We start from the raw sequence: 144,179 nt of genomic DNA, 5'->3' as shown, positions 1-144,179 counted from the left end.
CTGCACTTTACTTGAAACAGCCAGAATCTCCCTCCATGCAAGTGTATTTTTCCAGCAATAAAAGTTCTAACCTAATCTATTTCCAACTCCTGTTGTACTCTTGCCAACTATTTTTAAGACCCCAGTGTTGTACACGTAGTGTTGACCTCCTTTTACCATAGCAACGTCCTTTCCAGCGATCACACCTCCCAGTACCTAGGCCCTGTCCTCATGAAGGGGAGACATTTGTGCCAATGTTTCTTTGCTCGAACGAACCACCTTCGCATGGCTTTCAATGTGTGGTTAAACTAATAAAATAGGCAGTCAGCCTTTGAATCATAGATGGAAATCTACACCAGAGCAAACCTTTCAGATCTTCATGACACCATCCATGCATCAATCATGGCATGAAACTGATACTCTGATCAGTAAGGACAATTTCAGTCAAACCCATTAGGGAGAAGGGTGCAATCAGTCTTATGTCTACTTGCCAAGATTTTACAGGCCACTATGGGAAGGCCTAGCGGAGTAGTCTAAAAACACATGCCCTTTTCATTAGGTCCACTCTCTATAAAGGCTACTAATTCTATCCCTGTCTTTTCAAAGAGAGCCAAATAAACCAGGGCTCCAATTCTACCCAATGTTATATCCTTTTCTAAATGACCATCAGATGGAATAGTATGGGCAAGAGTTTCCATAAGTTAGAGAGGGAGACAACAAATTGCTGAAACACCACCCTCGTTTGTTTGTCTCTTCCTTAGAAATAAATATTCAGTAGAACAAAGGATGACTGGGCTCTGCAATGTAGGACACAGGGTTACCATTCACAATTATCACAAATTTTTAAAACCATTCGGCAGACAGCAAGGGATTAGTGTCTAGTGCTGCCTTAAGACTTAGGAAGATGAGGTACATAAGGAAGGACCAATACATCTTCATTACTTTCCCAAGTAATGACACTCACTGTTTGACTCCTCTCCCTCACTAGAACCTATTTCTGATCCCTTTTGCATTGCTTCCAAGGTTGGGAAGTGTTCACATGGGATGATAAAAGTCAGAGAAAAAAAAGGAAAATTATCAGAAGGGAAGAATGTCCGGCTTGTCTCTTGCCAACAACATGGGAGCTGGCAGGTATGGGCATCCCTATGATTACACCCAATACACATCAGACTGTCACCTTCAATAGTCAGGAGCAGACCAACGGAAATTATTATAAATTATACTGATAATATATAAATTATATAAATAATAAAAAATAATAAATGATAAAAAGTTAGAATTAAGGGTGGTTTGGACTCCCCCAATTTAAAGTTGTTTTATGTAGCCTCCCAACTAACTCATTTGCAGGGTGGATGCGAGATTTTCAGGGTAGTGCACTGGAAGAGTTCCTTGCTGAGTGGGGGGAGTCTCCCCTTTACTCCTCTACAGGTTTCGTTGACAATGTTTAGATTGTCCAATGTCGCACCAATGATCCGAAAAGCCTTGCTCCTATGATGTTTCGCACATACTCCTTAGGGGTGTTGGACTTGACCCTGATACTCAATTGTGGCTCAGTGGGACCTTCTCTGAGCTGGGCAAGATGAGTACTGATAACCTTTGGATTAGATATGGTGCTGTTACCATTGGACAGGGTTATCATGCTGGCCATCTAAAATTGTTCCGACAGGTATGTAAGATTTTGGAATTTATCACTCAGCCTTTTATTGTTTTCTTCAACTTTGCCATGCTCTCTCTGCCCCGTTCTAGGGGAACCAGCTACAATTATGTGATTCCCCACTTAAGACTACTTTGCAGAGGCTGAAGACTACTTTGCAGAGTTCTTCTAAATTAATCTCATCTTTATGTTTCTGTCTTAATTCTCAGTCCCTCCCAGGTGGATTACTGCCCTTGAAGGTAAAATGGGAGGTTGATATCGGTGCTTTGTCTAACGAGGAAATATATTGGCAAACTTAGGTGTGGTGCAATTCAAAGAAACAAAGAACTCTCCTGTCCTACAAACTTTCACAACTCCCTCTCCCGCAGAAACAAAGTAGCGTTAGATCAATACAACACATCTCTTTCCTGCCTATCCTGGCGGAATCTCTTTTCTTAATTGGGTTGAGTGAATATTAGGGTAAGGGAAGGAAGTATTATCCAAAAAAAGGAAACTGCAGACAACCACGTGTCGGACAGCCCATGAGCCCCTAGCATCTACTCAGTAGTCCAAAGTTGTGTGGAAGTTAGATGAGACCCTTCACACCAAAAGCCACTGGTACTGTATTGCTCACTTAACACCGGTGTCTCCTTTAATAATATGGGGCCTAGTGCCCTCTGGTGCAATGGGCCTAATCCCGCTATACACACTTACCAATCAGACACTCGATGTGCCTGGCATTAAATTTCCTGACCCAGTTGTGATGTCAGTGTCGGCGATTCCTGCGGCCAGTGTACGAGTTGGTAGGTCGTCTGTACACACCAGCAGATGTGCGCAATATATCTGCAAGATATCGCATCTGCCGTGCTGCACGCCTGAAACGATATATCTGTGAACGTCCATCACACACGAGCCAACACACATAACAATATATTGTTCTTCGGTTGTACAAATGATATGTCGCGTAGTGTGTACCCAGCATAAATGTCTTGGTGGTTGTGATAGGTTTATGGGTCTGATTCAGAGATGTAGGAAGTGCTAATATTTACAGATTGAGGGATTTTAGCCATTGCACATGCCTGACAGCCGCACTGCGCAGCAAATGGTTTGCGATTACTCCGGAAGAGAATTCACTCGCAAAGTTAGTGACAGGTATTCAGCATTTGGGCGTGCATAAATTAGCCACTGCGATCTCCTTCGCAACATGACAGCTCTCTGTGTCAGGAGAGACAGGTCAGACTTGACTCAGCAGCTGCGTGGCTGCCCGATGTTACCGATGTTTACGCTGATGCAAGCCATCATACAGACCTGAGAAGGCAGCAGTGGCCGTCCCTATGCTCGGGGAAGCTTTGGAAGGCATTAGCATATTTTCAAAAACTGCGATCCATGAGAGATCGCAGTTGTGATTGCATTAGCGTAAATCTCTGTATCAGGCCCTATGATCACACAACCTAACTCCCTGTGACATTGAGGGGGTGACACCTGCTTCCTTTTGACTGACACTGAGGTCTCTGGCTGATATCGTGTGGATTAGCGTTTCCTGCTAAAACAGACAGAGAGAAGGCTTAAAAGTTCTGTCCCCATTTGATTCCTCTACAGGCTACAGGGCCTAACTCAGCACGGATCGCTATTCTTATACACACGCAATGCAGTTGCTAATATCAGCGCTGCTATTTAAATGTTTGCATTCACATTGCGATAGCATCCTAACATAAGGACCCCCACTTCCCCTTACTCACATCCTTACACTAGGGCAACATAGCAAAACAATCTGTACCATCGGACCCATATGCACACTTGCACAAGCCCTGACCTTACTCAGAAATTGCTACCAGCCACGCACGCTATCAGTGCTATGGCTGCTTATAGCCACACAGTGTCTAATTTATGCACGCCCCTGCAACGGCGTTGAAACGCACTGCGTTCTCCCGACCCCCCCCAGTCACCACCCATAAACCGCACATCTTGTCAATCACTTTGCTCTGGGTTTTCGTAACCTCTGTAATCGCAGTTCAGAACGCTAATGCTAATTCGCGCACTGCATACGCAGTATGCAACAATCGACCAATTGCGTTCCTTGCTAAATCAGGCCCACTGTTCCATCATACTAGTTTCTACATGGCTCCTGTATATTCCTCCAAAGCGATTCTGCTCTTCCGTTCCCCACTGAATTATGTTTTTTATCTATTGATTATCCAGTTGGCTATATTTGTAAAGCAAAATTCCAGAAAACTAATTTTGAATCAGATTTTATTTTCCAGTGTTTTTATTTTTCTAACAATTCAGATCATCCATGGAAATCCAGCTCCAGATGAATTACAAGTGCCGCAGGATAGCTGCATGTTATGCTCTACAGTCACGCAGCACACACTCTAATTGCAGAGCAGCCATGCAGGATTTGCAATGAGCGGAATTATTTGGCTGATCTGGAGAACCTAGTCACGCTCATCTGGAACAACAGCATCTGTTTGGAGAAAACGTGTCAGCAAGAAGTGTGCGCTGATTGACTGCTCAGCTGCCACGAGTCAGGAAACAGGTTCATCTTGCTGGCTTTGTTTTACTGACAAGCTGTCGTTTAATTACTTGGCCTTAACCAATTATCCCCCTAGCATTTCGGGAGATGCTCACTCCCACCGGCATCATGTCAGACACCTTTCCCAGACTGACAGCCCAGGAATGTGTGTTACTGCAAACAAATTGATTTATTGCGCTGTTAAAGTGAATACTCATTATTAAGGGAAAGAGGATGCACCCTGCATAAATACAAAGTTTAGCAGGGCAGCACGGTGGCACTGTGATTAGCACTGTTGCCTGACAACCCCGGGGCATAGCTGGTTCATCAAATAAGCAACCCAGACTCACGCCCTGTGTTCTGTGGGAACTAAAGGGCACAGAGGGCCTGATTCAGCAGGGACCATTCTGCACACAGTCCGGCGAAAGACTGGCAGTGATTAATAGTCTGCTGCCGTTTCTAGCCGGGGAGGGTGCGGCAACATCTTCTGTTTTGTGTCGCCGCCGTTGGGGGGGACTGACGAGGCCAGGATCTCCGTCGGCTCATGGAGATTTCCTAGCCTCTTTTGTGCATCTGCAGATGATTCGATGCAGCGTCCTAGGATGCAGCTCGGAACAGTAATGCATGCAGGAGGCATGATACCTCCTGCTGCATTACTAATACCCCTTTCAGACAGAGAAAACTCAGTAATTTTCCGGCTCTAGCCGGGTCGACACGGGTTTTTTTTCTGTCTGAAAGGGTCAACACGGGACCTAACTCCCGGTACTTCGACCCAGGTATTTACCTGGGTTTTTCCCGGGTCTTACACGGGTTGGTGGCTGTCTGAAAGGTGCCGACCCGGGTTTTTCTACTCCGGGCATAATAAGCAGCGCTTATTGGCTGAATGGCGGTGCATGGGCTGCACTTTTCATGACCTCATCTCTGTGTGCCATAAAAGCAGTCCATTTATTATGACACACTGTATATTGCAGGGATAATCTGTGTTCTGTGTGAAAGGGGTCGACCCGGGAATTATGTGCTGTGTGAAAGGGGGTTAGGAGCAAATTCCCGGGTCCTTCCCGGGTTGAAAGATATGGGAAAAACCCAGGTTTTCTGTCTGAAAGTGGTATAAGTTACAGTAGTTCTATTGCAGCTGCTACCATGTTAGCAGCTGCGAGAGCAACTCCATCCTCTGCTTAATCAGGCCCAGCGTACCCTAATCCGTTTTCATCTCCTTGCTTTATATGAGGAGTGAAGGGCATGGCCGAATTAACACCCAAGGGGCCCATGTGTGGCGAGCCCCCTCCCACAGCCAGGCATATTACCTTGGTAAGGCAAGTGGGTGCCTCCTCCTCCGCTGTATTTTTTCCCCAGTGATAATCGAGAAGATGGTGCATGTGCACTGGGGAGTAAAGTGTCATCTACCCGAATATCAATGGGAAGATGGCGCTGCAGAGGAGGGACCCGCTTGCTGGAGCAAGGTAAGTATACTTTGGGTGCAAGGTGTGAGGTACAGTGCCCCCCCAGGACCTGTGTGCACCACACACCCTGCACCCATTATAAATACGCCTAAGGTGAAGAAGGCCTAAATAAATATGTCGGCTCTGGCCCCTTTTGCTCTTAATCCGTCTTTGTGCTTGGGCCATGTATCCTATTCCAGCCAGGGCACAATCTCCAGGGGGTTTATATGCTCTCCCTATGTTTGCACACGTTTCCAACCATTGCTATTTTCAAATTATTAAATTTCTTCACCTAATCTCCAGTCTCTTTGCAGTCGCCACCTCTGTTCCCTTCGCTCTCTTTCTATCCATAGCCCCTCTGCATTGTAAGCTCTCGTGAGCAGGGCCCTCTACCCTCTGTACTCTCTACGCAATCTAGTATTTCTGCTCGATACAAGACAATATTTTAGTTGACATGATCCAGTTGATAGATCATGCAGATTGAGTCTGCCTTTGCGATATGTTACCTAGCCACCCAACTGAGTTTTTCCATCCTATCTCTACCTTGCATCTGTTTGGGGCTGTCCGAGCAGCAATTTCAGATGCTCTGAGAGGTAGAGAGAGAGCCTATCAGAAGACACCAAGACGTTCTCTCTCAGCCTGACAGAGAATGTCAGAGCACCAGCCCCGTCCCAGACTGCTACTGTACATGTGGAGTATCTGTAGACTATTAATATTATTTACATGATTTTCTACCAAAATAATTAGCAAATAACAACCCGTGTCGATGGGACGCATTTAAAACATCGCCTGATGGTTTAAACCTGTGCATGCATCTGTGACGCACTGCGCATATGTCCCGATGGTAACCGCCAGGTACGCAGATTGGAACTGCATAGAGTGCCATGCAATCCTGACAGGCGTTCCTGTGGGTGGATGGCGGCTCGCCATTGTCTCAGGGCCTGTGTCAGATGACGCAGTTTCGCTGGTACCGGCGGCCATGTACAGTCGGACATCCTGAGCAACCATAGGGCTTCTCTAATGCCGGATGGTGCTTCCGATTTTGAGACTATTGCGCACTGTAGCGGATTACAGCCACAGCTGGCGGGCGTCTCAGTAGACAGTCTATCGCCAGCGGTATTAGCATAAAGTCACCTCTGACACAGGCCCTACGTATCCATGTAAACGAGTATTCTGGTCTGTACCATTTTGTGCTTATGCCCTTTGTTGTATGATGCTTTATCCTTAGGTATGTAATATTTATTGCACTGCGCTGTATGTGTGCAATGGTGAAGTAAAAGTGAAACTTGATAATGGTATTGCCACAACGTTATTATACCTCTGCAAAACCGAGAATGGAGATGTCTGTGAAATTTCACAGCAATTTTACACCATACACTAAGGGGTCCATCCAATTAGGTGCGAATTGCAAGGTGCTATTTTCTCTCGGAATTGGCATAGCGAATTCATTTTGCAATCCAATTAGCAACTCGCACTGAACCAGAGAGACTGAGGGCTTGATTCTGTAAGGATCGTAATTACAAAGCTGCTCTCAGGTAGCTTTGCGATTGTGATCCTTTGCAGATATGGTAATGCACAGGAGGCATCCCTGAAGCATCGGTTAATCTGCGTACCATCGGCCGGTTGCGGTGATCCATAGGGCCCCGCAGCAGGCCACCGCAGTTTAGAGGAAAAGGCCACAAAATCTCCGTCACCCGACGGAGATCCTGGCCCCTTCCCTCCCCCCCAACGGTGGCGACACGCCTCTGTTTAGGGTAACGGAGGTTGTCGCCGCCCCCAAACGGCAGCAGACTGTCAATAACTGAGTTTGCAAGCGGACTCGCAGACTCGTTCTGCACATGCTCAGAACGGGTCTGGCGCCTGCGCAGATTCCCAAACATCGGGAATCTGCGTTCAGCAGTGAACTAGTGTGCACTGCTGAATCTGGCCCTGAATTTGTATCTTTCCATTCGCACCTCCCTGAGGGTGAAAGATGTAACAGAAAATCTTTATTTTAAGGTTAAAAATAAATGACTAATAACTAGGCAATTGGAGGTTTCCAATTAGCTTAATTAGTCCAATAATTACATGTCATTTTTTGGGGTAAAAAAAAAATTGTCCTCAAATTACCCCAAAATCTACTTTTTCGTTAATTTATGTAATTACAATATTTTTTTAATTGAAAAATTGTTTTTTTTTTATAATTTTTTTTAAATTTTTCAAGGTGCCCTCAAAGTACCCCAAAATCACTTTTTCCTACTTTTTTTTTTGCATTGTTTGAGTTTGAGATTAAACTAAAAAAAGTTTGCTTTTTATAATTTTCTTGCATTTTAAACCCCCCCACAAATCAGCCATTTGACACCATTTAAAAAACCTACAGTACCTTCCTAATGCCCACAAACAGCCTTCTATAAGGTCCTGCTAATTAAATTATCCATTTTGGGGGGTCCAGGATGGTCTCCCCACTTTTTCATGAAGTTCTCTCAAATCTCATTCGGCAGTCAATTTGCACCCCTCCGCTGCGAGTAGTCCGAAATGGCATTTCTAATTGGAGTGGAGAATTCTCGGGAGCGCGCTTCGATGCGAAGTCTGCGAGTTTCAAGAAACTCGCTACTCGCAATTCGCACCTAATTGGATTGACCCCTATCTGGAGAACTGTTACTGGTAGTTACATCTAGTCTATATATATATATATATATATATATATATATATTAAAACCTTCGCATCATTTTTTTTCTTATACAAAACATATTTCCAATTCTCTGGTCCCAGCATTTGACAGGAGAACTGCTGACGTTCAGCTAATTTCTCTCACTGCCGCTCTCCTCAGTGAGAATGAGCTTCTGATATCACGAACTGCCGCTGTGCACATTAGCATGAATGACAAGGCGGCACCTCCTTCTATCTTGGGATGATGTTGGGCTTATCTCCCTGCATACATTAACCCAGTGGGTCCCAAACGTTCTTGAATCATGGCGCACTAGAGTATCAGCACTTGTATCACGACGCCCGTAGGCCAATAGTGTCTTATAGAGAAATTTATTAAAGATTATTAAATGAAGTAAAATGTGCTCACAGATGTGTCCACAAACATCTATTCTCTGTGCGCTACACATAATGCGAGAGCTCCGTGAGACTCGGTAGCGTAGAGCGTCTTTTCGTGCGACTTTTTGTCTTAAAATGCGTCTTATTCGCAGTGTTACAGCCGCTGACACTGTAACGTAGCATTTCACATGCAGATACACCCGCACTCGCTCACAGAACATAGGCATGCCGCATATCACTTTAATCAGCAGAAGCTTATTGTGCTAATCATTTGCATCACGGCGAAGACGCATTTGAAGATTAAAAAGTCGCACAAAAAGACTCCCAGCTCTACAAACCATGGCGTGGCGCATCTTGAAGGGCTGTTTAGAGCGCAAGGAGGCTAGATGTATGAGAACACATCTGTACATATCATCCTTGGGCTCAGCTACGTGGTGGTGGACAAACAGGTTATGTTTGTCTATGATTGGCAGCCGTCAGCTCTAATTTAGCCTATCACATGGAACATAAATAATTTGATTTGGTTCTGGACCACCGACCCGTGGCACCCCTGCAAGTGCCCCGCAGCACCCAATGTGGGAACCACTGCATAGAGCCAGCTAATGACAAGCTTATCACTGCAAGGAAATGGAAGCAAAATGGGTGTAATTTACCCCCCCTCCCACAATAGAAAGGTGCACTCACCTGCTTTACGGTAAGTCATTACAAGCAAGGCCTGATTCCGAGTCACACTCAGCACCTGATTCACGGACGCAGTATTAATGCTGCGCACAGCTGGCCGATGTTTGAAGTCTGTGCGTGCGTGATTCGCACTGCGCATGAGCCCTGATGGTTACCGTCGGGAGTCACAGAACAAATTTGGACACGAGTCATGGTTTTCAGTGGGTGTTATAGGGGGTGGTTAGGCAGACGCGGGCGTGACACTGACAGCGGCTGCATCTAAAGACTCAGTAGCGCCGATACAGGACGCCGTGTTCAGATTGGTAAATTGCACGTGACATAGGGCTGGGGCAAGCTTCGATGCTGCATCTAAAGACGCACTGAGACAGATTAGCACCGCTGCCTGGGGAGCATCTCAGTAGGAAGATCATCGGACGCGGCATTAGCATAAAGACATAGATGTGGCTGCGTGCACTTCTGAACGATCCGCTGTCCTATCTGACGATAGGTAAGTGCATACACACTTACCAATCGTCGGCCCGATGTGTCGTGACTGGTGACATCACAACTGGGCGGGTATATACATATCACCCAGTTGAGTTGCCACTCACAGACAGCCTCTGCGGCATGTGTACGGGTGGTCGGCTGACCGCCCGTACACATAGCACGATGTGCCGATTTATCTGCAGATATATTGGGCATCGGCTGTGCTGCACAGCTGACACAATATGTCTGTGAACGACGTCGTCCGTCTGTAGACACTGGCTGAGGCGCATACAATATATCGGCCAGTGTGTACCCAGCATAAAGCAATTGCAGCAGCTTGTAGGTGGGGACACATTAGACGACCTGTGTACCCAGCCGATGGCAGATGCGATGGACGACATATCGTGCGGTCCATGCAAACCACACGATTTGGTGAACGGCCGCACGATATGTCGTTCGCCCGCCGTATCCACATACATGGGGTCGTCGGACACATCTTCAGATTGAACAGCATGTAGAGCCGACCTGTGGATGCGTTGGACGATGCATCTACGCAGGTTTGTAATTGTGCATATGCCTGCGCTTAATATCTGAGGGTGTAGCACAAGATGCACTATGCAAATTGACGTAGTACTCACATTGAGTCAGCCCCCACGCCGTGCATTGCGAATAGCAGCAATGCTTATACCAAACTGCTCACTAAGAGCCTGATTCAGCACGGATCGCAACTGCGGTTCCAATAGCAATTACTCACGCAGTCTTACTGCGATGATATGCTAATCCATTGCGATCGCTATGCCGTCAGAGCACTACATAAGGACGCCCATCTTACCTTACACCCATCCGTACTGTTTAGCAAGACTGCAAAACCACCGAGTACCATCGCAGCCACGCGCACACTTGCATAAGCTCTGACCTTACTCAGGAATCGCTAACCTCGTCGTACACTATGAGTACTCAGGTTGCATATGGCATCGCAGTGGATAATTTATGCACGCCCCTGCAATGGCGTTCAAACGCACTGGTGCACCTGCATTTCGCCAACCACCCCTCCATGTCACCACCCCCAAATCGCACCTCCTGTCAATCACTCTGCGTAGTCACTGCGATCACAGTCCCGATAGCAGAGGCTGATTCGCGCACGTGCACTGTGAGGCATACGCGTCTACAGAACGCTACAATTGCCCGATTGTGTGCATAATCGCAGTGGCGATCCTTGCTGAATCAGGCCGAACACAGGCGTGCCAGTGCGTATTATCGCTGTTGCAGGGACGTGCATAAATTATCCACTGCGATGCCCTACGCAGCCTGATGGCATAATGTCAGGGCTAGTGCAAGTGTGCGTGAGGCTGCGATGGTACTCGATTATACTGATGGTTTCGCAGTCTTGCTAAGCATTACGGATGTGTGTAAGGTAAAGTGGGCGTCCTAATGTAGTGCAGCAGCGGCATTGCAATCGCAATGGATTAACATACTATCGCAGTTGAACTGCGTGCATAATCGCTATTACATTCGCAGATGTGTTCCATAATGAATCAGGCCCTGAGATAGAACCTGAGTACAAGACTACCTGCAATGTAGTGACAGATATCCATGGTAGGTGTAGCCCTTTTCCAACACGTTTCGACTAATCAGGTAGAGGAAGTGGGTGAGATAATGTAAATAGTTTAAATACCTTTAGCTGCGGAAGTGAGAGCTGAATGCTAGAGTCTCTTTTTTCCTGCTTGTTGGAACTGCAAGTGCGGCACAGTCTGTCTCTTGTTCACAAAGAAGCGAACAATAAAGTTGAATGACGTCGCTAATGCAAACATCATTTCAAATACCTGCATTGTACACTAGCTGCCGGGTATAAATAAAGTGACTTTCACGATCTCAACATCACTATAGTAACCAAGGAAGCTAAACGCGATGCTCCTACACTGGCCTCCGCCCACCAATAAACGGGACATTTACGCATTCCGAAGATACTTATTGAGATGCAAGGATGAAAACTGGTACGATCCCAGGAAATCCGGGTTGTATAACATCCCCATAACCTTTACAAGCACCTGTGAAAAACCATTAAGCTGATATGAGCAACCACTATTTTGTATCCCTATAACATTATCAGGTTGCATGCATGGTCACCCAAGTAGTACCAGCGTGTATTCTTCTGTGTATTAAAGTCTGTGTAACGATATATATACAGTACATACAGAAGTTATTCTGGTCATTAGTATTATTCTTATCATGGAGATGTAGACAGTTCAATGTATTGAGGTTGTTCTAAAATATACACCCGTCACATTAAAACCACCTTCCTAATATTAAATAGGTCCCCTTTGTGCCACCAAAACAGCTCTGACCCATTGAGGCATGAAACGCACAAGACCTCTGAAGGTGTCCTGTGGTATAGCAGCAGATCATTTAAGTCCTGTAATTTGCGAGGTAGGGCATACCTGCCAACTCTCCCTCATTGTCAGGGAGACTCCCTGAAATAGCAGCAATCCTGTCTCCCTGAAGAGTCTACCAATCGCCCTCATTTCACCTTACCCCCTTTATGAAACTGTTCTATAAAAGAAAAAACAGAGATATATACATTCAAATGGGATCATTAGTATAATTTCCCTGCATTGGGTATAAGGCACAAGGGCCCTCATTCAGAGCCGCTCGTTAGCGGCAGTACGCTCGTTCCGAGCGATGTTTGCACATCTGCGCATGCGTACGGTTTTTAGTACGCATGCGCGAACCAGTCAGTGCGGCCGAAAATCGTTGGTACGCAATATAGCGAGTGCCTGCTATTTTGAGTGACAGAATGAGGCGTATGTGGGTGGTAACAGGGGAAGGTGCTTGAAAATGGGGAGTGGAGATCCGAACGCAGGCGTGCTTAAAGGTCAAAACGGGCGTTTTATGGGTGTGCATATTTAAAACAGCAGCGTCAGTGACCACGTCACTGGGTTATTTTATAGCCAGAACTGCTCGCAAATTTGTGGTAGCAAACACCAACCACAAGAATAGCGAGCAGTTCATACGCTGGTCGATGTACTCGATTAATCTAATAAATAGCGGACATGACGTAGGATGCGAGCGGCCAGGGGGCGTTTTTAACAAATAAACGAGCGCATGTTTTGCTCGCTCGTTCAGACTTAGAGGTGTGAACAGACTGCAATGTGCGTACGGATCATTTGAATAGCCACCCCTTGTTTTTAAACGAGCGACCACAAATAGCGAACGGCTCTGAATGAGGGCCAATGATCCCTATGGTTACATGTATTTTCTGAGAAGTATCAGTGTGTTTTCATCAACAAGTAGATCTTACTAACTGCTTTGGGGCTCATTTACATGTGGATGTAAATCAATTTTATGACACGCCTCTCAGATGTAGCAGTACACGCCCACTTTACCGCCGCACTCATAGGTGCTGCTTTCACAATCTCCCTGACATGCTTTTTCAAAAGTAGGCAAGTATGAGGTAGGGCCTCTGTGGTTCAGACTTGTTTTTCCAGCACATCCCACATATGCTCGATCGAAATGAGATCTGGGGACCTTGGAGGCCAACTCAATACCGTAAACTTTTTGACATGTTCCTCAAATCATTCCTGGACAATTTTTGTGGTGTGGCCGTGCACTTTATTCTGCTGAAAGGTCACTGCCGTCAGGAAATACGGTAGCCATGATGAATTGCATGAAGCTGGTGGAAGGGATAGAGTTAGAGGGGGTCATTTAAGATACTACAAAATAGTAAAGAGTGCAGCATATTTGTAATACACGCGCCTATGGTTCATGGGCTAAAGAGCAGACTTCATGGGCTCATGAGCAGACTTATCGGTCATCTGTGCAGATTTTTCCTTGACATCTGCACATGGTTTGCAAAACTTAAACACAAAGCACAGCCTGCTATAACATTTACATCTTACCTCCATTATCGATCTGTTATATAACTTGGAAAATAAAAAAAATCATCAGGGCTGTCTTCACATACATCTGCTTTGGGGCTCATTTACAGTTGGGCCCATATTCTATTAGAAGCGAAAAGCCGAGATCCACAAAAAAGTATCGCCGATTGTGACTTTTTGCCTGGCGGAAAAAGTATCGGCGTATTCAATTCCATCCACTTTTCGCGTACGCGGAAAGTCAATGCAATGTGATAGGCGAAAAAGATTTGCCTCTGAATAGGTGAAGAAAAGAAGTACAATATTTTTGTTGGGGGGTGTAAAGATGGGGAAACTGCTCAGAACCCTTGGAACAGCCCCCCAATGGACAACTGCGTAAAAAAATTCCTAACACCCCAAAAAAGTACTTTGAATTTGGGGGAGAAACAGTGCAAAGTGGGGGGGGACAAGTTCGCAAACTAGCGAAATAAGGTACTGGGGGTGCACTAAGAAGGGGTCAAGTGTTTTGGGGATTGCAGGTGCATTTTTGGGGGTGGAATTTCACTTTATTTAAAAGTTCACTTTAGAGACATTAAAAGATGCTTGCACCCATTTTCAGGTACCCCAAATTTGACAGAACTACTTATTTTCTCCTAAAACTACTGTTTTATGCCATTCTTCACCACTTGTGCACAGACGCTAATTAGAGGCAATTGTGTGAATTAAGTACCCCAAACAGTTTTATTAGGGCTAACCAGGCACTATTACATTGCTCCCCAATGTTTCTGCAGGTTATTGAGGGGTTCAGGCTGATTTCCCCGATTCTGACATCACTTTCCGCCAGTTCTAACTTTGCGTGTCTCCGTTTTCGTGTGTTTTGGAATTGAATACGGTGGATAGCGGGGGCACGCACGATAAGTTTCCGCGGCTAAAATACGCGATGTAGGCAAAAATTCTGGCCGGCGAAACTTTATCGTGGGTGCGAAACTAATTGAATACCGCCCTTGGTCATAATTACATTTTATACCATGCCCCTAAGTGGGATGAATTACACGTCCTCTTCCGTTCCGTGGGCATACTGTAGGTGTTTCACAATCTTGTGGAAAAGGAGTAATAGTAGGTAAAAAAAAGTGGGCAAGCATGAGAAAATCACTGTATGCGACCGTTCCTCTAGCAGGGACAGAAGACATATTGAGCTTCTGCAGTTTACGGATCAGGCTGTTATACTGCGCTGTACAGTATCAGGACAACTGCTGTTCTGGCTGATTGTGGTTTCTAGTAGGGTCACCACCTTTTTATTGTCAGATTTCCAGACAGTGGGCGTAGCCAGAGGCCATTTTCTCACCAGTTTAATAATGATAGAATGATAGGAGAAATACATTAATAAACAGTCGCTGACAACAAATCCTGCAAGAGCTGCGCGCAAAACGGCAGACAATTATGAAAGCAAAGTGCAGTACAAGCAGGCATAGCTTTAATAATATGAGCTGGTGTGCAAGAAGCTTCCACTCGCCCATACAAACTGCACAGGTGGTACATTGCTCTACTGGGTATTCCAGCTCTGATTATTGGACTGTAATGTCTCATGGAGGTAGCATGTTCTCACAGTTCCTCTCCCCTACTGCAGCTGTTCATGTGCAGTCACCCTGTAGTTATACACAGCTGTGATGTCATACTCCGCTATTGTGATGTCATGGTGTTGCTGGGTATGGGTGGGTGGCATCTCACCTAAGTGGCTAGACACCCCGCAGCTTCCTGCAACACAGCCTAGAACTTGCAGTGCCCAGTGACATCACAGTGAGCAGGACACGGAAATCTCTCACAGCGCTCTTGGGAAATGTCATCTTTTTTCCTCCTGTCCGCTAACAAAAAGTATTATGCTGGCCACACACATAGCGTTATTTATGGCCAAATCGTGAGAAAATCATGAGTCCCCACTCACGATCACGATGCGCGTCTCCGCTGGTCGCACATCGCATCTTCAGATCTGCCGTGCTGTAGGGCAGATCTGCCAATCTGGGATACAAATGCACTGGAGAAATGTCTGGCTGCAGGATAGATCGTATGAAGATTGGACACTGCAGTCACCAAATCATGCGCAGAGCTGCACTTTTTAGGGGTCTGCAAGGATGGGTAAGGTGTTTTTTGATTACAGGTGCTTGCAACAGGTGCGTTTTTCAAGTTTATTTTTACTTCACTATAGAGACTTTAAAACATGCTAGCACCCATTTTCAAGTACCCCAAATTTGACAGGTCTACTTATTTTCACCCCAAAAATACTGCATAATGCCATTCTTCACCACTTGTGCAAAGACGGTAATAAGAAGCTATTGAAACAACTTAAGTACCCCAAAAAGCTTTATTATGGATTTACGGGCACATCTACATTGATCCACAATGTTAGTGCATCTTGTTGGGGGGTTCAGGCTGATTTCCCCATTTCTGACAGCACTTTCTGCCTGTTCCGACTTCGCGTCTTGCCGTTTTCGCTTGGTTTGGAATTGAATAGGGTGAATAGCGGGGGCGCGCACGATAAGTTCCATGTCCAAAACACGCAATGTAGGCGGGAAGTCGGGCAGGCGAAACTTTCTCGCCGATGTGAAACTAATTGAATACCGCCCTTAGACGCAATTGCTCCTACACACCCACAACATGCCTTCACTCTTAGCCTGCGTGCGAACGCCCAACCGCAAGTGGAGAGGCGCATGTTCTGCTGAGGAGCATGCGCCGTGCGACATATTGTCAGATCCCTCAGCAAATGGACTTGCGCACCACTATGAATCAGGACCTATATGGATTAATAAGTGGCATTTCAGCGTGTGGTGCAGGTCCCTGGTGAGCCCTGTGAAGAGCCACAGTGTTTTGAGCACAAGGCAGGTTATCTTTGGTAGAAAGAGATGTCCTGTTATTTTTTCAGCTTTAGACATTATACCCATCAATGTTCATTTTATGTATTGTAAAAGGGTCTTTAACGCTAGTAGAATGCATTTAAAGGAGTTTGAAAATGGAAACCAAAGGCACTGTAACTGGATGCGTTGTACAGTAACTGGTTGTTGGTTGCATTACGTTAGCATTATGTATGTGAACCCTGTCACCACCAGTGACTTCCCGAATGCGAGTAAATATGATACAGTAGAAACCCAATTATCTGGGGTAACAGTACCTACGTAATTGTATTTAGCTGCTAATGTGAATATCGTTCACTCAGTGGGGACAAAGCGTAAAGTAGGATGCAGTGCGTAAGCATGTACGTGGGGGTGCGCGTGCCAGAAATACAGTATTTATATACTGTAGTGCCAGGAAGGATTAAAGATATATATTTGTAGCTGCCCATTTAATATTTATGCGATCTCGGAAAATCAGGGTTCTACTGAACTGTTTTTTAAATGTATAAGGAACACCAGTAGTTGTAAGGCCTAAGGGTGGTATCACCCAGGCATTATGTAACTGTGTTGTCCAGCCAACGACAAAATATATTATATGTAACACCACTCAGGAAACATGACTTAAGGCTGCTTAGGAGAGGAAACACAGTATACTGTACATGTTGGCATGTTGCCTTCAAGATCACATATATCTAGACACATGCTGCTCTTAACCCACAACAAATGAACGTACAACCAGGTCCGGCTCTAGGGGTTTTCGACCGGTGCCCTCATAGAGGGCGCACCCCTCCCCAACATCCCGATTTCTGCAGGACAGTACTGTCCCGCTGTTCCACCCGTGGGCCGAAGTGGCCCGCCGGTGGTCAAATCGGGAGGTTGGGGACCCCCACCGCCGCAGCTGTGCCGGATCCCGGAGTCAGAATGGATGCTGCGTGCATGCGCGCGGCATCTATTCAGTGACGGGAGAGGGGCTGGGGGAAGCCCAGCTAGTGAGGGCACACCCCCAAATAATGGCACATAGGGGGCGTGGCCTATGACAATTAGACCACGCCCCCATTTTTGGTCACACGCGGCAAAGCGATAAAGGAGCGCACTGTTCAGAGCCAGCACAGAGTGCTCCGAGCCCTGGAGCCGGCCCTGCGTACAACAAGCAGTTTTGCGACCTTGCTATTTAATATTATCTTAGGGTCTGATTTAACGATGGACGCAGTGTGGATAGGCGCAGCGGATCTAAATATATGTGCTAATGCAGCAGGAGGTGTCTTTCTTTAGTATACAGACGCCCACGGCTGGCTTCCTCAGATCCGCTGGCTGCATCCAAAGACGCAGCTTCGGATCCGATGTGAGTACATCAGGCGTCCATCGGATATTTCAGTAACCCTCCAATTACTCAGGATGTCTGGTAAAATCACAATGCCAGGGACAGTGAAACTGCATACGATGACACAGCCACTGGCTTCAACACGTCCAGAAAACGGGGCCAAACCCCCCCCTCATTTTCTGTTACTCACCCGATATCTGCAGCCGAACTGCGTCCAACGTTGCAGAATCAGATCTGCACGTACGCAATCCGGCTCCTGCACATGTTACAAACTATCATAAATCTCTGAATTAGCCCCTTATATCACCCAGCCAGACAGGAAAAAGCTAGATTACACCATGGGACAATGAGGCTGGAGTGCTGTAGGGTCAGAGTGTTATATAAGTGATTTATACAATAGTGCATCTCTTCCGTACACACAAGGTAAGAGGTCATTTCATTAGAGTGACAGATGATTTCTGTCAGCACGGCTGTGTCAGTGTACTGTACACTGATAATAACTGACACTACAATGGTGGCTAGGGACTGTGAGCCTGAGTGACAGAATATCTCTGTTCCTCTAGTTACAGGTGAACAATACCTGTCCCCACCCCCACAATAGAGATCACCTATTTACTGACCCTTTTTAGACTAATACCGACTTGTAGCACTGACAACATAATGCTGTCTACAGACCCAACAATCACCCCAGATACAGGTCAGTCTCCTATACACTGGCAGCTTCTATACACCCTGCAAAAGTCTACTTTAACTGAATTCCTGTGTGCCCTATGCATGAACTGACTCCTTCCTCAATATCCATTTGTATACACACTAAACTCAGACCTCTCCAATACACAAATCCTCCCTTACATTTCCTGCAATCCCTTATTACAGTATGTATACAGAACCCTATTGCTGAATTTATACTTTCTCCAATAAAGCTACAACATTTGACTTCTATGCATAGCCAACTTCTATAAACAGAAACCCCTGGTGTATTCTAAACCAAACAGATCTCATATAAACAGACCCTTCTTCATGTCTACAGAGCACCCCCATACACAGATCTCCCCTTCGTGTCTACAGGGAACCCCCATACACAGATCTCCCCTTCGTGTCTACAGGGAACCCCCATACACAGATCTCCCCTTTGTGTCTACAGAACACCCCAATAACTACAGAGCACTCCCATACACAGATTTCCCCTTCATATACACAGAGCACCCCCATACACAGATTTCCCCTTCATGTCTACAGAGCACCTCATACACAGATATCCCTTTCATGTCTACAGAACACCCCCATACACAGATCTCCCCTTCATGTCTCGAGCATCCCCATACACAGATATTCCCTTCATGTACACAGATCTCCCCTCCATGTCTACAGAGCACCTCATACACAGATATCCCTTTCATGTCTACAGAACATCCCCATACATAGATCTCCCCTTCATGTCTACAGAGCATCCCCATACACAGATATTCCCTTCATGTACACAGAGCACCCCCATACACAGATCTCCCCTTCATGACTACAGAGCACCCCATACACAAATATCCCCTTCATGTATAGAGAGCACCCCCATACACAGATCTTCCATCCATGTATAGAGAGCACTCCCCTTCATGTATAGAGTACCCCCATGCAAAGATCTCCCCTTCATGTATACAGAGCACCCCAATGACTAGAGCACCCCCATACGCAATCTCCTCTTCATGTATACAGAACACCCATATACAAAGATATCCCCTTCATGTATACAAAGCACCCCAATGATTACAGAGCACCCCCATACAGATATTCCCTTCATGAATACAGAGCACCCCCTTACACATATCTCCCTATTCATGCATACAGAGCACCCCATACACAGATCTCCCTTTCATGTATACAGAGCACCCCCATACTAAGATCTCCCATCCATGTATAGAGAGCACCCCCATACTAACATCTCCCCTTCATGTATACAGAGCACCCCAATGACTACAGAGCACCCCATACACAGATCTCCCTTTCATGTACACAGAACACTCCCATACACAGATCTCCTTCATGTATTCAGAGCACCCCCTCATACACAGATCTCCCCTTCATGTGTAGAGAGCACCCCCATACACAGATCATCCATCCACTGTATAGAGAGCACCCCATACTAAGATCTCCCCTTCATGTACACAGAGTACACCGATAAAAAGATCTCCCTTTCATGTCTACAGAGAACCCCAATGACTACAGAGGACCCCATATACAGATCCCCCTTCATGTATACAGAGCACCCCCTCATACACAGATCTCCTCTTCATGTTTACAGAGCACCGCATACACAGATCTCCCCTTCATGTACACAGAGCACCCCCATACAAAGATCTCCCCTTCATGTATACAGAGCACCCCCATACAGAGATTCCACCGTCATGTACACAGATCTCCCCATTAATTTATCAGAGCACCCCCCTCATACACCTATCTCCTCTCCATGTTTAGAGCACCCCCACACACAGATCTCCCCTCCATGTCTACAGAGCACCGCCATACACAGGTCTCTCCTTCATGTACACAGAGCACCCCCATACAAAGGTCTCCTCATGTCTACAGAGCAACCCCATACACAGATCTCCCCTTCATGTATACAGAGCACCCCCATACACAGATCTCCCCTCAGTGTATACAGAGCACCCCCATACACAAATCTTCCCTTCATGTCTACAGAGCACCCCCATACACAGATCTCCCATCCATGTATAGAGAGCACCCCATACTAAAATCTCCCTTTCATGTATACAGACCCAATACACAGATCTCCTTCATGTATTCAGAGCACCCCCTCATACACAGATCTCCCCTTCATGTCTACAGAGCACCCCCATACAAAGATCTCCCCTTCATGTCTACAGAGCACCCCCTTACACAGATCTCCCCATTCATTTATACAGAGTACCCCCTCAAACACCTATCTCCACTCCATGTCTAGAGCACCGCCATACACATCTCCACTCCATGTCTAGAGCACCGCCATACACAGATCTCCCCTTCATGTACACAGAGCACCCCCATACAAAGATATCCCAATTCATGTATACAGAGTACCCCCTCGTACAGTTCTCCCCTCCATGTCTACAGAGCACCCCCATACACATATCTCCCTTCCATGTCCACAGAGCACCCCCATACAAAGCTCTCCCCTTCTTGTCTACAGAGCACTACCATACACATATCTCCACTTCATGTATACAGAGCACCCCCATACAAATATCTACCCTTCATGTATACAGAGTACCCCCTTATACACAGTTCTCCCCTCCATGTCTACAGAGCACCCCAATACACAGGTCTCCCCTCCATGTTGGTGTACTCCAGTACACAGACAAACACACACGTTACAGGACCCCCTCTGTATATACACACAGATGACACAGACCCCCCTCTATATACACAGATGATACAGATCCCTCCACCCTTTGTATATACACAGATGATACAGATCCCCCTAACCCCTGTATATACACACAGATGATACAGATCCACCCTCTGTATATAAACACAGATTATACAGATCCCCCTCTGTATATACACACAGATGATACAAATCCCCCTCTGTATATACACACAGATGATACAGATCCCCCCTCTGTTCATACACACAGATACAGATCCACCCTCTGTATATACACACAGTTGATACAGATCCCCCCTCTGTATATACACACTGATGATACAGATCCCCCCTCTGTATATACACACAGATCCCCTCTCTGTATATACACACAGACACAGATCCCCTCTCTGTATATACACACAGACACAGATCCCCTCTCTGTATATACACACAGACACAGATCCCCCCCTCTGTATATACACACAGACACAGATCCCCCCTCTGTATATACACACAGACACAGATCTCCCCTCTGTATATACACACAGATGATACAGATCCCCCTCTGCATATACACACAGATGATACAGATCCCCCTCTGCATATACACACAGATGATACAGATCCCCCCTCTGTATATACACAGATGATACAGATCCCCCTCTGCATATACACACAGATGATACAGATCCCCCCTCTGTATAAACACACAGACACAGATCTCCCCTCTGTATATACACACAGATGATACAGATCCCCCTCTGTATATACACACAGATGATACAGATCCCCCCTCTGTATATACGCACAGATGATACAGATCCCCCCTCTGTATAAACACACAGACACAGATCTCCCCTCTGTATATACACACAGACACAGATCCCCCCTCTGTATATACACACAGATTATACAGATCCCCCTCTGTATATACACACACATGATACAGATCCCCCCTCTGTATAGACACACAGAGACAGATCCCCCCTCTGTATATACACACAGACACAGATCCCCCCCTCTAGTTTATATACACACAGACACAGATCCCCCCTCTGTATATACACACAGATCCCCCCCTCTGTATATACACAGATGATACAGATCCCCCCTCTGCATATACACACAGATGTTACAGATCCCCCTCTGCATATACACACAGATGATACAGACCCCCCCCTCTTTATATACACACAGATGATACAGACCCCCCTTTGTATATACACACAGATGATACAGAGCCCCCCTCTGTATATACACAGATACTGATCCCCCCACTTTATACAATTACACACAGATACAGATCCCCCCTATACACACACACCCCCTCTGTATTCACACACAGATATTATACACACACGGATGATACAGATCCCCTCCTGTATCCGATGTCTCCGCAGTGCTCGCCCCCGTGTCCTGTGCTTGCGCTCTGCTCGGTTCTCCCGGTACCGCCTTCCCGGTGATGCTGCGTCTCGGAGTTGCTGCTGTCCCTATCTCGGCGCCAGGTCTGCAGCAGTGACCACAGCCCCGGTGGCTGCTGTATCCGCCTGTGCATCGGTCTCCGGATTCCCGGTGCCGGTTCACCCCGGAACCCTCACCCCGGTGCTGCTGTGTCTCAGCCTGCCGGGCAAATCTCCCCCGACCGCAGGTTCCGGTGATGGGGCCCCCAGCGGGCCCCGGGCTGTTCCTGCTCCTCCTCGGCTCCCTGCGGATCTGTGCAGCCAAATATGTGCGGGGCAACCTGAGCACCAAGGAGGTAAGTGTACCCGGACTCATGTATGTGTTATAATATATATATATATATATATATATATATATATATATATATATGCTGTACACACTAGTGTCATATATATAGATGCTTTACACACTAGTGTAGTATATATACTAATATATAGAACTATATATACAGTATGTGATGTGCACACTAGTGCCATTTATATAGACATATACATGTAGATTTCCAGATAGTGTGTGTTTTGTGCATGTCGCAGATTGTTTAACGGCAGCGGTATATGTATCTATAGCATAGAGAGTACTATATATATATATATATATATATATATATATATATATATATATATATATATATATATATGACAAAGTGAACATGACTAATCTTTTTAATAAAGTACATTTGGTAGAAATCTGGAGTATAATTAAACTCAGTCTCATGTACAGTAGGGTTACAAGTTGTTCCTGGTTTGCTAGTCCAGGTTATCCACAGTGTAGCTCACAGTTGTATCCAGTGCGCACAAACAACTTTGCCTGTATGATAATGATGTCAGAGGGATGAAGCGGTAATGTCAGAGGGATGATAATGATGTCAGAGAGATGATAATGATGTCAGCAGGATGAAGCGGTGATGTAGGAGGGATGATAATGATGTCAGAGGGATGATAATGATGTCAGAGGGATGAAGCGGTGATGTCAGAGGGAGGATAATGATGTCAGATGGATGAAGTGATGATGTCAGAGGGATGATAATGATGTCAGAGGGATGATAATGATGTCAGAGGGATGAAGCGGTGATGTCAGAGGGATGAAGTGGTGATGTCAGAGGGATGATAATGATGTCAGAGGGATGAAGCGGTGATGTAGGAGGGATGATAATGATGTCAGGTATGAAGCGGTGATGTCAGAGGGATGAAGCGGTGATGTCAGAGGGATGATAATGATGTCAGAGGGATGAAGTGGTGATGTCAGAGGGATGAAGTGGTGATGTCAGAGGGATGATAATGATGTCAGCGGGATGAAGCGGTGATGTAGGAGGGATGATAATGATGTCAGCGGGATGAAGCGGTGATGTAGGAGGGATGATAATGATGTCAGAGGTATGAAGCGGTGATGTAGGAGGGATGATAATGATGTCCGAGGTATGAAACGTTGATGTAGGAGGGATGATAATGATGTCAGAGGGATGAAGCGGTGATGTCAGGGGGATGAAGCGGGGATGTCAGAGGGATGATAATGATGTCAGAGGGATGAAGTGGTGCTCTTAGTAAAAGTTGCAGGATTCATATTCCTGCAAAACATTACAATTTATCTTATGGTAGAGAACAGCTTTAAGGGCAATTGTGTTCACAAACTAATGTTTATCTTTGCCTGTATGATGAGTTGTATGCACTTGTGCGTCCAGACCAAACCTATTCGTACACTTGGCTTGATACTGTCCTTATTATCAGTGTGCGCGCCTGCATCAGTCCCATTGTATCCCCTGAGCAAGAGCTCCGACCAACAGGCGCATTTACATGTCTGCACAATAGCCTGCTCTTCCCATAACACGACCTCTCTGAACGCAGCCGACGTGACAGTGCCTAGTTACAGCCCAGCTGCGTCCCCTCACTCACTACTGGAGATGTGTTTGGTTTGCATAGGACTCTGCATCGCCCGTAGTGCATAGGCCTGGTTCCCCAACAAGCGCTGTGCGAAAACACGCAGGATGTACTCCGCAAATGGACTTACGGTCAGCGCCACAGACTGCCTCGTTCATTCATCTATCTGCAATTACAGAACAGTCCATGTGAGATGATCATGCAGTGATTTCCTATTGTCACCACCAGCTACACTGTAGCCCATAGGTTCCCAAACTTTTTTGATTCAAGGCGCCCTAGAGTATCAGCATTGTTTTCACAGCACCCCTAAGCCAAATGTTTGTTATTGAGAAATTCAGAAAAAGATGTAGTAAAGTAGTACAATGAAGTAAATTGTAGTGACCTGTCATCCTTAGGCTCAGTTATGTGGTGGTGGACAGGTTTGAGCTTCTGTGTGTCCACAAATTTACATTACATTGACCATAACTAATTGATTTCGTGCTGGACCACCAACCAGAGGCCCCCCTGCAAGTGTCCCTAGGCACCCCATGTTTTGCCAAAAGTCGCCCTACTTTATTATTTCCTAGCAATGCTAGTGTAGCCATCACCCGCACAGTCTGGAGGTCCTACTGAATATTCTCCAGAATGTAGTCTTCATGTCATCAGTGCCTCATATCTCAGTTCTATCACTGGTTCCCAGTAATCCACATAATAAATGCAAGCTGGTCTGAATTGCTAAAGCCTTGATATATAGTGGGTTATCTATGCGATCCCGGCAGCCTGAATCCTGGCAGCGTAATCACGACAGTGGAAATCCTGACGCATGCAGATAAGTATTAATTCGGGCGCAACCACTTGTATCTATCTATCTATCTATCTATCTATCTATCTATCTATCTATCTATCTATCTATCTATCTATCTATCTATCTATCTATCTATCTAATGCATCAATTAAAGCACCCTAATATGGCAGCTTCTATATGGGGCTAATTCAGTTGCCTCCAGACAAAAACCATGTTGGGACTAAATAACGTTATCTAAATACAGGGTGGTCTTCAAGTGTGGAAACTAGCATTCCCGCTGAAACAACCTGCCGGGTGTCGTCCCCATGGATAGGAAAAATAGCGGTGCCGCGATCACCGCCGTGATTAGATACCAGGCACATGCACCCCGGCATCTATTCACTGACACAGGAGAATTCTGGGGCAACCCGGCATGTCCGTAAGTGCCGGGCACGCCCCCAAGATTGGTGAAAAAGAGGCTTGTCTTAAGGCACACCCCTTTTATTGGGGCCACAGCTTCTTTTTGGGCGTGCACGCCTTTGCCACTCGCAGGTGTGCCCCTTTCTAGGTCAGTGAACACTAGGAGCACTCTTATAACAAGGAAATGAGTCCAGAAATATTAATCCAGTGTCTACACATATGATATGGGAGGGGAACTTATTTACGGTATGTCACCGGTATGGAGGCTATCTTGAAGTCGGCCATCTTGGAAGCAACTGTATTTATTTAATTGGGAAGGTACTCATGTGTCGCTCTCTGCTCTGGTGCTTCTAGCACACTCAGCTGATGCAACAAACTGCTGAAATAGAGACCAGAGTGAGCTAGAAACACCACCAGAGCAGAGAGCGACACCCCAGGTAGGAAAGAGGAACTGCACGTGTTGTGACAGGTGCAGGGTGCTAGAATGAAAACTACTATACCGAATAAGCTTTGGCTCCCAAAAGTTTGTAACCATTCAGATTAATTAGTTCTATCCAGGTCAAATTTTTTTCAGGACACACTGCAGCGGTCCATGAACGGGACACTGTAACTTAAAAGACAATTATATCGATCTCTTTAAGCAACAAATACTTCAAGAATTAACCTGGTTGAACTATTTTGTCTGTGTGTCAGAATATTGATAGACTATTCTCCATGTGTTTTTGATTGTTCTTGTTTGTGGATACCTATTGCAGGGGTAATATCCCAAACAAATTATACTGTGTGATATGTTTTTGACGGCTTGTTTCTATAACTTTTTTTTTATATAATGCTTACCGTATTTGGTATAGCTTACTGTGTGTGCTATTTTATTGAATAAATACTATATCATCCTATTTAGCGCTCCTTCTAAATTAGTTATCAATTTCATTGATGATTTTTATTGATACTATATCTGTTGTATTTAGATAACGTTATTTAGTCCCAACAAGCTATCCTAACCCTTCCCCTTACCCTACCCTTATCAACAACTCCTTTCCTGCAACCTAACCCTCCTGCAGCGGGTTCATCATTGTGAAGCAGAATTCACCAAGCGTTGGATTGTTCACCCACTAATAGGGAACGTGAGCTGGGTTTAGACCGTCATGAGACAGGTTAGTTTTACCCTACTGATGAGGTGTTGTCGCCATAGTAATCCTGCGGGTTCATCATTGTGAACAGTCCCTAACAGTCCCTAACCTGCAGCCTGACCCTAACCCTCCCCTCCTGTAGCATAACTGTCCCCCTGGTGCCTAACCCTAACCCCTAACTCTAAACCTAACCCTCCCGCAGCCTATCCGTAACAGTCCCTACCCTGCAGCCTGACCCTAACCCTCCCCTCCCGTAGCATAACTGTCCCCCTGGTACCTGACCCTAACCCCTAACTCTAAACCTAACCCTAACCCTCCCGCAGCCTATCCCTAACACTCCTTACCCTGCGGCCTGACCCTAACCCTCCCCTCCCGTAGCATAACTGTCCCGCTGGTGCCTGACCCTAATCCCTAACCATCCCGCAGCCTATCCCTAACAGTCCCTATCCTGCAGCCTGACCCTAACCCTCCCCTCCCGTAGCATAACTGTCCCCCTGGTGCCTGACCCTAATCCCTAACCATCCCGCAGCCTATCCCTAACAGTCCCTATCCTGCAGCCTGACCCTAACCCTCCCCTCCCGTAGCATAACTGTCCCCCTGGTGCCTGACCCTAACTCTAAACCTAACTCTAACCCTCCCACAGCCTATCCCTAACAGTCCCTACCCTGCAGCCTGACCCTAACCCTCCCCTCCCATAGCATAACTGTCCCCCTGGTGCCTAACCCTAATCCCTAACTCTAAACCTAACCCTAATACTTAACGTTGGGATTCTGCCTGCTGATGGGAATCCGGTGCCGGTGTGTTTTCAGGTATGCCGACTACATCCCAGAGTAATGAATGGAGGCTCGGAAGTAGTATTTATGTATTTTTATCAATTACTATGCATCAGTGGTTTAGCAACTAAGCAACGATATTATATGCCTGAGTTTTAATCATTCATGTGACGTTCCTTTTAAACTTTTGTACTGTTTATGATCTTGCTAGACACATACCAAATATTCAGAGGTACCTGCCAAGAACCACATAGAGATCATGAAAGAGTTTAGGCATGCTTCTGCCAAGCAATTGCATTACAATCGCATTGATTTTTTTGCTGTCTGCTTGTTTTTTTCAACGTATGTCCCTGATTAATCATTTCATCTGGTCGGCTTAACAGCCTTCAGAAGGAAGTACCAGTCCTGATAAGACTGATCATTTGCATGCTCCAGCTGTAGGAAGCCAGGACTGATTACTTATTGACAGGTAGAGTACGAAAGCGGAGGGGGAGTGAAGGGTATTCCTTAAAAATGGAAGAAAAGAAAAAAAAAAAGGAAAATATTTTGGCTTCCGATGTTAAAAAATAATTTGATATATCTAATTAGTAAAGATTGATATTGCTTATCTGGTGCAGATTGGTATTTATTAATCATTTAACACCGTTCATGCCGCGGGTGGATGTCTCCTTCATTAAGTTCTAGCACAGGTTTCATAAGATTTGGGTACAGAGCAGCATCCCGACAGTCAGAATCATAATGTATGCAGGTAAGTACCCTAACCCACCTAACCTCAGCCTAACCCTCCCTTCCCCTGCAGCCTAACCATTACTCCCCGTAACAAAACAATAACCCTAACCCTAATACTAACCGTTGGGATGTCAGCGGTTGGGATTCTGGAGCCGGAATTCTGACTACATCCAGTTTCATAAAGCTGGGTACACATTGACAGAAATATTGGCCGATCAATTGATCGGCCAATATATCTGGTGCCCGTCGGCCAGTGTGTACCAGCGATATGTCTGTAAACAACCTGGTTTACAGACATATCGCAACGGCTGTGCTGCCAATATATCTGAACGACCATCATCTACAGATATATCTGCAGATCACTCGATGTGCATATATATCTTTTTGAGTGTGTACCCACCTTAAGTGTCTCTGTTTGTTTTTTTTGGTATCACTTTATTTATTTTTATACTAGATTTGTGTATTAGCACCAATTAGTGAAGTGTTCACAGCTCTGTTCCTCCTGCAATGAGATGCATTGGGATACCTGTGCATGCTTATACCGTTGGCAGTCCTCGTTGCACCTGGATCATCTGTTCACTTCTTTATACGCTACTTCAGCTCCAAACGATATGCACAAGGATAAAGTTTGTTTTGCTATTCCAAAATGCCCCACAGTTCTCAGAGTTTGTCTATACTTTTTTGGGGGTTGGTGGGGGGGCTTATGTTTAATATAATGTAGTCATAAATAAACCACATTTAGAAATTTAAAGGAACGCGTCACTGCTCCCCACTGAATGGTCGGCTTTTCTGAGGCATTCAGTGGAACTGGTGTGATCCAGCCGGAGGATGAATGAGGGAGCTGGCATTCTGTATATGGTGCTTGTTTTCAGTTTAACCTTGCCAGTTTGGGTTTAACCTTGGAGGGGAGGTTAGGGTTAGGCTATGGGAGAGGAGGGTTAGGGTTAGGCTGTGGGAGAGGAGGGATAGGTTGCAGGAGGTGAGGGTTAGGGTTAGGCTGCAGGAGAGGAGGGCTAGGCTACTAGAGGGGAGCGTTAGGGTTAGGCTGCAGGAAAGGAGGGTTAGGCTACTGGAGGGGAGGGTTAGGGTTAGGCTACGGGAGAGGAGGTTAGGGTTAGGCTACTGGAGGGGAGGGTTAGGCTGCAGGAGGTGAAGTTAGGGTTAGGCTGCGTGAGAGGAGGTTAGGGTTAGGCTACTGGAGGGGAGGGTAAGGGTTAGGCTGCGAGAGGTGAGGTTAGGGTTAGGCTGTCGGAGGGGAGGGTTAGGGTTAGGCTATGGGAGAGGAGGTTTAGAGTTAAGGCTGCTGGAGGGGAAGTTAGGGTTAGGCTATTGGAGGGGAGGTTAGGGTTAGGCTATGAGAGGGGAGGTTAGCGTTAGGCTATTGGTGGGGAGGTTAGGGTTAGGCTTCTGGAGGGGAGGTAAGGGTTAGGCTACTGGAGGTTAGGGTGCGGGAGGGGAGGGTTAGGGTTAGGCTGCAGAAGAGGAGGGTTAGGTTGCGGGAGGTGAGGGTTAGGGTTAGGCTGCAGGAGGGGAGGGTTAGGCTATGGGAGGGGGGTTAGGGTTAGGCTGCTGGAGGGGAACTTAGAATTTGGCTGTGGGAGAGGAGGTTAGGGGTAGGTTGCTTGAGGCAAGGTTAGGGTTAGGCTACGGGAGGGAAGGTTAAGGTTAGGCTATGAGAGGGGAGGTTAGGGTTAGGCTATTGAAGGGGAGGTTAGGGTTAGGCTCCGGGGGGGGGTAAGGGTTAGGCTGCTGGAGGTTAGGGTGCGGGAGGGGAGGGTTAGCCTGTGGGAAAGGAGGGTTAGGGTTAGGTTGTGGGAGGTGAGGGTTAGGGTTAGGCTGCGGGAGGGGAAGGTAAGGCTATTGGAGGGAAGGGTTAGGCTACTGGAGAGGAGGGTCAGGCTGTGGGAGGAGGGGTTAGGTTTAGGCTACGGGAGGGGAGGGTTAGGCTGCGGGAGGGGAGGGTTAGGGTTAGGCTATTTGAGGTTAGGGTGCGGGAAGGGAGGGATAGGGTTAGGCTGTGGGAGAGGAGGGTTAGGCTGCAGGAGAGGATAGTTAGGTTGCAGGAGGTTAGGGTTAGGCTATGGGAGGGAAGGGTTAGGGTTAGGCTGCGGGAGGGGAGGGTTAGGCTATGGGAGGGAGGATAGGGTTAGGCTGCGAGATGGGAGAGTTAGGCTGCAGGAGGGAAAGTTAGGGTTAGGTGGCGGGAGAGGAGGTTAGGGTTAGGCTTCGGGAGGCAAGGTTAGGATTAGGCTACGCGAGGGGAAGTTAGGGTAGGCTATGGGAGGGGAGGTTAGGTTAGACTATTGGAGGTTAGGGTGTGGGAGGGGAGGGTTAGGGTTAGGCTGCAGAAGAGGAGGTTTAGGTTGCGGGAGGTGAGGGTTAGGGTTCGGAAGGTGAGGGTTAGGCTATGGCAGGGGAGGTTAGGGTTAGGCTACAGGAGGGTTAGGCCATGGCAGGAGAGGTAGGGTTAGAGTGCGGGAGGGGACGGTTAGGCTATGGGAGGGGAGGGTTAGGCTATATTAGGGGAGGTTAGCGGTAGGCTACAGGAGGGTTAGGGTTAGATTGCGGGAGGGGAGGGTTAGTGTTAGCTTATGGCAGTGGAGGTTAGGGTTAGGCCAAGGGAAGAGAGGTTAGAGTTAGGTTATGGCATGGGAGGTTAGGGTTAGGCTATGGCAGGGGAGGCTAGGCTATGGCAGGGGAGGTTAGGGTTAGGCTGTGGCAGGGGAGGTTAGGGTTAGGCTATGGGAGGGGAGGGTTACTGTTAGGCTATATTAGGGAAGGTTTGGGGTAGGCTATGGGAGGTAATGTTTAGGCTACAGGAGGGAAGGTTAAGGTTAGGCTATGGCAGGGGAGTTTAGGGTTAGACTATGGCAGAGGAGGGTTAGGTTTAGGCTGCAGGAGGGGAGATAAGGGTTAGGTTGCGGGAGGGGAGGGTTAGGGTATGGCAGGGGAGTTTAGATTTAGGCTACGGGAGGGGAGGTTAGGGTTAGTTTAAGGCAGGGGAGGTTAGGATTAGGCTACGGAAGGGGAAGTTAAGGTTAGGTTATGGCAGGGGAGGTTACGGTATAGTAGAGGAAGTTAAGTGTAGGCTATGGGAGGTTAGGGTTAGGCTATGGCAGGGGAGGTTAGGGTTAGGCTACGGGAAGAGAAGTTAAGGTTAGTTTGTGGCAGGGGAGGTTAGGGTTAGGCTATGGGAGGGTAGGGTTAGGCTATGGCAGGGGAGGTTAGGGTTAGGCTATGGCAGGGGAGGTTAGGGTTAGGCTGCAGGAGGGGAGGTTAAGGTTAGTTTATGGCAGGGGAGGTTAGGGTTAGGCTGCAGGAGGGGAGGTTAAGGTTAGGTTATGGCAGGGGATGGTTAGGGTTAGGCTACAGCAGGGGAGATTAGGGTAAGGGGCTAGGGTTAGTTGTACTTACGACCATAAGCAACTAAGGATCTACCGGAAGTCATCCTGATGTCACGGCCGGACCCAGAAGACAGCGCTGGAGCCGTCAGACCTTCTGTACCAGGTAAATCACAACTAGACCACCAGGAACGTTTTGTCTATATGCTAATCATGTGAACATTTCATCAGTATTGACATGATGAATGTCTACGTGGTCCACAACCATGTTGACATGATAATTGTGAACAAAATATACCACATCCCCAGTCTAATGTATCAGTCTATATCAGTGGCTCCCTCAAGAATCCTCAACAGGCCATGTTTTGTGGATTTCTTTAATCATGCAGAGACAATTCCACAAAACATGAACTGTTCGGGATACTTGAGGACTGTAGTTGGGAACCCCTGGTCTGTATTTACTCGAAAGTGTTTGACTCTAAAATAGCAGACATTTTGCATGATGTGAGTGTGTAGTGCTCTGTGGTTTTTAGCAGTGTATGTTATTGCTAACCTTATTTATAGGCAAAAGAGTGCCAATGTGAGAGTGTGTCTATGAATGCAAGTAAAAATTGATTGTTTACCATCGGTTAGCTTGCAAACTGTGCTCTTCCGAGGGTGCCATTCACCAGAGGCCTGATAGCTGCTGCTTTTATAGGTACATTCTCAGGGCTTCAAGGTTCTTTTCACATTCGGCAGAAAACCAAAGCTGTGTGATGCTGCACTGTGGGTGTGAGCTGGAGGACCAATCATAAGCTGCAGTCATTTAAAAGTGTTGAGCAGAGATAACTTCCTTCCCAGGGTGGGCCAAGGGGCCATGAATCCACACTCAGCACATCTTAGTGCAGGTACAGAAGATCTTTTAGATTGCATGACCCACTCCTCCCTAACCCAGTACTTGCTCCAAGCACAGAGACGGGACCTCAAAAATTGGAAAAGCACCCATCAGAGTTGGAAAATTTTTTTGAGAGTGTTGGGCTGGCAGGGTGTCCTGGTCACCAGGCTTATAGGGGGAAATGTATCAAACCTTCAAGAAAGCTAACATGGAACAGCTGCCCATAGCAACCAACCAGCTTCAAATTATCATTTCATAGACTGTGCTAGATAAATGATAGCTAGATGCTGATTTGTTGCTTCTTCACTTTATCTCTTGCAAAGGTTTCATACATGTTCCCTTTAGTTTAGTGTTTTACGCTTTCCTTGTCGCCGCTTATAATGATGATTGAAAATCCCTTATTGCTGCAAGTAAACAGATAATCAATAGATACAATTTATTTGAAAACATCTATGCAGGTATCACAGTGGTGCCTGCAAAATACGCCATCCTACTTCAGCAATTAATGATATAGCCGGCACTAACCCCTTTGATTCAGCAGACAAAGCAAAAATGAGCCCTGTTCGCAGGAAAAAAAATCTTCTTTTCACTGGCAGTAAGGTGTTTTGCCCTTTCATAAATATGCCCCTAATACCCCTTTCATACATACCGAGAATCCCGGGAATATGGCCTGCCTCAGCCAAATTCCCAGGTTGCTGCATATGTCTGAAAGGTACCTACCCGGGAACATGTTCCCGGGTAGCCGACCCATCAATCGGCCAGGGAATTTCCCGGGACTTAATTCTTTGGAAATTACCCTGCTTGTGTCTGAATGGTTTTACCTGGGAATTTACTAATCCTGGGCTGCACCAAACAGCTTTTACATTGTGTTGGCAGCACAGAGCGTCCTATAGGACGCTCAGCACTGCCGCTCACCATCCCCCCGCGCCGGTGGCTGTGTCGCTGTAGATCGAGTTAGCGACACTTGACCCCAGCCGGACGATGGGGACACCCGCCTGAGCTGGAGACCGCCGACTGTTCTCAGCCATAGCGGGCCACCCGCATCCTGCTGGACCACCAGGACAATAAAACAAATAATTTAATAATACAATTAAAAAAAAAAATGCTGCAATTTGATTGGCCGACTGCCTGCTGCACTTTGATGACATCATCAGCGGCAGCCGTAGAGGGGATAGTTTAGGAGGGGCAGACTGCAGAGGAGAGGCAGGTAATATGAAAAACCCGGCTTATGGTCTGAAAGGGGCCTACCTGGGAATTTCCCGGGTAGACGCTGTAGTGTGAAAGGGGGGGTCTCGAGCAAATACCCGGGATTTTTCACAGGAGAAATTCCCGGGTCTGAGCAGGAAATTTCCTGGGTCGTATGTCTGAAAGGGATATTAGTATCTGTCTTTAGCAATTAGGAATTGTTGGGAGAAAAGCTGCTACAATAAAGAGGGCACTAATATTATATAAATGTATGCTCCTTCAGAAATCCGGGCCCGCAGTAGTCTTAGACCTCAGATATGTCTGTTCATGCAGGAAGTACGTAGTTAGTGAGTCACGATGGCGGCATGTGCCGACTTCGCATCTCCCCATTGGAGGAACTACAGTAGCTGGTGGATCAGTGTGTTCTTTTGCTCTTTTCAGAATAGGCATTTTCCATGTGGCCTGACAGTGCTCACATTGGGGCTGATGCAGATTTGCACGCAAGTCTGACGGATCTTTTTTTGCACTGAATGTTTGCACCCCGTATACGTTGTAGCCGAGTGTATGCATTCATGGGCTATTAGGAGTTGTAAACAACTCGGTGGCATCTCCAATTGCATCTTAATGGTGGCCACTACGAGGCAATAGGACGATTGCACATAGGCTACTGTGTACTGAGGGCATGGCGAGGACGTGGCAATGTGTCTGTGGGGTGTGCTGGGTTCAGTCACATAGATGCGTGCAAATGGGCATACAAACGAATATACGCATTTAGTTCCACTCACTCAATGCAGATGCAAGTGCGACGGCTTGCGTCCAACTGTGAATCAACTCCACTATGGCTATGGTAAATTACGTTTTCAGAATGTGTGGGATCGAAATTATATATATTATATATAGATTATGCCGCCTCTTATTTTGCATCAGCCCATTTCTTGCACGCCTGTCTGAAATAGTGTTCATTCTAGCACCCGGCACATTTCAAAACCTGTGCAGGCCCTCTATTATGCCTGAGGTACAGACCAGAGTGTGCTAGAAGCACCAGAGCAGAGAGTGACACCCCAGGCAGGAAAGAGGAACTGCACAGGTTGTGACAGGTGCAGGGTGCTAGAATGAACACTATGTCACCTATAGACAGTCTACGTTGGACCTGTAGGAAATGCAGCTCCCAGTTAGCAGCAAACAGCAGCTATTTACCATATGTTCTTCTTCTCAGTTTTATTAGTGTTTTGTGGGGTTAAATGCTGATTTCTATGGCTTCAACTATCGGTAGGGAAATACCATAGTGTATATGCATTAAAAATAATGTGCTTAAAAAGCTGCCACACGTAGCGACTTCCATTATATTTTTCCTCTGCTTCCTTATCATCGGGTTTTCTGCGTGCAATCTGCAAGGCACAGAGTCTTTTTGAAAACCAGCAACGAGTGCACAGCTCTGATATCCAAACTAGATATAATCAAAATAGAATATTTTATCTCTAAAGCGCTTCCACAGAAACACATTAAATTATAATATAATATATACTGACATCAGTTGATTTAAGGTTTAACGAAGCCTGCATTTGTAACCCCTTTTTTCAAGAAGTGGTAACTCATAAAACTTACAAAAGGGAGATATCGGCATGGTGAATTTTGATTTTGGAACTTTTGAGTGGGGAATCTGTCCAGACAAGTTTGAAATAAATCAATTTAATAATAAGAGGGGAATTTTTCATGACTATTTAATTTTAGAATTTTATACCACCGGCTGAACCTGAGAGTAAAGTTATCCATGAAACTCTGCTAATGTGTTGGACTCGGGGGCCATCAACAGGTGGAAGTGGGGGTGTGGTACATATTAAGGAGGCCATGATCAAAAATTGCACTGGAATCAAAAACTGTTTAGGGCCAATAAATATTGTGGACTGTCTGTTTTGCAGAATGGTTACATGTACAATGTAACACTGAAGTCAATGGGCGGTAATCAATTGTTATAGCGCCCCCGATCTCCCATCTAAAGTGACGGGAGATCGCGGGGCGCTATTCAATTGTTGCTGTTTTTCGCACTGATCGCGCCCAAAGTGGTTGGGTTTAGCTGCGTAAAACAGCTACCCCCGACCAAAGTGCTGGGCACGATCGCGAAGAGTTATGTTTGGGTGCTCAAACATGTCACTTTTCGCCCATTGCAGCTCGCACCCCCCTGGTGCTGCGCGCTGAAGTCGTGCGCTGGCAGCTGATCGCGCCCGACAGTATAAACAATTGAATAGCTCCTGTCAGGAGCGTACAGGGGCACAACAATTGAATACCGCCCAATGTGTTAACTGTGTGTGTAAGGACAGCAGTGCAAAAATTTGGTCATTAATACCGCCTGACTACTATCTGACCAAGCGTTCTCCTGGCTGCCATTAGTGGTAGGGGCCAGGATATGTAAATGAATCACCCTCCTATGTCTTTGAGGGTACTTATTGCCCCCAGGTAAGACTAATTGGGGGATGGAAAGACTGAACTTTTGTTCAGTTTTGCAGCTTTGCGCGAACTTCAGTAACCATTCAGGCAGTCTCTTTCATTGTCTCACTGTCGACAGACAGATATAAGCCTATTGCTGATGTTGGTGAATAACCCTATGGGTGTACTATTCCAAATGTTCGGCATTGCACCCACTGTAGATTTACTGAACATTAGGGGATGTTTGTGTGGTGCCACAATAGTTCAAATGTTTCGGAGAGCATGCTTGATAGAGTGATCTTGCCAGAGAAAGTTCTACACAAACTGACAATTCAGCCAGCTTTTCTAAAATTGCTGTCACCCATGTATTGCTCCATGTTTCCCTGAAACAGTAACCTCCAGTACGGCTTCCAATTTGATTTTTAAATTCTGGCAATGGTGATGGCAATCGCCACCTTAGGAGGTAAAGAATTCCACAGCGTAACTGCCCTTACAGTAGAAAACCCCATCTTATTCCGATGTTGAAACCTTCTTTCTTCATTTAGCAATTATTGGACCCTTGTCCTCTATATGTTGTTCAGGCAAACTTTATGAGACAAATTTTTGTATTGACCTCTTATATAAATTCGTTAACCTATAATTTGCCGTTTCCCAAAAGTAACCTGATCTTTATAAGTTAGCCCTTTTATTCACTTTATTGATGAAGTTACCCTTTGCTCCCTTTTTGAACACTTTGGAGTTCTTCTATGTCTTTCTCTTTCCAAAGACGAACCCATATCCTAGATCATGTGCATCTATTTATTTTATTTATTGAAGCTCCAGAATCACATATACTGCCCAGAGGGACACGGGACCTTATCCAGAGTCGGTCGCAAGCGCCGATGCGTCGTAACCGACTCGATGGTTAGTCCTGCACACGCGCAGCGGCCGCACTGCGCGTGCGCAAGCCCCTGAGCGACAGAGAAACTCTGTTGCTCCGGTGCTCGTTACCAAAGGGGTGGCTGTCGATGTTGATCGACAGCTTGCCCCGTTTGGTAGGCGGGCCGGGGTGGTGGTTTCCAAAACGGAGGCGTTCCTTAACGAACGCCTACCATTTTGTGGACGGCCGCACTGACATCATCAGTGATGTCAGTGGGGAGCTTCCTGCTCCATCAGAGCAGAAAGCTCCATGGGGCTTACGAGTGCCCAAACCCAACCTTAGGGTCTGGTCGTAAGCCCTGATGGTCGCGATGGTGATCACCATCGCGACCATCAACCTGGTCGTTCGTTAAGCTGTGGGTGGTAACCCACAGCTTAACGATTGACAAGAAGACGGCCGTTCAGGATGCAAGCGGCCGCCCTGATTCAGTGCGACCGCTTGCAACTAACGACCGCCTCTGAATGAGGTCCACAGGCTCCAGATTCACATGTACTGCCCAGAGGAACACTGGCTCCAGAATCACATGTACTTCCCAAGGGGCATAGGCTGATTCTCATAAATAAAACAATGTAGATTCTTTGGGGTTCTAGATGGATTTTTGGAGATTGATTATGAAACTTCTCAGTTATATTCTTATTTATTGCGAAGATTCATTAAATAATTGTTTTGAAAAACTAAGGGGTAAATTTACTAACATTCCATTTGACTTTCGTTTTGTAGTTCGATTTGGCTCACCTCAAACTGACTCAAATCGAAAGTTGAAATCCCTCATTTACAGTACTAACATTCGATTTGAGAAGCATTTCTTTAATCGGATTCGATTTGGTTCGGTTTGGAACAGTGATTTGCTGTTTGATTTGGCATGTTCATGTACAAATCGTGCAGCAAATCCCACTTCAAACCGAACTGCAAATCCCTGACTGAATCGAACTGCTTCATGCTTTCACTTTCAGCATGAACAGTTAGTTTTCACACAGATTCATGCATACAATAGTGAGATGTGGGGTCCTCCCCCAAAACAGAACCAGTCCCGGACTTTTCATAGCCAGTCCTGGTTGTTTAAGTACAGGGAAAAAAATATGTAGGGTTCCACTGTACTTAGGGCCTGATCCAGAGCCAGACGCTGTTTCAGAGCGCTCGCTCTGAATCAGTGCCCTCCTTATCTTTTTTTTAGAGCGGCCTCTTGGCCGCTCGCATAGCTGTGGTTGCCCACCCACAGTTATAGCGAGCGGTCAAAAAGATGGTCGCGATGGTCATCGGGCTTGCGACGAGACCTTGTGGTAGGGTCTCGTTGCCGCAAACCCTGGAGTGCTTTCGGCTCTATCAGAGCAGAGAGCACTCCCACTGACATCACTTGTGATGTCAGTGGGGCCGGCCCCAGACGGTAGGCGTTCCCATGGGAACGCCTCCGTCTGGGCAGCCACGCTCCCGGCACGCCCACCAAAGGGGGCGTGCTGTCACTCACCATCGACAGCACGCCCCCTTTGTAGCGAGACCCATAGCGACGGCTTGCCCGTCGCTATCCAGGTCTCGCGCATGCGCACAATGGAGCGCCTCCGTCGTGCGCATGCGCACTGGGCTAACATCGACCAGCTTGGGAGCGCTCAGTGCTCGCAAGCGGGTCTGAATTAGGCCCTTAATACAACCAGCACTGGGCAGTCCTGGTTCTGGATTTACAGGGAAAAGGTTCCCCTGTAAGATCCAGAACCAGCGCCGGACTCTTTCTAGCGGGGGACTGATGCCACAGCCTATCACCGGGCCCCCCAGCCGCAGCATCAGCCCTGACCGCTAGTCAGCCCAGGCCAGGGATCCCTAGGGAGTTGGGCACCCCACAATGAAGGGGTCTCCCTCTCAAGGGCACCCCTAACCTAGGCTGATATCCAGGTGCTACCCCCACCACCCCTGGGCGGTGGGTGACGGGTTGATAGTGTAAATGTAGTGCATTTTATATAGTTTTAAATATTGTCTTTTGCTGTGGAACTGCAGGTCCCAGCAAGCCTCCCCCGCATGCTGGTACTTGGAAGACCACAAGTACCAGCATGCGGGGCATTACGGGCCTGCTGGTACCTGTAGGTCCACTGCAAAAGCAATATTAAAAAAAAAAAAGACAAACACACCGTACACAGTATAATTTTATTAAACATGCACGCACTCACTCATGTAAACACATGCACACACACATGTATGGGAGTAGGGCCCCCGGGGTTACTCTGACTGGGCCTCTTCAGGGCATAACCACTTAAAACACATAGGCCCTCATTCAGAGCCGTACGCTCTGAGCAGAGCGCACGCTCTGAATGAGGGCCGGGCTCCATTTTCATGGAGCGTCCTCCTGGACGCTCGTATAGCTGTGGGTCACCACCCACAGGCTATACGAGCGTGCATTGTGATGGTCGCGATGGTCGAGACCATCGCGACCATCGAATTTGCGAGCCGGAGCCTGCGGTTGAGGTTTTCAACCGCAAGCTCCGGAGTGATTTTGGCTCTATCAGAGCCAAAATCACTCCCACTGACATCACTAGTGATGTCAGTGGGCCGGCTTTTGACGGGTGGTGTTCCCGTGGGAACGCCCCCGTCAGGGAGGCACGCCCCCAGCACGCCCACCAAAGGGGGCGTGCTGTCAATCAACATTGACAGCACGCCCCCTTTGATCGGACACAACGAGCGAAGGACTTTCCTTCGCTCGTCGCGTCTGGCGCATGCGCACGACGGAGCTCCCTCCGTCGTGCGCATGCTCAGTCCATAACATCGACCCACTTGCGAGCGGACAGCCGCTCGCGAGTGGGTCTGAATCAGGCCCTTAGTCACTTTTCATATCACCTTTTATGTTTGTTTTTTATTCATGTAATTTTTTCACATATATTTTAACCCTTTTTCAACACTTATTAATTATTCCCATGGATTTGCAAATGCATGCAACTAGTATCTCTGAATTTCTATCACCATATAGTCTTCATGTATTGTTGCAGGTACAATTCAGTGTGCTGAGGAACAATAGGGGGTCAAATCCAGAACCTGGACTGGTTCCCAGAGCCCAGTGCTGGTTGTATTAAGTACAGTGGAACCCTACGTATTGTTTTCTCTGTACTTAAACAACCAGGACTGGTTATGATAAGTCCGGGGCTGGTTCTGTTTTAGGGGAGGACCCCACAACTTTTTTTTCAGAAAATAACTCTTTCTAAGCGTTTTACAGTAAGATACATGCATGCATCTCACTGATGTATGCATGTATCTGTGTCAATCCGACCTGCTCATGCTCAAATCTAAAGCATGAAGCAGGTCTATTAATTTTGCGATTTAAAGTTTGATTTGTTGTTCGATTTAGTGTTCGATTTCAAAGTGAATAGGGAATTTCTGTTTTGGTCTATGTAAAAGTACCAATGTTTTTCCGATGTTCAGTTTGAGTGCGATTTGAGAAAAATTTGGTTTTAAATTCGATTTGGCCTTTAGTAAACCCAACTGCAAAATCGAATGCAAATCGAATGCCAAATCACTCAAAATGCAAAATCGAATGTTAGTAAATTTACCCCTAATAGTGTCAATTGTAAGAGAAAAAGTTATATACAAAAATAAATAATGTACTCTTTGAGCATCAGGTCTTAGGGCATTGTGACCACTGGCATTGCAGTTTTTCCCTCGCACCCCAGCACTACCGTAACTGTCTCGGCCAGGCATCACAGCCATGCCCACATTGTGCAGAATTCAATTCCCCCCTTAGGAGTGGACAGCTAAAGCCATTCTGAGCATTATATGGTTTACCCTTAACAGAGCGAACATAGGGGGTGATTAAACTCATCGCGAGTTGAATAGCGCCAGGAAGTTGGTCCCGGAGCTATTCAAATCGACTAAATGATTTCTTCTCGTACCCTCCTGAGGGTGCCAGGAGAAATCTGACTAAAGTGCCGGCCGCGAGGCTGTTTTCCAGCTTAGTACGGCTCTAGCAGCTTGGCGACCGGCACTTTAGTCGGAGAAAACCGGTTCTCACGACTAAACACCCATGTTAAGTCGCGAGAACTGGAATACTCCGACATAACTCGTAATAGTCGGACTAAACAGCGTGCTGAATTGAATAACTCTGGGACTAACTTCCCGGCGCTATTCAACTCGCGCTGAATTGAATCGCTCCCATAGAGCTACTAGATGATATGATGAATAGAGATAATCACTTTATGACACAGGGCCTGATTAAGAGGGTTTATGTACAGCTCCGATTAATGTGCAGAATGGGTCCTGCGTGATCATTTACAGTCCCCCCTTAGCTCCTTTGCTGTTTTGTAGAGGCGCCAAGCACAGGGAGCCCGGTCATCCGACGACCGGGCTGACTAAGTTTCATCTTACGCAACCTGGCCAAAGCAGCAACCATTGAGACCAACGTTCGCGATAATGATCGAGGCAGCATCTACAAACGCTGCACTCGGATGGCAGATGCACGCAGCAGGTGTCTGTTTCCTACAGTCACCTCCTGCTGCATTTGCATTTAGTTGGACGGTATTGCATAACTGCTTCCCCGTGGCCATCTATGAATCAGGCCTACAGTCTTTCAGGTATGTAGCCTCGTCAATTAGGTGCATAGCAATTTGCAGACGGTAACTGACCTATTGCAATAAAATATGTATATATTTAAGCAGAAGATGTCGGTCATTTACAATCTTGTTAGTCATTTACTTTTCCTGAATACAGTTTTATACAAAAAATAATCCTGCAAAAAATAGAAAGCGCAACTCGCTAAATGTCATATCAGTCTCTTGCAATAACATAGTGTTAAGCAAATGTTATGACATTTCACTGATGGGCTCCACTGGGAAGCTTAATATTAGCTTAGGATTCCTGGCACAGAAATTTGTGTTTTTTTTATAAAAAAACACAAAGTAAGTTCAGTTTATAAACTTCCCCATAGGAATAATTGACACGGTTTGAGTACTAGTATTAAACAACTTGAGCTTCATTCTCTCCATTACACTAAGTGCGTAGGAAATGAACAGGTGACATATGCTTTCAGGCTTGTGAACACGGACGTCTTCATACCCGTCTCTGCTCCGTTCCATCTTCTGATGAAGCTGAGACAGATGTTCACATAGAGATCATTGATTTTTATGGAGAGATGCGGGAACAGAAGGGAAGAGAATATATTATGCTCTCTATTTCCCATTTGCTGTGTGTTTGTGCCCAGGAAGAGACTGCATGTAACAAAACAGTGTATTTATGTGCAATCTACTCTGCATCCAGCTATAAAACAGTAACATATGTGACAGATGTACACTTAGATATAACAATTACATTTACTAAAGTCGCACTACACTGTAGGGCTGTTTTGGAGTTAATCTGGGTACACACCCGTCCCAGCGGCCGACTGGCCGTTGTGCGGATCGAGTGGCCGTTGTGCGGACCGAGTGGCCAATTTGGTAAGCTATATAAACTTACCAATCGGCCGCTCAATATGTCTGGCCAGACATCACAACTGGGCGGGCATTTAATTTTGCCCGCCAGTTGTGATGTCAGTATCGGCGGTCACATCGGCCAGTAGGCGGTCAGCGGGTTGCACATACACACATACAGATGTACTGATATGTCTGCATTAAGTATAGGCACCGGCTGTGCTGCAGGGCTGACCTGATATGATTGTGAACGAAGTCGACGTATGTCTGTGGACGACACATACGTCAATCATGCACTAGCGATATATCGTCCGTCGGACGAGCGATATATCGACAAGTGTGTATTCAGCACTAGGAGAAAAGCAAAAAGAACAAGTAACTTTGTTTCTGGAACAAACCATGTTGCAATGCAAAGGGTGTAAACACATTTATTTTTTTATTGTTGGCATGCAGGGTAAATACTGGCTTCTTCTGCATTTTGGAAATGCTACATAATGCGACTAGACAGTCGCAATGTGATATAATATTGCCAACACGCTAATGACTGAATGGCTATAAGCTGGAGGCGTTAATACACAGGCAACTAGATAATGATACTTATAGTCATCATCATTGTACATTATAATACCAGACCAGACGGGAATGCAGATCTTACAGAAAACAAATTGACTTATATCCACTTCTAAATGATCCCCTTTTGCGTGCACTGTACCCGTCTCCATGTATAAAGAGGAGTGAGATCAGTCTCTGTGTTTGCTCTGTAAGACTAATTCAAATTTGTACATAGCCATAAATAGTTGCAGTACGAAATTATGGGATTTAGTAAACGTCCTCTCCTTCATTAGTTACATAAATTTATGTATTTCACATCCTCGTCGCCTGTTATCATTTCTCAACACCTGGTCCCTACCCTGTTCGCATACTAAAGGCAATGTACAATTAATACATGTTTTATTATTTAAACTTCGATAAACATTGCACGTCTTGCTGCCAATTTACCTTACATTTCTTCTAGATAACAATATCTTAATTAGCTCTCTGCTCTGCTGATCTTCAGATTAGCCGGTCACAGTGACTGTTTTCCCAGTCTAGTCGAGGATATATTATGTCTGTTCATTTTCATCCTATAAAATAAAGGGTGAACACATGTGATAATAAATTTGGGCCTAATAGACTCCACTGATAGAAGTATCTCTGTATAACTCCCAAATTGTTTCCTCTGTACACCAGGACATGTGCGATCACGCTTCCACGTCACAGAGGGAATGGTCAGGTGTCAGGGGGGTATCCCATGCAGTGTACCCCTGCCAATCCCATTCCCTTCCCTTCATCCCAATCATGGGACAGAGGGAGAGAGCCCTCAAATCAGATCTCTCCCTAAATTCCTGGTGTGCTGGATGAACGATATTGTTCACACACCAAAGATAAACTACCAACGATTGCAAAACCTTGTGGAAAATGAACAAAATCGTCCAGATTGGCTTGCATGCATGCCCAATGGACGATATTGTTATCGTCCAGCGGGAGCGAGCATCATTGGTCGTGGGATGATATGAACGATATATCGTTGAATGATATTGTTATCCTCCATATCATTACGATATATCTTTCCGTGTGTACGCACCATAACATGAGATCTGCTATTCTAACAAGAGAACTGGCAAGAGCCACTAAGAGAGAAGCAAGCGAGCCGTAAGCAGCACAGCGAGTGCCAGAAACAGAGGGTGAGACATCGGAACATCGGAGGATGGTCAATCCTGTCAGGTGAGGCTGAAAGGAATAAAAAAGTAGCTAATACCAAAATCTAAGAATAAATCATCATCATCATCATCAATTTAAAGACTCATTATCTCCATAATATCCTCAGTAACTAATATCCATGATATCCTACATAACTAAAGGGATTCCCTAGTATTGATTAATACTCTTATAAAATTATGAAAAAATTAAAAGGAGAAATGTAAAATAACTTAAATAGCAGTGAAACAAGTAATAATGGACTTCAAATGGGAATGGGAAAAAGAATAATGTAAAGAATTATTGGAAAAGTAACAGATGTGAGAGAATAGTGTAGAAGGCTGATGAAGCCGTTTAGTGTTCATTCTAGCACCCTGCACCTCTCACAGCCCATGCAGTTACTTTTGCCTGCCTTGGGTGTCCGCTCTCTGCTCTGGTGCTTCTAGCACACTCACATAATGCAGCAAACTGCTGAGATATAGACCAGAGTGTGCTAGAAGCATGAGAGCAGACAGCGACACTCCAGGCAGAAAAGAGGAACTGCACAAGTTGTGACAGGTGCATTGTGCTAGAATGAAGACTAGAAGCCGTGCATGTAATGTATATGAATGCGTGTGGTGGGATATTCTACAGTGATAGTAACATTATTTCAGCCTTTACATGTCAGCTGTTTTATTGTCAGTTAATATATGTGTATACGATAATGTAAATGAAAATTAAGTAAAGAAATATAGTGAGGAGAATTAAAAGCCGAGGGAAAAGCTGAATATCTAAGTTAGAGGTCTTCAACTTTTTACACAGTGTGGGCCAACGTAGCCCGAGGGCCACTAAGCTATACGCCACGCAGTAGCACAATCTTGATGCAACCAATTCACATTACACCACATAGTTGTGTCCCTTATTCATGTATGACACACAGCAATACCCCTTTTACACAATGCCCACATTTGTTCCCCTTATACACAATGCCCATAGTAGTAGTGCCCCTTATACAATGCCCATAGGAGTAGTGCCCATAACACATAATGCCCACAGCAGTAGTGCCCCTAATGCAATGCCCACTGTAGTGGTGCCCCTTATGCAATGCCCCTTATGCAGTGACCCCAGTAGTGCTGCCCATTATGCAGTGCCCACAGTGGTAATGTCTCTTATGTAGTGCCACCAGTAGTGGTAGTACTTCTTATTCAGTGCCCCCAGTAGTGCTGCCCCTTATGTGGAGTCCACAGTGGTAATGCCCCTTATGCAGTGTTGCCAGTAGTGGTAGTGCCCCCAGGAGTGGTGCCCCTTATGCAACCCCCATTAGTGGTGCCCCATTATTAGTGCCTCCAGTAGTAATGTCCCCAGTACTAGTGCCCCTAATAGAAATGCCTCCTAGTAGTAGTGCCCCTAATAGGAATGCCCCCTAGTATTAGTGCCCCCAGTAGTTATGCCCCCAGTACTAGTGCCCCTAATAGTAATGCCCCCTAGTACTATTGCCCCTAATAGAAATGCCCCCTAGTAGTAGTGCCCCTAATTGAAATGTCCCCTAGTAGTAGTGCCCCCAGTAGTGAAACAGCTTGCCAAAAAAATAATACTACTACTTACCTTAAACCCCGCTCCCGGCTTCTCTTCTGTCTGAACTATGGGACGTCTCTCCCATAGTGCACTGCACACACTGCAGGAACCAGAGCTCAGCAGTGAGCTTCAGCCTCCGGCTGGCTGTGCGGTGCAGGTAGGGAGCCGGGCGCCCGATGGTAACAAAATCTCAGCGGGCGCCAGGCAAATGGAGCCTATTGGCTGGCCGCCCGACAGCTCCCCCGGTCGGCGGGCCACCCGACAGAGTTCAGCGGGCCACCCGCGGCCCCGGGTTGAATACCCCTGGTCTAAGTAATGGTAACAATCGGAAATTGCCTATATCCAATTACATTTATTCATAATCGTTACATGAATTGTCCTTGTACACCTTTTACACTATGGGAGGGGGGTGTATCAAACCTTCTGAAATGGACAAATGGAGAAGTTGCCCAAAAGCAACCAATCAGCTTCTAGCTCTCATTTATCTAGTACAGTGGTTCTCAAACTCTGTCCTCAGGACCCCACACAGTTCACGTTTTGCAGGTCACCTAGCAGGTACACAGGTGTAATCATTACTCAATGACACATTTTAAAAGGTCCACAGGTGGAGCTAACTATTTCACTTGATTCAGTGTGGGGACATGGAAAACATGCACTGTTTGGGGTCCTGAGGACCGAGTTTGAGAACCTGTGCTCTAGTACATTGACAGCTATAATCTGATTGGTTGCTATGGGTAGCTTCTCCACATCTTCTTTAGAGGGTTTGAAGTATCCCCCCTATAAATGATTATCTTTTTATTTACATACCTAAGCGACATTGTGCTGAATGTGCGCTAGTGACTCCACTATCTACCTTTTTATTCAACATTTTTGCTTTTTTTTATCAGTTAATTAAATGTTATGAACTCAAACAAAATATTATTCTATATTACCTTTATTCATTGCCCACTACGCCGTATAAGTTTGCTCCTTCTGATGTCATCTACCTGATCGTAGATATACGTAGTCAGACTATGGTCTACCCTTTATACTGTCAGGCCAAGGAGCTGGTCATACCCTGTGTCCCTACTGTATGAGCCATGTCACAGGGGGGTATTTAAATAGATGCGTCTGTCAAAGCACCTACCGCATTCATTCTTCAATACTGGAGACATTCGTCCAGTCCAATAAGTGAGCTTCGTGTTGGCACATTTCCTGCATGAGTTTAGGGATTAAGGGCCTGATTCAGACCCGGTCGCTAGATGCGTACGGTCGCATTGAGCGTATGCAAATTTTCCAAATTGACGTCATGGAATGCGATCGCTCGCCAAGGCAAATGCACACCCACTTTGGCTGTGCGAGCGATCGCTCTGCGTATGCAGACACCCCTTAGCGTATGTAGAGACACCCACTGGCACACGTCATCTCCAGGAAGTGTATTAACACATTGGTACATCGAGGACCATCGGATGCGAACGCAGCGCTTGTGGTAGCCTTACCCTACCGCAAGTACTGCAAGGATTTCAGTGTAAAAAAAAGCCAAGTGACGTGTACCATGACGTTGCCTGTTAATTATGCACACCTCTGAAACGGCGTTGAAACACTCAGGCACGCCTGCGTTTGCATTTCCAACCCCCTGTTATTACAGGACAGCCCCTGTTACCACTCCTGTCACTCATTACACTGGGCTGTCTTTGCGGGGCGAGCGAGCGGTATGCTATCACAGTGAGTAGGTCTCGCACGCGCAGAACGAAGCGTGCGCATTCGCGTACGCAGAACATTGGGCCTGCGAGCGCACGCATATAGCGAACGGGTCTGAATCAGGCCCTAAGTACCAGCACCCAAACCATTTGGGGAAGTAAACCCAGGCAATTGGTGGTGTTTGCTGCCTTGAAAGGAGAAGAGGAATCCAGTTCCTCTTCAACAGGATCCAATGTGGACAAAGGGCCTGATTCAGAGCCGGACGCTCTTTGAGAGCGCTCTCTCTGAATCAGGGCGTCCCTGTTTTTTTTTAAAGACGGCGTCCTGGCCGCTCGCTAAGCTGTGGGTGACCACCCACAGCTTTAGCGAGCGGGCAGGTGATGGTCGCGATGGTCACGACCATTGGGGCTTGTGACGAGATCCTTGTGGTAGGGTCTCGTTCCCGCAAGCCCCAGTGAGCTTTCGGCTCTAATAGAGCCGGAAGCTCACCCACTGACATCACTCGTGAGTGATGTCAGTGGGACCGCCCCCAAATGGCAGGCGTTCCTTCGGGAACGCCTCCGTTTGGCCAGCCACCCCCCTGCCCGCATCCAAAACGGAGCTGCCCCGCTTTGGTGCGAGACCCATAACGACGGAGAGCCTGTCGCTGGCCGGGTCTCGCGCATGTGCAGTGGGGGACCATCGACCCGCTTGCGAGCACTGTGCGCTTGCGAGCAGGTCTGAATCAGGCCCAAAGTCCTTTCTGGAGTTGGTTGGCTCAATTGCTGAGTCTATGATATTTCTTAAAAAAACAGTATTTATTAAAGATTCATCATAGATCAGAAATTCCTTCCAGCATATCTGTGTCTTAAAAGGCAACAATCCGATACAGAAAACATCAATTCTGCATGGAATTTTGTGTATGATGCAGCTAATCTAATAATCTAAATAGTGACAACAGCACAGTCTCCATTCACATTGGAGTCGGAAGATTTTGTGGTAAAGCACACCCGAGAGTAAGGGCCGTATTCAATTAGTGGCGAAATCGGCTGTTTTTTCCGCCATTGGCGAAAACGGATATTTTTTTCGCCAAAAAAAGGCAACATTTTGGCCAAAAAACAGGCGAAAACGGCAAACAGGCGAATATGGAGAAAAAACCTGGAAAAAAGTTTTCTCCATCCCAGATCAGGAGAAAAAAAAAACAAAATCCCTATTTTTGGCTAAATGTGGGGATTTTTTCAGAACCCTTTGGACACCCCCCCATATGATATATTACCCCCCAAAAAAATCGTAAATTGCGTACTTTGGCAAAAAATGAACGCTCAAATCTTGGGTGAAAAAAAAACAACGCTAATTCAATACGGCCTTAAGTGCGGCTATATTCTGGTCTTCCGGTACCTCTGGACTCGCAGATTTTTTTTTTGCTGGCACTGAACAAAAAGGTGTGAGTACAAGCCGCGAGAGGCCGTTGCCACTATTTACACACCGTCGCAACAGTAACTCGCCCTTCTCTCATGCGGGTGTGAGATCATTGAGTTCCCTCCTTTATCTGTTTCATACTTGCCTACTCTAACAGAATGTCCGCGAGACTCCCCAAGTTCCCGAAGTGCAGGCCACCCTCCTCCATCCCACTCTGTACCCTAGTGAAGTGGCCGAGGACAGGGCTGGACACTATTTGCTGCCCGATTCGTGCCTCTAAGTTCTCTGCAGTAGACCCATTGGATCTCCTGGTGGTGAGGTGATAAATGTCCAATCTACTGTATATGAAATGAACTTTGTACATCCAGTTTTGTGACATAGTACATTCCCAACCAGAGAAACATGGCATCAAAATCTGAATTATACATAAATTGCACATGCGGCTTCGCTGTCACTGTGAAGTAATATGGACCGAGGTCGTTATTAACGGGATGAAATGTTGGGTTATTGGCCTAGAAGAAATAAAATCAGTGTATTAGTTATTTCAGGCCATGGAATATATTTGCCTATGACTACGTTCTGAACATGAAGTGTGAGCTCTCCGTAGAACATTTCACTGCGCTGTGCCTGACAGATTACAGACACTCTGCAGAGACTGCTTACTTATTCATAAGGCAGCGGGCTTGTTGGTGATCTACAGTTAATTAGGTCACAGCATCTGCCTAGTGGATAGTATGTAATGTGAGCTGGTTAATGAGGACGACGTGTATAATAGGAGCTGGGCTACATACCTGAATAGCTGTAATATATAGAGAAGTATATGCCTGACTCTCATTCTACTGTAATTCATCTTCAGAATCTTTAAAGGGAATATACATGGGGGATTGAAAGCAGAGTATTTTGTTCAGATAGTCTTTATCGTTAATCTTTCCATATAAATGAAAATGCCCCATAAATTAAACATTTAGTTTTTTATCAAAATCCCTTAAATGTGTAATTTACATGTTATCTAATATCTGTCTCATGTTAGTGCTTTGCAGCACATTAGAGGAGAGGAGGAGAGCAAGTGCTTTCCCTCTTCTCTCTGCGGCCTCTGGAATGAGTGACTAGGCAATCGATCAAACAGCTTATGTTACTACAATCCATTTAAACTAATAATATGATTACTGACTAGTTAGTGGTTATTAAATTAGTAGTAGGGTAAACGGGACTGCCATTTAGTGGATAGGTTTTAGGAACATGTGGGCGTACGTGTGGAAGTCTGAAGGTTGTTTTTGGAGAACTTGGGGTATCTGGGGGCACGTGGAACATTTTGTGGATAGTGGGATCATTTGGTGGCAAGGGGAGTCTGAGGGCAAGTGGGAGAATTAAAGGTTAGTTGGTATCATCTCATAGAAAGTGAGAAGATCGGTATAATGGTATGAGGGGTATGTGGGTAAATTTTGTTTCAAGTGGGAGTCTGAGAGCATGTGGGGGCAATTTGTGACAAGTAGGGATCTGAGAGCATGTGGGGGCAATTTGTGACAAGTGGGGATCTGAGAGCATGTGGGGGCAATTTGTGACAAGTAGAAATCTGAGAGCATGTGGGGACAATTCGTGACAAGCGGGAGTCTAGGGGTATGTTGGAACAATTTTTTACAAGTGGAAGTCTGGAGGCATGTGGTGGAAATTTGTAACAAGTGGGAGTCTAAGTGAATGTGGGGGCAATTTGTGAGAGGGTTCTGGGGGCAATTTGATACTAGTGGAGTGTCAGTGTATTGTGCAAAGTTTGAGGGGTATGTTGTGTTAGTATGTGGCTACTTTTATGACATAAATGAAGGGTAATGTGTGGCCCCTTTGAAGGTTGGGAGGTGGTACATGTGGCCTTTGGTGTGTATTAGGTTGCCCATCACAGATCAGCCATCTCTTCTATCTGTGTCTATAAGCCTCCTTAGTGTGGATACTCAGTGTGCCTAAGCCAGGCAGTGCAGCTTCTTACAAACTCCGTCGTACAGCAATTGCATGTCACTTGTGATGAATGCAGTAATATGCACACATGGAGCTGGGAGAGAGGGGGCAGAGCTTATAAAGTAATTGGAACGGCTACACTCTGTCTCTGAAATTGGATAACCTTTCTTCATTACACTCATTCTTTCTTTCAACATTCGTACAACAGTCTGTTAGATACTATTTCCCAGGGACCGAATGTCACTACGAGAATGAAAATCAGGATTAAACTAAAGACTTATGGGAGATACTTCCATGCTAATAATGATATTTGCTTTTCCAGCACTGCTGGAAATTGGGGCTGTCATGAAGCTGGCACCTGCCCACATGTGCGAGGAGGACAGTAGCGGCTCGGGAAGGATCATAGATGAGTTACCTTAGTACTGTACTGGCAGCAGAGAGGTTATTTCAAATAGAAAGGTTAGACAAATTCAGCTGGTTTACTTTGGAAATAGAGACCTAATTGGAGTGTATTAATATATCTGAGGTAACCTTAGAGGTTTCTCTCATTAACTTTTCATTCTGTATCACATGGAGGAAAGTCGATTTCATCATTGGCAATGGCAACAAAAGATGTTTTCACTGTGTAAGGGAAGGGAGGCAAGGCTGTTATATTCTCACGAGCAGGGCCCTCCTTCCTTACGTTCCTCCTCTCGCTTCCAGTGCTACTCTTCTCCTACCCTGACTCTGTACTTGCCCCTCGCTGGATACAGGCTCATAGAGTTCTGCACTGCCTTCCCCTCCCTCACTATCCCTGGCCTGTCAAGATACAGTGAGTTTCCTAACCCGACCCTTGTCCGCATCCTACCTAGATTGTCAGTTACTTGCTCTGTGTTGTCCCTCGATAGGTCAATTTTCTGTACTCTTGATACGGTTTCACTGTTGTCTGTATATTCCCTTTAGAACACTGCGGATACTATTTGTCACCTTAAAATAAAAAATAATATCCTCTACCAAGGGAGAGGTCGAGACTGTAATATTCTCTACCAAGGGATGATGGATAGTTCACAAAGAGGGTATAAAAATGGATTGGATGTTCCTCTTTAAGACTACTAAGAACGGTGTCTGTACTCTAAGTATTGCAACAGTAGAGAGAGAGTGTGATATGTGGGGTCCGGAAGGGTTTTGTAAGTTTAGGTAGCTGATGGACTTGTCTCTTTTTCCAGTTTTGCTATTTCATTACGTATAATATCTTATGCATAAAGCATTTTCTTGGTTATGTCTAACAATACCAGTGGGGATTTGTTGTGATAGCTCATGTATTTAAAGGGCCCAGATCTTCATGTTCAAGTATGGCCTTCATAAAGTAAATTTGAGGTGAACTCAGGCAGAGGATGAGGTTGCTTATTATTAGAGATGTGCAGGCTCGGATTAGTTCGAATTTTCCCGCCAAAAATCAGGTCTGAGAAAGAGGCAAAACGTCATCTTTCATGGAGAAACATCAAAAATCGGGATTCAGAAAGAGACAAAAGTCCATGAAAGATGATGCTTGTCCATGAAAGATGAAGTTTTGCCTCTTTCTGAGACCTGATTTTTGACGGAAAAATCCAAACTAATCCGAGCCTGCACATCTCTACTCATTATATACATATGAGTACGTGGCTTTCTGCAGTTGATATAGTTGGAGTGAAAGCTTGCTGTGCTTAACATTGAAAGTAAGAAATAGCGGATGACCAAGCATGGAATATAGAATGGAGCATGAGCCAGGTCCATAGGTAGACTTAGGGCCTGATCCTGAGATGTCTCTCTTGGATGTAGTTGTACAATTTTTTTCTCTACTGCGCAAGCATCTAAGTTGCGCCGCTCATGCACCCTGATTGTTTTCGTACAGAGTCACAGTTGCGATTTCAGACACACGTACAGAGGTGTACATTGAAAATGTATTGGGCATTCTTGACTGGTGGCTATTCAGACACACGAAGATGGGCTGTCTTATAAGGTGTGTTATGGGACTGTCGCTGGCATGTCACTGAAGTGTTTCCATGCACAGATGCTTAATCGCTCACATAGGAGACTGTATTATTATTATTATCCTTTATTTATATGGCGCCACAAAGATTCCGCAGAAAAACAGTTAATAGTAATACAAAACAATGCAGGACAAGGACATGGTTTATAAACATTGCTGCATAACACAAGCAGCAGGGCGTCAGCAACCAAGTTAGGTGCCAATTGAGGAGTTAGGAGTAAATTATACTATAAGTAGGGGGAGGAGAAGCACGTGAGGGACGAGGGCCCTGCTTGTGAGAGCTTACATTCTGAAGGATGCAGACGGAGGAGCTGCACCTGCCATAGGGAAGGAGCAAGTTTTGATGGCGGGACTGATGGTGACGTCTAAAGAAGCACCAAACGGTATTTCAGCGTCAGATCTTGCACATTTGGACGCACGCTGTACACCAGGGGAGGGTTTTGTAGCGGGATATGCATAAAGTCACAGACGTGCCATCAGCAAAAAAAGCGGACGTGGCTCCATCTGAATCAGAACCCAGCCCTTAGCCTGCCACTGCCAATCGCTAATTAATGCTCTTGGTGCAGTCGAACAGCCCTGCATCTCCGATTCTGGTTTTCAATGTTCCAACATTACATTGTTTAACGACCACCATGCAACAATTCATCTTATATTGAATACATTTCAGATTCTTAATAACACATGAGTTGTATAAATATGGTGGCGGAGGGTTACAAAGTGCAAAACATCTGCACTGCCGGACAAATACAGCTTTGGACAAGATGTGTGCCTCGGTTTGCGCAATGAAACCTATATATCACAGGTGTGCGTTTATCTTTCTGGTGCAGGATGGATGCATTGGTGAAGGAGCAGCATCTCACACAGACAGAGGGGAGTATTACTTAGTGAGGGTGTTGCGCACCACGAGTGGCTCTGGGTGGATTTCCAAGGCTCACCAATATGATTTGCAGGACACTCAAGGTGTCCTCCTTTAATGACCTCCACTGTCTATACAAGAAAGTAGCATCAACCACTCTGTTAGTGTTTACAAAGCTGAGAGTATGGACATCGCACTACAAATGGTGCTTTGGTGGTATGCCTAACTGAGGGGTCTATTTCCTAAGCAGTGTTAGGAGACAGAGTAAAAAGTGATAAGATAGTGATAAGGTGCCAGCCAATCAGCTCCCAACTGTCATCTCACAGGCTGTGTTTGAAAAATGACAGTTAGGAGCTGATTGGCTGGCACCTTATCACTTAAGCTGCATACACACACAACGATTTTTTTAATGATTATCGTTAAACGATATCGTTTAACGATAATCGTTTGAAAATATCATTCACTTTCTGAGTCAAATGATGAACGATTATCGTTCATGCGCGCTCACGTTTGTAGTTTGTAGTTCAGTCAGACTTGTCAACTGAACGATTTTCATTAAGGGAATATGCAAAAATCGTTTGTAGTTCATAAAAATCGTTCATTACACTTTAAAAAATCTGAAAGATAATCTGACAGATAATCTGACAAAAAATCGTTCATAAAATCGTTCATAAAATCGTTGGTAACAAAATCGTTGTGTGTGTATGCAGCTTTACTTTTCACTCTGTCTCCTAACACTGCTTAGTAAATAGACCCCTGAATGTCGGCTGTGCATGGTTTTTCCCACATGCATTAGAGCAAGGGGTATATTTGCTAAAGTGAGAATTTTTAGAAGTGGAGATGTTGCCCATAGCAACCAATCAAATTCTACTTAACATTTAACTAGCACCTTCTAGAAGATAATAGCTAGAATCTGTTGGTTGCTATGGGCAACATCTCCACTTCTAAAAACTCTCACTTTAGCAAATTTACCCCCAAGAGTTCAAGTTGCAGAACAAAATGAGCTTTTACAGACGGAGCTGCACCAAGAGACCTAAAATTAACGTGTGCGACACAAGAGATGAAGGAAGTCACATAGTCCTCTTATTGTTATGAGCTCAAAGCCTATTCATTTAATTCATTCACTAATGAGTCTAATGTTATAAGAAGTAAATGAGGCACCAGTGAGAATTAAATCAGGAGAAGAAAATGTAAAAGTTATTGTTATCCCGCTGCCTTTAGCATCAACACCGCAGGCAGCTTGATTACGTGTTTCGTTCACCTCTTAGGGGTCTATTTACTAAGCAGTGTTAGGAGACAGAGTGAAAAGTGATAAGAAAGTGATAAGGTGCCAGCCTATCAGCTCCCAACTGTCATTTTTCAAACACAGCCTGTGAGATGACAGTTGGGAGCTGATTGGCTGGCACCTTATCACTTTCTTATCACTTTTCACTCTGTCTCCTAACACTGCTTAGTACATAGAGAACTTAGGCCCTCATTCAGAGCCGCACGTTAACAACAGTACGCTCGTTGCGTTCCGATGTTGACTAACCGCGCATGCGTCGGTGTTACACTGCGCATGTGCGTACGGCAGATTGCGAGTTTTTTTTCTCTCGTTCCTAAAATAGCGTACAGGAAGTGACATGTCAAATGTGATTGACAGAACAGGGCGTTTTTGGGTGTTGACGGGGGTGGAGATGAAAAAACGCAGGCGTGGCGAGGCGTTTTTGGGGCGTACATACATTAGCAAATGCGAACGTCAAATGTGTTCGGACCGTCTCATACGTCACTGGAACATCCGCTTTCCCTTCAAAATGCTCGCACAGCTTAGGGTCAGGATTACTCGACCACATTGGCGATGGCCTTCTCCTCCGTCCCGGGACTCAACGATGGTGCTGCGATTAATCGTGGCTGGTCAGTAAAGTAATTAGTGTTGGATTGAAAAGCGGCTTGGTATGTGTTTGGAAAGCAGTTTTTTGGGCTAGCACAAAAGCGTACGCAGGTGGAAATCAGAGCTGCTAATGTCATGATTACACAATCAATTAGCGTACATTTTTGGTGTTTTATTTTGGGCACAATTTGTTGGTTATGGCCTATTGTAACAATAATGTCATCATGTTTTAATTAGCTCCCCTTTTTTTTGGTTTACTGTGGAATTTGCATCGCTATGTGATTTTTTAAACGTTCCTTAAAGAGGCCTTTTTTTTTTTTTAAGAGGGTCCGTTTTTGCCTTTAGGGCCAGGATTAAATGTAACCCATTTGGACAATAATGTCACAATACAATGTCAGTTTTTTTATTTAAATTTATTGTTTAAACACAAACAAATTGGCCTAATATTTTGTTGCCTTTTTTTTGTGGCAAAGATATTTGTTAAAAAAAAAAAAAAAAACCATAACTGGTAACATAAACGTAAATACCAAAATTAAAAACATTTCACAAGAAAGGAGAGGGAAGTTTTGACCAGAAAGGAATATGAGCCAAGCACAGAAGGAGTGTGGGAAAAGTCGCCATTGCTGTCACCGTTTTCTCGCCCGTTTGGCTGGGTGAGGGTGGGCGCCAGACCGGGTCCGGGATGCCATCGGGCTGGCCTGTCCAGAGGCAGATGTTGTGGCCTCTGGACTAGGCACAGGGCTAGGCACATTTGGAGGATTGGCTGATGTTGTGCCAGAGGTGGAGGATCCGGATGTTCCGGCAGGAAGGGAGGTCGGCTCCACCATGTGCTGGCGAACGAGCTGCTCCAGGGCATCGGCGATGCGGATGTTGGCCCTGGTATTTGCCGCCAGGGCCTGAGCAATGGTCACGTTGGCCGCAGCATTTTGCTCCAGGGCCTCAGCCACCCGTATCAGACTGGCGTCCATCCTCTGCAGAATCTCCGTATGGAAATCCGATTTAAAATTGAGTTCTGTGAGGAGGCCCACTGCCTGCGAGGGGGCACGCCCTGGACTGGCTTCTGCAGGGTCCTCAGCCGGATGTACTGGTTCCTCCCCTGCAGAGCCAGCAGAAATTCTGCGGCCAAGGCTCCCCTCTGGAGCAGACTCATCCGCCTCTGTCTCTGTTAGGAAAAATGCCAAAAGACTCACATTAGAAGCTACATATTGGCACAATAGCATTTCAGAGTTGGTGACATCACAAGACTTACCTTGGCCAACATGAGGAGCCGCAAAGTCTGGCATGTCCGTATCCATGTTGGACACGCCAAACACCTCCACAGCCTGCACACACCCCTGTGCCAGCTCTTCTAAGTCTGTCAACTCCAATGACACAGGGGTGGGACCGCCACCTGTCCCCCTTGCATGCCTAGCCCTGTCGGCAAGTTTTTGCTTGAGACGATATTTGAAGTCTGCCCATCTGTGGAATGAAATTTTTTTTACAATGGGGTTTGTTTATAGGATGGGAAAGTGTTTACTTACCGCCGTTTGACATCCCGGGCTAGACGGACATAATCACCCACCCTATTGACAGCAACGGCGACCTCCTCCCACATTCTCCACTTCTGGCTTTGGCTCATATTCCGGGCTGCCTGGGGCAGGATGTCAACGCACTTCTGGATCAAAACCTCCATCTCCTTGCTTGTGAAATGTGGCTGCCTTTTTTTTTTGGCAGCTTTGGCGGGTTGACTGGGGCCAGCAGTCTCTTCCATGTCATCCTCCTCACCTATTTGGGTAAATATGCAGATTTAGCCACTTCACAACTTGCACAATATTATGTTTTAAAAGAATCATTGAGACAAAATGCATGAAGGCCTTACCGCCGGAATTTTTGCCATTGTTTCCCTGGTCTGAAGCCATGTCTCTGCTTCCAGAATGAAATCAACCAGAAATTAAATGTGATTTCGTGACGTATTTATACATGCGTCCTTAGTTTGCGGCCGCATCATTGATTGTGCGTCCCTATGATTCCTCCTTAATTTGTGCGGGAAAAAAAACACTATTTATGGCTTGGTGTGTGTGGAGTCGAGGTTGCGTTGTTGGATTGTTGGCGGTTAAGTTGGTTGGATTTTGTTGTTTGCGGTTGGAGGATTTGGCGGTGTTTGGATTTTTTTTGGTTTGCTACAGTTGTTTTGGTTTTCCGTTCGCACTTTTTTGGTTTTTTTTTTGCCATCGTTTCCTGATTTGGTAAGTTTTGTGCAGTCTAATTTGTGGCCAATTGGTGTCTACTTCTGGTTTTTTGTTTGATTTTTTTTTTTTAACACTAATTTCATCTATTTTAGTTTGTTTTGGCTTTCGGACCCAAAGACCTTTTTGAGGGAAATCTTATATATTCGATTTTGGTAAGTCCATTATTTTTCTTGCATTTGCGAAATAATTAACGCATTTTGGACTGTTGGTGTAGTGACTTGCATTTGCGAAATAATTAACGCATTTTGGACTATTGGTGTAGTGACTTGCATTTGCGAAATAATTAACGCATTTTGGACTATTGGTGTAGTGACTTGCATTTGCGAAATAATTAATGCATTTTGGACTATTGGTGTAGTGACTTGCATTTGCGAAATAATTAACGCATTTTGGACTATTGGTGTAGTGACTTGCATTTGCGAACTAATTAACGCATTTTGGACTGTTGGTGTAGTGACTTGCATTTGCGAAATAATTAACGCATTTTTCGAGGCTTATTCATCATGTAAACCAGTTTTGCTTTTCCCTTTTCCATTTTTGGGGTCCATTTGACCCCTATTTGACGTACGGTGTGCAATGTCGTTTTCATCGATGGCCAAATGTGTGTTTCGCCTATTTTATGTGTTGGCTTGCACCAATTTGACAAACATAAAATCACCCTCTAAATTTTTGATGTCTCATTTTTGGCTTTTTTACAGTTTATACGTATCATGACAATACCCCGGCATGTAAGCAGCTATGGATGGTATCATAAAGCTAAGTTGTTTTATGTTACTTTTGGGGTGGCTCAAAAGCCTTACATTGTAAACTTTGAATTTCAGGTAGATCTGGGGCGAATTGTTCTGGCCCTGCTCCCGGAAGACGACCAACCTCAAACTCGTCCCAGGCGTAGGCATCGTAGGCTTGCAAGGCCCCAGATATTTCGAACACGTGTCACCCTTTTTGGAATGCCCGATGATGAGGTTTTAAGACGCTACCGTCTACCTCCCAAAATCATCATAGACACTTTCTCATTAATAGAAAGTGATCTTGAGCGGCAAATTGACAGTCCAACAGCAATACCACCACTGACGCAATTTATGGCGGTGTTACATTTCTGTGCCTCAGGATCGTTTCAAACAACGGTGGGAATAGTGGCGGGCATCTCACAATCCTCCTTTTCCCGGATCCTGAGGGCAGTGATGGAGGCACTATTCAAGCACCTCCATCATTTTATTAAAATGCCTTTGGATATGGGTGCCCTTAGTGTGGGCAAGGCCAATTTGTACCAAATAGCTGGCTTCCCACACATCATAGGGGTTGTGGATGGTACTCACATACCACTTCAGCCTCCAGCACGGCTGGAGGCAATATTTAGAAACCGTAAACACTATCACTCCCTGAATGTAATGGTGGTATGTGATGCCTCCCTCCAGATCCTGTCCCTGAATGCTAAATTACCAGGAAGTGCTCATGACTCCTTCGTCATCCGGCAATCAGGGATATGGCAGAAATTAACCAACCTACAAGCTGGTGATGCGTGGCTTTTGGGTAAGTGGAGACCTTTAGTACATAACAATGTTAAGCTTGATACACAGTGTTCCTGATGTTGTCTATTTTTTTTCACAGGAGACAGTGGATACCCTTGCATGTCCTGGCTGCTCACTCCTTATTTGGCTCCCACACCAGGGCCACAAAGTGCGTATAATTCCGCACTTACAGCCACCAGGCAAGTGGTGGAGCGCTGTATCGGCCTTTTAAAAGGCCGATTCAGATGCCTCCACCGCTCTGGTGGCGAGCTCATGTATGTGCCGGATATGGTGTCTAAAATTGTGGTCCTGTGTGGGATATTTCACAACATTGCCATAAGGAGTGGTGTCCCAATGCAGCCAGAGGATGCCTTACCTGAGGATGGCCCCCCCGAGGTTGGTCGGAGGTCAGTATGTGGGGGGGCCATACGCGATGATGTTGTTGCCTGATTTTTTAGGTAAGTTGTAACAAAACTACAGTGTTTATACCTAATGTGTTTGTGTTTGTTTGCGAACATCTAATTTTGTGTTTTTTTTCTCACCATCTTCTGTTTGTTCACATAATCTTTGGCACTCCAACGCTCACTACTTCCTGCTACCCTTACCAAACCTGGATCTGGTCCTTTTGGGCATATATTCTGGAACCCATATCGCAACGCCATGTTTGTGGAATCATGTTGGCATGGTCCTTCGTCAACCAGTTCTTGATTTTTTGTTTTTATTTAATTATTTCTGGGTATGTGTTGTATTTGAATTTATCACTGTGTTCTTTTTTTGGGAGTGACCACTTTGTTTTCTCTGTTATGTTGTGAATAAATGTTTGGAGAGTGAAATGGTCTTCCTTTTTTGGGACGTTAACAGCAAGTGTAACCAGGTTAACACAAGTTACATTTGACTAAGGGGTAATCCAGTACTGACGCCAGTTGAGCTAAACGGAAATGTTTTCAGCTTCCCAACCCACACCAAAAGGAAGCCTGGCCCAACCTTGGGATTTGTAAGATTGGCCTAAGCAGCTTGCGCACCAACTAGGAACCTGTAAAATGTAGAAATATGTAATTGACACTACACCCAAAAAGGGAAATGACATTGTTACTGTTATGTGTTTCTTGTGTCTGTTTGACATACAAAGACAAAACCCAATCTAACTTTTAAAAACGGGAAATCCTTGCAGGAACAGTCTACTTATGTCAGGCTAAACTATCTTGGTTTTGGATTTAAAAAATGAGCCAGAACGTATAAATTTATTTAGAAAATTTAACAAAACTAAAAAAACTACTGGCGAAGGAGGCCAGACAGCCGGTCGAGGGCCACAAGAATGCCAATTACATGTTGGCGCATCTGGCCAACACTATCCGCCACCTCTTGCCGACGCCTCTGTTCCTCTGTGGGTGAGAAAAGTGTGTGGGTTAATACAACAATAGGGAATCCACATTAAAAAAACAAAAACACAACAAAATGACTCCTAAACCTAAAAATAAATAAAAAAAGGGGGTGCTGCCAAAAATACAAGGCCTATGTACAAATTCCCACAGGTGTGATATGTGTATGTTGAAATCACCAGGAAGAGGTAAAGGCAAACTGCGAAATCACCAAAAGTCAAGCCACAAAAACACAAAGAAAGGCACGACACATGATTACATACAAACAGTTTGTGCTTTAAAAAAAAACAAAATAAAAACATACCGGGAGCCAAAACGGGAGCTCCGGAAATGCCTCCATGATCCTCCTCGGAGGATCCGTCATTCCCCAAAGAATGGGGAGGAGTTATGATGGACTCCGGGGAGGGGGTAATTGGAAGAGGGGTGGGTGGAGGAGAGGGGGAAGTGGGACGGAGGGGAAGGAGGCCCGACATTTCCGGGAGAGGGTCTGGGAAGGATGGGGAGGAGTGGGGAATAGGGGAAAGATTTGGGGTGGAGTGTTGGCTGGGGGTTGGGGAGAGTGGCCGGGAACGCCGTCTGGACGGACGGTGACGGCGGAGTCTTGGCTGTCCCCCTAAAATATGTCAAAGAAATTGCGGTTAGTTTATGGACAAATCCGGGGACCAAAACTAAAAAAAAAACACAACCCAAAAAATAAGCCAAATAGGAGTAGAATGAATAAATCAGAAATAGAGGGAAAACATGCACACGCAGATATGAGTACAAATAATAAATAGGACAGACAGGAAAACATGCACACGCAGATATGAGTACAAATAATAAATAGGACAGACAGGAAAACATGCGCACGCAGATATGAGTACAAATAATAAATAGGACAGACAGGAAAACATGCACACGTAGATATGAGTACAAATAATAAATAGGACAGACAGGAAAACATGCACACGCAGATATGAGTACAAATAATAAATAGGACAGACAGGAAAACATGCACACGCAGATATGAGTACAAATAATAAATAGGACAGACAGGAAAACATGCACACGCAGTTTGCCCCACAAACACAAACATGAAAACCACAATACATAACACTTACTTTCCAGTATCTGCATGCGAAAGCATGCCAGCAAGCGGGGCGTTCGCCGTTGCAGGTCGGACCACCTGCGCTCCAGCTGCCCGATGTTGCGGCGTGAGCCGAAGGACCGCAGGCGGGACCGTGCCTCCGCATACGCGGAGCGCTTCTGCTGGTTGCTGATGGGTGGAGGCTGGCTGGTGATCCGGCGATCCATGACCTCCGTAAGCACCAGCAGCTCGCGCCTGGTGAATGCGGAGGCTCTCATGATGGCAATGGTGTTTTTCCTAAAAATCATTTTTGATAAAGTGTGTAAAAATTTTCTGATTGGCTAATGTATTTTGGAAATTAACAGGAGCAATTTTATTGGTTAGTGTATGAGTCATGTGTTCGACAGGGCCAGAAATCTCTGGAGAGTTATGATAGGCTTGATGCAGTGACATGCGTAAGCAAATTTAAATAAAGAAATGAACCCAGGGAAATATGCGGGGATCCACAGCAATAGAACAATTGTTTAATTGTGGTTCACATGTTTTTTGAACAATAAAAGCGAATGTTTCATCCGTACGTATTCTGCGGGTAAACACAAACACGGACAAGAGTAAAGTTTCTTGCATTGTGTTGAAACAAAACAAACAATTAAGCTAATTGATACATTGATTGGCATGATACGATTGATGGAGGTAGGCAGAATAAAGGAGCAGGTAATCGACATCTGACAAGGCCACTTCCTGTTTATACTTGTGCGTGCGTTCCTTTCAAGCCATTTCGGGGATGTACGCTCGCTATTTCGTACGCTCGTTAGTTAGAGGAGGGGTCGTCAGAGTTTAGGGAGGAATTTTAGATGCGAACGAAAATACGAGCGAGCCATTGAATATAAATATTTTTGTACGTACGCCTAACGTACGTGCGCCCGCTTGCGAGTGGGTCTGAATCAGGGCCTTAGATTTTAAGCTCCTTGTGTCAGGGTCATTTTTACCTTATGTTTCATGTTATTGTATGTTATTTATTGGTACCATGATAACACCCCCAAACACGGAGCTGCTTACTATGCCGGCACTTTTATAAATACAGTAATAATAATAAATTGTAATTAACTAAGGGTGTCACATTCGCATGCGGCAAATTGTAACCCAGTAGTATTTGCAGCAAAGTAATGTTCTGCATTTAGCATATAACCTATTGTGACAGGGACAGCACAAATCTGACATGGTTATAGAACTGAAAAAACAAGGGAAAGAGTGGGGGAGAGGGGAAAAATTTGGCAAAAAAACCTGAGCACTGGTAAGACAAAAATAACAAGGTGGTAATTCTATTTAGATCCTATGGTTATTGGTTACCCACTGATCGGTATGAATCAAATGGTAAATATAATTCACCCATGTCACATGTGTGGGGGTGCACCCCTGAGAGTAAGGATGGAACAGGACAGACTATGAGAAAAATAAACTCTCTTTTTTGGGGGGCACTCGTTGATAAATAGCGTATTTATATAAAACTTTTAATACTAATTATTCATGTGTTTCAAAAAACGAACATGTAAGAGTAAAAACAAGAAAATTGCTCAGTATGAAACAGAGCAACAAGGTTATGCAACAATATAACTAAATTAAGGAGCACAAATGCTCTTTATATAGCAGTGTGATTCAAATGAGGAGCACAGATGTCCCTGTAAGGAAAAGCAACGGGAAAATTTTAAATATCAATATATAGATCAATTGTGGCAGTATCACCAGTGGTGGCACTGGTGAGTAGCTGATTCTGTGTGTGGCAGGACAGATCCGCCCACACAGAGTAGAAAAGCATTGTGGGAAGATGCCTAATTGCTGCCTTGTGGAGAGAGCTCAGGTGTGGGCTGATGAGAAGGCAGACCAGTCAGGCTGCTGCTGGAAACAGTCTATTCGGGACTGTGGCAGCCAGAGAGCACAGTAAAGCTAAGCGAGCCATTGGGGGCCAGGAGGCCTCTGTCTGGACCTTGCAGGAGGCAAGGGGGGACCACAAACCTCTCAGACTGTGTGACATTGAAGCAGCAGGACTGCAGGCTGAGGAAGCCAGGACTAACTGTATACCTGGAGGATACAGGGAAGGCACAGAGACTGTGAGAGACTTTATTGGCAGATTAGCTGCACCCTTATAGAGAGGGTTCAAGAAGTGAGTTAGACGCCCTAAATAGGGGCTAGGTTGTTTATTATTTTCTGTTTGTTTCCTCAGTTTCCATGCTGGAAAGTAAAGCATCATTTATTTACTTGAAAGCTGTGTGTGGACCCTCATTAAGCTGCACCCTTATAGAGAGGGTTCAAGAAGTGAGTTAGACGCCCTAAATAGGGGCTAGGTTGTTTATTATTTTCTGTTTGTTTCCTCAGTTTCCATGCTGGAAAGTAAAGCATAATTTATTTACTTGAAAGCTGTGTGTGGACCCTCATTAAGCACCTAAACACTGCACCAATCCACCCTCTGCCGAGCTAATTACCCCCAAGATATCACACAATCCAGAAGCATTGATGCTTCAATCTTAGCGCAGCTCAGAATCCCTCCACCACCTTAGGATACACATATTCCATGACATTTAAACTTTGTTTCTATATCACCACCAGTGCTGCACCGCTCACTCCCCCATGAAGGCTTATTAGCACATGAGGAAGCAGCAGCCTGTAACACTGTGACAAGATGTACATAATTTTTCTCTTAGCCTACACCTACTATTCTATATCCCCGCTCCCCCATTTTTTCATTTTCGGGATACTTCTTCATTTGACTACTCAGGGTACTCTCATTGGACCACTAGTACTGGAGTTCCTTTAACTCTATTAACAAGGTCCACCTTACGGTGAGTCCAACAGCGGATGCCCATATAATTATTCACGTCTCGGAGCAGACTATGTGGTACGCTCACTCCTTGTACTAATGCTTGGCACACAAGGAGCAGCATAGCACACCACAGAGGGATCTGTTATTTACTATTTTCTACTCTAACTTCATAAAAATACTTAATTACCATATACCAATAGTTACGACAATTAAAACATTTAAGCTTATATACCTCAGGTAGATACTCTGATATTGGTATATAACTGTGTTCATTCTTAACAGTGTGATAGGTCATATGCATTTGAGTCAACTCTGGATTGCTGTGAGGTATGTGCTTTCACGTTATAACTGTTTATTTTTTAATCTGAAAGGAATTGATATCTCTACAATCGCCATATAATACAATTGCTGGGCAACGTATTATTCAGCAGAACTGTACTACATATTAGTGTATAGATATTTAAGAAACAGCTACATAATACATCTGATCACTGTCTGATGCGCTATGATTGAAGCATCAATGCTTCTGGATTGATATATATATATATATATATACACTGCTATATAAAGAGCATTTGTGCTCCTTAATTTAGTTATATTGTTGCATAACCTTGTTGCTCTTTTTCATACTGAGCAATTTTCTTGTTTTTATTTTTACATGTTCGTTTTTTGAAACACATATTATGAATAATTAGTATTAAAAGTTACGTTTTATATAAATACGCTATTTATCAGCGAGTGCCCCCCCAAAAAGAGAGTTTCTTTTTCTCATATTCTGTCATGGTTATAGACCTACAGGATGTGAGATCCAGTCCAGGTATTTTGTGTGTTCAAGTATGAGCAGCAGCAGCAGGCATGATTGCAGACACCTGTCAGTTTGTTTTAAAAAGGTTTCAGACACAGGAGACAGGGCTTCTGATGGTGAATTAGTCGCCCAGGTGATAGGCCAGGAGGTGGCTACTGTTAGGAGTCCTGGATCTGCTGTTTGGACACTGCTGTTTGTGTGACTTGTGCTATAACCGGGATGCGGTTAACATACCTACGGCCAATATGCCCTGGCCGGATTACCGATCAGCTTTAGAAGACCGGCGTCGGAATCCCAAAATGACTGGAGATGCTGATGCTGGAATCCCGATTGCCGGCATCCCGATCGTAAGTATAGCGGGGCCTGGTAGGTGTCAGCCGCGAGGTGGTTAGGTTTAGGCACCCCGGGGGGGGGGGGAGTTAGGGTTAGGCTGCGGGAGGGGGAAGGTTAGGGTTAGGCTCCAAGGGGGGAGGCTTAGGTTTAGGCAGTTGCCAGGAGGGTTAGGGTGCGGTATAGGGAGGGTTAGTGTTAGGGTGCAGAAGAGGAGGGTTAGGGGGTGAGTAGGGAGGAACTTAAGACACTCTTGAAATAGGTGTCTTTCCGCAGACGGCGATTTATGTGAGGATTGTTGTGGACATGCTTAGGAACCCGGGACTGCTTTTTACCATCTGCCTCTCAGGTCATATATGTATCCTGTATAAAATATCATCATTTGTTTGTATGACGAATTGTATGTACCGTTTTTTATCTGGAGTCCTTTTTATTGGAATTATTTTTGGAACTTTTTTATATTCATTAAATATTTTTTTATTAGGATTTATGCATGAGCCTCCTGCACCCATTTGTTTTGAGAACGTTTAATAGAATACATATTAAAGAAACCTTTATAGGCATGAACCAAGAGGAGACTAATGTAATTACTCCTTATAAAGGAAGCGTGTGACTGGGGATGAGAACTATTCTTAAAGATACCTTTATGTGCATGATGCAACATAGCACTAATGTAAGTGGGGCATTCTGAAATAAGACGGAACATGCTGACAAAGCACATTGAAAAGAAACCTTTATGTGTAAGAAACAAGACACACTTATACCCCTTTTACACCAAACAAATAAGGCTCTGTGTGAACGGCTCCCAAAAAAATAACCCGGGTCGATTTACCGGGCAAACTTACTCGGGTTGAGAGCAGGGTTGAAAACGGGTTGTTCCTGCGTCATGAGGCAGTGTAAACGGGTGCTACCCTGATTATTTGCCTCGGCTAGCTCTGAAAGACACTGATTGGAGCATCTGGGGCATCGGCAGATGATGTAATTTGCCAGTGCCCTGCAGAGAGAGACGCACATGAAGCCATCGCTTGCCTGCCTAACCTCCTGCACCACAGCAGCCTGACCAGCAGCCACAAAAGCAGGCAGGCACACAGCCTGCCACAGCCAGAACTGCAGCCTGACCAGCAGCCACAAACGCGGGCTGATACGCAGCCTGCCACAGCCAGAACAGCAACCTGTAGCAATGCTGTAAGCAGTCCCCACCCCTCTCTTTTGTTGCCTTTTGTGACCTCATCTTTGTCAGACCTTAAAACATACCATTTCTCTTTCATCCACTAGGGGACACTGGAGGTGCTTACACTGGGGTATAGAGGCGTGGATCGCTGGAGCTGGCACTTTAAAATTTAGAAGTGTGGAGCTCCTCCCCCTCTATGCCCCACCAGCCCTCAGTTTAGAAAATGTGCCTACGGAGCTGGTCACAACCTGCTGTGCTCCAGCAAGTCACTTATTTTATTTCTTTTATTTAACATATTTATTTATTTTTGTTTTATTATTTATAACGTCTTTTACATTGTTTTTGAGGTACCCTTCGCCACCTCTCTAAAGGTGGGGTCCGGGTACCTGGCGACCTGTTAACCTCCTGGGTTAATATGGAATGAGTGTTCAGTGCTTAAACTAAAAGCTACTGACAGCTCCTTAACGCCAGCACACACAGCACACACAGCACAGACTGCCTCCAGGAAGAAGCTGTGAGGAGAGTGCTGTTAATACAGAGGAGCCGTCCAGAGGGGAGCGCAGTGAGCATGATCACATGCACTTTCCCCGACACCTGCCCCGCTGCCAGCGCTGACTTCAGAGAGCGCGATAAGCACTGCTAAATGATTTATGCTTCTCCCCTCTCCCCGCTGAAGAGCGCGACTAGCGGCTCCTTCTCAGCGGGGCTAGCGCAGGGGGGAGGTGATAACAGCGTGGTGGCCATTTTACAGTCCCTCGGACGTGAGAAGAAAGGGGGCGGAGCCTAATAGCGCGGGCTCCCTGGTCTAATTAACGCGGCAGTGGCTGTTAGAGCAGCATGGAGCCGCGTTTTAACCTGTTGTTTGCCAGCATCTCTCCACCACAGGTAGTGTGCAGGCACATGCTGAAGGCTGATTCTCCTGTCTACATCCCTGGCAAGAGGCTGTGAGTAACACTGGGGTGTCAGTGCAGGGAATCTAATCTGTGGGGGGGGGGTACCTCTTCCTCTGTGTCCCAACCAGCCTTCTGTTTTATTTCTCATCACTGCTGTGTGTCTGGGTGACTGTGTGTATCCATGTCAAACAGAACAAAAGCGGCCCAAAAGATGTTTCTCTGTTCTAAGTGTAACAACAAACTATCTAAGCCGCATGCCACTGGGTCCACGTTATGTGATGCTTGTATAACAATTGATCCACCGATGGCTATTCCTGACTCAGTTGCTCTGCCGTGGGCCGCTGACATGGTAGGAGTTATGTCAGACTTAACATCAGAGTTAGCTGAGGCACGCAAGTCTCAACCACCCTGGGTTGCGGGGCTAACTAAGTCTCTAGAAACCTTGGTACAGGTTATGGGCACAGCGGCATCCGCACCCTCCACTTCCTACCAGAGACCGAAGCGTACTCTGACGACTGTTCTCCAGTCAGAGGAGTCGGAGGAAGAATTCCTTACTATGGAGGATACCGAAGAAGGGGAATTGGAGGTTGCGTTACAGGACGACAACCCTCAAGAGTTAGAGTCCACCTCTCCCGGGGTGGAATCTTTAATTTTGGCGGTCAGAAAGACTCTGAATTTACCTGAGGATATAATTCCTCCATCACAGGAGTTTGAATTATTTAACGAACAACCGAAGAGCTCTGTAGTTTTTCCGTTCTCGCAGCAACTTCAGCAACAGCTCTCAGTAGCTTGGAAGCAGCCAGATAAGAGGTTCCAGATTCCGCGCCGGTTTTCATCTAGTTACCCTTTTCCTTCATCCATGATGGAGAAGTGGGAAAACCCGCCTCCAGTAGATGCGTCTGTCTCCCGTCTCTCAAAGAAAACAGCACTCCCAGTACCGGGACCTACAGTACTAAAAGATCCGTCGGATCGTAAGTTGGAGACAACGTTAAGATCTATTTATACAGCAGCGGGTGCTCAACTCAGGCCCACACTTGTTACAACTTGGGTTAACAAGGCGGTGGTTTCCTGGGCCGATCAATTGATTACAGGATTGGACTCAGGTAATTCCAGAGCAGAGTTACGTCTACTAGCAGACCACATCCGTGAATCTGCAGTTTACATGGGAGAAGCTTCAAAGGATATCAGTCAGATTAGTGCTCACATATCTACTTCAGCGATTTCGGCCCGCAGAGGCCTCAAGCTGACGCAGAATCCAAGCGTGCGGTGGAAAGTCTACCATTCACTGGCGACATGCTGTTCGGGCCGGAATTAGACAAATGGATATCCCAAGCCACAGGGGGTAAATCTTCTTTCCTCCCGTCAGCTGCACCGGCTCCCAGAAGAAATGACACGGGACCTTCCTTTAATTCCTTTCGGGCGACACATTCCTTTCGTGATAGGACCAGAGGTGCGCCCACGCAACCAAGAGGTGGCAGAGGTAGAGGTCGTCCACACACGGTTGCTCGTAGACCAGAGCCTAAACCAGCTGAGCAACAAGTGGCATGACAGTCTTCCGTCCCACCTGGGACCATCTGCAGTGGGAGGCCGCCTGCAAAGATTTCAACGAGTTTGGAACCAGACTTCCATAGAACCACGGATCCGAAGACTAATTACCCTGGGGTACCGAATAGATTTCGAGACCTCCCCCCCACCTCGCTTCTTCACTACAAGTCTGCCAATACAGGCAGAAAGAGCCAAGGTTCTACAGGAGGCTATCCAGTCTCTAGTAGTATCTTCTGTCAATGAGATATGGGGTTTTACTCAAACCTGTTTGTAGTACCCAAGCCGGATGGCTCGGTCAGGCCAATCTTAAACCTAAAGTCCTTGAACCGGTATCTGAAGATGTATCGTTTCAAGATGGAGTCTCTAAAGTCAGTAATAGTGAGCTTGGAACCAGGGGAGTTCCCATTATCCCTGGATATCAAGGACGCATATCTCCATGTTCCCATTTGGGAACCACACCAGGCCTTTCTGCGTTTCGCCATTGTTAAGGATCATTATCAATTTCCTCGGGTCCCCGCATCTTCACCAAACTCATGTCAGTCATGATCTCTCTCTTCGGTCATCAGGAGTGAACATAATACCTTATTTGGATGATCTATTACTCAAGGCTCCATCGGTGCCTCTTCTATCAGATCATGCCTTACTAACATATCACATTGTAATCCAACATGGTTGGATAATCAACTTCAAGAAGTCGAATCTCAGTCCGTCCCAGAAACTTTTATTTCTGGGCATGATATTGGATACGAAATCTCAGAGCATTTTTCTTCCAACAGACAAGGCCAAGGATATCCGACTGTTAGTTCAGCTGGTCCTCAAAACAAAGACTGTGTCAATGCTTCTTTGTCTGCGTCTCTTGGGGAAAATGGTAGCTGCTTTCGAGGCACTACAGTTCGGCTGGTTCCACTCCAGGGTGTTTCAGCTGGACCTGTTAGCACAGGGTTCAGGGTCTCATCTGTTCCTACATCGACAGATCAGTCTGAGCCCGGTTACCAGAGTAGCCCTTCTTTGGTGGACACAATCCAGCAATCTGTTAGCGGGAAAACGGTTCGGCATGTGGGACTGGATCATCATAACCACGGATGCCAGCCTTCGAGGATGGGGCGCAGTAGTCCTCGATTATCACTTTCAGGGTTGATAGTCCCCTCTAGAACAGAAGTGGCCCATAAATGTGTTGGAACTCAGAGCGATTTACAATGCTCTGTTAGAGGCAACAGAGTTTCTAAATGCTTGTCCGGTAAGAGTTCATTCCGACAACGCGACGGCGGTCGCTTACATCAACCGCCAAGGAGGGACTCGGAGTCGCATGGCTATGCGAGAAGTAACTCGGATCCTCCGGTGGGCCGAGAATCAGTCGATAATCCTGTCAGCGGTATTCATTCCGGGTGTGGACAACTGGGAAGCAGATTACCTAAGGTGACAGGATGTCCATCCTGGGGAATGGAAGCTTCATCCAGACGTGTTCAACGCGCTGATACGTCGATGGGGATGTCCTCAGGTGGATCTCATGGCGTCACGATTGAATCATCAGCTTCCAGTATACGTGTCAAGAACTCGAGATCCGCAGGCGGAAGCAGTAGACGCTCCGACAAGTCCGTGGAACTACGACTTCGTTTACCTTTTCCCTCCAATTCCACTTCTTCCTCGTCTTCTAAAATGAATAAAACAGGAGTCAGCCTCGGTAATTCTCGTGGCCCCGAACTGGCCTCAGAGAAGTTGGTTCTCGGACCTTCGGTCCCTATTATCAGACGATCCGTGGCCCCTTCCTCTGCGCCCGGATCTTCTACAGCAGGGCTCTTTCATACACCCCAACTTAGCGCAGCTACGTTTAACGGGGTGGCTTGAAACCGATATCCTAAGACGTAGGGGTATCCCAGACTCTGTTATTCCCACCATGGTACGCGCCAGGAAGCCAGTTTCAGCTGCGCATTATCATCGCATCTGGCGCGCTTTTATCTCATGGTGTTCCAGTCGGGATCTTCCGTCTGGGACCTTTCGCTTATCCTGGTTTCTGCTTTTCCTTCAGACGGGTCTGGATTCTGGCCTTCGTCTGGGAACCTTAAAGGTGCAGGTTTCTGCCCTTTCCATTTTCTTTCAAAGGAAATTGGCCCTCATTCCTGAGGTGCAGACGTTTCTTCAAGGGGTCTTGCGCGTGCAACCTCCTTTTGTACATCCAATTGATCCTTGGGATCTTAATCTAGTTCTTCTGTTCCTTCAGTCGGCCATGTTTGAACCTTTGGAGGAGGTTGATCTTAAGTACCTATCTTGGAAGACGGTCATCCTCCTGGCTCTCGCTTCGGCTCGTAGGGTTTCGGAATTGGGGGCTCTTTCCTATAAACCTCCTTACCTAGTGTTTCATACGGATAGAGCGGAACTCCGGATGATAGCCGCTTTCCTTCCTAAGGTCGTGTCGGCTTTCCATATCAATCAGCCTATTGTGGTACCATCGTTGGTGGAGGACTCTGGTTCTTCTACCTTGGATGTAGTTAGGGCTCTCCGCATCTATGTTGACAGGACTGCTTCCCTTCGTAAGTCTGAGTCGCTTTTTGTCCTGTATGATGCGTTTCGGAGGGGTTGGCCAGCGTCTAAGCAGACTTTAGCACATTGGATCCGGCTGACTATTCATCAAGCTTATGTTAGTGCTAACTGTCGGCCTCCTTCGTCAATTTCGGCTCATTCCACACGTTCTGTGGGTGCGTCATGGGCGGCCAGTAGAGGAGCATCTACGTCACAATTGTGCCGGGCGGCCACCTGATCTTCAGTTCACACGTTTGTCATGTTTTACAAATTTGATACGTTTGCCTCTTCGGCGTCCCGTTTTGGCAGCCTTGTTCTACAGGCGCCACAGAGCACTCCCGCCCGTGGGGATAACTTTGGGACGTCCCCAGCGTAAGCATCTCCAGTGTCCCCTAGTGGATGAAAGAGAAAATGGGATTTTGGTACATACCGGTAAATCCTTTTCTCTGATTCCACAGGGGACACTGGACGCCCACCTCTGCGCTCTATGCCTGCCTGTTCGGTTTTGTTCTGTATGTTATTTTGGAGGTATTTCCAGGAGGAGGACTGAAGCTTTGGTGGTCCCATGGAATGCATTACCTGTCTGGAGATCGGGATGTCCTCTTACTTTCACCTAAATGATATATCTGACCCATTGTTTTTAATCTACCTTCCATGACTGAAGACTTTCTTCAAGTGGCAGTATTGAGGGAGACAACCCCCCTCCCCCCACCTTGTGTCCAGAGTGAGCATCTGCCAAAAGAAGTGTAGCAGGAGAACACTTTCCGTGAACATCTTGAGTGAGGGAGATAATAGCTGTCAAGGACAAAGGAGTTTTCGTGGAGGGCGTGAGTCTGTAAAGTTGCGTGTAAGGACATGGAAAGATAGAGGAGTTGTAGAGGAGAGAGGTGACATTGTGGGTGGAGAAACTTGTAAAGTAGAGTGTGAGGGGGTGGGAAGAGAGAGAGGTTGTAGAGGAGAGAGAAATTATGGAGGGTTGAGGATCCTTTGAAGTTTGAGTGTTGGGGATGGGTAGAGTGAGGAATTGAAGAGGAGAGAGGAGTTGCTGAGTGTAGAGGAGTCTGCCTAGTTAGTGTGTGAGGGGATGGGAAAAGTGAGGGGCTGTAGAGGAGAGAGGAGCCTATGAAATTAGAGTGTTAGGGGGTGGGGAGAGAGAGGATGTCACGACCAGAGATGTTGTAGAAGATGTTTAATGATAATGAGCAACCTCCTGTCAGAATTGTCTCTACCGGAATGGGTATGAAATACCGGCGGCTCAATAATCCTAACCTCCCCCCTAGTGCCTAACCATAACCTCCCCCTGGTGGTGCCTAATCCTAACCTCCCCCCAGTGGAGCCTATTCCTAACCCCCCCTTCCCACACCCTAAACCAGGGATGGGGAACCTCAGGCCCGAGGGCCGTATAAGACCCCCGGAAACATTTGGTCTGGCCCTCAGAGCTTTTTTCTGCTAGCCTCATCTGGCTAGCAGTTGGCTAGAATTTCACCCTGCAGCCAGAATCTATGCAGCAGTACCGCCTGGAGTGTTCTTAGGACGCTTCAGACGGTCCCCGGAGCATCAAGAGGATGCATTGCTTTAATCACCGGCGATTGTGGTATCACCCCCCTGTGACATCACACGGAGGGGGCGTGACCTGCACCAGGCCAGCGAATAATGTTATATATATCACAATGGCCCTCGGCAGAAAAAAGGTTCCCCTGCCCTAAACCTAACCCTCCCGGGGGGTTGCCTAACCCTAATCCCCCCCCGGTGGTGCCTAACCCTACCCCCCTCCCCCTTCCTGTAGCCTAACCCTCCTGGGGGGTGCCTAACCCTAACCCCTCCTCCCATAGCCTAACCCTAACTCTCCCTGGGGGGTGGGTGTCTAACCCTAAGTCCCTCCGGGGGTGCCTGAACCTACCCCCCCCTGCAGCTAAGACTGGCACATGGGATCCTGAGGTCTCAGGCAAGATCTGTAATCACCAGAGGCAGCTGGGCAGTCAGGAGATGGGCCAGATTGGTAATTACAAGGGGCACTTGGGCAGGGTCAGTAAATCGGCCAGATCAGTAATCACCAGAAGCAGCTGGGCAGAGTCAGGAAATGAGCCAGATCGGTAATCACAAGAGGCAGCTGGGCAAGATCTAGTAAATGGGCCAGATCGGTAATTACCAGGGACAGCTGGGCAAAGTCAAGAAATGGGCCAGATAAGTAATCACAAGGGGCAGCTGGGCAGAGTCAGCAAATGGTGCCAAATCGGTAATCATCCGAGGCAATTGGGCAGAGTCAGAAAATACAATAGAAGCAGCAATTGAAGAACCACCTGGAGACTGAATACAGGAATAGAATCAGCCAGGGAAGGCGTGATAACGGCAGAGAGTGAATCAGCCAGGGAAGGCGTGATAATGGCAGAGAGAGAATCAGCCAGGGAAGGCGTGATAATGGCACAGAGAGAATCAGCCAGGGAAGCCGTGATAATGGCAGAGAGAGAATCAGCCAGGGAAGCCATGATAACGGCAGAGAGAGAATCAGCCAGGGAAGGCGTGATAACGGCAGAGAGTGAATCAGCCAGGGAAGGCGTGATAACGGCAGAGAGTGAATCAGCCAGGGAAGGCGTGATAATGGCAGAGAGAGAGAATCAGCCAGGGAGGGCGTGATAATGGCACAGAGAGAATCAGCCAGGGAATCCGTGATAACGGCAGAGAGAGAATCAGCCAGGGAAGGCGTGATAACGGCAGAGAGTGAATCAGCCAGGGAAGGCGTGATAATGGCAGAGAGAGAATCAGCCAGGGAAGGCGTGATAATGGCACAGAGAGAATTAGCCAGGGAAGGCGTGATAATGGCACAGAGAGAATCAGCAAGGGAAGGAGCGATAACGGCAGAGAGAGAATCAGCCAGGGAAGGCGTGATAATGGCACAGAGAGAATCAGCCAGGGAAGGAGCGATAACGGCAGAGAGAGAATCAGCCAGGGAAGGCGTGATAATGGCACAGAGAGAATCAGCCAGGGAAGGCGTGTCTGTCTGTTTGAACGCCATTTCCTGGATGTGCATAAATTAGTCGCTGCGATTGCAAATGCAGCATGAGAGCTCTCTGCGTGTTAGAAGACTTGCAGTGTTTGCAGCTGGTCAGACATGTTGTAAATGCTGCGTGACTGCCCGATGTCCGTCGATGGTACCGATTTTTACGCAGAAGAGCGACATTGGACAGATATGAGAAGGCAGCAGTGGGTGTCTCTGTCGGCTGCGCTAGCATTAGCATATTTTAGCAACTGAGATCTGTAGGCGATTGTATTTGGATCTGCTGCTGAATCAGGCCCTGCGACTGATAAGAGAAAAGCGCTTATAAAATAGAGAAATGAGATGGATAGAGAAAAGCTGATGGAAGGACACTATATAGAAGGGACACATTTACTGAGCGTAATGGGCAGCTTAGCAAAGGGAAAAACTGAATAGACTTATTGAGATAATTAGTTAGAGATGGGAAGTATTAGAAGAAAAGTGACTGGAGTGAGGGAAAAAGTCAGGGGAATAACAGAAAATACTATGAACATAGATAAGATGTTGATTAAAAGAATGCTGCTTGTATTTTAGGCATCTTACATAGGCAGGATTAGAAAAGTGAGAGTGTCAGTTAATTATAAAGAGAAGTGATAAATGGTAATGTCAATTAAAAAGCAGATTTTACGGAGAGAATAATTTCAGCCAGGGAAGGCGTGATAATGGCAGAGAGAGAATCAGCCAGGGAAGGCGTGATAACGGCAGAGAGAGAATCAGCCAGGGAAGGCGTGATAACAGCAGAGAGAGAATCAGCCAGGGAAGGCGTGATAATGGCAGAGAGAGAATCAGCCAGGGAAGCCGTGATAACGGCAGAGAGAGAATCAGCCAGGGAAGCCGTGATAACGGCAGAGAGAGAATCAGCCAGGGAAGGCGTGATAATGGCAGAGAGAGAATCAGCCAGGGAAGGCGTGTTAATGGCACAGAGAGAATTAGCCAGGGAAGGTGTGATAATGGCACAGAGAGAATCAGCAAGGGAAGGAGCGATAACGGCAGAGAGAGAATCAGCCATGGAAGGCGTGATAATGGCACAGAGAGAATCAGCCAGGGAAGGCGTGTGTCTGTTTGAACGCCATTTCCTGGATGTGCATAAATTAGTCGCTGCGAATGCAAACGCAGCATGAGAGCTCTCTGCGTGTTAGAAGACTTGCAGTGTTTGCAGCTGGTCAGACATGTTGTAAATGCTGCGTGACTGCCCGATGTCCGTCGATGGTACCGATTTTTACGCAGAAGAGCGACATTGGACAGATATGAGAAGGCAGCAGTGGGTGTCTCTGTCGGCTGCGCTAGCATTAGCATATTTTAGCAACTGAGATCTGTAGGCGATTGTATTTGCATCTGCTGCTGAATCAGGCCTTGCGACTGATAAGAGAAAAGCGCTTATAAAATAGAGAAATGAGATGGATAGAGAAAAGCTGATGGAAGGACACTATATAGAAGGGACACATTTACTGAGCGTAATGGGCAGCTTAGCAAAGGGAAAAACTGAATAGACTTATTGAGATAATTAGTTAGAGATGGGAAGTATTAGAAGAAAAGTGACTGGAGTGAGGGAAAAAATCAGGGGAATAACAGAAAATACTATGAACATAGATAAGATGTTGATTAAAAGAATGCTGCTTGTATTTTAGGCATCTTACATAGGCAGGATTAGAAAAGTGAGAGTGTCAGTTAATTATAAAGAGAAGTGATAAATGGTAATGTCAATTAAAAAGCAGATTTTACGGAGAGAATAATTTCAGCCAGGGAAGGCGTGATAATGGCAGAGAGAGAATCAGCCAGGGAAGGCGTGATAATGGCAGAGAGAGAATCAGCCAGGGAAGGCGTGATAACAGCAGAGAGAGAATCAGCCAGGGAAGGCGTGATAAGGGCACAGAGAGAATCAGCCAGGGAAGGCGTGATAACAGCAGAGAGTGAATCAGCCAAGGAAGACGTGATAACGGCAGAGAGAGAATCAGCCAGGGAAGGCGTGATAATGGCAGAGAGAGAATCAGCCAGGGAAGGCGTGATAATGGCAGAGAGAGAATCAGCCAGGGAAGGCGTGATAATGGCAGAGAGAGAATCAGCCAGGGAAGGCGTGATAACGGCACAGAGAGAATCAGCCAGGGAAGCCGTGATAACGGCAGAGAGAGAATCAGCCAGGGAAGCCGTGATAACGGCAGAGAGAGAATCAGCCAGGGAAGCCGTGATAACGGCAGAGAGAGAATCAGCCAGGGAAGCCGTGATAACGGCAGAGAGTGAATCAGCCAGGGAAGGCGTGATAACGGCAGAGAGTGAATCAGCCAGGGAAAGCGTGATAACGGCAGAGAGTGAATCAGCCAGGGAAGGCGTGATAATGGCAGAGAGAGAATCAGCCAGGGAAGGCGTGATAATGGCACAGAGAGAATTAGCCAGGGAAGGCGTGATAATGGCACAGAGAGAATCAGCAAGGGAAGGAGCGATAACGGCAGAGAGAGAAATCAGCCAGGGAAGGCGTGATAACGGCAGAGAGAGAATCAGCCAGGGAAGGCGTGATAACGGCAGAGAGTGAATCAGCCAGGGAAGCCGTGATAACGGCAGAGAGAGAATCAGCCAGGGAAGCCGTGATAATGGCAGAGAGAGAATCAGCCAGGGAAGGCGTGATAATGGCAGAGAGAGAATCAGCCAGGGAAGGCGTGATAATGGCACAGAGAGAATCAGCCAGGGAAAGCGTGATAACGGCAGAGAGAGAATCAGCCAGGCAAGGCGTGATAACGGCAGAGAGTGAATCAGCCAGGGAAGGCGTGATAATGGCAGAGAGAGAATCAGCCAGGGAAGGCGTGATAATGGCACAGAGAGAATTAGCCAGGGAAGGCGTGATAACGGCAGAGAGTGAATCAGCCAGGGAAGGCGTGATAATGGCAGAGAGAGAATCAGCCAGGGAAGGCGTGATAATGGCACAGAGAGAATTAGCCAGGGATGGCGTGATAATGGCACAGAGAGAACCAGCCAGGGAAGGAGCGATAACGGCAGAGAGAGAATCAGCCAGGGAAGCCGTGATAACGGCAGAGAGAGAATCAGCCAGGGAAGGCGTGATAACGGCAGAGAGTGAATCAGCCAGGGAAGGCATGATAACGGCAGAGAGAGAATCAGCCAGGGAAGGCGTGATAACGGCAGAGAGTGAATCAGCCAGGGAAGGCGTGATAATGGCACAGAGAGAATCAGCCAGGGAAGGCGTGATAATGGCACAGAGAGAATCAGCCAGGGAAGGCGTGATAACGGCAGAGAGAGAATCAGCCAGGAAAGGCGTGATAACGGCAGAGAGAGAATCAGCCAGGGAAGGAGCGATAACGGCAGAGAGAGAATCAGCCAGGGAAAACGTGATAACGGCATAGAGAGAATCCGTGACTCATACGGTGAGAATCGCCACCTGGGAGAAGAGGTCAGGGATGTAAACTGGGTAAGCAGCCCGGCAGGTCTGAAGGAGAGACTACTGTTAAAGCGAAGAAAGAGTCCAGAAAAGAAGACCAAGTTGCTCAACTACAGCCCTTCAGAAACAGGTCTACCCCAGATGGCTGAACAGAGAAAATCCCATTTATACTGTAGTCACAGTAATATAACACCATAAAACAATCAACTGGTTGTAACAGTTAATAGAGAGAGATTAAGACAAATAACAGACACACTGAGGGTTATTACCCTTTTCCATCCGTACAGAATGTGAGCTGGTAACTCTTTACAATAACGCATTCTGAGTTGAATGCACATCCTTAGATGCTACCATTGGTCGCACCATTGAAACTTGCTCCAGCCCCATGGCACTTGCAGATTCTGTGAGTACGGCTCTTATGTGAGCGATTAAATAACTGTGTATGCAAACACATCAGCGACAGGCCCGTGACATTCCCATAACCTGCCTATAAGACGGACCATCTCTGTGCATCCTGAGGGGGCGAGCCGAAATGTGCGATATGTTCTGGTTTTGGGCACGCCACCAGAGGTTTAGGCACTCTAACCTGGACTTTATACGGGTTTAGCTGTTTTAGGCAGCTAAACTCGGTCTAATTGGCAGCGAAGAAGAATATAATTAATAGGTGCCCATTAATTACCACAATGTAAAAAACTACTGAATCGCCCCCTTTAAACATTTTTTTGCATGGATCAAAGATCTATATTAAGCTAGTGACCCGCCCCGGCTTCGCAAGGGAGCAATTTTGAATTTACGGCAATAGGCTTTTTTAACACACTAATTAGCAGGGTGTTAATACTTAAAATAATGTATACCAATATATTTAGTGCTCAAATTAATTTTATAAAGCTGCAAACCCACCTGTGAACCTGTGTAAGTTCACAAAAAAAACTATAAAACCAATCAGTAGAAAATGAACGGGTTTTGCACTAATTTGATGCATATAAAGATTGTATAGAAATGCTATTTAATACTATTACCAAATATGGCAGAACCAAATAAGATCAAGACGCCAGAATAGTTTTAAATATATTTATAATAAATAATCTAATTAATAAAAAAACGTAAAAAACTTACAGTACATATTCAGGTGTACTATACACTAACAGGGGTATTCAATATGGGAGCGAAAAGTCCGTGCTGGACTTTTCGCTCCACATTGGAGATTTTCCTGGGATAAACTATGGGGCGCGCGCCCGCTTTATCCCCGTATTCAATATAAAACCTACGAAAACGGGAACCTGCGAAGTGGGATCTGCGAAAAAAAATGAAATTTACCTGGAATAAATTGTAGGACCCCCCTAAAACTGTAAAAACATGGGGGATCACTATGGGTATCCCCGTTTTAGCCCGCAAATGAAAGTTGTGGATTTAAATAGCCGCAGCAGGTGTTTTTTTCCCGACATTGAAGAAGTGTTGCAGAAGAGCACTTAGGTTATTTTTTTTGTTTTTTTAAGTGGTCCCATCAAATTTGGGGTACATGAAAATGGGTACTAGCATATTTTTATGTCCCTAAAGTAATTTTTTAAAAATTCTGCAACTATGCACCTGCCGCTAATAATCTATTCTAGAAAACACCTGCCGCATACTTGCAGAATAGCCCTGAACCTCTTTCCCTATTGTTAAACACTTTTTTCCTTTTTTTTTTTTCACCCCAATTTTTAAATAAATTTTTTGGTGTGTCCCTATTTTTTTTTTAAACTTTTTTTTGACACAGTTATTTTTAAAATGTCATTCCCAGGGGTGCAGGCTATTTTTTTTAAGACTGCACCCCTAAACCCCAATTCTGCACTTTTTTTCGCCACCTATTCAGTGGTGAAAAGTTATCCCCGTTATCTTTCAAAGACTTTTCGAACCTGCGAAAAGTCTTTGAAATTGAATAAGGTGTAAAACCAAAACCTGCGAAAATGACGTCATCTGTGCGAAAACATCGCAAAAACTGAGTTTTCGCTCCATATTGAATACCCCTATAAAACATGCTAAACAATCAGCACAATTATATGTAGAGGTGGGTGCGTCCAATAGCTGGTTCTTTTCCTCAGTATAGTGTTAATGGAGCAAAGTATGTCACTGCAAGATCTCACCACATTAGACTGTAAAGGTAAGGTTGTTTGAGTGTCCGCTCCTCCGTTTAATACGCTCCTGTTCAGGTGTATTTGGAGCCCTGTCAGGCCAAGGTGTGCAAGCGGTTCTCCTGGGCAGTAACTTTATCAGCCTGTGACAGCCCTTCACCACACTGCAGAAAAAGCACTCTCCTGGCTTGCAGGTTAGGCCATTCTATGTCTCCGTCTTCTCTCCTCTTTAAGGTGAGTGCTGGAGATACAGGGACCGTCCGCACAAAGGAGCTGATTCAGAGCCGCTCGCTAGATGCGATCGCTTGCACGATGTGTATGCAAATTGCGTAGGCAGTGCATTCGCACAGCAATGCATTAGCACACCCAGTATTTCTTAGAGAGCGATCACATAGTGTATGCAGACACTCACCAGCCTGTCTTAAGACTCCCACTTGTGCACGTCATGTCCAGGAAGTGTATGCAACCATCGGTACATCTGATGCGATCGCAGCGCTTGAGGTTGACCATAATCTTCCGCAAGCACTGCGAGCACTTCAGTGTAAAAACAAGCCAGGTGACGAGTACTATGATGCTGTCTTATAATTACGCACACCTCTAAAACGCCGTTGAGATGCTCAGGCACGCCTGCGTTTGCACCTCCACTCCCCCGGTTTTAATGGCCAGCCCATTACCACCTACAAACGGCTTCTTCTGTCACTCACTCTGCTGAGCTGTCTATGTGCATCGAGCGAACGCATTGTGAACTTTCGCTAAGGTATGCGCATGCTCACTGCGATGCAAACACATGCGCACAACGCATACACACTGCATACCATCGGCAGCAGCGAGAGTTTTGCATCTTAGCGAGCAGGTCTGAATGAGCTCCACAGTCCCACCAAGTAGCAGATCAAGTAAGAACAGTCCTCTGAAGTCCTCTGACCGGTTTCACTCCTTCCAATGAAAGCTTTATCCAAGAGTAAAGCCGTCAGGACACAAACTGCTCAATTTATACCAGTCCTCACTCCTTTTGTTTCGTTCTCATGATTTCTCATTAGTTAACACCTGTTCACACAGGTGTCTCTCATTGTGCTGGTGCAGAGCTAAATAATTTTATGCTTTCAATCAATACAAAATAACTCTAACCGGGAATTGGAGTCATTTGAAATTAAAAGAATCGTTTTTCACATAAATGACATAGGAACGGTAATAAAAGGGAAAAACTGACATTTTGTATTAGTCAACAGGGCTTACATAAATTTTTCTGGAGAAACTGGATAATAGGTATCAACATCTACATGGTATAAAATAAATTCCATCGTTGTGATATGTCTGTAACGATTTAGGCAGCGTAAGCCAAGAAAGTGCTCGGACTGGTGTTTTTTCATGGACTTGCTTTACTAAAATCATTGCTGCCCGGCTGCCTTTGGTCATACATTAATGTGTCATACACCTAAACCTTCCTCCACAAATGCTCTATAGATTAGTGAAAATCCATCCAGTAGTTCTCAAGAATATCCCGAACACACAGACAGACACCCACCAGGGAATGTTTTTTTCATTCACTTGCTTCACTAAAATCGTCACTGGTGGGTGTCAGCTGGTCAGATAAGATGTCTGTGGGTCTGACCATGTCTGTCCAGCATTACTCAGCCCGCCCATATCACCTGCAGCGATGATAATTTCTGGTCCAGTTGTTCCTAGCTATGGCCTTGGCTTTGTTTCTTGAGCACGATAGTATTAGTCCTATTGTACTACTAGGGAACCTCTCCTATGTTCTTGCTGCGATCCATCTGTTATATGGTCCTATCACACTGTGCACATTATGGGCCTGATTCTGAGACGGACGCATTACGTTAATGGGGCTAGAAAGCCCTGCCCTGGTGTACATCCATGTGTCTGAAAGTACGGGGACTGAGACACCCACTGTCAGCGCCTGTATACACTGACATACCGCTTGCTGCGCCTTTAGACGCATCACTGGTCGCACCATCAAAACTTGCACCAGTTCTATGGCAGCTGCAGTTTCTGAGTATGACCCCCACTGTGAGCAGTTGAGCGTCTGTGTACATCGGCACGCCGGCGACACTCCCATAAGATGTAACACCGCCAGGCGTCTTTTTAGCTGCACCCTCCTTTACATCCCAGTTATAGCCCAGGAACACCCCTAATATTTTTGCTACCGTGCACCCACATCTGTACTGCGACTCTGTACGCACAAATTAGCTCACATGCGCAATTCGACTACGAGCATGTTCAGACGAAGAACAATTCTCCACTGCGTCTGATATCGCTGCTGCACCCGACTGATAATCAGGCTCATTGAGTTTTAGACATTGCCCGGTAGGTATCGGGGTCCCCTATGTACAGTGTATTACTGTGGTATACTGTATATAGACAGATCACCTCCATGAGCTTATTATACATATGCTACATTATACTGCATTCCCAGGGCTGCGGTGTATTCATTACAGTGCATTGCTGTTATCAGTCTGGTATATCACCATGCATGCGCACTCAGTATTTACTATATATACCCGCTAAGCAGAATAAGCTGTAAGGGAAAGGCGGCTTGTACAGGTGAGGATCCGAGTTCTGCTTCTTGGTATTTATCCCGTGCGCTGGTGTTTATCATAACAATTAATGCTGGCCATCCACTAGGCGATTAAACCTAGCGATGGAGCGATAACGACAGTCGGTATCGCTCCATCGCTTGGTAATCGCCTGCAAATCGGGCAGTAAAATGTTAAAAACGACCAGCGATGCGCGTGCCCGCTGGTTGTTTTTAACATCAATCATCGCCCGAACATGACGGTCAACCTGACGACCACCGTCAGGTTGCCATGTTCGGGGATAATTGATCTGCATACACTGATCGTCTGAACGTTCAGTGTATGCACTTTACCCCACGGGAGACGATGGTGTCGTAATCGTGCCGTCGTCCCGCATCTTGTAGTGAATGGGCAGGATAGGAGATAATCATTTAAACTGATCACATTGATAATTACTGCAGAATGTATAATACCTTAGTACTAGTATAATAATGTATATTACAGTGAAATAACTGTGATTATGTGGTGTTCACTCTTTCCAAAAATCTCTTTGGTTTCCCCTAGTAAAAGTAATTGTTATTGAGGTGTCCTTCGTCTTGGGGGTGTCGGCCTCGTTGGGGTCTCTCTTCTCTCTGCTCTAGGGTTGGTAATGGAGTCTGGGCCTGATTCAGACCCGCTCGCAAGCGGGTCAATGGCTGGACAGTGCGCATGCGCTAGCCCCGTAGCGAGCATGAAATCACTCGCTCCGGCGTTCGCATCCAAACGGGGAGGCTGTCGATGTTGATCGACAGCTCGCCCCGTTTGGTAGGCCCATATGTAACTTTCACAAATAAACACATAGGAAGCTATGGCAGGAGATGTATCAAACCTTCCACAGAGGATAAGTGGAGAAGTTGACCAATTAGCTTCAGGCTATCATTTTGTTGAATGTACGTACTAGATAAATGATAGCTAGAAGCTGGCTGGTTGCAATAGGTAATTTCACTTATCGTCCATAGAAGGTTTCGTACGTCTCTTCCTATGTCCTTCGTGCTTCTCACTGTGGACCTGACTCAGAGGTGCATCTGGATGGTTACCGCGCTAAGACGCACAGGAAAGTTTCAGGCAGAGAGATGCCAAACGTGTGGGCATATCGCAGTCGCCGACTGTTGCACTGACACAGGCGGCCATGTTCAAAGAGATTCTGGGCCTGATTCAGAGCCGGACGCTATTTGCGCTCGCTCGTTCAGAAAAAGGGGCCGGATATTTAAATAGAGCGCTCGCTCTTTGCGGTCTGTTGACGCCTCTATGTCTGAACGAGCGAACGAAACATGCGCTCGCTATTTTTAAAAGAACGCCCCCTGGCCGCTCGCATCCTACATCATCTCCGCTATTTATTAGATTAATCGAGTACATCGAAAGGCGTCTGAACTGCTCGCAGTGCTTGTGGTAGGATTTTCCTACCGCAATCATGCGAGCAGTTCAGGCTAAAAGTCAACCAAGTGACGTGGTCGATGACGCTGCTTTGTTAATTATGCACACCCTTAAAACGCCCGTTTTGACCGTTTGGCACGCCTGCGTTCGGATCTCCACTCCCCGTTTTCAAGTACCTTCCCCTGTTACCACCCACAAACGCCTCATCCTGTCACTCAAAATAGCAGGCATTCGCTATTTTGCAAGCACACAATTTCCGACTGCAATGACTGGTTGGCGCATGCGTATTACAACCCATACGCATGCACAGTTGTGCGAACATCGCTCGGAGCGAATGAGCGTCCGCTTACGAGCGGCTCTGAATCAGGCCCTCTCTGCGTCCACAGGGCTGGTGGAAATTTCGATGGTGCAATCGATGATGCATCTTTATACGCACATTGATGGATTAGCGCAGCAGCCGGTGGGTGTCTCAGTAGGAAGACCATCGGCCATGGCAGTAGCATAAAGTCGTCGTCACAGCTGTGGCAACGGATGCAGTCAAGGCTTCTGCATCTGCGTACATCTGTAAATCAGGCCCTATGTCCAGGTTCTCCCATGATTCTTAGCTTTCTTTCTCAGAGGGAACTGTAGTGAAATATTGTTGATTTATGTCCGATGCACAATAACTGAATACAGTACACGGAGACCTTGGTCCGTCCGTTTTATGTAACACAGACATTTTTGTCTTGTCAAGAAGCTTTTTTACCTCAAGAAACTGTTCTTGAAACTCTCTTCTCCTGAATGTACTTAGGTGTGGTTAGTACACCACTGAGAGGAAATACTGGGTCAGCCTGCACCCTTTGCCACTCTGATGTGGTCTCTGTGCCACCACAACCATTTTTCTACTGACAAAGGGGGAGATGCATCAAGCCTTAGAGAAAGATAAAGTAGAGAAGCTGCAGGGCGTCCCGAATATAAACAGGGATGTGGTAAATGACTTCTGCAAAATTTCCCACACAGAGTGAGACTTTATGACAGTAACCAGATTTCACATGTGTTTGGCTAGAATGCAGCCATAGCAGACTGTAAAGTAATTCTGCAAACTTAGAGAGACCTGAAAGGGCCAGAGGTGCTGAGCATTTAAGTACCACAAATAAACTGCTGTATGCAATTGTCCCCTGTCTGGTTATAAGCGTACACTACCAGGTAAGTATACATGTATAACTGAGGGCCTGAATCAGAGACGGACGCTAATGAGATCACAGCTGCGATTACATACGCAATGCAGCAGCGAAAATATGTTAGCAAAGATCACCCGAGCGTAAAGACGCCCATTACTGCCTTTTTTACCTGCGTACGACGATGCGTACCTGCGTAAATATCGGTAAGAACGATGCACACCGGTGGCCATCTTACCCTTGCGGCAGGTCGGACCTGCGGCAGCCTTGGGTGCTCTTCTGACACGCAGAGCTGCACATGCACTCGCAGTGGCTAATGTATACCCATGTAACGGCGTTTAAAAGGACACACCTGCGTTTTTCTGACCACGCCCCGTTACCGCCCCCAAACGCTGATAACCTGTCAGTCACTTTGTGATGAGATCCACTATGCGTCCGCAATGCGATCACAACGCATGCGCGCAATACGGCTGATACACATGCGCAATGGCCAATAATCGCTCGATCTGCGTAAGAATTGCTTTAGCCTCCATCTCTGAGCAAGGCCCTAAGTGGAGATAAAGAATATAGAAGCATACAGGGCTGTCTAGCTCTTGGAGGTTATACTCATATAACATAAGCAAGCCATTTACTGATAGGAATTTTTCTAATGGAATATGGTGGTATGGGTCATTTAAAGGGGTTGTAACCCCTTTTTTCTTTACAAACACTCCAGCTGAGCACCCCCTCTCATCCACCCCTAGTTACGGCCCTGTACAGTCAGGTGCATAAATATTGGGACATTGACAGACTTTTCATATTTTGGCCTCTATTCACCACCACAATGGCTTTGAAATGAAACAAACAAGATGTGCTTTAACTGCAAACTTTCAGATTTAATTTGAGGGTAATTACATCCAAATCAGGTGAACGGTGTAGGAATTACAACGGTTTCTATGTGTGCCTCCCACTTATTAAGGGGCCAAAAGTAATGGTACTATCAACTCAAAAGCTATTTCATGGACAGGTGTGGGCTATTCCCTCGTTATTTCATTATCAATTAAGCAGGTAAAAGGTCTGGAGTTGATTCTAGGTGTGACATTTGCATTTGGAATCAGTTGCTGTCGACTCTCAATATGAGATCCAAAGAGCTGTCACTGTCAGTGAAGCAAGCCATCATTAGGCTGAAAAATCAAAATAAACCCATCAGAGAGATAGCAAAAACATTAGGTGTGGCCAAATCAACTGTTTGGAACATTCTTAAAAAGAAAGAATGCACCGGAGAGTTCAGCAACACCAAAAGACCCGGTAGACCACGGAAACAACTGTGGTGGATGACAGAAGAATTATTTCCCTGGTGAAGAAAAACCCCTTCACAACAGTTGGCCAAATTAAGAACACTCTCCAGGAGGTAGGTGTATATGTGTCAAAGTCACCAATCAAGAGAAGACTTCACAAGTGTGAATATAGAGGGTTCACCACAAGATGTAAACCATTGGTGAGCAACAAAAACAGGAAGACCAGATTAGAGTTTGCCAAACAACATCTAAAAAAGCCATTACAGTTCTGGAACAGCATCCTATGGACAGATGAGATAAAGATCAACTTGTACCAGAGTGATGGGAAGAGAAGAGTATGGAGAAGGAAAGGAACTGCTCATGATCCAAAACATACCACCTTATCAGTGAAGCATGGTGGTGGTAGTGTCATGGCGTGGGCATGTATGGCTGCCAATGGAACTGGTTCCCTTGTATTTATTGATGATGTGACTGCTGACAAAAGCAGCAGAATGAATTCTGAAGTGTTTCGGGCAATATTATATGCTCATATTCAGTCAAATGCTTCAGAACTCATTGGACGGCGCTTCACAGTGCAGATGGACAATGACCCGAAGCATACTGCTAAAGCAACCAAAGAGTTTTTTAAGGCTAAAAAGTGGAATGTTATGCAATGGCCAATTCAATCCCCTGACCTGAATCCGATTGAGCATGCATTTCACTTGTTGAAGACAAAACTGAAGGGAAAATGCCCCAAGAACAAGCAGGAACTGAAGATATTTGCAGTAGAGGCCTGGCAGAGCATCACCAGGGATGAAACCCAGCTTCTGGTAATGTCTATGCGTTCCAGACTTCAGGCTGTAATTGCCTGCAAAGGATTTGCAACAAAGTATTAAAAAGTGAAAGTTAGATTTAGGATTGTTTAGTTTGTCCCATTACTTTTGGCCCCTTAAAAAGTGGGAGGTACATATAGAAACCGTTGTAATTCCTACACCATTCACCTGATTTGGATGTAATTACCCTCAAATTAAATCTGAAAGTCTGCAGTTAAAGCACATCTTGTTTGTTTCATTTCAAAGCCATTGTGGTGGTGAATAGAGGCCAAAATATGAAAATTCTGTCAATGTCCCAATATTTATGCACCTGACTGTATATATTATATTATTATATACAAAATATATGCACTTAGGGCCTGATTCAGAGATGTACGCTAATGCTATCGCAACTGTGTCTCCGTACGCAACGCAGTTGCAAAAATATGGTAATGTTAGCAGAGATCACCCGAGCATAAAGACGCCCATTTACTGCCCTCTCACCTGCGTACAACTACGCATACATACTTAAACATCGGTACTATTGAAGTACATCGGCGGCCATTTTACCCTTGCGGAAGGTCTGACCTGACGCAGGCCAGGGAGCTCTTCTGCCACACAGAGCTGCGTATGCAATTGTAGTGGCTAATTTATGCACGCCTACGTAACGGCGTTCAAACGGCCAGGCACGCCTGCATTTCGCTAACCACCCCCTGTCTCCACCCCCAAATGGTCACTTCCTGTCAATCAATCTGCAATGGGCCTCCGTAGTCTGGGTGAAAGCACAACGGATGCACTGCTGCCTTCGCGCACGCGCACTGCAAATAACCGCTCGATCTGCGTGCAAATTGTAGTTGCGTGTATTTCTGAATCAGGCCCTTATTTCTTAGACATACCTTTCTTCAGATTTGTACTTTTTGCTTTTTATAAAATGATAGAGTATTTTATTTCTTTTCTTTTATATATAAATATGTTGTTGACGTGTCTTCTATACTATGTAATAGGTAAAATTATTTAAATTTTTTTTCTTAATATTCCCTTGAAAGCAACATAACCATGTGTGTGTCTGCACCTTGGGCCTGATTCAGACCCGTTCGCTAGGCTGCGTTCGCACGTAGCATGCCAATGTTTGCAATGTGCGCATGTGTATAAGACGCAGTGCGCGAACTAGTTCATGCGATCGGGAAGCATTCGCTCACAGCACATAGCCACCTCGCTAAAATGAGTGAAAGGACAAGCCATTTGTGGGTGGTGACGGGATGGTCGATGGAAACGGGGGGTGTAGTGGTGCGAATGCAGGCGTGTCTGAGCGTCTTAACGCCGTTTCAGAGGTGTGCATAATTAAGGGGCAGCGTCATCATACACGTCACACGGCTGAATCATACACAGCAGCACTCACAGTGCTTGCGGTAGGGTATGGTTAGCCACAAGTGCTGCGTATGGATCCGATGTTACTCGATGTTACCGATTGTAGCATTCACTTTCTGGAGATGACGTGTATCGCTATGGGAAAGTGGGCATCTTAAGACAGGCTGGTGGGCGTCTAAATACACACCGCGATCGCACACGAAGACATAGTGGGCGTGCTAATGCCTTGCCATGCGATCGCGGGATTTGCATACTTTGGCTGCGTGCGAACGCATCTAGCGAGCGGGTCTGAATTGGGCCCCATGTGCCATTGGATGGTGACTGACCATAGATACTATACCACCAGTGCTGCACATCTACATAGATTACCAGAAATCATGCTGCCTTATTCTCGTTGGTGCGGTGACGGAACACGTCAATCACAACACTGCACCATTAAACATTTACTGTGATAACCAGTCATAAATGAAAATAAAAATATAGGAAATGTTTTAAGGAATACAATATAAATAAATCATACAAAATGAGAAAAAAATACTCCTCAAAAATCATCTCTGGCTTTTATACATCTATATAATAACTGACAATGGTCCGTCCCGTCTCGTCGTGAGTGCGGGGGCACACGATTGACCGCAGGGATGAGACAGACCGCCATAAGAAGAGGATCAATGCGCCAGCAACAGCATAGCAGGGAGGGGGTGGGACAGGGGCAGACAGGGACCCAGGATTTACTAGTATTTTATATTCCTGTAATAAGAAGATGGATGGGATGTAGAAATGTTATGGGGCTGCATGAATAGCATGTAAGTAGCCATGAGCATTATAATGGAGGTGTGTATATTCTTACATATGTTACCCTCTTTTTCATTATATAATGCATATTGCCAAAAATAGTTTTCGTATGCTATAAAATTCACTTCAGTAAGAGAAAAACGCATGTCATAGTTTAACGAAGGGGGAGATTTATCAAATCTTGGAGAGAGATAAAGTACCATCCAATCAGCTTCTGTCATTTTACAGGCTGTGCTAGAAAAATGACAGTAAGCAGCTGATTGGTTGGATACTTTATATCGCTCCACTTTATCTCTCAAAGACTTGATAAATCTCCCCCTAAGTACTGCATTGGATATGTGTGAAATGTGTCCTGGCCACTGAGGTATATAAGGGGATAAGAAGACCTTTGCCTCTAGTTCAGTCACACCTCGGCAACCGGTGGCTCTCCAGCTGTGGTAAAACAACATGTCCCAGCATCCCTTGCCAGCCAAGGGGAATACTTTGAAGGGGATAGCCTCAGGTGGCCTACTCTAAAATTCCCGAAATGTCCTGCTTCCCTCATTATCTCTCTCTCTCTCTCTCTCTCTCTTTGAGCTCTATACTTTTTTTTGGGTCTCTTCCCAGCCTTGCAGCATTGTTGTCATGGAAACCACTGAGCCAGAACTCGTTCCCTAGCAACTGTTGTTTGGGTGGTTGTCTCTCAAACATCCGAAAAGGGGTCACAATCACTAGTACTATACTGTCCCTATTTCGGGCAACAGACCTTATCTAGAAGTCGTGATGTCCTTTGGGCAGGATTAGAGAATTTGGAGCGTAAGAGAGTAAATAGACGTGCGGATAGTTTTCATGCATACTGTGCAGCAGAAATCACAGCTAGTCTATAGATATAATTACAGTTCCAGGCACAGATTACTTCTGCAGGTACTTTACATAGGCACCAAGGAGAAAAATTGTGGATGGATGGGCCTCTAGATTCACGAAACCATTGTGCCTTGTATGCACCTTTTGTAAATGTGAAGTTAGATGACTATTATAACCAGTGGCGGCTCCTGCCTTCTCAGTTCAGGTGGACGGCGAAGCTCCGGGAATTGCGCATGCGCAGAAAAAAATGAAAACGGCTTCTAGGGACTGCATCATCTGCAGCCGGTAAACGCAAGCTAAGGCTGGCAGAATGAAAGGGGAGTATCTTCATAGTGGAAGCGCTTTCTGCTAAGCTCACTCTGGACTAAGGCTGGGTACACACTGGAGCGACGGGCATTCGAGTGATGTAGGCAATTTGCCGTTTCAAAATGACAAATCGGCCCGACGTCGCTCTAGTGTGTACCCAGCTTAACAGTCCCAGGTGAGGTAACGCCTCCCCCTGGGACCGCCAGTACGGCATGTGATTAGCAGAAGAAAGCATTTCTAATGTGGGGGCTCGCGGGGGTAACGGATTACCACAAGACGGGCTGAGCCAGGACGGACATCGGCGTGGACCAAGTACCTGAAGGTTGTACTATTACTTTTTCCACTCCACCTATTGTGTCCATTAGCGTGACCTCATTTCACACTGGGACGCCAGTAGTGAAGCAATTCACAGTAGCGGAGTCCAGCTACTCAGATCCGTCATCTGTGGAACTTTGAACTTAGCCCATTCAGCCACATTGTTGCATTTATCAGTGGTGCCAATCAGATACTTTGTGTTGTGGAATCTCAGTTTTATATTGCTACACAATCCAGTCATTTTTTATTGCATCTTTTCTAAACACCAACTTCAGTCAGGTTTTACACCTGTTTTAGTTTACTAACAGACAGCAAACCTGATATAGATCTTTAAAATGTATTATATTTGAAGTGCCAAGCGCAGTAAGATTTGTTTCTTTGTGTTTTCTGTGGAGTCTTTGGTCTCTGGGGTTCCGACTAAACCCTTATTACGTGCAGCTGGCACTGAGTATATTTATTAATTACCATTCAATTGAGTGCCGGGTTATTTGCAGTTTTACACTGCTTATCTTTCCTTTTATTCGATGTTACAGATTGTTGCATACGCTTCCTGGAGATGACGTGTATCACTAGGGGAAAGTGAGCATCTTAAGACAGGCTGTTGGGTGTCTTAAATACACACCGCGATCGCATGCCAAGACATAGTGGGCGTGCTAATGCCTTGCTGTGCGATCGCGGGACTTGCATACTTTGGCTGCGTGCGAACGCATCTTGCGAGCGGGTCTGAATCGGGCCCTCGGCTCCCTGCTCCAGAGGGCTTAGTCGGAGGTTGGAGGAGGCGTGTAGACAGTGCCAAAAGACAGTAAGGGCGTTTTTTACGCAAAGCGAGTCCCTGTTTGAATGGGAAAAAACTCAACCCCTGGTGCAAGTGGCAAGCTGATAACGACGATGCCGCTGACTGCGTCTGATTCACTGAACGCTCCTAAGATACACACAAATACGATATATAACGACTGCTGCTGTGAACTAATAGCAGGCTTATAGTGCACCGAACACTTGTTTTAAAAAGTTAAAACATGATTCCTGCTCTGCTTAGGAAGGAGAAGGCTGCAAATGTGTTTATTACTGTGAAACCAAACCTGCGCTGATATTCCTGGTGCTCCTATTATATGAAGGTGCATTTGCTGCATACGCAGGGCTGGTCATATATTTAAAAGGTTCATTATTACGAATGTGCAATGTAAAAAGCACGTTTTTGATCTTGCGTCCATGTAAATGTAGGATATCGGTGTTCATCATACCAGAAAATTATTCTTATCATCTTGGATATACGCATTAGCCATTCAACACGCATACTGTAGCTATAAAACTGAATTTTAGGCTATATAGACATTTATGATGAAATTGTGAAAGTGATGTTTGTTGCTGCAGTGTAGAAAGGGGGGGTTATGTAACAGGGTGCGAGATGTGTAAAACAGCGCGATCTCGGCTGCAGATTTAAAGCGGCAATAATTCCGCAGGCAAAACCAACCTGGTTTTGCCTTTGAAATTATTGCCGCTTTAAATTTGCACCCGCTATCGCTGAATTGCGCTGCTTCACAAAACTCGCACCCTATTACATAAACCCCAGTAAGTTTTTACTGTATAGTAAAATTTATTCTTTAACTATCAGCGATGACCTGAATTATCTGCTGCTAACAGTAAAATTACTTTATATGAAATATTGTCTCTCTTCAATTTAAGGACTGGGTTTTCCTCACACGATTCTGCTTCCTGTCAGATTTTGGACGTCTGGAATTCAGATTTAAGTACCCAGAAGTAAGTAATCTTCAGATTCTGCCCCAGCTGTGTATGTGATTGTTCCTATGTGAGCTTGTCTCTTTGTATAAAATAGCCCGGCACATTCTTAGTATAGCTAATGTGGCCAAAAGGATGAAAAAGTAATTAGTACATTCAAATATAGCATCTGAAGTTATAGCTACATATATACTGCTGAAACTCTGCCACTATGTGTACTGAATAATTGAAAGCACTTAATATAAAATGACCATATCATAGGAAGTCCAACCAGGGCCGGCTCATGACAATTATTTTTGTTTTTGTAAGCGGATATAGATTTTGGCGCCCCTTAGTAGACCTTCATCACAGCTCACTCATACCCTTCCCCCCCATGGAGCCCCTCACAGCACTCTCATCACAGCCCAGCAGCCCTCATCACAGCCTCTCACAGCACCTCTTATCACAGCCCCTCACAGCACCCCTCATCTACCTCATCACAGCCCCCCTCATCACATCCCCTCACAGCAATCCTCATCTATCTCATTACAGTCCCCCTCATCACATCCCCTCACAGCAACTCTCATCACAGCCTCTCACAGCAATCCTCATCTATCTCATCACAGCCCCCCTCATCACATTGCCTCACAGCACCCCTTATCTACCTCATCACATCCCCTCACAGCAACCCTCATCACAGCCCCCTCATCACAGCACCTCTCAGAGCAATCCTCATCTATCTCATCACAGCCCCCCTCATCACATCCCCTCACAGCAACCCTCATCACAGCACCTCTCATCACAGACCCTCACAGCCCCCCTCATCACATCCCGTCACAGCAACCTCATCACAGCGCCTTACAACACCCGTCATCCCCCTCATCACATCCCCTCACAGCACCCCTTATCTACCTCATCATATCCCCTCACAGCAACTCTCATCACAGCCCCCTCATCACAGCCTCTCAGAGCAATCCTCATCTATCTCATCACAGCCCCCCTCATCACATCCATTCACAGCAACCCTCATCACAGCACATCTCATCACAGACCCTCACAGCCCCCCTCATCACATCCCCTCACAGCACCCCTTATCTACCTCATTACATCCCCTCACAGCAACTCTCATCACAGCACCTCTCATCACAGCCCCTCACAGCAACCCTCATCACAGCACCTCTCATCACAGACCCTCACAGCCCCCCTCATCACATCCCCTCACAGCACCTCTTATCTACCTCATTACATCCCCTCACAGCAACTCTCATCACAGCACCTCTCATCACGGCACCTCTCATCACAGCCCCTCACAGCACCCTTTATCTACCTCGTCACAGCACCCCTCATCACATCCCCTCACAGCAACCCTCATCACAGCACCTCTCATCACGGCACCTCTCATCACAGCCCCTCACAGCACCCTTTATCTACCTCGTCACAGCACCCCTCATCACATCCCCTCACAGCAACCCTCATCACAGCACCCGTCATCCCCCTCATCACAGCCTCTCTCATCCCCCTCATTACAACCCCTCACAGCACCTCTCTTCACAGCCTCTCTTATTCCACTCATCATAGCCCCTCTCATCCCCCTCCATCACAGTCCCTCACATTTACCTGCCGGCTCCTGTCCTGAACAGCGGCTGCATGGGACTGGTCTGGCTGCGACTCGGCCGCGTAATCAGCATATAGGTAAAACTGTCCCTGAGTCCAACAAGATCAAAGTATTGGAGTATGTCAGCCAGTTACAGGGAGCATTACTTGGGTGACTATACTGGAGTTACTTGGACTGTGCTGTGTCTTAAGATGTCACTTTACAGTATTAAGGTGGATCGGGGGACATATTGTCAAATTAGCCTAATGTGTACCCACTATGTCGGCCCATGTGCGCCCCCGCTTGGTCGTCAGTCGCATCGTCAGGTTGTACCTATATGCAGCTCAAACTGACAATACGACCGATGACCCCATGCAGCGGGATGCGGCTGGGGCCAACCTATCGGGTTGTCGAGCACCAGATCATGTAATGTGTACCGCCCGCCCGATATTTCGTTTTCTGCCGCATCGCTGGGTACACACATAGTTTAGTGTGTACACACATACCTTCTTCTTGTTAATCCTCCATATTATGATATGAGTTAGTGCTTGAACAAAGAGGCATATTCTGCAAAACAACGTTGATTTAGTATTGGGTCTTATTCACATGACCTTTGAGCTGGCATGCTCCTTCTTTTCTCTTTATAATGGATAATTACTGGCTAGCATTTATATAGTTTTGTAACAAGTACCTAAAGGTAAGAGAGTGAGGGTATAAGTGCACGTGTCTTAAGGGTTTTAGTCATGCATTTTAAAATGACACACACAGTATAAATAGTATGTTCACACCTCCTTCAGGGAGGTGTGAACATACTAGTGTGACCATACAGGATACAAGCACTGCCTGATGAAACTGCTGATGGGCTTCTAGGCGGAGAAACGCGTTACACAAGTGCCTGCTATGGAGAGACTCATAAGCGTATGGGCTGCTGCTTCCCCTGATCGTGGGTCCCGGTTCTTCTGACCACTACACTGGTAATTACTACTGCCGGCTCGTGGGCCATGCAGCACTTGGTCTAAATGGAAGAGACTTTTTCAGGGTAGAATATTGAGCGGGACATTTTCTAAAATTACACATGCATGTGGTTTAACTACCTCCCGTCTGACAGCCCACGCTGCAACTCCACAGCCTCCAACCAACATTGTTCCCGTTGGATTTATTTATAGCTCTAATTGGGACTGATATATACAAACGAGCTACAATTTACTTATATCCTGTTTCAGGGAAACCTCTGGCTTGGGAATATATACTTTTTTAACAGGAACATTACCACATTCAAAAGTATATACATTTTTTGGTATCCTTTTTTTACCAAGTGGTTATAGGATTTTGATTTGGATACATTTGTCTCTATCATTCGGAAGGGGGGCCCTAGACTGCACACCCTGAAAATGTACGTAATGGGAGGTGCTACTTGTGGAGACTATTGTTGCAAACATACAAAAAAAGATTTACAGATGCACAACTCCAACATTACTCATTATGTATAATACATTTTGCAATAGCATTTTGCAAATGATAAGAGGTTTTGGCATAATCATGGCCATGGTTATGGGCCCACCCACCGCGCCCAGGTAACCTCTGAGGGTGGGTCCCTAACCTACTGGGGTTGAAATCCAGAGCGCAGGACACCCCCAAACCAGCCCAGCTGAGCCACCCCAGGGCATCACTCCAATAAGGAAAGGTGAAGTGTAAAAAAGTAGGATAGATAAGAGCAGCAGCTGCTGCATGTAGGGAGGTGAGAAATAAAGATGTGAAAATAATACATATATATCAAACAAACAATGAAAGTGCTAAAAGTGAAAGAAAGGAAAAATGTGTATATAATGCGATGCCCTGAAGCAGCCCAACCAAATCAATCCAGGGGACCCACGCCCCAAAAATCAACCCTTAGCTGCACTGCAGTATAAACATTTTTAGGACTTACCTAGATTGTGCCTCTTGTTAAAGTGCAGTCAAAATGCCAGATCCCTGCTTAAAACCAATTAGGGACAGGTGGGAAGGGGTGCTAGCCTAGATTGAAGGCGTCTCATACCTTCAAGTGTGCATAAAAACACACTAAATAGAATATGTGGAAAGGGGGGGCCCTAGACTGCACACCCTGAAAATATACGTAATGGGAGGTGCTACCTGTGGAGACTATTGTTGCAAACATACAAAAAAAGATTTACAGATGCACAACTCCAACATTGCACTTTAACAAGAGGCACAATCTAGGTAAGTCCTAAAAATGTTTATACTGCAGTGCAGCTAAGGGTTGATTTTTGGGGCGTGGGTCCCCTGGATTGATTTGGTTGGGCTGCTTCAGGGCATCGCATTATATACACATTTTTCCTTTCTTTCACTTTTAGCACTTTCATTGTTTGTTTGATATATATGTATTATTTTCACATCTTTATTTCTCACCTCCCTACATGCAGCAGCTGCCGCTCTTATCTATCCTACTTTTTTACACTTCACCTTTCCTTATTGGAGTGATGCCCTGGGGTGGCTCAGCTGGGCTGGTTTGGGGGTGTCCTGCGCTCTGGATTTCAACCCCAGTAGGTTAGGGACCCACCCTCAGAGGTTACCTGGGCGCGGTGGGTGGGCCCATAACCATGGCCATGATTATGCCAAAACCTCTTATCATTTGCAAAATGCTATTGCAAAATGTATTATACATAATGAGTAATGTTGGAGTTGTGCATCTGTAAATCTTTTTTTGTATGTTTGTCTATCATTCGGCAATTGCTCTGTGTTGTGATATTTTTATGTGGATTTATGTGCAGCACCATATGATCAGTGGTGCATGCGGATTCATATTTGTATTTGCATATATTGTGTATTCATTATTTATATTTCATTTATTTTTTATTTAATATAATATATATTTTTTTATTTTTCAGATTAGTTATTGTTTTTACTCACCGTATTTGTCTCTTAATTACTACCTATGTAATTTTATATGCATTTTATTCCTTGGAGTTTACTCCTATTGCCTTTCATTAAATATCCTTTTATAATTACCTTGATTAGCGCCCACTATTTTCTTTTATATTGCTACTTCTCTGTTGGGGATTTTCCAGTTTCCCCATTGTAGAGGGCTGACTTTTCATTGGGTACTATATATGTAGTTTTTATAACGACATACAATAGGGATTAGCGCTTGCATTTTTTTGTATATAGGTTACAAGCCATCGGCAAACCTTGATGACCACTCTGATCATGGTTTGCACAGGGTTGAGCCATATCCCACAGCAGCACACAGAAGAGCAGGCATCTACACTGTGTGCAGCAAAACAAAATGGGGGTTTATGCCACTACATGGCCACACCCCAGCTTGCACAGCCACACCCTCTTCCCAATTTACATTCTCCAAATAATGAGAGGTATATGCATTACAGACAAATTTTCAAAGCTTCCTGCAATGCTGCATAATAAGGTGCATCTAATCATATAAACATATATGTGGCTCTCCATGTTCAAGTCATGCTGGGACTAGTAGTTACTTGGTGTTATTAGTCACTGTGTTTAAATCACCTGACTGTCTTACTGAGCACGTGATTAGTCCAATTCAGTGTCTCTTAATTGTCTTTTTATTGAAGGATTTGTTCGCAAGTAGTTAAATATTCTAAACACAATATATATATTGAGCACACACAAATACGAGATCACTTAGCCGTGAAAAGTGCCGTCTGACGAAAAGCAAATTGAATTTGCCTCATTCGCCAGTGTTTTGACGCAATGTTTTCTCCAGGCGTCTCCCCTCTTTTCGCCCTATTCAATTGTAAACCAGGCGAAAACGCGGGTAGGTGAATGTTTTATAAAGCGAAACTAGCGAAAAAAAGGAAATTTTTTGGGGGAAATCAGTCTATACCCCATAAAAAGCTTCAGTGACCCTGGGAATCAATATAGAATAGTAGTAGGAGCCCTAATAAAGGTATTTAGTGAACGTATTTTGAGGCAAAGGGCTGTTATATACATATTTGCATATGTGTGGAAAAATTATAGAAAGCAATGTGATTTTTCTGAAAAATAAGTAGCGTAGTTAAATTTTGGGTACCTGGAAATAGGTACTAGTATATTTTGATGTCTCTAAAATAAAGATTTAAAAAATCTCAAAAATACACCTGCTGCAGCCTCGTGCAATCCTAAAACCATCTGTCACAACCATAAAGACCCCCAAAATACCAGGCCACCCACTTTTTACCCATATTACAACGCTTTTTACATTTTCGCTCCAAAAATTGCATGTCTTTTTTGGGGTGAATGAAGATATATTTTTAATTGTTTTAGCCTAATTAGTTATTAGCGGGGTGTCTAAAGGGTTCTGAACCAAGTCCCCACATTTGTATCCCAATATATGGATTTTGCACTTCTTTTCTCCTGCCTTTTGACGGGAGAAACTTTTTCACCTGTTTTTGCCTATGGAGTCTCCGCCTCTATGAAAACGTCCTGGAATTGAATACGGCAGTACTTTGAAAACAGACGAATAGCGCAAATCGGTGAAAAACTTTTCTCCAAACGGCACTTTTGCGGCTAATTGAATTTGGCCCGTAATTGTGATGGTTCAGTCTGCCCGCAATTGTTTGAATGCATAGAGAGGAATCGTTAGTGGGTGCGTGGGAACCTTTAGATATCGGTCTGACCGGTGGAATGCTTTCTGTATTTAGGCCAAATGCTGCCAGAACATCCTGCTGTATTTCGATGACCCATCCCAGTGGCCGGCGGTATACAAGAAGGGGAACAAGGTCAGTTGGACCTGAGATGTGTGTCTGGGTGCTTCTGTTATGTGACAGCTGTACTGATGATTGCGCCTTCCCCTCCCAGGACTGTCTGATGAAGGAGTCTGTAATACGACCGGAGAACAACCAGGTCATTAATCTGACTACGCAGTATGTTTGGTCGGGCTGTCAGGTGAGGTCTTCCACGTTACTGTCCACCTCATTTACACCCTATTAATGCTAAATATTTCAAGTTCACATCTTTTTTTACTTTGTTTCATGTAACCATTCCTAGCACCTTTAGGACCTCAACCAACTTATTGGCTACTTATTTTATGCTCCATGATGTTGACTCCTTACATTACTTCCCTGTACCCCTTTGCGATATCTTACCCTATACCCACAGGTAATCAAAGACGCTGGGCAGAACTATTTGAGCTGCAACAGTGGTAGAAGCTTCCGATCTGTCCGCGAGCGATGGTGGTACATAGCGCTGAGCAAGTGTGGGGTAAGAATGGGGAACAAAGGGATAGAGGACCACATACAGTATACAGGGTTCTGGGGCAGTGATGGGTTATATAGGAGACACATTCCTAAATATTGTTGTGCTTTCTGTAGGGTTCTCTTTATGTTCTGTGTCATAAAGAGATGACTTGTCCTGATTTTAATTCTCATTGCCTTCTGCTCTATCCCTATACTGTACTCTGTTACTTTGTTATCTCCATAGGGGGACGGGCTACAGTTAGAATATGAAATGACTCTTACAAATGGCAAATCCTTTTGGACAAGACACTTCTCCGCAGACGAGTTTGGTCAGTATCCTATCACCAATCAGCTTCTTGCCCTGTCCTTAGTGCTGAATTTACAGGTGGAGTTTGTCAGAGATGTTTATTGATAATGAGCACTTTCCTATCAATATTGGCTATAGCAGAGGTTCCCAAACTTGGTACTCAAGGCACCCTAACAGTGCAGGTTTTAAGGATATCCATGCTTGACCACAGGTGACTTAATTAGTACTTCACTCAATTAAATGACCCACCTGTGTTCAACCATGGATATCTACAAAACCTGAACTGTTGGGGTGCCTTGAGGACCGCGTTTGGGAACCTCTGAGCTATAGAATGTGCAGTCTAAACCAGTAAAGGTTATCGCCAGAGCCCGCCACGAGGCATGAGGGATTTGGCTGCTTTGCTGACCAGGTTGTAGCTCGTACAGTAGGTTATTGGTGAGGAGTTACATGAACAATGCAATACGATAATAAAATGCAAGATGGCAAAAATGAGATGAAAAAGTTCACACACTGCACACTAACAAGCAAAATGTATCTACACTGAACTATCTAATCTAAGCAAATGACAAAAGCCCTAATGAGGTATGAGGCACTGCAAGTGCAAGGCACCTGGAGATTATGATATCCTATATATATGATATCCTATACTTAGAACGGGATATTGTATGCACAAATTGGCTATTTAGAGGATGTATTTTTGTCTCTAAAGTATATTTCCAAAATGTATGTGAGCTGTGGGGTATTTTGATCCCTCACTGTTTTCTCACATTCCATTTATTCAGGCTGTGAGTAATGTCAGTACGCTCCGTGCTTTCTATTCAAGTAATAATCCGAATGCTTATAGGCCCAGCGGAGGTACGGAAGTAATCCACGCTCTGAGTTAGCTATGAGGAACACCTGACCTTACTAAAGATATGCTAGGCCACTGATCCGTTACAGCGTGTCCCACTGCCTCCTGCCTGGGACAATGTGCAGAAAGCCGAATCAGGTATCTGCATGCATGGCACCACAGCCGGCCCCGTAACTCATAAATCACTACGCATATGGAGAGACAGAAATGTGTGCGTGTGGCCTGTACAGAACACAGCATATAAATACACCTCAATTATTAACCAAATGTTTTTTTAAATCTCTTTTTTGCCCAGATTTGTATTTTTATGAATTAAAGCGCATCGTAGCAGAGGTGCAACTACCTTACTTATTAGCCGCTTCATAATAACTAATTTGGTGAGCTGGACCCATGCCTGGAAGCAAGCATACCTATCATAGTAAATGGATAAGGCGGCATGTTTAGTGGTGTAACTGATCCCTAGTGATTAAATCCTCATAAATATTGGGTAAGCGCAACAAATGGCTGCACCCACTGTGTTTAGGTAACAGGAGAACTTTAAACAGAGCCAAAAAAAAAACAAAACATGGACAGACCAGGACGCATGAGGGACTGATTGTGAGTCGCACGCATTTGCGGATGCTTTTCCGTTCGGCCGCACCAGCCTATCTACTTCACTACGCTACAGTGGAAATATGTACGACTGCTTGTGGAAGCCTATCGCACCCATCAGTAGTAACTGGACTTGCATCCTCTGCATTCTGGGTGCAAAACATCCATCAGAAACAGGCGCCCCCATCTCCATCCACACACTGCAATCTAGCAAAGGAGTCATCCCACATGCCCACGACACTCCCATGAAACTGAAGGGTTTCGTACAACCCAGAAACACCCATTTTACATTGACTGATCTATGTGTACGCAGTACGCAGATCTCCGGATTTGTGTGCGTATGCCTGATCTGGCGCATGGGGCTCAGTCACTGATTTCTTCCTTTGGCGCATGCGCGTTGTGCTGGAATGCGTAAGATTCGTCCAAATTTCAGCTTGCGTCCGACTCAGAATGAGACCCGATAGTATCCGCAGGGGAAACACTCGTCACTGACGGCCTGGAGTCTGTAGCCTGATTCTGTCTGTGCTTTCTGGTCAGTGTTATTTCTAAAGAGTCAGGACAAGAGTAACCATATATTGGTGATTTTTCAGTATTGTCTTAAACTTCCAGAATGTCGGACCCAGTGTTGTAATGTGTTTATATGTTGTGCAGGGATCCTGGAAACTGATATCACCTTCCTTCTGATCTTCGTCCTCATCCTTCTCCTGTCATGTTATTTTGGCTGTGAGTATATACGGTGCTGTACAGTATGGGTTACTTCCTATCTGTAGTATAGTGTACGTGTCAAATTCTGGTAACAGCATTGCATCCTCTGTGTGCTGATTTGTATGGTGAATTGTATGCCTAACGCCTGAGTGTGGCACAGAGCTTTGTTACACCCTTTGTGTGATATCTAGTGTGGTGTAACCCATCAGATATTGGCCGTCATTCAGAGGCGGTCGCTAGGGCGCGATCGATCGCATCATAAAAGAGCGAGAAAATGCAAATCAAGCGCAAAATCGCAGCGCACATCGTAGGCGAGGAAACTCCCATCACAATAAAAACACACCTCCTGAGTCTCGTAAAGGGGTGAGCGAGGACTACAGTCACAGAAATTTGTCAGTCGCTGGCGCCAAGCTATGTGACCATCGTGGTTTTTTGGCAGAGTCAAGTTTCCACATCAGCACTTTCGATGGTTCCTTTGCCTATTTCGATGCGGACGGAAGCAGCGTGCAATCACTTTGGTTTTTTTTGTCTATTCTTCCAATGTAAATTTTGTATGTGTTTTTTTATGTTTGGTTTAAGAAATCTGGCTATGGGCTTTATTATTATTAAAAAAAAAAACAAAGCATGCTGGGATGTGCAGTACCACAAACCTAAAAAAATATAAAAAAAACATCTACAAAAACATGTATTTAGCATTTGAACCAAAAAAAGGGAATTATGATTATTAAATGTATTTTAAATGGTTTTGCAAACAAATGTAATATAAATATCACATACCGAGACCAACCACATGTAATGTCCTTTTAAAAAGAAAAAAAAAGCCAATTAACGCAGCCACTTTGCTAATATACATTGCAATGACAAACACCTGTTACTTTGTTAATTGACTCCAGACATCGGCAGAGGCAGAAACCATGGCCTGCAGTCACAGTGCTTGGGAGAGACCCTGGGCTCACTCAAACACTACGAGAAGTAGCATCTTAAAGGCTGCGGTATGACGTGCGCGATGACCCGCTCAGTAATTTATGCACGCCTTTAAATCTCTCTTTTTACGACAGACACGCCTGCGTTCGCAGCGCCACGCCCCCGTTCACATGCACCTTCCCCTGTTACCACCCACAAACGGAACTATCTGTCAATCAGAGCTACGGCCAAGTAGTGACTGATGACAGACTCCATATAGCTCGCGAGAACTGGCTTGCGCACGCGCAATGCCGACTACACGCATGCGCACATGACAAAAAATTGCTCGTTGCGATCGATCTTGCTCTAGCGACCGCCTCTGAATGAGGTCCATAGTATCTCCCCAGTGGTGATTGCTACAGTGATGATGCAAGCTCCAGGCTTTAGCCATCTGGCCTTCAATCATCGAACCCTCGCACAAGCTGAGCTCTAGGGAATAATAGCGAACGAGTGTCAGTCTTACTCTGACATTGCAGGATCTCAGGTCTCAATGAGAGGGAATGAGACTGCCACAGTGTTAAATTAACATTCCACGCCGAAATAATGATGCCCCTACAGAGCTACAGAAAAGAAAGGCGACAGAAATCTTGATGTGATAATGCTGTATTGCCTGGGATCACCTGTCCTTGAACACCTTGGACTAGGCTAGGTCGGTCGCCACCAATAGTTGTGGCTTTTCCCATAAAGCAAGCACGATTACTGCTGCTACTTGGCTGCCCTCTAGATGTTCATTATAGGATAGACAGGGAACCAGATAAATAAACTTAAATGGCTTCCTAGTGATTCAGGCCAAAGTTAGAACATGCCAAGCAGTGAATTACATATAGAATCAGAAGCAGATCCAATACTGAGAAATTGCAGACAGCCATCAGGCAAAGTCTGGAGTAAGCAGCATTACAAGTCATCATACACTCCGGTGTCAGCATAACAGAGCCTATCCTGGGTAATAAGGTGCTGACACTTTACTAGCAGAACACAGTGCACTTTGTGATTGTGCATGGGCTGCCAAACATCTTACCCTGTGTACATTACAGTACATAGACCCACAGCCGCCATCATTTCGGCAGAACAGTCCCAATATGAAGGGACCTGTATAGATTTTGGAATATGTGTGTGTATATGTGTGTATATATATATATATATATATATATATATATATATATATATATGGTACAACGTGTGGTATATATCCTGGTACAGCCTGTGTGTGTTCGCTATATATACTGGTACAGCCTGTGCGTGTTTGGTATATTTCTTGGTACAGCCTGTGTGTGTGTGGTATACATCCTGGTACAGCCTGTGTGTGTGGTATATATTCTGGTACAGCCTGTGTGTGTGTGTGTGTGTGTGGTATACATCCTGGTACAGCCTGTGTGTGTGGTGTATATTCTGGTACAGCCTGTGTGTGTGTGTGTGTGTGTGGTATACATCCTGGTACAGCCTGTGTGTGTGTGGTATACATCCTGGTACAGGCTGTGTGTGTGGTATATATTCTGGTACAGCCTGTGTGTGTGTAGTATACATCCTGGTACAGCCTGTGTGTGTGGTATATATTCTGGTACAGCCTGTGTGTGTGTAGTATACATCCTGGTACAGCCAGTGTGTGTGTGGTATATATCCTTGTACAGCCCGTGTGTGTGGTATATATTTTGGCATATATCCTGGTACATCCTGTATGTTGGTATACATCCTGGTACAGCCTGTGTGTGTGTGTGTGGTATACATCCTGGTACAGCCTGTGTGTGTGGTATATATCCTGGTACAGCCTGTGTGCGGTATATATTTTGGCTTATATCCTGGTACATCCTGTATATTGGTATACATCCTGGTACAGCCCATGTGTGTGTGGTATATATCCTGGTACATCCTGTGTGTGTGTTGTATATATCCTGGTACAGCCTGTGTGTGGTATTTATCCTGGTACAGTCTGTGTTTGTGTGTAGGTGTGTGGTATATATCCTGGTACAGCCTGTGTGTGTGTGTGGTATACATCCTGGTACAGCCTGTGTGTGTGGTATATATCCTGGTACAGCCTGTGTGTGTGTGTGTGTGTGGTATATATCCTGGTACAGCCTGTGTGCGGTATATATATTTTGGCTTATATCCTGGTACATCCTGTATATTGGTATACATCCTGGTACAGCCCATGTGTGTGTGGTATATATCCTGGTACATCCTGTGTGTGTGTTGTATCTATCCTGGTACAGCCTGTGTGTGGTATTTATCCTGGTACAACCTGTGTTTGTGTGTGGGTGTGTGGTATATATCCTGGTACAGCCTGTGTGTGTGTGTGTATGTGTGTGTGGTATACATCCTGGTACAGCCTGTGTGTGTGTGCATGTGGTATATATCCTGGTACAGCCTGTGTGTGTGTGGTATGCGTCCTGGTACAGCCTGTGTGTGTGTGTGTGTGTGGTATATATCCTGGTACAGCCTGTGTGTGGTATATATCCTGGTACAGCCTGTGTGTGTGTGTGTGTGGTATATATCCTGGTACAGCCTTTGTGTGTGGTATACATCCTGGTACAGCCTGTGTGTGTGTGTGTGGTATATATTCTGGTACAGCTTGTGTGTGTGTAGTATACATCCTGGTACAGCACGTGTGTGTGGTATATATTTTGGCATATATCCTGGTACATCCTGTATGTTGGTATACATCCTGGTACAGCCTGTGTGTGTGGTATATATCCTGTTACAGCCTGTGCATGTGTGTGGTATATATCCTGTTACAGCCTGTGTGTGTGTGGTATACCTGACCTCCCCTCCATTATCCTTGGTGACTTCAATATTCCAATTGATATCCCCACAGAATCCTCTGCCTCCAAACTCCTTACCCTCACATCTTCATTTGGTCTCTCACAATGGACCTCCTCACCCTCACATGTGAGTGGGCACTCACTTGATTTAGTCTTCACTCACCGCTGTAATATTTCTAATTATTCCAACTCCTCATTCCCCCTCTCTGATCATCACCTTCTTTCTTTTAACCTATCTCTCTCTCCCTCCTCTCCTCTCCCTCCGAAGGCCACCATCACTAAACGTAACATTGAGGCTATCAATGCCGTTTCTTTATCCTCCCTGCTTGACTCGCTTCTCTCCCCTTTCCTCTCTCTCTCCTGCCCTGAACCTCTTCCCTATACAATGCTTCCCTTACTTCTGCTCAGGACTCTGGGCCTGATTCAGAGCCGAACGCTCTGACCAGAGTGCTCGCTCTGAATCAGGGCCCTCCTCCATGAAACTGGAGCGTCCTCCTGGACGCTCGCATAGCTGTGGGTGACCATCGGGCTTGCGACGGAGACCCTGCGGTAGGGTCTCCCTGCCGCAAGCCCTGCAGTGATTTTGGCTCTATCAGAGCCAAAATCACTCCCACTGACATCACTAGTGATGTCAGTGGGGCCGGCTTCAGACGGTAGGCGTTCCCATGGGAACGCCTCCGTCTGGCAGCCACGCCCCCGGCACGCCCACCAAAGGGTGTGCTGTCAATCAATATCGACAGCACGCCCCCTTTGGTGCGAGACCCGGAGCGACGGAGAGCCCGTCGCTATCCGGGTCTCGCGCATGCGCACGACGGAGCTCCCTCCGTCGTGCGCATGCGCAGTGGGGCAACATCGACCCGCTTGTGAACATCCTGCGCTCGCGAGTGGGTCTGAATGACCCCCTCTGTTGCATCGGCAATCACTACTCACCCTCGCAGATGCACCAGATATCTGCAAAGGTGTTCAAGAACTGCCGAGCGACAGTGGAGAAGATCACGCTCTAAGGCAGATTTTCTCCACTTCAAATTTATGCTCTCATCCTACAGTGTTGCCCTTTCCCTATCTAAACAGTCCTATTTCAAGAACCTCATTTCCTCCCAGTCCTCAAATCCCCAGCGTCTCTTCATCACCTTCAACTCCCTCCTCTGTCCACCTCCCCTCCTCACTCACTGCCATTGACTTTGCTACCTACTTTACATCCAAAATCGATTCCATACGTCAGGACATCACATCCCACCAGTCCCCCTGCTCTACACCTCCTTCTTTCCCTGATCACCCATCTCCATCCAGTTCACCGACTCTGACAGCCTTTTCCCCTGTATCTGGAGAGGAAGTCATGGCTCTCATCCGGTCCTCCCCCCTTTCTACCTCTCCCCTTGACCCTATCCCTTCACGTCTCCTCCGCTACCTCTCTCCTTGTGCCTGTTCCCATCTTCCCCACCTCCTCAATCTCTCCCTCTCATCTGGCACTGTTCCTTCTGCATTCAAACATGCGATAGTCTTCCCCATTCTTAATAAACCTACCCTTGATCCCAACACTCTCTCCAACTACCGTCCCATCTCTCTCCTCCATTTTGCCTCCAAGCTCCTTGAGCGTGTTGTTTACAAACGCCTTACCACCTTTCTTTCCGCCCACTCCCTCCTTGATCCTTTTCAGTCTATCTTCTGTTCTCTCCACTCCACTGAAACTGCCCTCACAAAAGTCAGCAATGACCTCCTTGCTGCCAAATCCAAGGGCCACTACTCTCTGCTTATTTTCCTTGATCTCTCTGCTGCATTTGACACTGTTGACCACCCTCTCTTGCTGCAAATCCTTCACTCCCTTGGTTTACGTGACACTGCTCTCTCCTGGCTGTCGTCCTACCTCTCATACCGGTCCTTCTCTGTCTCTTCTCATGACTCCTTCTCCCCACCACAGCCTCTTACAGTAGGTGTTCCCCAAGGTTCCGTTCTTGGACCTCTACTATTCTCCCTCTATACGTCCTCTCTAGGTGAACTCATCAGCTCTTTTGACCTCCATTATCACCTCTATGCTGATGATACTCAGATCTACCTTTCGTCCCCTGACCTCTCCCCCTCTCTCCTCACTCGTATCTCCAACTATCTCTCTGCTATTTCTTCCTGGATGTCCCAGCGATTTCTTAAACTTAATATGTCTAAGACTGAGCTGATCATCTTTCCACCCTCCAAGATAACCTCACTTCCCACTATTTCTTTAACAATTGATGGCACAACTATCTCTTCTAGCCCCAAGGTGCGCTGTCTTGGAGTTATCCTGGACTCCTTCCTCTCCTACAAACCACATATCCAGAGCCTCTCACAGTCCTGTCGCTTCCATCTCAAAAATATTTCCAAGATTAGACCCTTTCTCACCCAGGATGCCACCAAAACCCTCATACACTCACTGGTCATATCCAGATTGGAATACTGTAACCTTCTCCTATCTGGCCTCCCCAACTCCCATCTCTCTCCTCTCCAGTCTGTCCTCAATGCTGCTGCTCGACTCATCTTCCTCTCCAAACGCTCTACATCTGCCTCCCCTCTCCTCCATTGGCTCCCCTTCCCTTTTAGAACCCAATTCAAGGTTCTCACACTTGCTTACAAAGCCCTCACCCATTCCTCTCCCATTTACATCTCTGTCCTCATCTCCCTCCACTCTCCTGGCTGCCCCCTTTGCTCAACCAATGCACGCCGCCTCTCATGTCAACTGATTACTTCCTCCCACTCCTGCCTCCAAGATTTTGCCCGTGCTGCTCCCGACCTTTGGAACTCACTCCCTCTCCCTATCAGACTCTCCTCCTCTTTACAATCCTTCAAACGGGCTCTCAAGACCCACTACTTCATCAAAGCCTTCCAGCTCCCATCCTAACTTGCTGCAACATGCTCCTTCCTCCGTTTACCCCATCTGTGTCACACCTGTTTGTCTGCCCCTCCCCTTTAGAATGTAAGCTCTTACGAGCAGAGCCTCTACCCTCTTGTGCTTCTCCTTACTTTACTTTCACCTACTTCTTACCCCCACCATGGCACCTAACACTTACGCTCTGCTGCATATCTGTTATGGTCACTTATGTATCAATGTATATTATCCATGTCCTTGTCCTATTTTTTACTGTAAGTCCGTTGTCAAATTATTTGTTTATGTACTTTGTAAGGCGCTGCGGAACACTCGTGGCGCCATTTAAATAAACGATAATAATAATAATAATAATAATAATATATCCTGGTACAGCCTGTGTGTATGTGGTATACATCCTAGTACAGCCTGTGTGTGTGTGGTATACATCCTGGTACAGGGGTAGGGGGGGTAAGGTGCGCTCTTCCTGCTAGTAGTGGTGATGGTGATGACTTGTGTGTGTTTGTGAGCAAACTCTTTTATTGTGTCTCGCTGGCCTCATTTTGAACCTATTCCATTTCCCTTTTCACATTACTCCAAACTACACTCCATACCCAATCACACCCTCCTCACTCCCAAAACACCACCACCACCAGAAGAAACATTCTAATTAACACCACTCACAAACACACACAAGTCATCACCATCACCACTACTAGCAGGAAGAGCGCACCTTACCCCCCCTACCCCCATAAGTTTTCAGTGCGGGAAAGGTACTCCCACACAAAGGTGCAGCACCCCGAAACCACAACACACCACCCCCCGGGTCAACGAGAGCGCAGTTCTACCGCCCATCTTCATACATCCTGGTACAGCCTGTGTGTGTGTGTGTGTGTGTGGTATGTATCCTGGTACAGCCTGTGTGTGTATGGTATATATCCTGGTACAGCCCGTGTGTGTGTGGTATATATCCTGGTACAGCCTGTGTGTGGTATATATTTTGGCATATATACTGGTACATCCTGTATATTGGTATATATCCTGGTACAGCCTATGTGTGGTATATATTTTGGCATATATACTGGTACATCCTGTATGTTGGTATACATCCTGGTACAGCCTGTGTGTGGTATATATTTTGGCATATATACTGGTACATCCTGTATGTTGGTATATATCCTGGTACAGCCCGTGTGTGTGTGGTATATATCCTGGTACAGCCTGTGTGTGGTATATATTTTGGCATATATACTGGTACATCCTGTATGTTGGTATACATCCTGGTACAGCCCCTGTGTGTGTGGTATATATTTTGACTTATATCCTGGTACATCCTGTATGTAGGTATACATCCTGGTACAGCCCATGTGTGTGTGGAATATATTTTGGTGTAATTGTGATCACATGGTGACTGATACACAGACTCATATATGCTGGAGAAATTTGTGGGTGGTCAGGTATAAGTACCGGATGATGATGTGATGGTTCTGATTGGCTGATTGTGAATGCACCGTTCATGCTGATTGGTGCTTTCTTCGTTGTTTGGGCATATAGTATACTTGTTTCATATACGAGAGCGTTGTCTCGGCTATACTATACTGTAGATGTTCTTGAAGTTGTTTTATTGATGGCAAATGCGGAATTTGGAAGCAAAACAAATGGTTAAAAACATTTATATGAGTGCGTGTGATGGAGCCCTGCCATACATTGGGCACCTATGCTATTGGTGGCGACCTGCTCACATCTGTTACTCTTTTTTAAACATAACTTATACCCAATTTGTAACAACCAACTGAGGTCTGGTGTGTTTAGCAGGTAAATGTTTCTCTTTAATGCTCTGCTGTGTTTCCATTACTGATAAAATCTTTATGCAAGCATAGGCTCTGCCGAAACCAAAAAAAGGAAAAAAACACGAGGAAAATTAATTCAATAAAAAAAAAAATACCAGAAAAACTAAGGCCCTGATTCAGAGCCGGACGCTCTGACCAGAGTGCTCGCTCTGAATCAGGGCCCACCTCACCACCCACAGCATATACGAGCATGCAGGATGATGGTCGCGATGGTCTTGACCATCGCGACCATCGAAACTGCGAGCAAAAGCCTGCGGTTGAGTTTTTCAACCGCAAGGCCAGGAGTGATTTTGGCTCTATCAGAGCCAAAATCACTCCCACTGACATCACTAGTGATGTCAGTGGGGCCGGCTTCAGATGGTAGGCGTTCCCTTGGGAACGCCTCCGTCTGGCAGGCACGCCCCCGGCACGCCCACCAAAGGGGGTGTGCTGTCAATCAACATCGACAGCACGCCCCCTTGACCATCGCGACCATCGAAACTGCGAGCAAAAGCCTGCGGTTGAGTTTTTCAACCGCAAGGCCAGGAGTGATTTTGGCTCTATCAGAGCCAAAATCACTCCCACTGACATCACTAGTGATGTCAGTGGGGCCGGCTTCAGACGGTAGGCGTTCCCTTGGGAACGCCTCCGTCTGGCAGGCACGCCCCCGGCACGCCCACCAAAGGGGGTGTGCTGTCAATCAACATCGACAGCACGCCCCCTTTGGTGCGAGACCCGGAGCGACGGAGAGCCCGTCGCTATCCGGGTCTCGCGCATGCGCACGACGGCACGCCCCCTTTCATGAGACACTCCGAGCGAAGGAAAGTCCTTCGCTCGTCGCGTCTCGCGCATGCGCACGACGGAGCTCCCTCTGTCGTGCGCATGCGCAGTGCGGACCATCGACCCACTTGCGAGCGGACAGCCGCTCGCGAGTGGGTCTAAATGAGGGCCTAAATCTGTTTAGGGAAAGATAAAATGTGACTGACTTTGTAATATACTGTATGTTTGTGCTGCATTTCATAATCTGTCTGCTACAATCATCTAGATCTATTTCTGTCTGTGTGGTTGTTATATCGGCACACCCAGATTTTATACAGTAGATATCCGGTAATGTGTTTCATAATCCGCTTGCCAGCATGTGGGGACGGGGGTGTTTAGTGATGTTTATGCTTTACTGCAAAATAACCATAGACAGCTTTGTGACATTGGGGCAGATTCAGAGTTGTAGGCTATTCCGATGCTCACGCAATCGAGCGATTATCGGTGATCTCCGCTTGCGTCCCAGCCGCAATACAGATGCGCGTCGATTGAATTGTGATTACGGTTGCAGTGAGGATATGTACGGAATTGATTGACAGGAAGCAAACGTTTTGTGGGAGGTGGCGGCTAAAACGGAGGCATGTCCCGGTCGTTTTTGGGGCGTGTTTCTGGCTGTGTAGCACGCAGATAACGGGGCTCTGGTGTCTCAGTTGCGGCAGCCAAGCTGAGTGACCATAGACTCGCTCGGGGAGTCGATGTTTGGCTGATCTGCGTCCGATGCTGCTCATGTGTACGCAGTTGCCGACAGCTGTGATGGCTCCGGTGGGCATCTCAGTACAAGTCCCGGGTTGGGTATGGGAGACCGGCAGTCAGGATGCCATCTGTCAAAACACCGACAGCCTACCTTCCAACATGACCCGTTCCATTAGGTACATGGAATGTGGACTTCCCACCTAATTCATGATTGCAGCCACCTGTGTTGAACTAGGTAATTGATGAGAAGAGTGTTTCAGCACAGGTGTCTGCAATCATAAATTAAGAGGGAAATCCAGGAGCGGAGCACTTTGTACCTAATGGAACGGGTCATGTTGGAGGGTCTGCGACAGCGGCATCCCGGTGCTCAGAATCCCAACAGGGGCTAGGTAAGTATCCTAACCCACCCCCTAACCCTCCCTTCCTTACAATTATTTTTAATATTAATAGGATTTATGACTACCAGGGGTCTAGAGCCAATAGAGGTGGGAAGTTATTATATAACGGGGGCCTTTGGACATGGAGGATGGGTGAGGTGCAGCGGCGGCTCCTACCCTCTTAGATGAGGGGGGCTGCCGAGAAGGAGAGGGTACAGAAGTAACACTTACAGCAGGGGTCCCAACCACGGTCCTCAAGGCACACTAACAGTCCAGGTTTTCGGGATAGCCATACTTGAGCACAAGTGACTTAATTGGTACTTCAGTTATTTTGATTTAACCATCTGTGCACAATCATGGATATAACTAAAACCAGGACTGTTAGTGTGCCTTAAGGACCGAGGTTGGGAATCACTGACTTACAGGCTCCTGGCCGGGTCCCAGTGCCTGTGTAATGGATTTGACAGGCGCCGGGACCGGCGCATGTGCACTAGCGGCAATGAGCCGCACATGGGCATATCACCAGCTTCCAAAGGGCTGCATCGTCTGCAGCCCCTAGGAGCCAGGTCTGGCTGGCCAAAAGACAGAGTAGCGGCTTCCTACTGGAAGCCGCTCTCTGCTAATAGCAGCCCGGATTGGCAGTACCAGGGGGAGGAGACACCTCCCCCTGATACTGCCTGTTGTTTATGTGACTGTCAGGTAGCGCTTCCAATGGGAAGCCACTGACTGTCGCAGTGTAGCCAATCATGGACTGCAACTGGTTCACTGAGGTGGCAGATTTTACTGGAGGGGCTACAGCCCTGGAGCCCCTAGGTAAAATCCACCACTGGTGGTATGCTATACACCCCCTAGATATATTTTTTAAAAATAAAATGTTTTGCTATATTCTTAAAAAAACTTTTAAAGCAAGCTTTTTCAAATAAAAAAACCCCTCAATTTCTGAGCAGTTTCTTTTTTCTAAATCGTCAGTTCAGTGGTTAAAGGCTTAAAGCTATTGGCCCTGATTCAGAGCCGGACGCTCTGACCAGAGCGCTCTCTCTGAATCAGGGCCCACCTCCATTAATATGGAGCGTCCTCCTGGACGCTCGTATAGCTGTGGGTCACCACCCACAGCATATACGAGCGTGCAGGATGATGGTCGCGATGGTCGTGACCATCGCGACCATCGAAACTGCGAGCAAAAGCCTGCGGTTGAGTTTTTCAACCGCAAGGCCAGGAGTGATTTTAGCTCTATCAGAGCCAAAATCACTCCCACTGACATCACTAGTGATGTCAGTGGGGCCGGCTTCAGACGGTAGGCGTTCCCTTGGGAACGCCTCCGTCTGGCAGGCATGCCCCCGGCACGCCCACCAAAGGGGGCGTGCTGTCAGTCACCATCGACAGCACGCCCCCTTTGATGAGACACTCCGAGCGAAGGATAGTCCTTCGCTCGTTGGGTCTCGTGCATGCGCATACGGAGCTCCCTCCGTCGTGCGCATGCGCAGTGGGGACCATCGACCCACTTGCGAGCGGACAGCCGCTCGCGAGTGGGTCTGAATGAGGGCCATTATCTTTTGCTTACTTTTTCTTCCATTCTAAAAGTGCCTTAAGCTTTATGGAACTGATCTGCCACCTGCTGGCCAAAAGGTGCAGTGCTGTAGTAGTGTCATGAGAGCAAATTATATACAAAACTAACTGAAGTACCCAGCATTGCCGGGTTTAAATCTTCAATTTATTAAGTTTTATTATGTGATGTTGTCCAAATCCATCCAGTGGAAGGCCCAGAACAGGCTCCCTGGGTCAAAGTTCTGCCCGGCACACTCCGCTGCGAGGTCCGACTGGGACCCCAACCACTCCATTAAGCATCAACGGGAGCGACTCACCCCCCCAAAACATTTGAAAGGAGCAGTGGCCACGGACTGTCAAGGCTGTGCAGCTTTATAGTATGCACAGCCCCTGACAGTCCGTGGCCGCCGCTTAGGTAAGATGGAGGAGAGGGGAGAAGAAGAGAGAGGAGAGGATTGATTTTATGTTGCCCCCCCCAACATAAAATCTTTCAGACGCCCTTGTTAGGCACCCCAGACCAATTACCACCCCCCTGTGAAGCTTTCACCCAAATCCATCCAGTGGAAGGCCCCTAGAACAGGCTCAAAGTTCAGCCTAGCATCCCTGGGTCAAAGTTCTGCCCATCGTACACTTACGGGAGGTCTGACTGGAACCTCAACCCCTAGTGTGTCTTCTGGGATCCAGTGTTCCCACTGTGAAGTTTTCGTAAAATCCATCCAGTGGAAGGCTCAGAACCGGCTCCCCAGGTCAAAGCTCTGCCCAGCATACACCAACGGAAGGTCCGACCGTGACCTTAAAACCTGGCCAGGATCCAACTGGACCACCTCGTGTTGGTTTCATCAAAATCGGTGCAGGGGTGTTCGAATGCCTAACCGGACAGACAAGCATACATACAAACAAACAAACAGACCAATTAATTTTATATATAACATAGCAGATTTCTTTTAATACAGATTTGTCCTCATACACCTGTTCCTTATGGTGCGATTCCCATGCTACGCACTTTTTCCTAATTTTTTTTTACATTCTCCTCAATTTTGAATCTTAATTCGCTTATAATGTACTAGGGGCCTGATACAGACCCGCTCGCGAGCGCTGAACGGTCGCAGGCGGGTCGATGTTGGCCCAGTGCGCATGCGCATGACGGAGCCGGCTCCGTCGTGTGCATGCGTGAGACCCGGATAGCGACGGGCACTCCGTCGCTCCAGGTCTCGTTCCAAAGGGGGCGTGCTGTCGATGTTGAGTGACAGCACGCCCCCTTTGGTGGGCGTGCCTGCCCAGATGGGAATGCCTACAGTCTGGGGCTTGCCCCACTGACATCACAAGTGATGTCAGTGGGAGGGCTTTCGGCACTCTAGGGCTTGCGGCAACGAGACCCTACCACAAGGGTCTCATCGCAAGCCCGATGGTCGCAATGGTCTTGACCATCGCGACCATCTTCCAGGCCACTCGCTATAGCTGTGGGTGGTCACCCACAGCTATACGAGCGGCCAGGAGGCCGCTCTAAATATCAAGAAGGACGGCCCTGATTCAGAGCGAGCGCTCTGTCAGAGCGTCCGGCTCTGAATCAGGGCCTAGGTATTTAAGTTTAGTGTTTTGGCGCGACTATGTAGCAAAGTCTGTGGTGCGATAAACCGGGCTATTTGGCGTGATTTGAGGATAGGTGTATGCGTACACCTATGCAGTAATGGTATCATTGTGAGTGTGACCCAGCTGGACCATTTTTTTTGGCGCTCTGAGTGTGGTATAATATGTGAATTGTATTGCTGCATTGTGTGTTTGCATGTTTTAGGTGCAGTCATATTGTGTTATTGCCACGTGTATTAGTTGTGTGGGGATTACATTTTGCATCACTCCATTTTCTGAGCAGATATACTGCGAGGGCGCCAACTTCTCCACACCACGTACAAGATGTTTATGGCGGCAGCTGGAGTGGAGGGTGAGTTACAAGACTCCATGTAAAAGCCATCACTGTCCCATTTCCTATGGTCTTGTCGCTTCCTATTGCCGACAGTTCCTCATCAACTGTCTGTGTCTCGTTCTCCCATCAGAGGCTCATACAGTGTATATAACGGCTTGTGTTTCTCCTAGTGCTCAGCCTGGTCTTCTTCTGTATATACTGGGGGCAGTACGCGCAGGATGGAGTAGGCAGCCCCAGTATCAAAGTACTAGGTTGGTATAATGTATACTGCTATTTATAATTTAGGTGATTAAAAGGTACATAGATAGAGCTAGGGGTAAATGTATGGGCAGATACCTGTATTTGGTGCTACACTGTCTGTATACTTATTATAGTGTATATATTATTATTAGTGTATATATAGGGGTATATTTACTAAAGTGCAGGTATTTAGAAGGTGCTGTTGCCGATAGCAACCATTCAGATTCTGGCTATTCTAGGAGGTTCTAGATAAATGTTAAGTAGAATCTGATTGGTTGCTATGTGCAACATCTCCACTTCTAAAAATTAGCACTTTAGTAAATATACCTGATAGTGTTTTATAGGCAAGGAACACATTGCTGTTGCCCCATCGGTCTGTTACTACATACCCAGAGTAAGGACCTCTGTCCACTTTGTTGACATTACTCTGTTCCATGATAGGCTGTATAAGCAGCTATTAAGATTAGCCCAAGGGAAAGGAAACATAGGGGCAGTTTTCGTTAGACGCTGGGTACTGATGGCACATTGTGGGGGGTTTGGGTATTAAAGCCTTGCTTATTTGCTCGCAGTCCATAAAAAGTATGAGCAAAAGTAATAGGGATTTCACCTACTGCAATACCCAGAAATGCGCATTGCCGCAAATCCCCCCGGAACCTCACTACTTTTCTATCTAACTCTTATGTTGCGTATCCACTAGGCGATTACAATGAGCGATTGAACGATAATGACATCGTTATCATTCAGTCGCTCATTAATCGTTCACAAATCGGGTTGAAAATGTCGAAAACGACCAGCGATGCGCGCTCCCGCTGGTCGTTTTTTATTGACAACAATCATCGCTTGAACATGCTGGTCAATCTGCCGATAACAACAGATTGAGCATGTTCGGGGATGAGGGAGGGAGCCTACACTGAGCGACATATTGTTCAGTGTAGGCACCTACAGGATAAGGAACGACTGTACGATTACAATGTTGTAATGGTACTGTCGTTCCTCTATCGGCAAGTAGATACGCACCTTTAGATATGAGGATTATCAGTTTCCAGTTGCTATTTATGTTTGAAGGATTCTTTTATACAATTAAACAACAAAACTAAGTAATAAAAAAAACACAACAGAGCGAACAGCGAACATGCACACATTCATAGTCCTACTGTATATAAACATTTGATTGCTAGTGTATTGCTACATGTGCTCTAAGGTCAATGTGGGTATCCTCAGCTCTGTGTCTCTGTTACAGCGAAGCTGCTGTTCTCGGCCAGCTTCCTAATCTTTCTACTTATGCTGATTCTACTTGGGAAAGGATTTACGGTGACGAGGTAAGAGGACTGGTATCACCCCCAGCTCACCTAAGATTTGCACTAATACAGGTTCGGCCCTAGAGGCCGGGTACATACAGGTGCTGCAGCATGAAGGCTGTGATGATAGTGTTCACCATTTCAAAATACTGTCATACCTGGGACTTGAACCTATCACCTCTCACATGGCAGTCAGACACCTTACACATGGAGCTATCTGCCCCACAATTTCTTATGGCAGCCTGAACACAGCCACCAATTCCTGACCCAGGTGTTACCAGCACACCTGGAGTACCCTTGCTGGTGAGTTCAGCTGCAGGTGCAGGTTACATACACAGATCTCCTTGACACTGATATTTGCTGCATATACAGTACAAGTAGCTCTCTTTCTATACCTTTAGCCAGTGATCTACACTGGCATGTGCAGCTTCACCAGTGCACTCCTACATCTAGGGCTGGTGAGTTATACTGCGTAATTATTGTCAATGCAGCCATTGGATTCACACTGTATTTGGCAGTGACACCTGTATAACAGGGCTACAACAGTATCGGTACCCCTTCATCATCATTCGGGACAAATCAGATTTGTCATGGCCCTTCTTTATGAGGCCATGCCCCTTTTTCATGTGCGTGTCTTATGTCCCAATTTGAAAAATGAGGGTGGGGGGCACCAATACTCTTTCTGTCACAGGGCACGAAAAAGTCTGTGTACAACTGTAGGAAGCAGTGATCTGTATTTTCACTATGCTGAAGTTGAGGGGAACTGAGAGCAACAACAAATACCTTGTGCATCTACCAAGTAGGCAAATACAGTCATTTCTAGTGAACGATGAAAGGGTCTGACGCTAGAAACTAGTGTTACTATACACATTGGTGTTGGATTTTATTTTACTGAAATGATATCATCCTATTTACATTAAATGTATGGAAAGAGCTGTAGGTAGCAAACTGTTACTGCTTATTCTTCAAATGGTTTAAATATCCCTCAGCCTCACTTGTTGGTCCTCACAAAGGGCCTGATTCAGACCCGGTCGCTAGATGCATACGCTCGCTCCCAGCGTATGCAAATTCGGAACACACCAAGCAAGTCAGGCAATCGCACGGCAAGGCATACCCTACCGCAAGCACAGCGATCACTTCAGTATAAAAACCAGCCAGGTGACATGTACTATGACGCAGCCTTTTAATTATGCACGCCGATGAAACGGCGTTGAAACACTCAGGCACGCCTGTGTTCGCACCTCCACTCCTCCGTTACTACTGGCCTGCCCCTGTTACCACCCACAAACGGCCTCTCCTGTCACTCATTCCACTGGGCTGTCTTTGCTGGGCGAGCGAGCGCTTCCCGATCGCTCGGACTAGTTCGCGCACTGTGATGCATGCGCACATTAGCAAACATCGCCAGCAACGACCGAACGCTTGCTAGCGACCGGGTCTGAATCAGGCCCATAGGCCCTCTACTAATCCCGTCTCCCATTTGTCACTAACCATGGAAATGACAAATATCACTGTGGATAGTAATTAAGTTTCCAGTTCTATTAAACAGAAATCTGTAACGTCTTCGTGGTGGAGTTTGCTTGGCTCATTCAAATCACTAAACCATAAATTCTGCTACTTTGTCTGAATATTATAAAAATAATAATTCTGGGTAGAAACAAACCAGGACTAGGGGAGCAGGGGATGGGGACTAGACCAGGGTGGTTGGAGAGAAAAGATAGGGACTCTCCTTACTGCTGCTTTTGACTTAATCCCCAATCCCCAACCATAAACCCATCACCGTACTTAGGGCCTGCTTCATCAGGGTTCGCAACTGCAACAGCGTACGCACATCGGCGCAAGTACTGCAGTGTGCGAGTTAGCATTGGGAATGGGGACGAGGGGTGACGGGGATGGCCAGAGAAAAGCAGGCGTGCCTTTCAGTTTAAACGCCGTTGCGTGGGCGTGCATAAATTAGCCACTCTGACGGCATACACATGCGACGAGGTTAGCAATTTCTGAGACCGGTCAATTCTGCTGTAAATATGCGTGACGGGACCGATGTTACTCGATGTTCCCGATGTATACGCAGGACTGCAAAGTATTACGGACGTGAGATAGCGGTAGTGGGAGTCTCTATGCTGGCTGTGCAACTGCTTTGTGATTGCAGTCATTGGCATATTTTCTCAGCAGACCGTGCGTAATCTCAGCTGCAATCGCATTAGCGTTCCATAGTGAATCAGGTCCTGTGTTTTCATGTAGACATCACTCTCCTTATGCCTGGAGAGGTACAACGGGAGATGGAAGCAGCTGGAAAGAATGGTCCAAGTACATGTAGGGCATGTTCATGTAATCCCTACACCATTGGCAGGGGGGTGTTAGTCTATGGCAGCTAACGTTTTGGGATTGGGATTTATTTAATGATTTTCTATTTAAAACCTGCAAATGTTCCTGGTTTTAAAAATGCTATAATAGTACATCCCCTATAATAGTACATCTGCTATAATATCTCCTGCTCTGACTCCCTGACTCACTGTAAATGATTGTACAATGTTGGTAATGATGACACCTGAATACATCTCACCCAAAGTAATCCACAAATCTAATCAGCCAATAGAAAAAGTTGAGACAAGTGCACAAAAATGAACACGGCATTATTTCCATGCATGACTGTTCACATGACAGCAGCAAACCTCTGTCACACACTGCACACGTTACCCATACTCACTGCCAGACCAGCCTGCCCTATGTCCCATATGTCACCTCCTATATCTATGTTTCTTGTTGCAGAGGTCGCATCAGCCACCTGGGATCCATCAAGTTATCTGTCTACATGACACTGTACACAGTGACGCACACGGTGCTATTCATACATGAGGCACAGGTAATAAGTCAATACAGATGTGTCCACATACATCTTACTTCCTTGCGTGTTACACAGTCCTTCTAGTGGCGCCATGCCGTGGCGTGACCCTGTAGCGCTGAGCGTCTCTTGGTGCGACTTTTTACCTTCAACTGCAGCTGCTGACACTGTAACGTAGCGTTTCGCATGCAGATACAGCGGCAGTCGCTCACAGAATATAGGCATGCCGCGTATCATTTTAATCAGCAGAAGCTGCTTGTGCGTTCTATTTGCGAATAAGACGCATTTGAAGGTAAATAGTTGCACAAAAAGATGCTCGCCACTACCGAGTCGCACGGCGCTCTCACACATTATGTTTAACGTGACATCTTACCTCCGTCGCACGGACACATGTGGACACATCTTTAGTTCCCTGTCTCTGCACTGGCTCTCTATAAATACATGAAGCCCAATAACGTTTCTCTGTCTTCTCAGTTCTTTGACCCAGCTCAGGTCCTGTACACGTACGAGTCCCCTGCTGGCTACGGGAACATCGCCCTGCAGTTTCTGGCCTACATATGGTTCTGTTACGCTGTACTAGTGACTCTCAAGCATTTCCCCGAGAAGCAGGCTTTCTACGTGCCCTTCTTTGCAGCATACACCCTCTGGTGAGTGTCCGGCAGATAGAGTACAGTGGTAACAAGGCAATTAAACACGTAGACAATGTACAGTCTGTGGCTGAGGTACATGAAGTGTGAAGGATGTGAGGGGAATATAGGGCCTGATTCAGAGATGGACGGAATTACACAGCCGCACACAAGCAGCTGTGCAATTCGGTCTATTTAAAATGCAAATAGAGAAGGAGATGTCACACACCTTCTTGCTGCATTTGCGTGATCCCAGCGCTGCGACCCAGGTCACCATCAGTCACCATCAATGGTCGCGATTGTTCTCGATGTTCCATTGGCCAGGCTGCGGGAGCTAAAGCTTCCCGCAGCCTGGCTGGGTCCTGGCAGCTTCCAAGGCCAGGAAGTCTGCGTGCACCCACGTAAACCCTGGCCTCGTCCCTCCCGTTTCTAGGAACGCTGCCAGGGAACGCCCTCGCTCCGCCTCCCAAATGCTGCAGCCTGTCAATCAGGCTGCGGCTGGAGCACATGCGCAGTCCTCCAAACATCGGAGATGTGCGCTAACCATCGGGTTAGCGTACATCTCTGAATCAGGCCCATAGTGCACTATGAGATTATATATATTGACAGATTGTTGCACAAGGCAGGGAAGGGTGAGGCCAAGTCCAAGGGGCCCATTTAGGGACATATGGTCGCAATTGTTTTGATGGTGACTCCAGGCTGCGACCTGCCCTGGGATCACGCAAATACAGCAAGGAGGTGTGTGACACCTCCTCCTGCATTTTAAATGGACAGAACTGCACAGCCGCTTGTGTGCGCTTGTGCAATTCCGTCCATCTGTGAATCAGGCTCACAGTCTAATTGGCAGGGACTGTACTGTTTGAGTGACAGTACCTTTTTCCTGTGCGCCAGTTTTCATAAATGTCCCTGTATATTTGATGGCAGGTTCTTTGCAGTGCCTGTCATGGCTCTGATTGCCAACTTTGGAATACCCAAATGGGCCCGTGAGAAGATTGTGAATGGGATCCAGCTGGGAATCCACTTCTATGCACACGCGGTATTCCTGGTGAGTAGGATCCTCTGTGTGATACAGTCATGTAGAATGATGTATGTGTAACAGTAGCCAGCTCTGACATTAACAACCCTATGCTGTCTCAGACAGAGCGGCTCTCCAGCTACTAATGAATTTTTTTTCGGGGGGGGGGGGGGGGGCAGTACAGAGATGTATATTAGTGGCAATGGAGACCTCGATAAAGAAAGGTTTCGGCAGGGTTATTGATCCTTTTGTCTATGCTGCAAACAGTCGATGTCTGCTATTTACTTAGCTGAAAGTGTTTTCTGTGGCTCAGCTTGAGACAGGTAATGTCACCGGGTGAGATCTGGCGGAAGAGAGCGACCCTCCCGCAGAGACACGGTGGACCTGAAAGCAGAGTAATCTCAATGAATCACTTTATGACCTTTCTCCATACTCATTTTTTCCCTCTTTTGTTAGACCTTACACTGTGTGTCCTATTTATTTCCTCTGTCGCTTCTCAGATAATCACTAGGCCCTCTGCAGCCAACAAGAATTTCCCGTACCACGTGCGCACGTCTCAGATTGGAATCATGGAACAGAGCACAGAGAAGTTTCCCCATCACGTTTACGGCAACGTCACATTTATCAGTGACTCTGTTCCCAATGTCACCGAACTCTTCTCTATTCCTAGCACCAATGGGAATTCTGCAGTGGTGAGGATTCTTGTTGCCAATATATGTCATTTATTATCATTGTGCATCATGTTTACTCCTGGGGGTTCATGTTCACTTTTAATCATGTGTACACCAGACTGTCTCTTAGGTATGTCTATTTAACAATGATACATGGAGCCCTTTAAAGCCAAAAATAGCTGATAATGCAGATAATAAAGGACATGTCTTATCTATCCGTCGGCATTTATTAAAGCGTTTGTCATATTACCCAGTTAAAGCCACAGATCGGAAGTGCTTGGAAAAAGAAAACATATGGACAGCTATGAATGCTTGTGTCATGAAAGATATGAAAGATATGAAAGATCATCAGTGTGCTTATTAAATAATATCTATAATACAATTTAAAATTGTACATAACAACCTTATAATCAAATAACCACTCTAATCTTCCAAATAAATGCTCAGTCACAGATAACGATACAGTACAATGAAAATACAGAGATCTTACCGAGGTCTTGAATTTCCACAGTAGCTATATAGACAAAGGGTACAGCCCTGAACATGCGTAATAACATGCAGTGTGTAATGTAACTGTGGACGGTACGGCACGTACGATGTAGATATTGGAAGGAGTCAGCAGCATGACAAAACCATCAGGAGACAAGGACAAGAACAAAATTTGGGAGCTTTGTACACAGGGAGTGTCTGTGCATTAGGGTTGTGGGCATTCTATGAAAAGGGTGTTAAAAGGGGGTGGAGCTCTGTGGAAATAGTGCTAGAAGGGGGTGGGGCTCTGAAAAGGGTGTTACAAGGGGGTGGAGCTCTGTGGAAATAGTGCTAGAAGGGGTGGGGCTCTGAAAAGGGTGTTACAAGGGGGTGGAGCTCTGTGGAAATAGTGCTAGAGGGGGTGGGGCTCTGAAAAGGGTGTTAAAAGGGGGTGGAGCTCTGTGAAAATAGTGGTAGAAGGTGGCGGAGCTCTGGAAATGGTGTTAGAAGGGAGTGGAGCTCTGGAAATGGTGTTAGAAGGGGGTGGATCTCTATAAAATGTGTAATTTGTGCTAGAAGGGGATTGAAAATTAATTGAGCTGTCAGTGAGGTTTTCTGTGACAAAGAGGATGCAAGGGTGGTCCTGTATCGGGAGCGGAGACAGACATGTAAAGAGAGGGGAGGGTGAACAGCACAATGAAGAAACCATTCCTGTAATGGACTGAAATTCGATGATCCATGATTTCACTGTTTGTTTACTTCCTGTCCAAATTGAATAAACCTGAATTTTAAGTTAGTGACCTTTCAAAGACCTCTGTATAATGGGATATGTGAATATGCTATTTGTTGACCTGCAACACCTGATCCCTGAGATGCTTTGTCAGTCTATAGTGACACTTGGGGGTAAATTTACTAAGATGGGTTCTATTAAGAAGTGATGTTGCCCATAGCAACCAATCAGAATCCAGGTATTATATTCTAGAAGGTGCTAGATAAATGCGAAGTAGAATCTGATTGGTTGCTATGGGCAACATCACTTCTTAAATAGAACTCCCATCTTAGTAAATTTACCCCTTGAAGGCAGTATGTGGCACTCTAGCAGTTGTGGAACTACAAGTCCTGCTATGAAAAGAAGTGGATAGCCATAGATTGCCTGAGCCTGTAATGCATACATCACAGATTTTGCTAGAGAAGCTTCACTTATATGAACTACAGGGAACTTCTGTACATTTATTGAATTCTCCACATTACCAATTCTCTTGATCCAGCTTTCCAACGTTCACTTGTCCTCTGACCTTGCTCTGTCCCAGCTCACTCTCATCATTCCTTTCTTCTACCACTCAGATAAATAAGCCAGTGCAATACCCAGTGACCCTGGGCCAGTGTTATTCCCAGCTGACATCTGACTCGCATCATGTGATCACTCCACCATCACTGAGCGGAGCTGCTGGAAACCAGAAAGTGCCAGTCGGGGAGACACAGCTTGGGGGACTCCAACAACTCCACGCGCCCCAAATCCATCACCAGAATGGATTTCCTGAATATTTTAGTATACGCTCAGCCGGCCCCCAGCCGATGTAGGCCATGGTGACAGAAAATGAAGACTACAGTCCTTATTGAGACAAGATGGACCTTTGTAAGCCAGACATGGGCAGGCTGACTCGGTGTGTGTGTGGACACAATATGTAAGCGTTTATCTGAGTGGGTGTTTCTTTATAATGACACATCCATGTGTATATATTTTCATACTTCTTACGTATGTTTGTGTGTGCATGAGCAGAAATATTCAAGCAAATAGTTATGTGCCTACGTTTGTGCCTCTGTCTGGGGTCTTGTCTTATTCATAATCAATGTATTAGTTTCCCAGATCCTGTCTGTAATGGCCTTTGTTCATTCATTTTAATATTCTATCTGTCCTTATTCTATTTTTTTGTGTAGCTGCTTAAATATAAACTCTTTTCTGTATTGTGATAATTTCACATCTTCTGTTCTCTGTAGTTTCCTGGATCTCACTATTCTACCTATCTGTAGTTTCCAGGATTCCATCCCATCTGTCTGTAGTTTCTAGGATCTCTCCATCCCATCTATCTGTAGTTTCCTGGATCTCTCCATCCCATCTACCTTTAGTTTCCTGGATCTCACCATGCCAGCTATCTGTGGTTTTCTGGATCTCTCCATCCCATCTGTCTGTAGTTTCTAGGATCTCTCTCCATCCCATCTATCTGTAGTTTCCTGGATCGCTCCATCCCAGCTATCTGTAGTTTCCTGGATCTCTCCATCCCAGCTATCTGTAGTTTCCAGGATCTCTCCATCCCAGTTATCTTTAGTTTTCTGGATCTCTCCATCCCATCTGTCTGTAGTTTCTAGGATCTCTTCATCCCATCTGTCTGTAGTTTCCTGGATCTCTCCATCCCATCTACCTTTAGTTTCCTGGATCTCACCATGCCAGCTATCTGTGGTTTTCTGGATCTCTCCATCCCATCTGTCTGTAGTTTCTAGGATCTCTCCATCCCATCTATCTGTAGTTTCCAGGATCTCTCCATCCCAGCTATCTGTAGTTTCCTGGATCTCTCCATCCCAGTTATCTTTAGTTTTCTGGATCTCTCCATCCCATCTGTCTGTAGTTTCTAGGATCTCTTCATCCCAGCTATCTGTAGTTTCTAGGATCTCTCCATCCCAGCTATCTGTAGTTTCTAGGATCTCTCCATCCCATCTATCTGTAGTTTCCTGGATCTCTCCATCCCATCTATCTGTAGTTTCCTGGATCTCTCCATCCCATCTATCTGTAGTTTCCTGGATCTCTCCATCCCAGCTATCTGTAGTTTCCTGGATCTCTCCATCCCAGCTATCTGTAGTTTCTAGGATCTCTCCATCCCATCTATCTGTCGTTTCCTGGATCTCTCCATCTTGATTCTCACAATGGGTATTTCTATGCTCCTGATGTTTGCTCTTCTCTCTTCTTGTTTCAACCGTAATTTTATTTCTCTTCATTGTAGTTTCATGTGTCAGCTATTTGTATATAATGATGAATGATTAACAAACTGGTGTGTTCACTTGTCCAAGCAAAACCAGTGGCACAAATGGGAAGGGTGAGAGGGGATAAGGGGGTATTATGAGTAGCATATTATGGAGCACATATCAGAAGGACATTGGCATAGCTGTGGGATACTATTAGATACCGTATTACATAAATGCTCTGAGGCATGTTTTCTAACCATGTTCTGTGTACCCATGTGTAATGTCTGATTGAGTTTTGCCTATTTTTATAGTGAAATGAAAGCACCTCGGTGCAGTCCAGCTGCCAGTGACTCCTTTTATCCACTCCCTGCGATGTTACAGATGGTGTATAATTGTACATATACTCTCTGTATATATAGGAAACACCAAGTCACCTGCTTGGGATAATTCTATAGATGGCATGCTAGCCAATGCATGGGTAACAAAACATGACCCACCATCGTCTCCATTCAAAGATCATTGTCCGCTGTTGCTTGTACCCTTTATGGCGACCTGTCGTCTATGCACACCGGGTTTTCTCTGGGAACTAGTGACATAATTGAGACATGAAGTTCAGCCAATGAGGAGCCTCCAGCCACATTGCTGCCATTAGTACCTACTGAATTGATAGTCTGAATATTGCTTCATTCCACAAAATGGTTGTACACACTGAGCGATACGGCCGATATGGTCGTTCCAATTCAGGCGGAAATGACAAATTGGCCCAATATCGCTCCTGTGTGTACCCAGCTTTAGACAAAGAAGACATTGTCGACATGGTTAATGTCAACATTATGAACATTATGACATGTTTAATGTTGACATCACAACTATGTTACCCTAATAAATGTCAACATAATGTACTACAACCATCTTTACAAGTGTATCCTAAATACTATGAGGAGGTCTCTTATCCCTGCTGTAGCAGAACCAAGCACTGCATACTGCACAATGACCGGCAAGGGTGTTACATGACTTGCTTAATAAATCTCATTTTTATATTTAAAAATTGTGTGTTCTTAATTTATCTGGGATGTTTCTTTTTTCACAAGTCAACCTCAATATGTTTTTGTGGTAATGTGAGGCAGTAAAGGTACTGAGTACCTGTCCCTCCAAAAGGGAATCCAGAGATATGTGATAAGGGCAATATATCATAGAATCAGTGAGTACATGATTTGGCCATCAGTAATGTGAGGGAATACACGCATGTGATAAACTGCATGGGATTCACTTCCTAAGCTGCCCTAGGTGACATTACTGTAGATGTATAACACTAGTCACCACAAGCACATGGCTGTATTATTACTGCATCTGTATAACACTAGTCAGCATAAGCACATGGCTGTATTATTACTGTAGCTGTATAACACTAGTCACCACAAGCACATGGCTGTATTATTACTGTAGCTGTAAAACACTAGTCAGCACAAGCACATGGCTATATTAATACTGTAGCTGTATAACACTAGTTAGCACAAGCACATGGCTGTATTATTACTGTAGCTATATAACACTAGTCACCACAAGCACATGGCTATATTAATACTGTAGCTGTATAACACTAGTCAGCATAAGCACATGGCTGTATTATGACTGTAGCTGTATAACACTAGTCACAACAAGTACATGGCTGTATTATTACTGTAGCTGTATAACACTAGTCACCACAAGCACATGGCTGTATTATTACTGTAGCTGTATAACACTAGTCACCACAAGCACATGGCTGTATTATTACTGTAGCTGTATAACACTAGTCACCACAAGCACATGGCTGTATAATTACTGTAGCTGTATAACACTAGTCAGCACAAGTACATGGCTATATTAATACTGTAGCTGTAAAACACTAGTCAGCACAAGCACATGGCTATATTAATACTGTAGCTGTATAACACTAGTTAGCACAAACACATGGTTGTATTATTACTGTAGATCTCAATAAGAAAACAAAGGAGATGACAGCCTCGATATAGTGAAAATGTGAATATTAGCTTTCACGGTTTCTATGTAACAACATAACTGTGCAATGTGTAACCATTTATAAAGAAGAAAACTGATCTATTCTTCCCTCAGGAAATGAGGGACAATTTCATGTCACGTTAGGAAATGTCTCTTGCACCTTACACCAGGTGGCTGCCCAGCCCCAGACGCTGTCACACTACAGCTGATTGTGATGTCACAGCCACTTGGTGTAGGAGACCTTAGGCAGCTTGTGGGCCAGTGTCAGTTTGGGCTGCTTGTAGCTAGTTGTTTATTGAGGTTTTTCTTCTAAAACAGCGACCAAAGCAAGTAGCCGTCACATAGATAGCGAGGTCTCGGCACCTCATTGAGGTGTACGATGACTACGAATATTAGCCTTACTGATTTGGCTAATTTAGCCATCTGTGGCCCAGACACTCAGTCTGTGGATGTCAGTACTCTTCAAAAAGCCACCAGCACAGTTGGTAAATTCGGAGAGGAGGCAGAAGGACCAGGGGACAACTTCCCACCAACATGTCCCAAAGATGGAGAGGCCTACTAAGCTACCCCCAATTCCAGTCATCAAGGGGAAGAACCTGGTAAAGAAGATAAAGAAACAACTGAAGGCCGAGGCGAACAGAGTGGGCAAGGTAATGCAATACAGTGTTATAATAACTATATTATCTACTATCCATCATATGAGACGTAATTGGTAAAAGCTGTCATTGTTAGGTGTGGTCTAATCCACATGGGGGAAACAATATATGTACGTATCCCAGCTCCACACACATATATGTATACATGTAATGTGTAATCCAATATAGCAATCATTTACTACAGATGTATTAATGTAGTTGAACATAGGGTAATATATGTAGTTGGGGATTATCTCAGTGTTATCTCTATACCTACGCAATAGTTATTGTTCAGTGTCTCATCAACTATGTTTCATTATCCTATAATAGATGAGGGATGTCCTAAAATGGACGCTATAGTAAAAGATTTAAGGGGAGATGTATCAAGCCTTCTAAAAAGTGAGTTGCCCTTAGCAAACAATCACCTACCTATCATTTTATAGAAAGTACTGGATAAATGCTGGCTAGAAGCTATTAGTTGCTATAGGCAACGTCTCCACCCATTATCTTATCCGCTCTGTAGAAGGTGTGATACATTTCCTCCATAATCCTGGTTAGTCTCCCACATCACTTATCAGCAGGGGCGGAAAGGGGAACTAACATGGTACTTGGAAAATTTCTGAAAGAGGCCTCACGCAGATGGGAACAAATATGTAATATGTAGACGGGCCCAACACAAATGAAGGCGTGGTTAGCAAACAAATAGCCCTAGCCGCATTACACATAATAATCATGTGACTCACACAAAATATTTTGAGTACCGCAGTGAGTGCTATATAGTACAGACAGCATACCAGTGACTGCTAGAAAATACAGCATCCCATTGACTGCTACACGGTACAGACAGCATCAGTGACTGCTATACAGTATAGGCATCATCCCAGTCACTGCCATACAGTACAGTCAGCATTCCAATAGCCATACAGTACAGACAACATCCCAATGACTGCTATACAGTATAGACATCCCAGTGACTGCCATACATTACATGAACATCCCAGTGACTGCCATACAGTACATTAAGCATCCCAATGACCACCACATGTAATCCCACCACAGCTGGACAGGCACAGGTAGCATTCTAGCTATACATAACACTACCCGCCTGCTCACCTCTGGATGACATAACAAGGCACAGCCTGAGTTCTGCATACTGTGTGGTGACCAGCAGGGGAGGAAGCCAGGCTAGAGTATCTGCAGCCTGGGACCCTTGGTACTAGCTCACTGCTGTGTAGTACAGGAAGGAGGTGCAGGCCATTCTGAGCTGTTGTGGAGGAAGAGGGAGGAGTAGGGTGAGGGACAGAACAGCCCTGACATGATATGTGCGGCTGTAGCAGACAGGTGGCTTGTCCTAGGGGCTGTGGTCAGCAAACAGGAAGCATATTTCTATCAGGGCCAGTCCTGATGAGCCCGGACAGCCTACACAGACTGAAAAAGGGGCAAAACAAAAATAATATGTATTCTAAATAATTTAGCAGCCCCATGAGATATCTGCCCACCGGGAAAACTCCTGGTGAAGCATATGGTTAATGCGCCTTGTCACTGAAGTTATTTGCACCTCTGGCTACACTCTGCTTGCATTTATATCATGGGAGTGGTGTGACCTAAGCTAATAATATTATGTTGTCTGATCCCAGGAGGAATTGCAGTGGCTTGATGAGCGAGCAAGAAGGGCCGATATGATCATCCTCCATAGAGAGATTGTGGAGATTAAGAAGCGGGTGGTAAGTAGACAAATATAACAGTTCCTGCAGTAGTTTCTAGAGTTAGGACTGGGGGGGAGGAGTTAGGTCAGGAGGAGAGGAGCAGGAAGGGAGGAGTTAGGACAGAAGAAGACGAGCACGAGAAAAGGGGTTAAGAAAGGGGAGGAGTAGGAGTAGAGAAGCAGAATGAGAGGGGTTAGTATAGAGGGGAGGAGTCAGGACAGGAGGAGAGGAGCAGGAAAGGAGTGGTCAGGACCAGGGGTGGATTGGGCCGCCGGGAAAGCGGGAAAGTTCCCGCTGGGCCACCCACATTAACCCCTTTGCTGGGCTGGCCGACACTACCGGCCAGGCTGGGCAGACACTGACTGCCGGCAGCCGCGGTTCTAGTATTTGCGTTCTGCTATGGAACGCAAGTTACGGAAACCGGAAGCTCCCGGCTCCACCATCAGTCTGCAGTGTCCCCCTCTATCGGCCTCCGCCGCCTGCCGTCAGCTCCCCTCTCTGTGGCATGGTCGCAGCTGAGTTGGCCCATTCCTTCTCCTGGGGCTGCGGGAGATGACGTGGACCATGCAAGGAGGTGGGGACGGGTGTGCGGTGCAGCTGTGCCTGGGATGGAGTAGGAGCCGCAGGAGCGGGACAAGGTGGAAGGGGCTTTCTAAACATACTTGCTCTGGCTGTCAGCGCTAAGAGAGGGGAGGCAGCCGGGACCCATGAGCTGAGGTGACAGTGGAGTGTGGAGGTAATTCCTGTTCAGCTTCTTCTTCCACTCCCATCCTGCCCCCTTACTCCCACCACTACAGCTACCCTGCTCCACACTACTACACAAGGAGAGAAACAAATGTAAAGCAAAGAGTTCTATGAAAACATTTATATATACACTTCTGAAATAATAAATGACATATCCACATATAATACTCAATATTAGCATGTCCTCCCCCAGCCACTTTTACTGCAATCCTGCCCCTTCCTCTGAAGTACTACTACTACTCCCAGCCTGTCCCACATTGCTACTGCTCCAAGCCTGCCCCTGCTCTGCCATTACGAATACTCCCATCCTGCCCCCTGATCCACACTACTACAACTCCAGTCCTGCCCCCTGAAATGTGCTACTACTTCCATCCACCACCCCTATTTCCCACTACTACTACTCCCATCCTGCCCCCACTTCTGACTACTACTCCCATCCTGCCCACTGCAGGGACATACACTGCTTTTGTTGCAGAGGTCAATTAGTTTTTATTGATTTTCCTACAGGGGCCAATGTTTTTTTTCCTGTGGGGGACCAGTGTGTTTTTTTTTTTTTAACCTGTCGGAGGTCAATGTGTTTTTTTTTTTCCTGTGGGGGCCATTGTGTTTTATTGATTTCTGTAGGAGCCAATGGGCTCAATTCTATTAAACGCGAAGTGAATTGCGCCGGGAATGAGCTACCGGAGTTATTCAATTAATCGCGCTGCTAAGCCTGATTAAGGATTTCTTCTCTCATTCCTCATGGGATGCAAAAGTCCAGGCGCGATGCTGTTTTCTGCCGTTAGCACGACGGAAACTGTATCACGCCGGGAAGTTTAGCCGGAGAATGCCAGTTCTCACAACTAAACACCCTGTTTAAGGTGCGAAGGGGTGGGAAAACCGGCATTCTCCGACCTAACAACGTGCTGAATTCAGTAGCTTCGGGCGCTCCCTCCCGACACTATTTAATTCGCGTTCAGTTGAATCGAGCCCATTGTGTTTATTTTTTCCAGTGGGGACCAATGTGTTTAATTTTTTTTCTGTGCGGGCCAATGTGTTTTTTTTGGGGGGCCAGTGTGTGTTTTATTTTTTCCTTGTGGAGACGAATGTGTGTTTTTTTTTTCTGTCGGGTGTCAATGTGTGTTTTTTTGTTTTTTTTTTCCTGTGGGGATCAATGTATTTAAATTTTTTTGTGAGGGCCAATGTGTTGTTCTTTTTTAGTCCTGTAGGGGTCAATGTGTTTGTCTGGTTATTTTTTGTGGGGGCCAGTATGTGTTTTATTTTATTTTTTGTTGAGGCTAATGTGTTTTATTTTTTTCCTGTAGGAGCCAGTGTGTTTTATTGTGTCCTGTGGGGGCAAATGTTTTTTTTTCCCTGTCGGGGTTCAATGTGTTTTTTTTTCTGTAGGGGTCAAAGTGTGTGTTTTTTCCTGTGAGGACCAATGTGTTTTTATTTTTTTCTTATGCTTTATTTCTGCGCATGTGTCTGAGTTGCATTGCGGATTCATGACGTCTCTCCCATTACCCACTGCAGGAGCCGGAAGGCGGAACTTATGAGTGAGCTCTAGCCTGGCTCTTGCAGTGGGCGCAGAAGCCAATGAGAGTCTGTCTGACTCTCATTGGCTGGTGGCGATGTGTGTGTAAAAAAGCACCAGCCAGTGCCCGCCTCCCACCCTCCACATGGCGCTATTGGGTAAGCGCTGAGGGGGAGGGAAGGGGCTCGGCTATGCAGCACAGGACGGCGCTGGGCGCAGGGAAGCCTAGCGCCGATCCTGTGTAAATGTGTAGTGCTGACCGCACTCACTGCGGTCAGCACTACACTGCCTAACTAGGACAGGCTGGTACCGTGGCCTACGGCGCCCCCCGTGCCGCCGGTCCTGCTGCTCCCAGGGCACACGCCTACTTGACCCCCCTTAGTTACGCCACTGGGTGTGTAAGGTAAAGTGGGTGTCCTTATGTAGTGCATTGCAATCGCAATGGATTAGCATACTATCACAGTTGAACTGCGTGTGTAATTGCTATTGCATTCACAGTTGCGTTCCATAGTGAATCAGGCCCTCAGCTCCTTCATACATTATCTTCATTTATATGCTAAAATGTAGTAACCACTCTTACCTGTCTTGTGTATGTTATTGTAGAAGGACATCGAGGCCAAGCTGGACGCACTGGATGGATCACAGCTAAGACCCCAGGTAAGTGACCTGAAGGGGGAGAAAACTCTCAGTTATACCAGTAACTATATAAAGACTTGCAGAATGCTGCGCTCATTACACTAACATTAGCAGGTTCTAACACTGATACTCAGGGACATGTGTAAGAAGCGTGGTGACATAGATGAGAATTAAGTAACCTGTTATTTACTTACTGACTTCTTTGATCTCCTGTCTGAGAGATATCGGGGGTGAGATACAAGTGACAAGTGTGTGGGGCATGGCTGCGTGATCTGCACCACCATGGCCCAGCCCCCTGCTGTGCAATGCTGGTGTTAAGCTATAATGATGTGTCCTCAGCAAGGCCAGTATGGTTATAGCTAATGATACCACACATATTAGAAGCTGCTGTGACAACGCTGCATACCTGGGTCTGTATAACAGACTCACTATAACTGGACTGAATCCAACAAGCAAGATTCAACCCAGATGTCACAGTAGTTTTAGTACATACAGCACAGTTATCCCTGATATAGGAATTAACAGCTCATATAAAGTTTTCCTACATAAATGTACACACGGCTCGGTATGATGGCTCAGTGGGGCCTTTGGCTGGAATACAACCAATGTACTATCAGTGGGGGTCTTTGTGTTCCTCCCATTATCTGTGATGGTCACTCACAGTCCTAGAACAAACTGGTTGGTGAAATGGTCTCTAACTAAACAGCATCAGAGACTGAGTGGCAGCTCTGTCCGTCCACAGCCCAGATGGCAATACTGGTCCCTAGGCTCCTCCGGTCCCGCTTGAAGTCAATGGAGATATCCATTCACTTTAAAAGCTTGCGGTTATCGATCCATGGGGTCTAAAATTACAGGACCAGCATGCCTGGAAAGCCCTTGTTCAGAGCTACCTCCACACCGATTTTCAGGCGGTGGAGAAAAAGCTGGTCAAAAGAAAAAGCCGGTCAAAAGAAGGGTCCCTAGGCTCTTTCGGTCCCGCTGTAAGTCAATGGAGATTTTCATTTGCTGTAAAAGCTTGCAGTTATCGATCCATGGGGTCTAAGATTACACGACCAGTATACCTGGAAAGCCCTTGTTCACAGCTAACTTCACACCGATTTTCAGGCGGTGGAGAAAAAGCTGGTCAAAAGAAAAAGCCGGTCAAAAGAAGGGTCCCTAGGCTCTTTCGGTCCCGCTGTAAGTCAATGGAGATTTCCATTTGCTTTAAAAGCTTGCGGTTTTTGATCCATGGGTTCTAAAATTACACGACCAGTATGCCTGGAAAGCACTTGTTCAGAGCTAACTTCACACCAATATTGGGCCATTTTGACATTCAGGCGGCAGAAAAATAGCTGGTCAAAGTAAGGGTGCAAAACTGCTCCAGTCCCGCTTTAAGTCAATGGAGATTTTAATTTGCTTTAAAAGCTTGCGGTTATCGATCCATGGGGTCTAATATTACAGGACCATTATGGCTGGAAAGCACTTGCGCAGAGCTAACTGCACACCGATTTTAGGCCATTTTGACCTTCAGGCGGTGGAGAAACAGCCGGTCAAAAGAATGGTCCCTAGGCTCTTTTGGTCTTTTGGTCACACAGCTGGTCAAAATAAGGGTACAAAACTGCTCCAGTCCCGCTTTAAGTCAATGGAGATTTTCATTTGCTTTAAAAGCTTGCGGTTATCGATCCATGGGGTCTAATATTACAGGACCATTATGGCTGGAAAGCACTTGCGCAGAGCTAACTGCACACCGATTTTGGGCCATTTTGACCTTCAGGCGGTGGAGAAACAGCCGGTCAAAAGAATGGTCCCTAGGCTCTTTTGGTCACGCTTTAAATCAATGGAGATTTTCATTTGCTTTAAAAGCTTACAGTTATAGATCCATGGGGTCTAAAATTACAGGACCAGTATGGATGGAAAGGAATTGTTCAGAGCTAACTGCACAATAATATTGGGCCATTTTGACATTCAGGCGGCCGTGAAACAGCCTGTCAAAGTAAGGGTACTAAACTCCTCCTGTCCCACTTTAAGTCAATGGAGACTTTCATTTGCTTTAAAAGCTTGCAGTTATCGATACATGGGGTCTAAAATTACAGGACCAGTATGGATGGAAAGGAATTGTTCAGAGCTAACTGCACACTGATTTTGGGCCATTTTGATCTTCAGGCGGCGGAGAAACAGCTGGTCAAACTAAGGGTACAAAACTGCTCCAGTCCCGCTTTAAGTCAATGGAGATTTTTATTTGCTTTAAAAGCTTGCGGTTATCGATCCATAGGGTCTAAAATTACACGACCAGTATGCCTGGAAAGCCTTTGTTCACAGCTAACTTCACACCGATTTTCAGGCAGTGGAGAAAAAGCTGGTCAAAAGAAAAAGTCGGTCAAAAGAAGGGTCCCTAGGCTCTTTCGGTCCCGCTGTAAGTCAATGGAGATTTCCATTTGCTTTAAAAGCTTGCGGTTATAGATCAGTATCGATGGAAAGGACTTGTTCAGAGCTAACTTCACAACAATTTTGGGCCATTTTGACCTTCAGGCGGCGGAGAAATAGCCGGTCAAAGGAAGGGTACAAAACTGCTCCGGTCTCGCTTTAAGTCAATGGTGATTTTAGTTTGCTTTAAAAGCTTGCGGTTATAGATCCATGGGGTATAAAATTACAGGACCAGTATGGCTTGAAAGCACTTGTTCAGAGCTAACTTCACAACAATTTTGGGCCGTTTTGACATTCAGCCAGTGGAGTAACAGCCGGTCAAAGTAAGGGTACAAAACTGCTCTGGTCCTGCTTTAATTCAATGGAGATTTTAGTTTGCTTTAAAAGCTTGCGGTTATAGGTCCTAAAATTACAGGACCAGTATTGCTCGAAAGCACTTGCTCAGTGCTAACTTCGAACCGATTTTGGGCCATTTTGCCCTTCAGGCGGCGGAGAAAAAGCCGGTCAAAGGAAGGGTACAAAACTTCTCCTGTCCCACTTTAAGTCAATGGAGATTTTCATTTGCTTTAAAAGCTTGCGGTTATCGATCCATGGGGTCAAAAATTACAGGACCAGTATGGCTGGAAAGGACTTGTTGAGCTAACTTCACAACAATTTTGGGCCATTTTGACCTTCAGGCGGCGGAGAAATAGCCGGTCAAAGTAAGGGTACAAAACTGCTCCGGTCCCGCTTTAAGTCAATGGAGATTTTAGTTTGCTTTAAAAGCTTGCGGTTATAGATCCATGGGGTATAAAATTACAGGACCAGTATGGATGGAAAGGACTTGTTCAGAGCTAACTTCACAACAATTTTGGGCCGTTTTGACATTCAGGCAGCGGAGAAACAGCCGGTCAAAGTAAGGGTACAAAACTGCTCTGGTCCTGCTTTAATTCAATGGAGATTTTAGTTTGCTTTAAAAGCTTGCGGTTATCGATCCATGGGGTCTAAAATTACACGACCAGTATGCCTGGAAAGCCTTTGTTCACAGCTAACTTCACACCGATTTTCAGGCAGTGGAGAAAAAGCTGGTCAAAAGAAAAAGCCGGTCAAAAGAAGGGTCCCTAGGCTCTTTCGGTCCCGCTGTAAGTCAATGGAGATTTCCATTTGATTTAAAAGCTTGCGGTTATAGATCCATGGGGTCTAAAATTACAGGACCAGTATCGATGGAAAGGACTTGTTCAGCGCTAACTTCACAACAACTTTGGGCCATTTTGACCTTCAGGCGGCGGAGAAATAGCCGGTGAAAGGAAGGGTACAAAACTCCTCCTGTCCCACTTTAAGTCAATGGAGATTTTAATTTGCTTTAAAAGCTTGCGGTTATCGATCCATGGGGTCTAAAATTACAGGACCAGTATGGATGGAGAAAACTTGTTCAGAGCTAACTTCACACCAATATTGGGGAATTTTGACCTTCAGGCGGCGGAGAACCAGCCGGTCAAAGTAAAATTGCAACACTCATCCGGTCCCACTTTAAGTCAATGGAGATTTTCATTTGCTTTAAAAGCTTGCGGTTATCGGTCCATGGGGTCTAAAAGTACAGGACCAGTATGGATGGAAAGCAATTGTTCAGTGCTAACTTCACACCGATTTTGGGCCATTTTGCCCTTCAGGCGGTGGAGAAAAAGCTGGTCAAAGGAAGGGTTCAAAACTACTTCAGTCCCACTTTAAGTCAATGGAGATTTTAGTTTGCTTTAAAAGCTTGCGGTTATAGATCCATGGGGTATAAAATTACAGGACCAGTATGGATGGAAAGGACTTGTTCAGAGCTAACTACACAACAATTTTGGGCCGTTTTGACATTCAGGCAGCGGTGAAACAGCCGGTCAAAGTAAGGGTACAAAACTGCTCTGGTCCTGCTTTAATTCAATGGAGATTTTAGTTTGCTTTAAAAGCTTGCATTTATAGATCCATGGGGTATAAAATTACAGGACCAGTATGGCTGGAAAGGACTTGTTCAGAGCTAACTTTACACAGATTTTGGGGCTTTTTGACATTCAGGCAGCGGAGAAACAGCCGGTAAAAGTAAGGTTACAAAACTCATCCGGTCCCACTTTAAGTTAATGGAGATTTCATTTTCTTTAAAAGCTTGCGGTTATCGATCAATGGAGTCTAAAATTACAGTATAGCTGGAAAGCACTTGTTCAGTGCTAACTTCGAACCGCTTTTGGGCCATTTTGCTCTTCATGCGGTGGTAAAAAGCTGGTCAAAGTAAGGTTACAAAACTGCTCTGGTCCTGCTTTAAGTCAATGGAGATTTTAATTTGCTTTAAAAGCTTGCGGTTATAGATCCATGGGGTATAAAATTACAGGACCAGTATGGATGGAAAGGACATGTTCAGAGCTAACTTCACAACAATTTTGGTCCATTTTGACATTCAGGCGGAGGAGAAAAAGCCGGTCAAAAGAAGAGTACAAAACTCCTCCTGTCCCAAATTAAGTCAATGGAGATTTTCATTTGCTTTAAAAGCTTGCGGTTATCGATCCATGGGGTCAAAAATTACAGGACCAGTATGGCTGGAAAGCACTTGTTCAGAGCTAACTTCACAACAATTTTGGGCCATTTTGAACTTCAGGCGGCGGAGAAATAGTCGGTCAAAGTAAGGGTACAAAACTGCTCCGGTCCTGCTTTAATTCAATGGAGATTTTAGTTTGCTTTAAAAGCTTGCGGTTATAGGTCCTAAAATTACAGGACCAGTATTGCTCGAAAGCACTTGTTCAGTGCTAACTTCGAACCGATTTTGGGCCATTTTGCCCTTCAGGCGGCGGAGAAAAAGCCGGTCAAAGGAAGGGTACAAAACTACTCCAGTCCCACTTTAAGTCAATGGAGATTTTCATTTGCTTTAAAAGCTTGCGGTTATCGATCTATGGGGTCAAAAATTACAGGACCAGTATGGCTGGAAAGGACTTGTTGAGCTAACTTCACAACAATTTTGGGCCATTTTGACCTTCAGGCGGCGGAGAAATAGCCGGTAAAAGGAAGGGTACAAAACTGCTCCGGTCCCGCTTTAAGTCAATGGAGATTTTAATTTGCTTTAAAAGCTTGCGGTTATAGATCCATGGGGTATAAAATTACAGGACCAGTATGGCTGGAAAGCACTTGTTCAGTGCTAACTTCACAACAATTTTGGGCCATTTTGACCTTCAGGCGGCGGAGAAATAGCCGGTCAAAGTAAGGGTACAAAACTGCTCCGGTCCCGCTTTAAGTCAATGGAGATTTTAGTTTGCTTTAAAAGCTTGCGGTTATAGATCCATGGGGTATAAAATTACAGGACCAGGATGGATGGAAAGGACTTGTTCAGAGCTAACTTCACAACAATTTTGGGCCGTTTTGACATTCAGGCAGTGGAGAAACAGCCGGTCAAAGTAAGGGTACAAAACTGCTCTGGTCCTGCTTTAATTCAATGGAGATTTTAGTTTGCTTTAAAAGCTTGCGGTTATAGGTCCTAAAATTACAGGACCAGTATTGCTCGAAAGCACTTGCTCAGTGCTAACTTCGAACCGATTTTGGGCCATTTTGCCTTTCAGGCGGCGGAGAAAAAGCCGGTCAAAGGAAGGGTACAAAACTACTCCAGTCCCACTTTAAGTCAATGGAGATTTTCATTTGCTTTAAAAGCTTGCGGTTATCGATCCATGGGGTCAAAAATTACGGGACCAGTATGGCTGGAAAGGACTTGTTGAGCTAACTTCACAACAATTTTGGGCCATTTTGACCTTCAGGCGGCGGAGAAATAGCCGGTCAAAGTAAGGGTACAAAACTGCTCCGGTCCCGCTTTAAGTCAATGGAGATTTTAGTTTGCTTTAAAAGCTTGCGGTTATAGATCCATGGGGTATAAAATTACAGGACCAGTATGGATGGAAAGGACTTGTTCAGAGCTAACTTCACAACAATTTTGGGCCGTTTTGACATTCAGGCAGCGGAGAAACAGCCGGTCAAAGTAAGGGTACAAAACTGCTCTGGTCCTGCTTTAATTCAATGGAGATTTTAGTTTGCTTTAAAAGCTTGCGTTTATAGATCCATGGGGTATAAAATTACAGGACCAGTATGGCTGGAAAGGACTTGTTCAGAGCTGACTTTACACAGATTTTGGGGCTTTTTGACCTTCAGGCGGCGGAGAAATAGCCGGTCAAAGGAAGGGTACAAATCTCATCCGGTCCCACTTTAAGTCAATGGAGATTTTCATTTGCTTTAAAATGCTTGCGGTTATCGATCTATGGGGTCAAAAATTACAGGACCAGTATGGCTGGAAAGGACTTGTTGAGCTAACTTCACAACAATTTTGGGCCATTTTGACCTTCAGGCGGCGGAGAAATAGCCGGTCAAAGTAAGGGTACAAAACTGCTCCGGTCCCGCTTTAAGTCAATGGAGATTTTAGTTTGCTTTAAAAGCTTGCGGTTATAGATCCATGGGGTATAAAATTACAGGACCAGTATGGATGGAAAGGACTTGTTCAGAGCTAACTTCACAACAATTTTGGGCCGTTTTGACATTCAGGCAGCGGAGAAACAGCCGGTCAAAGTAAGGGTACAAAACTGCTCTGGTCCTGCTTTAATTCCATGGAGATTTTAGTTTGCTTTAAAAGCTTGCGGTTATCGATCCATGGGGTCTAAAATTACACGACCAGTATGCCTGGAAAGCCTTTGTTCACAGCTAACTTCACACCGATTTTCAGGCAGTGGAGAAAAAGCTGGTCAAAGTAAGGGTACAAAACTGCTCTGGTCCTGCTTTAATTCAATGGAGATTTTAGTTTGCTTTAAAAGCTTGCGGTTATAGGTCCTAAAATTACAGGACCAGTATTGCTCGAAAGCACTTGCTCAGTGCTAACTTCGAACCGATTTTGGGCCATTTTGCCCTTCAGGCGGCGGAGAAAAAGCCGGTCAAAGGAAGGGTACAAAACTACTCCAGTCCTACTTTAAGTCAATGGAGATTTTCATTTGCTTTAAAAGCTTGCGGTTATCGATTCATGGTGTCAAAAATTACAGGACCAGTATGGCTGGAAAGGACTTGTTGAGCTAACTTCACAACAATTTTGGGCCATTTTGACCTTCAGGCGGCGGAGAAATAGCCGGTCAAAGGAAGGGTACAAAACTACTCCAGTCCCACTTTAAGTCAATGGAGATTTTCATTTGCTTTAAAAGCTTGCGGTTATCGATCCATGGGGTCAAAAATTACAGGACCAGTATGGCTGGAAAGGACTTGTTGAGCTAACTTCACAACAATGTTGGGCCATTTTGACCTTCAGGCGGCGGAGAAATAGCCGGTCAAAGTAAGGGTACAAAACTGCTCCGGTCCCGCTTTAAGTCAATGGAGATTTTAGTTTGCTTTAAAAGCTTGCGGTTATAGATCCATGGGGTATAAAATTACAGGACCAGTATGGATGGAAAGGACTTGTTCAGAGCTAACTTCACAACAATTTTGGGCCGTTTTGACATTCAGGCAGTGGAGAAACAGCCGGTCAAAGTAAGGGTACAAAACTGCTCTGGTCCTGCTTTAATTCAATGGAGATTTTAGTTTGCTTTAAAAGCTTGCGTTTATAGATCCATGGGGTATAAAATTACAGGACCAGTATGGCTGGAAAGGACTTGTTCAGAGCTAACTTTACACAGATTTTGGGGCTTTTTGACCTTCAGGCGGCGGAGAAATAGCCGGTCAAAGGAAGGGTACAAATCTCATCCGGTCCCACTTTAAGTCAATGAAGATTTTCATTTGCTTTAAAAGCTTGCGGTTATCGATCAATGGAGTCTAAAATTACAGTATAGCTGGAAAGCACTTGTTCAGTTCAAACTTCGAACCGATTTTGGGCCATTTTGCCCTTCATGCGGTGGAGAAAAAGCCGGTCAAAGTAAGGTTACAAAACTGCTCTGGTCCTGCTTTAAGTCAATGGAGATTTTAATTTGCTTTAAAAGCTTGCGGTTATAGATCCATGGGGTATAAAATTACAGGACCAGTATGGATGGAAAGGACTTTTTCAGAGCTAACTTCACAACAATTTTGGGCAATTTTGACTTTCAGGCAGCGGAGAAACAGTCGGTAAAAGTAAGGTTACAAAACTCATCCGGTCCCACTTTAAGTTAATGGAGATTTCATTTGCTTTAAAAGCTTAGGGTTTTCGATCCATGGGATCTAAAATTACAGGACCAGTATGGATGGAAAGGACATGTTCAGAGCTAACTTCACAACAATTTTGGGCCATTTTGACATTCAGGCGGAGGAGAAAAAGCCGGTCAAAAGAAGAGTACAAAACTTCTCCTGTCCCACATTAAGTCAATGGAGATTTTCATTTGCTTTAAAAGCTTGCGGTTATCGATCCATGGGGTCAAAAATTACAGGACCAGTATGGCTGGAAAGCACTTGTTCAGTGCTACCTTCACAACAATTTTGGGCCATTTTGACCTTCAGGCGTCGGAGAAATAGCCGGTCAAAGTAAGGGTCCAAAACTGCTTCGGTCCCGCTTTAATTTAATGGAGATTTTAGTTTGCTTTAAAAGCTTCCGGTTATAGGTCCTAAAATTACAGGACCAGTATGGTTGGAAAGGACTTGTTCATAGCTAACTTTACACAGATTTTGGGGCTTTTTGACATTCAGGCGGCGGAGAAATAGCCGGTCAAAGGAAGGGTACAAAACTACTCCAGTCCCACTTTAAGTCAATGGAGATTTTCATTTGCTTTAAAAGCTTGCGGTTATCGATCCATGGGGTCAAAAATTACAGGACCAGTATGGCTGGAGTGGACTTGTTGAGCTAACTTCACAACAATTTTGGGCCATTTTGACCTTCAGGCGGCGGAGAAATAGCCGGTCAAAGTAAGGGTACAAAACTCCTCCTGTCACACTTTAAGTTAATGGAGATTTTCATTTGCTTTAAAAGCTTGCGGTTATCGATCCATGGGGTCAAAAATTACAGGACCAGTATTGCTCGAAAGCTCTTGTTCACTGCTAACTTCGAACCGATTTTGGGCCTTTTTGCCCTTCAGGCGGCGGAGAAAAAGCCGGTCAAAGGAAGGGTACAAAACTACTCCAGTCCCACTTTAAGTCAATGGAGATTTTCATTTGCTTTAAAATGCTTGCGGTTATCGATCCATGGGGTCAAAAATTACAGGACCAGTATGGCTGGAAAGGACTTGTTGAGCTAACTTCACAACAATTTTGGGCCATTTTGACCTTCAGGCGGTGGAGAAATAGCCTGTCAAAGTAAGGGTACAAAACTGCTCCGGTCCCGCTTTAAGTCAATGGAGATTTTAGTTTGCTTTAAAAGCTTGCGGTTATAGATCCATGGGGTATAAAATTACAGGACCAGTATGGATGGAAAGGACTTGTTCAGAGCTAACTTCACAACAATTTTGGGCCGTTTTGACATTCAGGCAGCCCAGAAACAGCCGGTCAAAGTAAGGGTACAAAACTGCTCTGGTCCTGCTTTAATTCCATGGAGATTTTAGTTTGCTTTAAAAGCTTGCAGTTATCGATCCATGGGGTCTAAAATTACACGACCAGTATGGCTGGAAAGCCTTTGTTCACAGCTAACTTCACACCGATTTTCAGGCAGTGGCGAAAAAGCTGGTGAAAAGAAAAAGACGGTCAAAAGAAGGGTCCCTAGGCTCTTTCGGTCCCGCTGTAAGTCAATGGAGATTTCCATTTGCTTTAAAAGCTTGCGGTTATAGATCCATGGGGTCTAAAATACAGGGCCAGTATCGATGGAAAGGACTTGTTCAGCGCTAACTTCACAACAACTTTGGGCCATTTTGAACTTCAGGCGGCGGAGAAATAGCCGGTGAAAGGAAGGGTTCAAAACTCCTCCTGTCCCACTTTAAGTCAATGGAGATTTTAATTTGCTTTAAAAGCTTGCGGTTATCGATCCATGGGGTCAAAAATTACAGGACCAGTATGGATGGAGAGGACTTGTTCAGAGCTAACTTCACACCATTATTGGGGAATTTTGACCTTCAGGCGGCGGAGAACCAGCCGGTCAAAGTAAAATTGCAACACTCATCTGGTCCCACTTTAAGTCAATGGAGATTTTCATTTGCTTTAAAAGCTTGCGGTTATCGGTCCATGGGGTCTAAAAGTACAGGACCAGTATGGATGGAGAAGACTTGTTCAGAGCTAACTTCACACCAATATTGGGGAATTTTGACCTTCAGGCGGCGGAGAACCAGCCGGTCAAAGTAAAATTGCAACACTCATCCGGTCCCACTTTAAGTCAATGGAGATTTTCATTTGCTTTAAAAGCTTGCGGTTATCGGTCCATGGGGTCTAAAAGTACAGGACCAGTATGGATGGAAAGCAATTGTTCAGTGCTAACTTCACACCGATTTTGGGCCATTTTGCCCTTCAGGCGGTGGAGAAAAAGCCGGTCAAAGGAAGGGTTCAAAACTACTTCAGTCCCACTTTAAGTCAATGGAGATTTTAGTTTGCTTTAAAAGCTTGCGGTTATAGATCCATGGGGTATAAAATTACAGGACCAGTATGGATGGAAAGGACTTGTTCAGGGCTAACTACACAACAATTTTGGGCCGTTTTGACATTCAGGCAGCGGTGAAACAGCCGGTAAAAGTAAGGGTACAAAACTGCTCTGTTCCTGCTTTAATTCAAAGGAGATTTTAGTTTGCTTTAAAAGCTTGCATTTATAGATCCATGGGGTATAAAATTACAGGACCA

General features: G+C 45.7%; 1 protein-coding gene across 1 annotated transcript; it reads left to right on the top strand.

The window, feature by feature from the left end:
• The first annotated feature begins 22,543 nt into the window (after window positions 1-22,543).
• TMEM145 (transmembrane protein 145) lies at window positions 22,544-126,901 on the top strand. The gene is made up of 15 exons (XM_088453160.1): window positions 22,544-22,908; window positions 92,737-92,811; window positions 99,016-99,093; window positions 99,173-99,259; window positions 99,473-99,574; window positions 99,794-99,878; window positions 101,949-102,020; window positions 115,688-115,756; window positions 115,909-115,989; window positions 117,219-117,297; window positions 120,043-120,136; window positions 120,590-120,762; window positions 121,666-121,786; window positions 122,257-122,448; window positions 124,240-126,901. The coding sequence occupies exons 1-15, from the start codon at window positions 22,810-22,812 to the stop codon at window positions 124,474-124,476; spliced, it is 1,644 nt and encodes a 547-aa protein (XP_088309286.1). The 5' UTR covers window positions 22,544-22,809; the 3' UTR covers window positions 124,477-126,901.
• The last annotated feature ends 17,278 nt before the right edge of the window (window positions 126,902-144,179 follow it).

This window comes from Taudactylus pleione, unplaced genomic scaffold (genome assembly GCF_031769625.1).
Source record: "Taudactylus pleione unplaced genomic scaffold, aTauple2 ptg000572l, whole genome shotgun sequence".
Classification (NCBI taxonomy): Eukaryota; Metazoa; Chordata; class Amphibia; order Anura; family Myobatrachidae; genus Taudactylus; species Taudactylus pleione.
Note: the sequence above shows the minus strand (reverse complement) of the source record. Positions and strands in the feature narration are given on the sequence as shown.

Coding starts and splice junctions, on each gene's coding strand:
- TMEM145 (XM_088453160.1), top strand. CDS start 22,810: ATGGGGCCCCCAGCGGGCCCCGGGCTGTTCCTGCTCCTCCTCGGCTCC. Junction 99,575..99,793: donor TAGCGCTGAGCAAGTGTGGG/GTAAGAATGGGG, acceptor TTATCTCCATAG/GGGGACGGGCTACAGTTAGA. Junction 122,449..124,239: donor CCAATGGGAATTCTGCAGTG/GTGAGGATTCTT, acceptor TCTACCACTCAG/ATAAATAAGCCAGTGCAATA.